The sequence below is a fragment of the Cuculus canorus genome, chromosome 1 (genome assembly GCF_017976375.1).
Source record: "Cuculus canorus isolate bCucCan1 chromosome 1, bCucCan1.pri, whole genome shotgun sequence".
NCBI classification, from domain to species: Eukaryota; Metazoa; Chordata; class Aves; order Cuculiformes; family Cuculidae; genus Cuculus; species Cuculus canorus.
Window position 1 is genome coordinate 154,413,067 of NC_071401.1, and position 108,329 is coordinate 154,521,395.

The 108,329-nt window shown below is 47.6% G+C and overlaps 5 protein-coding genes across 10 annotated transcripts; 4 read left to right on the forward strand and 1 right to left on the reverse strand.

Annotated features, from left to right (window-relative positions):
- The first annotated feature begins 23,804 nt into the window (after window positions 1-23,804).
- Window positions 23,805-44,735, forward strand: MGAT3 (beta-1,4-mannosyl-glycoprotein 4-beta-N-acetylglucosaminyltransferase). 5 transcript variants are annotated; one of them, XM_054081830.1, is made up of 3 exons: window positions 23,805-24,048; window positions 38,017-38,133; window positions 40,249-44,735. In XM_054081830.1, the coding sequence occupies exon 3, from the start codon at window positions 40,250-40,252 to the stop codon at window positions 41,756-41,758; it is 1,509 nt and encodes a 502-aa protein (XP_053937805.1). In that variant the 5' UTR covers window positions 23,805-24,048; window positions 38,017-38,133; window position 40,249; the 3' UTR covers window positions 41,759-44,735. The 5 variants fall into 5 exon arrangements, with proteins under 5 accessions (XP_053937805.1, XP_053937783.1, XP_053937799.1 ...); XM_054081808.1 differs by lacking the exon at window positions 38,017-38,133; XM_054081824.1 differs by lacking the exons at window positions 23,805-24,048; window positions 38,017-38,133 and adding an exon at window positions 29,236-29,423.
- A 17,431-nt stretch (window positions 44,736-62,166) lies between these two features.
- Window positions 62,167-62,929, forward strand: LOC128849347 (MIEF1 upstream open reading frame protein-like). The gene is made up of 2 exons (XM_054050839.1): window positions 62,167-62,301; window positions 62,689-62,929. Exon 2 carries the CDS (start codon window positions 62,715-62,717, stop codon window positions 62,925-62,927), a length of 213 nt encoding a protein of 70 aa, XP_053906814.1. The 5' UTR covers window positions 62,167-62,301; window positions 62,689-62,714; the 3' UTR covers window positions 62,928-62,929.
- Window positions 62,930-62,961: 32 nt separating this feature from the next.
- Window positions 62,962-74,003, forward strand: MIEF1 (mitochondrial elongation factor 1). Its single transcript, XM_009556644.2, has 5 exons — window positions 62,962-63,095; window positions 64,238-64,386; window positions 64,529-64,709; window positions 67,045-67,307; window positions 68,396-74,003. The coding sequence occupies exons 2-5, from the start codon at window positions 64,243-64,245 to the stop codon at window positions 69,200-69,202; spliced, it is 1,395 nt and encodes a 464-aa protein (XP_009554939.1). The 5' UTR covers window positions 62,962-63,095; window positions 64,238-64,242; the 3' UTR covers window positions 69,203-74,003.
- Window positions 74,004-84,981: 10,978 nt separating this feature from the next.
- On the forward strand, window positions 84,982-88,353 carry ATF4 (activating transcription factor 4). 2 transcript variants are annotated; one of them, XM_054085431.1, is made up of 3 exons: window positions 84,982-85,221; window positions 86,592-86,909; window positions 87,437-88,349. In XM_054085431.1, exons 2-3 carry the CDS (start codon window positions 86,693-86,695, stop codon window positions 88,279-88,281), a joined length of 1,062 nt encoding a protein of 353 aa, XP_053941406.1. In that variant the 5' UTR covers window positions 84,982-85,221; window positions 86,592-86,692; the 3' UTR covers window positions 88,282-88,349. The 2 variants fall into 2 exon arrangements, with proteins under 2 accessions (XP_053941406.1, XP_053941413.1); XM_054085438.1 differs by lacking the exon at window positions 84,982-85,221 and having other exon boundaries at window positions 86,688-86,909; window positions 87,437-88,353.
- Window positions 88,354-94,183: 5,830 nt separating this feature from the next.
- On the reverse strand, window positions 94,184-99,446 carry RPS19BP1 (ribosomal protein S19 binding protein 1). Its single transcript, XM_054085448.1, has 4 exons — window positions 99,334-99,446; window positions 99,109-99,249; window positions 98,710-98,807; window positions 94,184-97,774 (listed from the first exon to the last, which is right to left on the reverse strand). Exons 1-4 carry the CDS (start codon window positions 99,380-99,382, stop codon window positions 97,640-97,642), a joined length of 423 nt encoding a protein of 140 aa, XP_053941423.1. The 5' UTR covers window positions 99,383-99,446; the 3' UTR covers window positions 94,184-97,639.
- Between the last annotated feature and the right edge of the window lie 8,883 nt (window positions 99,447-108,329).

The window sequence follows — 108,329 nt, forward strand, 5'->3', positions numbered from 1 at the left end:
TCCAGAATTGAATGCAGTACTTTGAGAGAGGTCTCACAAGGGCAAAGTAGAGGGGCCCGAATCGGCTCCCTCAGCCTTCTGGTCACATTTCTTTTGATGCAACCCAGGATACGATTGGCTTTCTGGGCTATGAGCTCACATTGCCAGCTCATGTTGACCTTCTCATTCACCAACATCCCCAAGTGCTTCTCCTCAGGGCAAATCTCATTCCATTATCCAATGGAAATGCAGATTTGCATGTTGTGTTGGAGCAGAGAGGTGGGCAGCAAGGAGGGGAGGGATCCTGTTGGCCTGCTAGCTATGCATTGTCAGCTTGGACTAGCTGGTGGAGGCGTTGGGGTCACAGTGATCTTCCTCTTCAGTTCAGGCTTCTGACAGCAGGCGGCAAACAAGCCTTTTCCCTCCCTGCTCTATCCTTCCCCATCAGCGTGCCTCGCTGCCTCACTGGGGAAGCAGCCTTTTTCCAGCAAACAGTGGGAGGCCTCGGGGGTAACCACTGAGCTGCAATGCCTGGTTGCCTCCATGGGGAGTTGTGATAAGGCACCAGGCAAAGCCAAGAGAGGGATGAAGGAGATTACAAGAGAAAGGGCAAATGGGGGAACCGGCCTATATTCCATCATGGGTTTATTTTGCTTCCAGTCTGGTCACCTCAGGAAGAAGAAAGGGAATAGGAAGGGATTGGGATGAAATAGCAGAGGATGTTACAGTTAAGGCCAGTGTGTAGCCAAGGCCTCGTACGTGCAGGTTCAAAGTGCATGTGGCATGCTTGCTTAGAAAGGACTGGAGGGAGATTTATCCCTTTGGATAAATCAAATATCACAGAGTGCCCTGAGGCAAAATCCAATTTCACTGAGAAATATGTGGGCAGGATCAGAGCGGTGAGAAATGTGCGTTTCCTCTGGAGGAATGACAAGGATCTCTTGCATATGAGTGGGTGGCTCTTCACCACTGCCCCCTCCAGGTTCCGTTGGCACAGCTTTGCCCTCCGGGGTTTCATGTGAATCAAGTGGGGCTCTTGACTTGTGGGCTGCCTTCGGAAGCTCTTGTTTTCCTGCCCTCCTGTAGTTCTCAGGAAGGCTGGGTCTGCTGAACGTGCCGGCACAGGCACCTACAGCTGAGATCATTCCAACCCTGCCAGGGTAGTAGCATTCAGTGACACGGAGGGAAAGGCTGCAGTGCTGTTTGAGGCTTGGTGCCTTGTCCCCAAGACTGACAGAGGCAAGTCCCTTACCCATATCCTCTGCCCTGCAAGGAGCAGGAAGGTCAGGTGTCTGAACCCAGCCTGGCCTTGTTGTCCAGACCAGTCTGAAATGTTTGAGCTGAGGATGCTTGTCCTTTCCTCCATCTTGTTGTGTGGCTGTTTAATAGGATGGTGTGACCCTGGTACAAACTAAAATGGAGTTGGAAGAGGTTTTATCCTTTTCTGCATTCCCTAACCTGGCATGGATTTTGTTAGCTGTAGAAACAAGTCTTTCTTGCTTTTTCCCCATCCCATTTATCTATGGTATTTGCTAACTTATACCAAGAGCAGTTCCAATAAGAAATATTCCAGCATGTGGATGCTCCAGATGAATGTTTAAGAATTGCCAAACCCACTTATATAATACAGATCATGCAAAACAAACTTATCCTTTGGCATAATTACCAGTTTATGAAGTATGAAAGAATAAAGTGTGTAGATCACACTGAACTGTGTCTGTACAGCCATTGGAAAAAAAAAAAAAAAGATGAGGAAAATAGGTTTTCTGTACACGCTGTGTTAAGCCGTGGCTTAGGAGCCCAGGTCAAAGAAACAGACTGAATATTTGTGTGGGGAGAGGAGGCTCGTGGGTGCATGTCTGTATTTAATATTGTCTTAAGGGAACGCTGGGAAGATGCAGGCTGTAGCAACAGTGGAAAAACTTCCTCTCCTCTGCCCCTTTAAAATGATGGATGAGGATGGAACCAGAGCAATCTGGAGAAATAAGAGCAGGGGCCTTTTTGCAGTGTAGTGAAATTCAAAACCACTCGAAACGTAGAGTCCTAGGCAGAGAGAAAAACAGTTCAGCTATGCACCACAAAGCTGCTGGAGAGGATCTGGCGAATTAAGATCTGAATATGCAGAATAAGTCTGTCCTAAAGGCAGCTAATCTTACTTTTTTAAGAGCTATGCCCTTGTCAGACAAGGGTAGAAATGAGAAGCCCTGTCCCTGGAATGGGAGTAGCAGAGACAAGCCACAAGTCGCTGAACTGCAGGCACTAGCTGAGGGTTGTTAGAGGTGCTCAGGCTGTGGCTGATGAGACAGGCTGGGAAAAGGTCCTGCTCCCAATGTTCATGGGCAGGCAGTGAGCAGGCAGCGGAGCTGCAGCAGTGGGGTGAGGATTCAGCAGGGCTGAAGATGATGCAAAGACTTCAGGTGCTGTTGGGGGAAGGATTAAAGCCATATGCACCTTGCTGGATGCCAGGGGCATGGAGAAAACCCAGCAGAGACTGAACAGGCCTTTGTATACTCCTGGCTACCTTCATGGGCCTCCAGAAAGAGCTGACCAAAAGATGAGGCCATGTTGGGGCTGTTTTCAGTATGGAGCTGGGGTTTGCATTATTCCGGAGTTGAAGTGGTGGCTCTGCCCTGAGCCATCCCCAACACCTTCTCTTGGCTTGCATACTTGCTCCTTTCCAAACCACTGTTATCAACCCACCAGGTGAAGGTGCCTGAGTGGGAGACAGGAGATGCCCCCTCGTCCCTCCCATCCCCAATTTTCTGTCCCTCCTTGCTTCTCCTCCCCTGAGAAACCTTTCTAACAGCCTGGTGGAGAGCACCCACTGCCAGTGAAGGAGGCTCGGCAGGTGAGACACCTTTGCTGTCTGTACCGTCTGTCTCCAGCCACATCTCACAGTTGCAGGACAAGCAGAGGGGCTTCTGCAGCACCAGGAAAGGGGAAATTCTAAAAAATTCTTGGCAGGGTCATGTCCACCCCAGCCTGGGGTATAAAAAAGCCATCAGAGAGAGATCTGGAAACTCCTGGGCTGCCTGGGAGTATGGGGGTCTGCAGCACTTTGATACCGGCAAAGTCTGAGGTCCTTAGTGTCTCTACCAGTGGAAGGATCTCTGGTGACTTCTTTTATTTTAAGCTCTCCATTAGCTGAGCAGCACACCCATTTATAACAAAATCTTTAAATAGCAGAAGAATGGACAGGCAGGGTCACAGCAAAGAGTTAGTGCTCAGCTCAGGCACAGGATTTGTGGGCAAGTTATCCAGGACTTGGGTTTTCCTCAACAGCCGATGCATCAGCAGAAGCTATCGTGGGCTGATTTGTTCACATTCAACTCTTACTTTGTGCTTGGTTGCTTTTGGCACACCAGGACTTCCCAATAGGGAAGAAGTACATAGTGAGCAAGTGCCACTTGGTGCAACCGATGCTCCCGGGACTGTGCAAGAGAAATGCAGCATCATCGCCCAGAGTCTCTGCTCCCTCAGCTGCCATGCTCTGAAGAGGAAAGAACATGTTTCTCTCCCCTCTCGCTTTTTTATCCATATAGAGGTTTTGAGAGTGTTAAGAGGTAGCAGAAGGATTTGTGACACCACTGAGAAAAATGCCACAATTGGCCTCCTGTCGTCATGGGGCAGAGGGTGGCTGTAGCTGAATGGAGAAACTGCCTTAAATATATAAATAATTTTTAATTTGATAGCTGATAGATGTTTATAGTCTGATTTTTCCTTCCCTAGAAATTCTGAGGAAGGGCTTCAGAGTAATCCTGTACAGTTCATTACTCAAATGACTCGCCTTTCTCCGGTTAAGAGTGTTGCTGGCACCTAAAACATCAGTGCTGTTAGCGTGAGTTGTGCGTAAACCACCGGGGATGGGTTAGGTATTTTAAATTCTATAGCTCTTTCTATAAGCATAGGAATGCTGTTCAGAGTATTCTGGCTAAAATTCAGCACAAGTACTTACGTTCTGCCAACTCCAATCCCCTCCTGGAGTTTCAAATGGATATGATATTTATCTTCACTTCCCGTCTTAACTATTGTGTGTTGTCGCTGTAGGTTGCTAAACAACTGCTCTCTCATCGGTGGCTGCGTTTTTGCTGGCAAATAAAGTGAGCCCCATGTGCATATGAACCATAAAGCTATTTGGAGTCCTTGCATAAGAACCCCAAGATACATGTAAGCTGTTAATATTTATTATGTGGAGCTGAGAACATCACTGAAGATGGAAGGATTAGAGTAACTGAGTTCAGGCTGTTGAACTGCCAGACAGAATGGAAGAGAAAACAGATGCCCTGGAGGAATAAGCGCAAAAAGCATGAGGAATTTTCTGCATGCAGGATTAGACTCCAGCGGAGCATGGAAAGAAAAAGCCTGAGAGTGCTCCAGAGAGCCAGGGTGTATAGGATGTAGAGTTACGGCTTCTGGCTCAGAGGTGAATCTTCCCCTCTCTGCTTCCCCCAAACAAAAGCAGCAGCTTAACTATGGGCTTGCTGGGCTGCCAACAGCAGTGGCCCTTTGAGAAGGGACCTGGCCGCATCAGCAACCCTGTGGAGCAGGGACCTGCCAACAGGAGAAGACAGGTCGGATGAGGTGTTTCCAAGCTGCATAAGAGAGGGCTCAATCTTCTGGGCCATGCAATGCTTGCACCCGTCCCTCTCTCTGCTAGGTGTTTTGAGAGTCTCCTAACCTGTTTTCTCTTTTTACCTCAACTCTCAAGAACAGCATGACCTAGAAATTCTGCATTTCTTCTGTGAGTATTGCCTGAGCTGGGCAAAGAGAATTTTTTCTGCCTTAGAAAATCCAAGCTACATCGGGAAGAAACACTCTTCTGCAGGACAAAGTCTTCAGCAAAACACCCACTTTCGTATCCGAAGGGCTGGTAGAAAGGAAAGGCAAGGCTCGGAGAGACAAAGGGCTCTGGAAGGGCAGCCAACCATACACCTCTCTGATTGGGAACTACTGAAACACTTCTGCATGAAGCCCTTCTGGTTTGTAAGGACTCCAACAGCCACCAACATCTTGGGAAGCTGCTGTGGTTTGTTTTCAAAAGCAACCACAAGCCCAGTCATCCAAAACTGAGGTTCCTACAGGTAGTTGGGCATTTCCAAACACACAGTACAGAGCTCCCAACCGAAGCGAAACTGGGCGAACGTACCTGCCTCTGACACCTGATGAGAGCTGGTTGCTTTGGAAAATTCAGGACTCCTTTCAAAATGTGGGGATCAAAGCTGAGCTGTTAGCGGTTTTGTGCATCAGTGATTTGGAAAGTCCCGTGCTCCAGCCAAAGGCAACTGGCAGCCAAAGCAAAACAGGTAGTTTTTCTCATTTGCTTGTATGCCATGGGCTCCTTTTGCCTTCATTGGTGCCCAAGCCACTTGACCCCTGTTCTGGCTGTAGACCTGCACAGTGGAACAACCAAAAAACTGGTGCATCCATCACCCCTGAGGCAGTTGGGCAGGATTCTATCCCACAGCCTGGGAGAGGGTGATTGCACATCACCATCACACAGATGAGGACCGTACAAGGGAGGAGGAGAACACCAATGCCTTGTCTTGACCAAGTCTCCACCCCAGACCCACCAAGCAAACACCCTGCAAAGGGCAACAGCTGCTTTGCATCAGGAGAGGGGCGCCTCGGTCCCCAGCATTAGGCAGAGCAAATCAGCCAGGTCGCGTGGTTTAGCCTTGGCTAAAGGTTTGCTGTGGGTGTCTGCCAGGCATGGATGTGAGGGCAGAAACAAAACCCCATCTCTGAAGGGGCTTGCTGGGTGCTGCTCATCAGTTCAGCGCAGAGGCTGGCCCCAGCTGGCTCTCCCGTGACCCACAGCATTTTTTACCTGCAGCCACATGCTATGTGAAAACGGAAGAGGCTCTTCTCTCTGTTTGCAGCAAGAAATATGCAGAGAAGGAGCGTCACAGCTCATCCTTAAAACACCTACAGCTCTTAAACGTAAATGAGAATCAGGCACTAAGGCAAAGTAGCTTTTGGATATGAATTCTTCATCCGTGAACTTTACTGATCTCCCCGCCCCTCATCTCAACATATTCTGGACCCAAATCTGCTTTTCCTTGTTGCTCTTGTCATTAGCTCTTCCAGGATTTTTCAGCTGCTGCGGTGAGAAATATCCAAAATAACTCCACAGGGGAATTCTCAGAGATCTGAAGCCTTGAAACAACAACACCATAAAAAAAAAAAAGAAAAAAAAAAAAAAGGCTAGATGGGAAACGGAAAAGGTGAGGAGACAAAACCAACATACAGTCAATAAAAGCTTTCAGAGAAGAGATAAGAGCAACAAAACACAGAATGGCTTACTGCGCTGGCTTACTGCTTGCTAAAAGTGTGATGGGAATAAAAAGAGCTTTTGCAAATGTCTGGAGGGGGAAAGAAATTAGAGAAGTGTATCCATTAGTAAATGAGTGTGTGAGTGTATTATTCATGGCTGCAAAGATCTGAGCTGCAGAAGTGTGACATTTTTATTTCTATCTGCCTGTAGTGGTAAATTTAAGAATTTTGGATAGCAAGGAAGTAATTAAGACCTAATAAAGCAGCTCGTGCCTGCTGCTGCAAGCAAGGAACGTGGCAGCATCCCTCCCAAACTCCGCAGGGCTGTTCACCTCGATAAAGTTACTCCATGGTTGCAGAACTGCAGCTTGAGTCAGCATTAAAAAACCCAAACAAATATAGCACCTTGACAGAAATAAGGTACAATATTCAATGATTGAGCTGAGATGCATGTCAGCTGGTGCCCTTCACCAGAGGACTTTGGTTTTGGTAAGTCACCGAGGTCCTGTAGCCATTTGGTACCAAGAGACCCTCACTGTCATCTCCTTGACCACTGGCAGTGGCCCTTGGAGGGGTACAAGAGGACTATGCTATGCCTGGAGGCAAGGTGTGTGGCCAAATGTGCCTGTGATTTGCAGCTACCATTGCCAATCCCACCACAAAACGGCTGTTAATTGTTATGCTTGGCACCTCCAAGCAGCCTGGCTACATCTGGTCGGCCACCTGCCAAGTGTGCGAGCAAATGCGTAGTTCTGGGGAGACATGCTGTTGTGCTAATGGTCTTTTACGGAGCTTTAAGTAGGCTGGGGACTTGTGGCTCTCCAAGCAGGAGAAAAATTTCACTCTCCTCTAATTAGACCTATTTCTCAAGCCAGGGTGTTAGAGGCAGGCGGTGATGCCTGGAGAAAGGGACAGCTCTACAGGCTGTTTACCAAACCCACTGCTGGCGGAGTTGGGGGCAGGACTGAGCTGGACACCCCATAGAGGAAAGCTGGGAGGCAGGCAGCTACATTGAACCTTTTGCCGTGGCATCTCCCACCCCCATGTCTGTACACGTGCCAGTGCCGTGGCTCGCAGGGTGGACAGTACCTTGTGACACAAATCAAGACGTGGGGGCAGGGAAAAGATGTGAGGTCCAAGTGTTTGCCAGGCTTCAGATCCACTGGAAAAGCCAGCTTCATGCCTCTAGCAGAGAAGTGAGGATAGTTTTGAGAAGAGCAGCCACAGCTAGTGGATCAAATGATGAGAGGAGAATATGTTGACATTTTTTAAGCTGAAAGATGGCAGATTTAGGCTAAATATTAGGAAGAAATTTGTTACTGTGAGGGTGGTGAGGCACTGGCACAGGTTGCCCAGAGAAGCTGTGGATGCCCCATCCCTGGAGGTGCTCAGGGTCAGGCTGGATGAGGCTTTGAGCAACCTGATCCAGTGGGAGGTTGGCAGAGGGGTTGGAAGTGGGTGATCTTTAAAGTCTCTTCCAACCTAAACTTCTCTGAATCTATGACAAGCTCATCTTTGGGAGGTGGCTGACGTTTATTGTACCAAAGGAGTGTGGTAGCTTCAAAAGGAAATTTCAGCAGCAAATATCAGTATTTCTGAAAGGAAAAAAAAAAAAAAAAAGAAAATTGGCATGGCTATAAATACAGCCGTGCTGAAGCACGCTGCCTGCAGGACCCAGACTGCAATGATAAATCACTGCTCAGTGCTATTTAGGGCACGGAGGCCTAAGGAAGTGCCAGGGAACTAAATATCTAGTCAAGTCTTGGCATCTTTACTAATGAGTTCCAAGGAGGATGGCAAAGGGAGCGGCTCCAGGCTCCCTACTTATCTGGGGCTGGTGAAGTCCCCATGCTGGAAAATAGCTCTGAGAGGCACGAGCTGCAGCAGTGTCACTGCAGAAACCCCCCCAGGCAGCAACGCTGGGGTCTTGATGACCTCATTAGAAGTCACATTCATTAAACCACATTGAGCGGAACATCCCAGAGAGGGACGTGGCCAGGAGGTAGCAAAAAAGCAGGCTATGGCATGTAGACTTGGTCGGGACAACTCATCGAAACACTAGGAAAACACAATGGCATCGAAACCAAAAGGGTTTGGTGGGATGCACTGCGTCGGACAGCCCCCGGTGAAAAAGCCCTATGGAGTGGGTTGTCCATGTAGCATGATGTGTCAAGTTCTCTGTGCCTGTTTTAGTGCCTCCGTTTATTTCTGCTAGCGTGGTCAAAAAAACAAGTCACTAAAGTATTTTCAAATCGGAACTATTCTCTTGCCAAACACCAGCAAAATTCTGACTTCTTATTCCTGTCTGGTATGTAAACACATTTTGAAGGGCTGCAGTGGTGAAGGGGAAGGAATCTCAGCTCCAATCCAGCTCCTGCGATCTGGGAGCAGCAGCCGCACTCTCTGGGCACCGGCTCTTTTGTGGGAAGGTTCTGCTTCTGGTCTGTGGGGAAGAGGAGAAGGAAGCAGCTTTTGAGTTTGGTGTTTGGACTCACCTCAGACGGCTGATGTTGCAGCTTTATTGCTGCTGGGCTGAACTCTGCAGAATCCCCATCCTCCCGCCTGCCCGCAGGCTGCCCTTCAGCTCTTTTGGAGTAACCAGAAGAAAACGGGTCAAGGAGCTGGGCTGGACTAAAAAATAACCCAAAGGAAAAAAGAAATTAAAAAGAAAAGGTTTGGGTTTTTTTTCAGCCAGATCAGTTCCCTAGCTGGACTCAGCGAATGGACTCGTGTACAGCCAAGCTGCTTGCAGCGTTTGGTTTTGGATCCATTCCTACCGTGTGGACAGCAGGCTGGAGAAGTGCAAGGAAGCCTGGGAAACATGAGTAAGATGCAGCAAACTCTGCTCAGCCTTGCCAAGCTGCTACCTTGCAGGGGCCACTGGCATGAGGAAGCTGAGTGAGATACACATCTTCGAGGACTGAGAGGAGCCAGCGCTGGTGACGGTGATGGTGACGGTGATGGCAGGGTGGCGATGTGGGCAAACTGGATTTTACTACCCTGAAGGTAGGAAAGGGCTGAAGAGAGGATGGTAGAAAGGGACAGGGCAAGCACAGAAAGCAGAGGAAGGCCTGACCCTGGCCATTCATGGCAGTGGCCAAGATGCCCAGAGCTTCTTGTCATCAGACAGTTCTGAGAGCTTGTGTTTGCCTGGCAGCCAGCAGCTGCGGAGATCTGTGGTGTGCTAGCACTGGCTTGGCAGATTGAGGACTATAAAATGGATTCAATCCTCTTCTAACCACTGAGATCCCAGGAAAGATGTACAGACCACCCCATCAGAGGCCTCCCTGTTTCTACAGAGCCAAAGACAGGGCTCCACAGTCTCCTGAACTCAGCTGACACGCACTGGCTGTGTCTGTTTGCAGAGATGTACAGCAATGTTTTGCTCATCCCTGGCTCCCTCATTCTCCTCTTGAATCCCAAAATACTTCTAGTTTATCATTCCAGCAGCAGTGGCATTCCCACGAGGGAGCAGGTGCCATAGTTTGCTAACCGAGGCATGTCAGAGAGATGCTTTTCCTCACCCTTGTTCCAGCTACACTGAGCGCACAGGCTGGCTGGAAATCAGAGAGGCTAGGGGAGATCAGCCCCGTGGGGAGCATATCCTCCCTATGGCATTGACCTGCCGCTCCTGAGGAGTATCAGCAATGGGGATATAGTCACTTCCCTGTTACTCGCAGCACAGGGAAGGCAGACGGGACTAGCAGGGACCTGGCAGGGTGGTGGAAGAGCTGAAGTGATGCAGCAGAGTTTGCACTACATTTACTAAATGTGTCTAAACCAAGAGTCCAAACCATTTATTTATGATCTGGCTGATGTGCAAAATTTTGACCATGGTGACTGCTGCTAGAGAGAGACAGATAGATACCCTTAGAAAGGCTGCCAGTGCAAACTCTCTGCTTGCCACATTCCTCCCACACGGGTGCAAGAGGCCACTATAGCCTTACAAGAGCACCACAAAAGTGTGGTGCAAAAGCACGAGGATGCAAGTGCCAGCAAAGGGGAACTAGGCTTGAAGAGCTGCTCTCAGCTATTTCATAGGACCCTGAGCCTGCAGGTGTGTCCTGCTTCCAAACATCATTGTTTATTCCCGAATACCTGCAAAACACCATACCTGGCCTTTGCATTAAACCAATACCTGAAGGCAGGAGCAGATGATCTGTGTAAGGGGGTATGTGGGTGGAATGAGCCAACCATAAAATCACCACCACCACCAACAACAGCATGAATCTTACTAATTTAACTAAGCTTCTATATTTATTCACTGATCCATAAGGCCTTGATTAGAGATTGGCTAAGAAGACGTTTGTTTTAGATTATACACGGGGAAAATCTCGTGCTTCTGAGAAGGCTCTGCTGTGTATCACTCCCAGGTGTTCAAACACTATGAATCAGATCCCTTAATATTCTTGTGTTTGGCTTAAAATAAAAAGAAAATAATATCAGTTCCTTTCCATTTGTGTTCTGCTCTTCCAAATTCTGAGGTGCCTTGCATAGCTTCTTTGCAACCCCCGTGGCCTGAAGCTTTTCAGGGGCAGAGCAGAGGGGATGCAGCTGGGGGCTCTCTCCTCCTTACCCTCCTCCCCAGTTCAGCGATTTCCCCCTTCCCATTGATGCTACAGGCAACTTCACCAGGTCTGAACTTGTTCTGTCCTTAAGGCATCTGTGGTATTTTAGATCCATGTATTTTCCTCTTCCCTCCAGTTCCTGAAACCCATCTAAAGGGCTAGGGCACAGGCTGCAGCTCCCGCCGGCAGTAGCTCCCATAGCTGCTGCTCGGCGCAAGGTGGGCAAGCGGTTGCCCTCAGCACCAGTACTTCTGCTCGGCATTGGCTGCAAGCAACAGGCTTCGCGTGAGCGATCCGGCAGCCAGGGTGAACCCAAACTGAGACTGAACCATGGGAACACCCCTTTGCATGTCTATCAGGGAAGCAGGGGCTGGAGAAGACCATTTTAAGTAGAGTCCGCTGAACCCTCTTAAATCTAGATGTAAGCTCCACCAACATCTAAAACCTGCTCCCTTTCACCTGCAAGGATTGTTCTTACAGGAAAAACAGGTTTAAAAAAACAAAAAAAAAAGAAAAATAAAAGAGCACTCAAAAGGGAAATACTTCTGCAAAATGAGACCCAAAGAATCCCAGAGGTATTTGATGCTTGAACAGCTGAATGAGATGCCATTCTGTGAGGCAAAGCATTCAGACTCATTTATTTATTTAAATTGGCATCGAGATGCTGCTCTAAATTGCTGCCTGCAGCTATCCATCAGCCAGGATCCAGTGGGCTGACAAGGGCACCGCAGGCAAGGAGCGATGCAGAAGAGCCCTCCTATCTCGGGACCTTCCTCAAGAGTGTTTTCTTCCACACGGCAGGCACTGCAGGGAGGGTAGGGAGAAGAGGACCACATACCCCTCAGCAAGTCAGAAATGCATTTTCCTCTACTCCAGCCATGGTTTCCCAAGCTGGATGCTACCGCATGGGTGGCTCTAGGGCGACCCACGGGGATGGGAGCATACTTCATTCCCCTGGGCTGTGACATTTCAGTTATCATGTTGGATGGTGTTAAAACAGCCCAGCAGCACGACGAGCAATAATTCCCTGAATGGTTTGGCCCATGGCTGACAGTGTGTAAGCACACCAGGGAAACTCAGCTCTGGGGCACCCACGAGACAGAGAAGCCTGTGGCAAGGTGCCCAAAATCCGTTTGGGAGGGGGAATTAGCAAAAAGCAGGAGTGGCTTGTCAAACTAGTCTTTCCTAAAGGCCTTATAGTGCCAGTAACACCCATACATGCCCAGATAAGTTGTTGGCAGGTTCCAGGATGGGATGTAGACCCCATACAGTGATGTGGGACTGGGCTGGAGGCCCAAACACGCTGCTGTCTCCTGAAAGGGAGGACCATGAAAATGATCTGAGGGCCGGAGCATCTCACCCATGAGGACAGGCTGTGAGAGCTGAGGTCGTTCAGCCTAGAGAAGAGGAGGCTATAGGGAGGCCTTATAACAGCCTTCCAGTACTGAAAGGAACCTACAGGAAAGATGGGGACAGGCTTTTTAGCAGGGCCTGTTGTGACAGGACAAGGAGTAATGGTTTTAAACTAAGGGAGGGTAGATTTACACAGGATATAAGGAAGAAGTTTTTTAAATGAGGGTGGTGAAACACTGGGACAGGTTGCCCAGGGAGGTAATGGAGGTCCCATCCCTGGAAATATTCAAGGTCAGGCTGGACGGGGATATGAGCAACCTGATTGAGTTAAAGGTGTCCCTGCTCCTGCAGTGGGGTTGGACTAGATGACCTGTAACTGTCCCTTCCAACCCAAAATATCCTAAGATTCTATTCTATAATTCTGTAGAGGGTACACACAATTGGGATAGCAGTTTTTTCCACTCCGTAGCAAGCAGGGACAGAGCAGTTTCAGCCCTGGCACAAGGAAACAGCCAAGGGAAGGAGTCAATAACTCTCCCAAACATCCTCATCTCCCAGCTATGAGACACTTTGCCAAGCAGGAGGGCATCCAATGCCAACCTGCAGATGGAAAAGGTGCTGGTTTGGAGGTCCAAACGCAGGACCCCTCCTTGGAGATATCTGCCAGCCTCTCTCCTGCTCTGTGACCCAAACACAAGTGCTGCAGCTGGTGGAGACAAACAGCAGTCAGGGCAGGAAGCAGCAGGAAATGGGAATAAATTGCATGAAGTTTGACAGGTCCACATAGGACCAGACCACTTCATTTTTTGGCCGCCAGCCCCTTCCTGGCCTCTCGTGGCTCAGGATATGTAAAAAACCCCATGGGTTACTGCAGCCTGTCAGGACTGACCCACAAAAAAAATCAGGCAGTTAGGAAAGCAATGAGAATTTTGTTTCCTGTCCCCAGCAATCCCTGAACTCTGCTGCATTCAGAGAAGAGGTTTGTTGGTTCAAGATGGAAATAAAGGTAAACTGAACCAAATCCAGGCTTTGTTTAACCGTGTTATGCTCCTCTCTCTAGGGCTCTGCTGACATTGTTCGTTGTTTTCCAGACTAGCCCCAGACGTTTTCTGTGTACACATTCCCAACAGTTTTCCAGACGAAGAGCTGTGATAAAAACCCAACCTGTTATGTTGTAGGGCACTTCCTCTTCACCTTTTTATAATCCAGGAATGGGATTTATTTGGGATATTTACTGCTGCAAAGGAATGGCAGCTGGGTAGAATATCTCATGAAACAAAAAGGAAAACCCTACAATTAAAATGCAACTAAAGAAAACATGTGAAACCCGAGATATGGAACAAATCCCAGCTTGAATCATCTGGTTCCAAGACCTGCTTGGAGCCCATTGAGCTTGAGCTAATATCTATTCACAACAAGCAAGAAGCAAAGACAAATAGGAATGGCCCAGAGCTAAAGTTACAGAGCACTACATCCGGAGACAATACCAGCCACCTTTTCTGCTCTGACACTCAGTCAGCACGCTGGCCCCGCTCCCTGCGTGCATGCCTTTGTGGTGCTGTCACCTTGCTCACCTCAAACCTCAGAGCCCTTCTCCAGGGAGGGCAGGAACACCACTGATGGGAGCGTGTGGCCCTCTGCAAAGCTTTTGCTGGCTAGACCTCAGGTTTGGAAAGTGCCTCAGTGAGCTCCTGGCCTTGTGGCAGCCCAATGCTGATGGTGTGTGCCGCACTCAAAGAGCCAGTGGTGGCACAGAGCACTTCATGCTCTCCTGACCCCCAGCTCATCCCCACCAGGGAGCTGGCTGGGGATGCTGCAGCTCCCAGCCAAGTATCCCGTGGGAGCTAGCTGGAGGGGTAACATGCAGGTGTTGCTCCTACGGAGGTGCCGTTTAATTCTGGTGCCGCATTTAATGGGGCGAGACAGAGCGAGCCCTATGTAGCACTTTGGGTAGCACTCATAGGTACCGAAGCCTTGTTTGCAACTGTTCCTGATCGCCCATCCCACACGAAGCTCTGCCTCCACCAGCACAGACAAACGGATGGGTGAAGGCTGGCTGATGAAATGGTCACAGTTAACCTGAATTACTTGAGAAAAATGGGTTACAGAGAGGCTGAACCAGTAATTTTGAAAATGCTTGGGAGAAGAACAAGCCTGCTGGTGGCGAAGCTGGTGGTGACAGCTAGTTGGGCTTGGTTACCTTTTAATCCCGCTCACCTGCAGACAGCTCAGCTGCAATTAGTGCTTTAGATGTCATTTCCTTTCCAGGTCTCATTTTGCATTCATGGTGTTTTCCAAATTTTGCATTTCTAGGCTACGGGGGATCTGCCCTGGCTTGGAAGATGAGTAAATCTCTGTTGAGGGCTCTGTGTCTTCTTGCAGCTCTCCAGTGAGCTCTCTTCTGCACAGCCACGGACCATGGGTCCCCTCTGCCAGAGCATGCCAGGCTGGGCAGAGCAAGCAGCTCACTGCAGCATAACCACATTAGCCCTGCAATAAGCTGTCATCCTGAGCAGAATTTAATAATTTAGTGGGAGGGCCAATATGATTCATGCCCTAGATGTGTGGTTCAGTCACTGCAGCCAGGGTAAGCGTCCCAGTTAAGCCAATGCAGCCAAATTTTGGCAAATAAAAGGCTGCAGGGTTTAGGGCAGTCCTGCTGATGGCGATCCTGCTGGCCTTTCCCCCTGTGCTCATCGTCCCACCCAAGACAGTCTGAATGATTCTTTCTGGGATGCTTTGATAAGCATCTGTATCTCACAGGTACTTCTGAAAAAAGCAATAAAATAAGATGAGGGGCTGACAGGGCACGTACACAAGAGGAGAGCAAATGGCACACACGTTGTACTTGCCAGTTGCCACATGCAGATGACAGGTCCCTCCTTGAGGTTTTCTTTGAAGGGAAAGGCAGCTGCCGTCCTTCCAGGATGTCCTTCTGCTCCACATCCCAAACGTCTCCTGGGGTGGAGGAGCCATGAGGGAGTCAATGTGATCCAGGTGCAAGCAGGCATGAGGCAAGCAGCTCACACCATGGTGTGGGAAAGGCTGAGGTCTCCCTCCTTGTCCTGACTGCTGCCTCAGCTCAGCCGCGAGACATGGGGCTGCCCTGCCTGCTCAGTACTTGCAAGGGAAGTTTTTTTCGGGTGCTTTAAGTGCTTGCTGGTACCTGCCTCCAGCTTCCCTTTGTCAGCCATAGAGGAACCGTACCTTTGAGACAGCCCTGTCCAACATCGATAACTCCTCTCTGCAATGTTATCAAAGGCCTTATCAACGCATGCAGCTGGCACTGGTTGCAATGAAATTGGTTTCAAGCCTGTTTTCTTTACAATTCCCTGGCTGGACATGCTTGTATAAGTCACAGGGGCTGGGGAAATTGATCCAGCCCCAGTTGAAGCATGTTCACTCAGCAGCATTTTAACTCGTTTGGCTACAAATCTCACTGTGCCTTTTCCTGTGTCAGAGGTTGGATGAGAGAAAGCAAGGGTAGCAGCACCTGCTGTGGTCTCAGGAGAAGTCAGCCACAATGGGAACTTGTGTCTCCTTGGGGCTGTACTTATGAGGGGCTACAGTTCTCCTGGCCCTACCCTCATTCCCTCCCTGTATCCACTCACCATGGCTCTGCATGGCTGGGTGGATTAAAGTCCAGCCTCTGGCTTTTCAATAGATGTAATCCCTATGAGACAAGAAAAGATGCTGAAGAGGATGCTGAATCCAGGGAGCCTTAGATCAGCATCCACACTTAAGAGGGTAGGGCACTGGAAAGCAGAATGTGTAGCTGGAGTGGTGCCTTACCTGAGTCTGCTGAGGCAAGGACATGGTTGCAGGGAGGTTGTGATGGGAACCATGCCATGGGGAATATTTCAAAGCAAACTTCACATAATGCTGTCCAAAGATCAATTCTGCAAGCACATAAGGACAACTGTTGTTCAACAGGGCTTCCCCACCTTTGACTCGTGGGAGGAAAAGTCACAATTCAGAGGTGTTGGGGCCATCTCCATGCAACAGAGGAAAAACACCAGCTAAGGTGAGCCCGCCTGGTCCTGGGCCACAGCACCAAGACTCACAGAAAACACTAAGGATCCCTTTCTGGGTGTCCTAAGGCAAATCCCTCCTGCTCCTTGTGCAGCTAGCATCATAAATAAAACTACATCACAAATCAAACAGTTAAGTGATGCTTCACAGTAACCAAAGGGTGCTTCCTCTGGTTGCTCGCACTGTGTGCCACCCATCCTTTCACCACTTTCTTACCTGCTCGCTGTCCCAGGGACTCTCCACATCCCTTTGACTGCAGGCTCAGAGTACACCATTCACCAAGTGGCTTTGCAGCTAAAGAGCAGGTACACAAAAGAGTTTGCGATGATCTGGGCTTCATGTAACAGGGAGAACGTAAGCTCCAGGATTTGGCCATGTACAGTCTGACGGCACTTTCCTGAATTTCCCCAGGTTTTCTCCTTCAGCCCCAGAAGTTACTGACTGCATTAAACAATGAGATTGACCCGTAGCCCTGGGTCCCGCATGGCACTTCAGTGCTGCAGCACTGGGGCTTTGCCTTCTTTGTGGGTGCCGGACATGGCCAGCATCAGCAGAACCAGGGGTTACCCCAGAAGCTGTTGGAGAAGAAGATGTTACCCCAGAAGCTGTTGAAGCTGTTCAGCCTCGAGAGGAGAAGGCTCTGAGGACACCTTATAGTGACCTTCCAGTACTTGAAGGAGGCCTACAAGAAAGCTGGTGAGGGACTTCTTACAAAGACATGTAGTGATAAAACGAGGGGCAATGGCTATAAATTGAAGAGGGGCAGATTTAGACTAGACATAAGGAGGAATTTCTTCATGATGAGAGTGGTGAGGCACTGGCACAGGTTGCCCAGGGAAGTTGTGGATGCCCCATCCCTGGAGGTGTTCAAGGCTGAGTTGGATGGAGCCTTGGGCAGCCTGGTCTGGTGGGAGGTGTCACATCACAGGGGGGTTGGAACTAGATGATCTTTAAGACCCCTTCCAATCCAAATTATTCTATGATTCTGTGATTCTAAGAGGTGCAGATTCATCTGGAATGAACAGAAACTACAAAATAAAACCCCTCCAGACTGCAACCACTAGACAAAACATATCAGTGTGCCATTTTTCTTCCCTTCCATGTGGATAAAGTGACTCTAAACCACATCTCAGTATGCCCAAGCACATAGCTGCTGCTGCACTAGATGGGTCTTTGAAAGAAGAAGGTGTTTCTCAACATATCCTTGTTTTGGCTGTGATTATTACCCAGGACACAGCTGGGAGGGAATGAGGAGCCTGGAGACTCTGTGATGAGTGAGTAATGTGATGTGGAGATGCTGAAACTCAAGTTTGGAAGAGGCCCTGCAGGGAGGATTGAGGCTGGCAAGGCTGGGGGTACACATGCTGGTCTTGTCTTCCCCCTCATCTCCCTGTGGGACCAGGGCTTCCTTCTCTGATGTGCAGGCACAGCTCTGTTTTAGAGGATTTGGAAACTATTCCCAAGTGGCAAACAAGAAACATTTCTTTGCTGCACTCTGCTGCCCCTGCTTCCCCCACGGCACTTCTCTACCCTCCCTAGGGAGCTCCCAGTAGGACAGGACTGCAGCAAGGCAAGATGCAAGGGGTACAAGATGGGGGGGCAGCAGGATCAGAGAAGCAAGGAGATGGGTCAGTTGACCTGAGCCTGGTTAAGCAGGGAGAAATACAGTGTAAGTGTCTGCAATGCCACAAAATAGGGTCTGGGGAGGGGTGACAGGCGATAATTTAAGGGTGCTGAGATGTGTGAGGAGGAGAAGGAAGTGTGGTACACTTTTATCCAGGCCTTTTTTTCCCCACACGTTGTGGTAATCATGTTTGCAAAACCAAATTATCACTTTTAAGTGTGAAGAGCAAAACTCAGCCCTGGGACGAAAGGAGCATACTGCTTCTCGGGAGGACATCGGTTTTTCCTTCACCACAGCAACAGCTCTGTGCACCCCCAAAGGAGGGCTGCTGTACCCAAATCTGTGCATCCAGCACCTTCTCAGAGTCCTTCCACCCCTTATTTTTGCATCACTCATACAGATGTGTTCCTTTTGACTTTTCCTTCATCTCTGTTTTCGCCAGTTCTGCACACCGGAAAAAAACAAAACCAATCTTCTGATTTATTTGGTTTCCGAGGCAGAATGGTTATGACTTGTTGGCTCATGTGTCCATCACAGGGAGAGCTGGCAGGTACTGACCACCCTGCAAACTGGAGGGTGCAGGCTAGCCTGAACCCAAGCAGTGGCAAGAGCTAGAAAAAACAGAATCAGGTGGCGTTCTCCTTTTCTGTTCGCCATTGGTCCTAAGGGGAAGACACCAGAAAGCTTCCAGCCATTTTTTTTTTTTTTTTTTTTTCAAGAAGGGGTTTGCTGTCACACCCAGAACAGGTGATTCAGGACAAGAACACGCAGTGCCACCAGGACTCCTAATGCCCTCCACTGTTTATATGCAATTGCTGTTAGAGACCTCTTCTGCCTTGCTGCAGAGATGCCTCTGAAGCCACTTCTGCCCATGCTTTTTTTGTGACTGCATGGTAGCTTTTTTGGCAAATTTATATAGAAACATAGTTTGTTTCTGCCATGCCAAATTTTTGCTCAACTTTTCCTTTACCCATCTTCTGACAAGCCACCACTGACTTGCTAATATTTATATCTCAGTTATTCTTAGAGGAAGTGATAAAAGCCCTAATGCATCAAGTGGTCTAAAACCATACAGCAAAATATAGTCTCAGGCTACAGAGTCTGCAGGCTGGAGAGACAAAACCTTAGCAGGAACAAGTCGTGCAACCTGAGCCAGGCAGGACAATGGTGGCAGCAGTCACCCTCAACCTCCGCATCCATCACCATGCCATGGCTGCCACCCTCCTTTGCCTTCCCAGCTGCAGAAATTCATGTTGTCTGTAGTAGAAGATAAGGATGAAACTTGATTGCTTTGCCTTTAAGATCGCAAACTGAAAAAAAGCCAAATGCATTTCAGCAAATAATCCAAGGAGCAGGGCTGCCAGAAACCCCTAAGTGAGAGCAAACAATCCTTATCTGGCAAAAAAAGTTTTACGTTACTTAATACCAGTGCAAGTTTAAAGGCATTTGTTTGTTGCTGTTACACACAAGGCATCTCTTCTGGGCGGATCCTGTTATTAGAGTTAGTCCCTGAGTATTTGTACCGGCACTTGTTCATCTTCCCACTTGCTACAGCCTGATTGCTGGAAATTGTGATTGCCAGTGACTTTAATTTTTTTTTCAGGTCTGAGGCCTCAGAGCGCTCAAGGAAGAGATAAATATCATTGTCTTAAGCCATTTGCCTTGTGACCGAGGATAGAATTGTCACTTTGTTGTTTTCCTCTCAGCCACCAGCAGTGCAAAATGAACAAGGGCATCGGATTTCAAGACTGGTTGACTCAAAGGAGGACTTTGTTTGCAAAGTCTAGCTCGAAAGGGTGTTAAGAGGACTGCAATCCCAAAGAGGGGGAGGGGGAGAAAGAAGTGACCTTTTGGTGATTTTCTGGGGAAAGGATGACAGTGAAAGTTCAGCTCTGTGACCATTAACTCTGGCTCTGCAACTCAGTGTGAAAGTTAACCAAATGTCAAATGACTTGCACGCAAGGAGCCAGAGAATCATTCATCAGCGATAGCTACACGGCAAGAAACAGATCGCGTGATAGTGACTGAGTGGGAAGTCTTTATAATTTTTCTTAGGAAAGGGATTGGCAGAATTACCTCTTTCTGTAGCAGTGAACGCATAGGCACAGCTCTTTGAATGTGAATTGGAGTCACCCAGAAGTCATGGAGGAGTGCCTGTTCACACCCCTTTGGCTGGCAGGTTGGAGCTACCCCACACTGCTGTGGTTGGTAAAGCCCAGCGCGTGCCTGACATCCTGCCTGGAGGCTTTTGCCCATGCCACCCACATTTGGTGCTGACCAATAAGAAGAAAATAGGGTGGTGTCACAAACCCCAGCCACTAATATCTAAAAAAAACCCCCACAGGACAATGTTTTGCTTCAAAGCCTTGCACCTGGCAAGACAGTAGCGTAGGGTGCAGACGTGCAAATCATCATGAGGCTGCACACATTGCCATGGAGTCCACCTTGGCTTCAGTTGCAAACACAGAAGCGTCTCAGTTGGCAAACAATCTGAGTCAAGGGCTTCGTTGTGGCTGGGCAGTGTTTTATCTTGCTTGTTCCATCAGAATTCATTTGCATGCAGAGGTTTGGATTTTTAGACCATTTAAGGTTAACTTATTGCAATATGTTAATCGTCTGCTTTCCCAGAGGAGCAGCCGGTGGAGGTTAGGAAGCGTAGAGAGCAGAAGTTGCTCTGCCAGCAGCGGGACGAACAGTGTCTGCACATTCATGCCTGGGGTCACTGACTGCTCAGGACATGCCTGCAGTGTGCTCAGCACCTTCCTGGCCTCATCAGCCCCATGTCATCCCCCAGCTCAATCCCTCTGTCGTTCTGAAGAGGGGCAGGAAGCATCACACACCATGCCAGGAGCAGTGTCCAGCCACCCTGCAGCCTGCAGGCACACAGGAGCATGCTCTGCTTTATCCCTCTTTTCCCTCCCTTATTTCTGCTCATCATGGAGCTCATCTGAAATGCTTGGCTGTAAGATCCCTTCCTTATTGCCGGGCTCAGTAGTTGGCCAGTGGATCCAAACCATATCTTTAACAGCTGATAGCAGGGAGATAGATAACATGATTACAAGAGCTTCATTTCTGTAAGAAATTGGGCTAAAAATTGACTTCTTATCCCAATGGAGCTTGTCCAACATGTCTCAGACTGAAGTATGAAAAGCAGAGAGAAAATACTACACCGACAGCAATGGTTAGGGTGCTAATTCAAGACCCACAGTCAAATTTCTCCCCTACCAAAGCCCCTCTGTTTGGCTTACAGCAAATCACATGATTTTTTCCAATCCTTGGTTCCTTTTACATAAAACACAGACAAAAGTTTGGGGTTTTGGAGAGAATATGATGGCTAAGTAATTTAGAAATCACGAAGTGCTTGGTTACTACATCTCAGCCAACAGCCTCGGCTGGTGTCATCAAGTCACATAATACCATAAAAAAAGCACTAAAAAAGAAAAAAAAAAGACTACTTCTGCAGTCTGGGTCCACAAACCCAGAACCACATGGGTTTGGAAACAAGGGCTTGCGCAGGAGGAGGAAGGAATAGGGCTATGCTGGGGTGGAAGGAGGTACCAGCGTGCTATTGCATCTCATAACATATTAACTCACATTAAAACAACAGCTTTCTGCATCATTCTGCTCCAAGGTTAGCCTGGAAAAGAAGAGCAGAATCTTGTCTTTGCTCACATAAAGATTGAAAGGCAAAGCTAAAATCCCTCCTCCCCAACCCCCCAAATCATTGCAGGGCTTAATAGAGAGGCAAACACCTCTAGGGAAGCTGTGGGAGCATGTCTCTTTAGTTAGGAGTACTCAGCATAGCAAACACTGTTTGTCACAGGACAGGGGAGCTGTGGTATTGCAGCTGCCTCTCTGTACTGTACGCAGGGATGTTATTCTGCCTCCGGATTTGTGGTCTGATGTTCCCAAACGTTTGCAATCTCCGGGTGAGCCTGTAAGCCTTTAGTTTTATCAAATTAACATGGAAAAGTGTTCGCTGTCTTCAAATCAGCCTGGAGATAATATTTGAAGAAAAGGGATAATTGTTTGCTAGTGAAGGAGGTCCAAAATAGTGATGTTTTCTTCCCATTAGTACCAATCGGCTCTTCTGTGATGGGTATTCGCTGGCTGGGGGAAATGAATTGTTGATTGCTGCACTAATAGGGTTTGTACTCCCAGAGTTGAAATCACCCACACAAGCAAGGCTAATGCCGTCACTTGCCAGCCCTCTGAAAAGAAAAAAAAAAGCAGTCATGGATTTCATGCAAATTGAATCATGGCTGCCAAATTCCCTCTGGGGATGCAGGAGCTGAAGGCTCCCTTCAAAGCCTAGATTTCTGCTAGGGACCTATGGCTGTACGGGGAGCATCATCCCATGGGTGAGTGACTTCATCTGAGATCCACAGAGGTGGAGATGTTGTTGTCTTGCCAGCATGTTCTCACTGATACACTATTGTTGTCATCAAGATGGAGCATTTCAGTGTCTTTAAAGACTTGTGCTCATGCAGTATTGTGTTCTGACACAAAATAACCTCCCTTCTACGTTGAGAACTTCACTTGCTGTATCATTGTCTTCCTCCTCCATCCTCATTTCTTTCCCTCAATGCTTCTGCAATATTCCTGAGGCACTTCTGAATCTAGCTGATCTCTGGCTGTTATCCTTCCAGCTGAGTTTGCAGTGGAGAAAATTTCCCTTCACTTATGCCTCGTCTTTGCCAGAGCTCTGACATGGTTTCCATCTTGGCCTTAAAACTCAAAATTAGAATCATAGAATCAATAAGGTTGGAAAAGACCTCTAAGACCATCCAGTCCAATTAGGATGCCCCTTCCAAAGAAAGCTCTCTCTGGTACCTGCTAGGTGAGATGAGGAGGATAGGCAGAAGATCAGTCTGTAGGACAGACTCTTGTGCATCCCCATCGGGTTGCCACAAGCTCTGCTCAGGAGAAGAGTCAGCAGCAGTTTAACAGAGCTGCTTCTCCCCTTCTTGTAGTGATAGGACGAGGGGCAGATAAACCGGAGAGGGGCAGATTTAGATTAGACATAAGGAGGAATTTCTTCACGATGAGAGTGGTGAGGCACTGGCACAGGTTGCCCAGGGAAGTTGTGGCTGCCCCATCCCTGGAGGTGTTCAGGGCTGGGTTGGATGGAGCCTTGGGCAGCCTGGTCTGGTGGGACACGTCACATCACAGAGGGGTTGGAACTAGATGATCTTTCAGGTCCCTTCCAACCAAAACTATTCTATGATTCTTCCCAGCAAGGCAACAAGCTCACCCATCTGATAAAAGGCAGGTCGGAGAGGCGTTGGCACCCATGCTTTGTTTTGAATGACCTGTTTTTCTATATTCCCGTGAAATTCTGAGGAAGGGTGTACTCTGATTCTGCTTCCTCTTGACCTCTCCTGAGCTCTTGGCTGCGAGGGGTGAGGTCCCACGCTTGCCTTTCAGCATATTTGTAGCGGGCGTCGCTTTGGTTTGCCTTGATTTTGTTTCCCTTTCCAAAGATGGGCCTAATGACCAAGAAGGCAGGGAAAAGTTGAATGAAGAAAAGGCAGCTTCTGCGGCTGGGATCAAGTCAGCAGGCACAGGTTCTATTTCTGGCAAAACTTCCTGGATGCCACTGGATTTAGGCAGCTCGCACATCTCCATCCTCCCTCCCTCCCAACAAGGAATGCTCCAGGGGCAGGGATGTCGCCGGGACACGGCGAGCGGCGCTGCTGATGCCGGGGGAAAGGGGCTGCGAGGCGGCCCCGCGGCGCCTCCTGCATCCCCACAGCATCCTCGGCGCGGGGGGCTCCGCCTCGCCCGGCACCCTCTCCCGCAGCGCGCTCAATAAAGCACCCTCCCGGCCCTCCGCGGCCCCGCACAGCCCCTCCGAGGCGCTGCTTTGTGCGGGGAGGCGGGGGGCAGCCCGGGGGGGGGCGGGCGGGCGCGCCGGGGGAGGAGACAGGCGGGGAGGGCGGCACAAAAGGGGCTGCTGCAGCCCTGCCCGCCGCTGCCGGGGGCTCCGCAGCGCAGCGCATCCTTCCCCGCGGCCGGGAGGAGGTGCCGGGCCGCTCCGAGCAGAAGCAGGAGAAGAGGAAGAAGAGGAGGAAGGCGGCGGGGGGCTGCGGGCTCGCCTGGCCTCGGCTCACCGCGGCCGGCACCGAGCCATGCCGGGGGGCGGCGGGCGGGCCGGGGGCGAGCGGCAGCCTCGCCCCGCCGGGGGCCCGGCGGGCATCGCCGCTGCGCCGGCCGGGGGTGAGTGACGGGGCCGGGGGCGGCCAGGGGCAGCGGGGACCCGCCCCGTCCCGTGTGTCCCCCCCTCGGTCCATGCCGTGTGTCCCTGTCCCCCCTTCGGTCCATGCCGTGTGTCCCCCTCGGTGCATCCCGTGTGTCCCTGTTCCCCCCTCTCCCCGCTCCCCGCTGCTGCCACCTGCAAGTTGTTCCTCGGCTCGGGGGTGCAGCATCATTCCCCGCGGGCACGGCTTCCCCCCCTCCTTCTCCGCTCCGTATTTATTTATATTTGTGTTATTTCTTTTTTATTCTCGCTTCCCCCCTCCTCTTCGCCCTCTCCTCACGCCCCCCCATAATCCCAGCATCCCCTGCTAGGGAGCATCGGCGATGGGGAGGAGGGAGGCGATGCTGCCAGCTCGCTGCCCGCAGATGCGGGCTCACCCGGGGATGCAGGCACCCCTCCGGCCAGGGCACTGCAGCCAAAGCCCATCTGCTGCCCGTGCTTGGCTTGCGAGGAGGGCATGGGCTGGGAATGCGTGCCAAGCCTGCAGCAGGCAAGAAGGAGTAACAGGAGTGTGTGTGTGGGAGGGAAAAAACATACATACAAATATATGTGCATGATCATCATCAAGCATCCCCTCTCCCCCCTGCTCCGTCTCCATGTCAGATCGCTACAATCCCCCTGCGGAGGGTTGGCTGCAAAGAAATGTGGGCATCCAAGTTGTCTCCCCACACGTGAGGGGATGTTGGGTTGTTTGCGGGCTGGAAATAGGTGTATGTCTTACTGGAGTGGCACAAGCTGGCGTGGCTCTATCCTTGTGAGAGTTTTGCCTCTCCAGGTGAGTGTGATGGGGGTGGTGGGGAGCCGGCATCTGCTGCAGCTCTAGACTTGCTCAGACAGCTCAGCAAGAGAGGGAGTGCAGAGTGGGATGAAGAGAGGCTCCTCTTAATGCCTCAGTCCGTGGTTTTCCTCTGGGGATTTCCGCAGGCTGCATTTCCATGAGCCCTGCCTGTTTCCCAGAGCTGAAACTGAGGTCTTGCACCTCTGCCTTCCACCCTAGGGCAAATCTTGGGTCAGGAGAGAGCCTGCTCTGTCTCCTGCACATGGCGTGGGTGCCTAGCACCTCCCATCCCAGAGAATAGCCCTCCAGTTAACTCCAAATCCCTCCCTTTGAGTGGGAAGTTCAAGCCCGTGAAAACACTCAGTGGCACTACTGCTAACAAGTATGACTTGAGTCACCAAGAACCCCCAACCCTGTGCAAACTGAATTTCAAACTCCCGCCTACTCCTGCCTCTATTTACCCTACCCCAGCAGGGTGTGAGTCAGCGGGAACCTTTCAGGCCCCCTCCCCAAAAGGTGGTTCCCATGTTATCTCTATTTATGTAAATACCACCCGCAGAAGCGCTGTTAGAGTCCAGCTAGAGCCTGTGACTTAGGAGTCACTTGCAAGTTCCCGTTGCCGAAGCCCAGTTGCTGCCTGCTCCTCTGGGAAGTGCTGAAATGGAGCAGGACCTGCTGTTGCTTGGTGCTTGGGCAGCAGAGAGCCATCTCAGAGGGAAGGGGAAACCAACAGGCTCTCCACCCCTCAGTACACCTTCAGCATTTAAAACCCTCCCTAAATGCAGCCATAGTACCTGTGCAGGGTTTTTTTCAGCCTCGGTAATAGTGCTGGGAACACATTCTCCAAGCTGGGGTGAGAGAAGAGCAGTCCTGTGAGCTGTTCCTGTGGAGCCTTCAGTCTCCCTGTAGCGATATATGGCAGACTTTGAATGAAAGCCTTTGCAAACTGCAGAACAGTAGTGAAGCTGTGACTCTGTCACTGCATGTCATAAATGTCCCTGGAAGACTTATAGCTGCTTTATACCCGCAGGTGATTTTTGCAGTAGCAGTGAGAAATCCACTGCAAAGTATAGCATTCCTTGTCTGTGAGGACTCTCAGTTATACCTGTGTAGCTTGCTTATTAAAGCCCTCGATAAGACAATTATACCTTAGGGAGAGGGGTAGGATTCTGGCTAGCTGTAGGTGAGTTTTCTTGCCCCACTCTTACTGTGCTGGCCCAGCTGCTGCCTTTCATTCTGGCACACCTTTGGTCCTAGGTGCTGCTGAGGCTCATCTTCATCAGAGACACACAGAACGTGGGTCATCATTTCCAAACTGGTTTCAGGGACTGAGACGGTACCTGACTCCCTCCTTCCCTGCAAATGCCGTTAAGATAGGGAAAAGAAACAATTACCTGTGTAGCACACAAGGATTGCCTTAGCAAGGAAGTCAAGAAGAGGAAGTGGAAAATGAGCATCTTTGCATGGATGTTGGCTTCAGGGGGTGCTCACAACTGTAAACATTTATCTAGAGTACTTGTGCCAACACAAGACAGGGATAGCTGGTCTGGAGCATTGCTGGGGCTGCTCTGTGGTCCCAGAGCCTGCTTAACGTAGGCTGAGCACATGGCAGCAAGCACAGGCGTGCTTGTGTGTTTGCCTGGGAAGCATACCTATGAAGTTTGTGTGCCCGTGCATTTTCCATATGCTTTGTGTTTACATTTCTCCTTCTCCCACGTGCAAGCGGTTAAGTACGGTGTGAGTTTGTGGCCTGCCAGATTGGTGTAACACGCTTACTGCATGTCTTTAAGGGATGCTTGTGTGACAGACATGGGTGGGGCTTTGCTGAGTGAATGTAACAATACAGGTGGGTCCTGCCAGGTGCACCTACCATGGAATGCATGGACTTCTTGAGAGTTTATGCCTGCAATCAATTTGGTGTTCATAAGCAGTCACGGGTATGGGAGTTGTTCAGAACAGCGTGTGTAGATGTTATTGTGCATGTTTGGTTTGTGAAGGGCTCCTTAGGACAGACAAGTTTCTCTCTCTCTGTCCCTCCCTTGATTTGACCTGACAGCAAGCAGAGATAAACTTTATCTCATGGCAGGGTTCACAGCTGAATTTTCAGCTTGCTGTCTGAGCTTCTTGCTATCTTGAGAATAGCATCTTTAAGGGCACCTGCTATCACAAATTGACGTTTTCCTCTCCACCCGCCCTTGTGTTGGATCATGAAGGTGGAGGAAGGAAGTGTGGGAATTTGGTGATGGATAGATAGGGCAAGCTGGGCCATTATTCATTTCTAAAGGCTGTTTAGGTTTTAGGTGGGGTTAGTTGCTGTAAATTGAGCCCTTTGTATATTGTTGGAATCTGTGGCCCAATCAGTGGTATGTAGCTGGAGGAAGTGGTGCTAACAAAGGCTGGTACAGCTGACAATAACTCCAGCAGAGAGGATGGTGGAGGGTGTACTGACTGGCACAAGAGGCATCTTCATATCTTTAGGTCAATATAAGGTTGTCTCGAAGGGCTGGTTTATGTTATCAGCCCTGTCCCCACGTGCTTTACTGTCACCCATCAGTTCTGCAACAAAAGGTCAGGCTGCATTGCGTTTATCCTGAGGACAGGATGGCATCTCGTGGTTACAACAATGAAGTGTTACAGTGGGATCCGAAATTTGGGAAAGGTAGGCATGTGGGGCAGTGCAACAAAAGGGGACGTGGGGTTCTGTCTGAAGAATGCCTGCTGTTCCCCATTCTAGATGTTCTTGGAAAGGTGATGACATATCTGCAGTGCACATGTGGACTGCGTGTAGTGGACTGGCCTTGAGGAACCTTGGCAGAGCTGAGCTGTGTGGAGAGGGGAAGCCTAGGATCATGGTCGGCTCTGGGTCAGATTTAGGGTGCTTTGGTAGAGTTAGGTGAGCGTGTTGCTCTGCAGGTCAGGGTTGTGCCAGAGTACCAATGCTTTGTGGGGTGCCAGGACAGATACTTGTCCCAAGAGCTAGGACAGAGTTGCAGTCACAGACCTGCTGAGTTCCGCCTTCTAGAGGACATGGTAAGAGATGCTGTGTTCTGAAGCAGCAGTGTAGAATGTGCAAGAGTACTCCATGCCTCTGTCCCGGTCAAATGGATTCTGGTTGCAGGTCTTCGGAAGGCAGAAACATGATTTCTTTACCTTCTTTTTCTGACTCCTTTGTGCTACCTATAGTGCAAACCTTTTTCTTCCCTCAAGCTCTCTTCCTGAAGCACAACAGGTACCTCCTGCTCTTCAAACCTCTGAATACCTGGAACAGGGTGGGTGTATTTTTGTGCTCAGAAACTTGCCTGGCAGAGCTGATGGGTGAAAGGGAGTGTAGCACTGTGCTCCGAGCTCTCATCAGGCAGCCTTGAGAGGAGAAGAAGCAGCACGAAGGGAACTGGCTGCCTGACAAAAAGCAAGGGCTTGTTCTTCAGCCGTGATTTAGGAAGTGGTTATTACCTGCTTCAGGATAGCAAAAGTTACCTGAGCTGCTTGCTGTGGGGGCCTGGGCCTTTCATACCGAGATAACACACAACACACCCACACCATTAGTTGAATTGGCAGATCGATTGAGCGCAGTTAATGCTCCCTGTTTCCCGAGCTAGGCCTGGGGAAAATAGGCTTTTTTTTAAAAAAAAAAAAAAAAACACAAAATCCATGGCTGTGGGTTTTGACCAAACTGAGCTCTGCCAGCAGTCTTTTTCAGCCTGTAATGCACGCGCTGCAACGAAGCAGGAGAGGTGAATGTGACTGTCCCCAGGGAGAGAGGCAGTAGGGGCAACTCTTCTTTCTGAGGATCATCTCAATGTGTTGCACTTTATGGCAAACGTTTCTTTCCAAGGGCCTCAGAGCCAATCCATTAAGCTTCTTTTAATTAGGCAAGGCCCTTATCTGGAGGCAGAGAATTGTCTCTCCTATCTCCCACCTGGGGAAACTGAAGCATGGAGGAATACTGAGTGGCACACACAGGGGCTCAGCAGGAGAGCAACAACTGAAGCACGTTGCTGCTCGCTGTCTCAGAAGTCACAGCAAATGGCTGGGTTCTGAGCCAGGGGTTATCGATAACTTTTTAGTTACTACTTGGATCCTGCTGCCCTTCTCACTGCAGATATCGCTGTCGTCTTGATCTGCTGCCTAATCTATAATCCCAGCTCCCTGCTGTCTTTCCCTAGGAGTGCCATTTTCCCCTCGGTGTGTAAATCCTTACAGGTTGGGCCAGGGTTAGCGAGCAGAATCGGACTCTGTCATCCCTTTAAGGCGTTGGGGTAATTTTTATCTCAGGATATTGCTGCATGTGTCTTGCCTGATAGCAGAGCTGCAGCAAGCAGATTTGAAGCATACCGAAAGACTAATGCAAATTAGACTTGCTTCATAACGGCTTCGGCAACTGTGAAGCCTGTGATCTAAACACAGGTATCTGCTATGCTGACTTTATCTGCGTTAGGATCCTCTGTTTCAGTGTGCAGATACTGGAATGAACAGAAAGCAAGAGAGACAGCGTGGCAAAGAGACATGAGAGGGAGTCTCTCCTAGATGCAGAGCCCTTTAAGAAAGAAGGGGAAGGTAAGCTAGAGCCCTGTGATTTTTTTTAAGCTGGTTATGCTGAGGCTGAAGAAAGGGTTATGGTAGCACTTTCGAATCCTTTTTCCCCTGGCTTGAATGCTTCTGTCTGGGCAGCAGGGAAAAGGAGGAGGACAGAGGGCTGTGTGGACTAAGCATGTTGGGCACAGACAAATCTTGGAGACTGCAGGAGCCTGGTAAGGTAGGGCTTTGGAAGAAGGGTTTGCCTGCATAGGACTGAGAGCGAATGGTTCTTGCTGTGTACAAGGAAATCTTGTATTTGTGGAGCCTGTAGTGCAAGGGCCAGAGCAAAGAACAGCGTAAATCAGGAGAGCGGTGGCCTGAGGTGATAAACATGAGCTACATGATGTTGTTTAATGACCCCATTCCCAAGGGAAACCTCGGTGGCCCTAATAGTCACAGAGGCAGTATCTCCTGACGGCAAAGGAGAGCGGCAGAACAGCTTTCAGCTTAGCCTTCCCTGTATGTTATTTGTGTAGCGAAACCGTTACTTCTTTACTGCCTCCAGAGTGTTTTCATTTCTCTTTTCTCCTTCCCACCTGCCCTGGCAGTCCTCTCATCCCCACCTTGCTGTGCCAGTGCTGTCCAGCTGCAGCTCTTGCCAGCTAACCACTATGGATGGAGGCAAGATGTACCAAGCAGCCTTGCTTGAAGGGGACGTGATTTGCTGCTTTTCTCCTGAGGCCACGTGAGGTCTCTGGAGAAGAGGTGGGTTAAATGAATTGCTGTTTCCCTGTCTGCCTTGTGTCCCCAAATACCTCCTGTCGTGCTGTTTTTTTGATGCAGCCCTGACTGCTAGCAAGTGTCCGTTGTGCTCTTGGGTACGTGCTGTTGGCGCAGAGCCTCTGTGGCCTCAAAATCCCTATCTAGCAGCAACTTTTGGAGCAAGGGTTGACCACACCTGCATTCAGCTTGGCCAGGGGGAGGATGGGAATGTTTTTGCATAATTTAGCAGTCTCTTGAATTATTTATAGTGCAGTTGTGCTCTGGAACAGAGTCTTCTCACTTCCCGTGAGCTCTGGGAGGGGGGCAGGGAATGGGAGTTTGTCAGACATCCAGATTCTATCACTTAGTGATGAAGTGCAGTGGGTTTCCTTTCTGCCCGTGTATATTCTTGTATGCCTCTGTGCAGCTGAACTGCCCTGAGAATCCAGTTCTGATTTCTGCATCACTCAGGTGTGTGGTACTGCAGATCATCTCTCTGGCTTGAGACTGTGTGATGTGTTCCTGAGGTCAGAGCCTTGTCTGCAGTATGGAGGTGATGTCAAGCTGGAGGCAGTGAATCTGGTGCTTTGATTTGGACCCTGACTCAATGTGCTGTGGATCTGGAGCAGGGATCATCAAGACTGCTCTCTAAAATATTCCGATGCTTTTTTTTTTTTCTCTTTCAAAGTCCCATCTTGTCCTGCCAAAGTGTTTTTTAGCTTTGGCACGACACGGTCCATTGGTCTTTACAAGAAATCGTCAGGACCTGAAGACCTGAAAGATGAGGTGGTTGAGCAGCAAACTGCGCGGCTGAAATTCCCATCATTTCTCAGTGGTTAAACCCTGAAGAGCAACCAGTCGAGGGCAGAGGGAGACTGAGGCAGTTTTTTATGGGCTCTTGCAGCAGAAGAGCATGGTGAAGATGAGCTGGGGCAGGTTGAGCACCCACCACAGCCACGTGTGAGTTTATGCTGTTTGGCCCTCTGCCTCACTGTGACAGGTTGCTGTATCATGCAAGTGGGCTATCCTGCTTCTGCCCTCCTTTTCCTTCTTGCTTCAATGTGATTGTGGCTCCTCACTTTGCATTGTACATCCTTCTAGTTCACCACCAATTTTCATGATGTGCTTATTCATTAGTTTTCTCTTCCTACTGTCCTTCCGTTATGAACTGGCTGTGGCTGCTGACTTCTCAGAAACAGTTAGAGTTCAATATCAATGTTAGTGTTACTGAAGACCTGAAAGTGGAGGGAAAGGACTGAGGGTGGGGAGGGAAAGGAACTTGGCTTGTAATCAACTGATTGTGGCAGTAAACTGCTTTGTCTACTGTACTGTTGAGCAGAAATATTCAACTTCCCTGTTTTTGTCTGCTCGCTGGTGGTTTGTGGCTTTTGCATTTAGAGAGGAGTTGGCCAGCAATCAACAGATGTCCCTTGGACAAGCTGTGCTATCCCACCTGGCCCTGGCATGGTTTTCAGTTTCTTTGACCTGAAACAAAACCCATTCTTTCATCGGATGGTTTTACCTCTTCTCAAGGACATTGGTAACTGGCTAAATGCAAAATTTCTTCTCATCCTTCTAAAGAAATAAGGCAATCTAAGGAAAGAATGTGGAGACAAACGGTCCCAAAACCTGTGTGATGCTCAGGATGGTATTTGATTTCGCCGATGAAGAGTAGCACTCTCCTCTTTCTCCACAGACCTGCTCCCAGTTCTTTCCACTTCGTTTAATCTGGAGATCAGGGTACTGTTTTGCTTAGTGAAAGGGAGTGTTTGTGCAGAAGAAGTGAACATATTATTGAGACCCAGGCCTTCTGCAATGCCTGTAAACAAGATCCAGCCGTCTGTGGGAGGCAGAAGAGAGATTTATGTGACCCTGAGTTAAGTGTGTTAGGAGGCTTTTGATTTCGTTCTGGGAAACTGCCCCTTTCGTGGTACCATATGCCTGCTACCGGCATAGAGCTGTTACTGAAGATTTGATTCGTGTGGATTTAATCCGAGGGGCTGCAATGCTGCAATCAGAAGGATTACATAAGCAGGGGGTTGTCTCTGCAAGGCAGAGCCCCTGAGCCTATGCCCTTTGTCCACCCCAGAGGTAGGAGTCCAGGCTGATTCACTTCTGCCTTGAGGCAAGGCATTGAAGAGCACTCTGCCTATCAGTGCTTTCTTTCCCAAAATAATAACAAAGAGAAGTGGCAGCGGGGGATCCAGGCGGCACTGTGTCGAGGTCTTGCCTAAGTCTTGAAAGAGGAAATGAAGAACAAAGGCACAAGAGACAAATAAATAAGGGTCTGTTCTTGATCCAAGAAAAATTCCCATGGGTTTGTGTAACATTCTCGGGAAACACAACACTCCCAGGGCTGGAGTTAGTTTTTGAGAAACTAAAGGAAGGGGGCATCTAGAGGCAAGAGAATGAGGAGGGGGAGGTCGGGGATGTGAAGAAGAGAAGGAGGGAGAGATGCTCTAGAGACACCTCTCGGCATGGAATCAGGTTTCTCTGGCTGTTCCCGGTGAAGAGGGGTTAATGCTCTTTGCATGGGATTGGCTGGTCACCAGACATTCACAGAAGAGGGGGATTGGGGGCTGCCAAGCAGGACCCCTGTGGCCTGAAAGGAGGGGAGGAGGGGAAGGAAGAGGCTGGGAAGGCTCTTCCAAACAGTAATAGATCGGCTACTGTGGGAAAGCGAGAGCAGTGCCAAACCCCAAGTGGTTGGTGATGGATGGGGGAGGAAAGAGGGCGGGAATGGAAGGCCAGCTCTTCTCCGTGGCCACTAGGATCTTGAAGCTGTTCCATGGCCTGTCTTTATTTATTGTCTTCCTAGGGTTTAGTTACTCCCCTCCTCAATCCATCTTGAAGAGCTTTTATCCTGGGGATGAACAAACAACCGCCACCTGCTTCAAAAATAGCTGGAGGCAACCTGCTTTCCGCCTGCCCAAATGGGTCTGTGTCCTCTACCCATCACCACAGCATCGAGTGCTTCTTGCCATCTTTCTTCTTTAACTGCCTCTCTCTGGGCCCATGGGGCGTCCACTTAACCACCTTCTGGGCTGCACAACCTGTATCTTCCTGTTGCCTGGGCTGTTGCCTCGTCCTCAGGAACTCTGCTGCTTTTCTTTGTACAGGGTTTATATGCGTGATCTGGTGCATGTCTGCCCTGTGCTCTTCAGCCATGGGCCCCAGTTCCACAGGTAATCTTGATGGCCCATTTTGGTGCTCTCCTCGGGATTTGTGACTTGTACTCCACTTGGCATACATGGACCACCTGCCAGGGTCTGCTTTGAATGCAGTTACCTGCTGCTCCTTCTTCCAGATCCTCCTTGAGATGTGCTCCTCCCCTGATGCTGCTGCGAGGAGAAAGCAAGCTCGTGGTGGTTGAGCAATGCTTAAAGTCCTGTAATATTGAGTGTCAGAAGATTTATCTACATGATACCACCGTTCTGGTGAGACGTGAACTGGTGAAATAATTTAAGAAAGTTTCAGCTGCTTGTTTTCATCCCTAGGCACTCTTCTTGAAGTTTCTTTTCTAACACAGTTAGATTTGCTGCTGATTTGGCTTTACAAAGCAGACTTTCATACGATTGACAACTTTAATTCATACAACTGACAACTGAGGGGTGGTGAGCTGTGAAGGTGGTGAGTGAGGGGAGAGAACTTACGAAACAACAGCCTCTGTAACCACATGCCTCATTTGAGGTCTCTAAGAGCTTAATTTTGTTTTATCCTCAGACAAAATGGATTTGTCCCGTTCCTCTCTGCAAGGCACAGAGACTAGTTGCTTCACATGCTTCTGTTTGAGGACATAAAGTTGCTTTTTTTGTGTGTGTGTGTAGTTTTATCCATTTTTAACTTTCTTGTTCCTTGTCTCATGATGGAGCATTTCTTCCCTGTAAAAACATCAAAGTCGAGAACCAAAAAACTAACCAATTCCATTTTACTGTAAATGCTGAACTCTTGAAGCAGTGAAGAGCAGCAGTACCGTATTTGGCTGGGATGAAAGGACTTGCATCCTTAGTGTGCACTGTAGAGTGCAATGAGCAATGCCTCAGCTCACCCTCTGTCCTGAGAGACCAGATCCTGGAGCCAAGTGGTGATGCAATCTCAAGGGTCATCACGGCAGTTTCTGGAACCAGATGTTTGGAGGAGGCAGTAAGCAGGGTTAAGAAAAAGTCCTTCCAGGATAGCAAACGTGAGGGAGGGAGATAAGGGGATAGGAGATGTGCTGCTTCTCCTTTAGTGGAAAGAGCACTTTGACTAGTGATGCTAAGAAATCAAAACTGTGGCTTCTGAGAGTATCTGGAGGATCAGAGTGTGCTGAAGCACCTCTGGAGCCATGGAAATCCCTATAGTGAGACTGGCGTTAGCTAGAGAGAGGACATTAATTACAAGGAAGCCCAGTACAACTGAAGGATACTGAGAAGAATATTCAATAGACTTCAGTGGAGTTGGAAACTGAGCTTGAAGCACTTCTTAGCATGCAGTACTGTACTCTTGTGAAGTCCAAGTACTTGTTTGATAAAATTAAACTGGTGTCTCTAGGCCATTATTGAATTTCAGTAGTTTTCTAGTCTTCCTTGAGCAGATCCATCTTTTAAACCGGGGGCTGGAGAATTATATAATTATGCTGCTATTAGTATTATGGTAGTTACAGTAAGAACAATCTGTTCAAGTGGAGGGTTTTATAATGGACTCTGGTGTTCAGATGCTGGTCTATTTTGCTGACTTCTGGACAATCAGTCTTGAACCAAAATCCTGTCAGCAAAGATTGCTTTATTGCCAGGTCTCATGTCCCAGTACTCCTGTGTGGAGGGTTAAGAGTTGCTTTTTCTCAGAATATACAGCTATCTTTCTGTTACTGGAGATGTGGCACCTAAAATAACCAAGGCTTAGTCCACCAAAGAACTGGACAAGACACTTGACAGTACAGTACAAACAATGAAACCCCATGGAAAAAATGGAGTCCAAAGGTACTGTGCTTCTGGGAGCTGAATATGTGAGCACCCACAGTGTTTCAAAAGCTGGAGGCATCCACTTTAGTTTCTGTATACAGCAGATCATAGCTACTGGCATGAAGTACTTTAGTTTTCTATAAGAGCATATAGGAGAAGACACATGTTTTCTTTTTGACCACAGATGTTTCTGGTCAGTTGAGACCTAGCAAGGTCTGGCACACAATCCTGAGGCTTGTGGTTGACATGATATACATCATATGTCTGCCTTCAGAGGGAAGGGGAAGGCAATGCCTTGGTTTCTCAGCTGTGCTCTCACCCTTCCCTGGCCAGTCTTACCTTAGCCTTGTGTCGATTCACCCTTTAGCTGCCTTTTTCCTCCCCATTCAGTTTTCTTCCTGCACCTATTAATGGTGTGTGGATGGCAGCTCTGGAAGTCAAATGGACATTGTGGTGGCACCCTGTTGAGAGTGGTCACCTTATCTCTGCTCACCTCCCTGTTGAAACAGAGAAAGATACTTAGCACAGAGCCTGTCCCTCCTGTAGTCTGACCTTACCTGAGGAGTAACTGAGTGGATGGCTTGTTCTGACTGATTGTGCTGGCAGCAAGTCAGTGGCACCTTGTGGCCAGTTGCCTTGAAGCTACAGAGGAAACACATAGCATGAGCTATTGCTGTTTTACATTAGTACTGCAGGCCAGTAGCTCTTGATGAAGGTCATGGAAGAATGTGGTGTTCTGTCCTTGAAACTTGAATGGAAGCCGATATGGGCCTGCTTGCATTCAAACCACCTTGTACTGTGACTCCGCCAGAAATTCCTGCTGACACTCTCCTAGCTTGCAGCCCCTGATAACACCAAGACATCCTTCATGTGGGAGAAATGCTGAGCCCTGTCTGCCTTCTGGTACATCCTACTTCACTTTCCCTGCTGCTCAGCTTTGTAGGATAATCTTCTCTTCCTATGGTTATCCAAAGCATAGTCCTGCTTTCCCTGAGCTAGTCACATGTCAGTTGTAGACAGATAGTAGGTTTTGGTGTGTCTCCTTACTTCTGTGGGTGCTTGCAAGTCAAAAGTAATTTGGGATCTTGAAGTGTTTTGAGGTACTGTGACCCCAATGTGTTGTGATGCCTGTGCCCTGCAGATGGCAGGTAAGCCTAGTACTTCAGAAGCGTGGGGCCTGTTCATTTGTCCCTAGCTGGAGCGGAGAGAGTTTGGCCCTCAGTGTGGAGTGGGGAATGGAAGTCACACTGGATTTTAATCTGCTGTGCAGAAGCGATTCCAATTTGAATTGTCACTTTGTGTTAAAGCATCTGAGTGATGGGTAAATATGTTACTGCATGGGTGTTGTGGGATAACTTTAGGCAGAGGAGATGAACATCTCTGTGTGAGGGGAAAAACAGGAGCTTCTGCTCTGTCCTCCTCCCGTGTAACCATGGGGAGAGGTCTCTTGAAACCTGTGCCTTAATGAGAGTGTGGGGTATCATGCATCCAGTGGCCTCTTGCCAGTGTCTTTCAGAAGAGAACGTTAGGACTGGTGAAATGCCCTCTCTTAGTGGTGAGTATCTTTCTGGCTCCTTGAAAGTCCAGATGTGATTTCAGGATGGTATAAATCAACTGTTCACTTGATATAATGGCAAAGTAAAATGGTAACAGGTGCCTGGAGATAACTCATAGAATACTACTTCTAGCTTTCCTCCTTCTCTGAAAGCCCTTCCCCTGCATGGTAGAGACATGTCTTCTTCATGCAAGGAAATATCAATGGGATCGCTTACAAAAAGAAGCCTTCAGCTTCTCTTGCCAAGACTGAATGTTGCTGAGGCAGTCTAAAACTGCATGTTCGCTAACGAGCTTTGTCTTAACGTAGCTGACTGTCTCTACTCCTCCTGGCTTTTTCTTCTCATTGAACACTGAGGCTTTTCTGGCTGTTGTTTTTAACCTGGCAGCAACTTGATCACTCTTCCAGAGATCGAGTTGACTTTTTTTCTCCCTCCTTACTCAGAACTGTTGGAAGGGAAATACCTCTTCTTGCTGTTTTCTGTGTTCCTGTTAACTGATAGCTGCCTTGTGGCAAAGCAGCTGGGTGCTTTTATGACAAGCTGAGATGTCTCCCTGACTGGGTACCTCCTTTCTCATTTCCACCATGTGTAAGTAGTCTGGATGGGGAAGGTAGGTTGTAACGTCATCTTCCCCTGCTGGCCTTTGTCTCCAGTTAGCTACCACTCAAAGACACATCTTTCACTGCAGCACTGATCAGAAGTATGAGGAGGAATATGCGACTGGTGGTTTGTAGCACCTCAGCTCAACCAAGGGTGCAGGAGCACTCTCCACTCCCCAGCAGCGGAATCCCTGGCATGTGAGAATGGAGGTGGTTCCCAGGGAAGAGGTTTTGAAGAGGGCACAGCTTGCTTCTTTGCTTCCTCCTTTTAAGGGGAAATAGGTTCGTGTTCCTACTCCCTAACAAAGGCAACTGAGCAGTGAAGAGTGCCTCCTGGGACATGTCAGCAGCAAAACAGCAGAGGGTACTGTGGGGCAGCTTGCTTTGGCGGGGAGGGCTGTGTGCACCCAGCTCCCCCAAACACAGGCTGCGATAAGAGGGAGGCAACACAGTCATGCTTGGGCTGAGTTTTGCCAGTGAGTGAAGAGCTGCACAGCCGTATGCAGAAGGAATCTGACAGATATCGATGTATTTAAATGTCAAGTGAAGAAAATATGCTTTACTTCCTAAAATCGTGTGTCCCGCTATGTTGACATGGCACACCATGCCCCAGAAAGTGAAGCGGTCTGTTGCATGCCCAGAGTTAAGACCTTTTGTCTGGGAATTTCCCATGGCATGTGGATTATCACAGCCATCTGGGAAGATGATGTGTCTTGTGTGACTCCTTCAGCACCTGTCCTTTGTCCTGGGTCGACATTTCTGTGTCCTCTAGGAACTGGAGTGAAACCAGCATTACCCGGCAGCTGTTGGGATTGCCTTATTGGAGCAGGCCAGCTATTCATCTCGCCTGAGCTTCGGTGTCTGAGAGAGAGTGACTTGATGTCTGGAGGTAATGCCTCAGAGAAAGCACAGGACACCTGATTGGAGAAAGCTGTACTAATTTACCAGTGAGGAACACTTACTCTTGACATCCAGTCACTGCTAATTCAGTGCTTTCAGCTTCCTTGTGCCCTTCTCCTCCCCATACTTCAAGACACAGCAAAAACTGGTGACAGGCGAGGAAAAGGCACTGAATAATCTTCTACCTTGCACGTGATCTCACCGCTCCAGCAAGGCGTTAACAGACCCTTTAAAAAAAGAAGAAAAATAAATACCCTGAACACAAAAAGATGCTCCTGAAGGCTTGTGCAGCCCCTTGTTTTACCCCAACGAAGAAAGCTTGACAGCCAGCCCCAGGATGGTCCTTTATGGCTTTGAACAGGAGAACATCCAGCCGTGAAGCCACCACAAAGATGGTCTCCCAGTAGCTGTGCCACAATCAGGCATGCAAGATTGAGCTGTGGAGCTGTGGCAACGGGGTGCAGGAGGTGAGGGCCTCCCCTGGTGTGGCCTCCTGACCAGAGGTGCTCATTCCTCCTTCTCCTGCCTGAGGAGATGGCCTCCTCGGTGTGCCCGAAGCCAAGACCCTGCCTTTCCGCTGACTTGTGTTGTGTCAAAATATAAAAAACCCCATAAATATTGATGAATAGGAGGACCCTTTCTCTTTTTGGTGTGTGTGGTGGTTTTATGTTTTTTGTTTTTTTTTTTTATTCCCTTCCTGAGGCAATAGTGTAACTTTTCCACCAGCTTCAAGCTCATAGTGTCCTCTTTAAGAGCTTGATGTGGGACTCGTTGCCCTGCCACCCAATCATAGGGGACAGCATTGGGGGACAGTGGTTCTCACTGAAAAGAGTGGTTCTCACTGGCACCATTGCGCACTGGGTGGAAAGCTTGTGAATGATGCCTCTCAGGAACTTTGGCCCTGGAAGAGGGATGTCACCAGGATGAAGAGCTGCAGTAGAGGACTGTGTTGTGGAATGGGGATAGCAGTGCGTGGAGCTCCGAGTGGGTCTCTGCCTCTGTGCCTATTGAGGAGAAGACAGCTTCTGCATCGCAAAGGACTTTTGGATAACCTTGTTCCCCTGCCCACCTTCACCTCAGCCTTCCCTTCCCTAAGCAGCACAAGTTGAGTGTCTTTTCTCCTTTCCTTGGATGAGCTTTATTTTTCCTATTTTTTTTAATCCATTTTTTGGATTGTAGTCTTCAATTGCTTCTCTGCTTAGCAGCAGCTCTGCACTCCCTGCCTGGGCTGGAGAAGGAGAGGCGGTATATGGAGAGGATGAAGGCAATATTTTGTGCTGCTTGGAGGGGAGGAACTCCACACTGCTGTTTTCTTGTTGGTGTGGCCTGGATCCATCCTGATGGCGTAGTATTACCAACGGAGACAGCTAGGTGTTTATTTAAGCCACCTTGATCCAGGTGCAAAAACCCCTCATTATCTGGTCCACGGAAAATGAACAGCAAAGGGCAACATTTGGAGAATCAGTGGACTTCAGAAGGGCAGGAGAAAAGTAAAGGTGATAGGATGGGGTTTTTTTTCTCCTACTCTCTGTGTAAACTTGGGTAGCACTTCCTAGGAACGTGGGTGGGTTTAGGGCGTGTATTGAGCAAACACTTAAAAGATCTGGGGAGAGAAGATGTTTTCTGGATTGTGGCAGCCTGGTTAATGATCCTGGTCCTTTAAAACTTCTCATGCACTGGTCGTGTTTCAGCTGTGTACCCCTTATTCACTGGCCTTCCTACTCTCTTTTTCTTCACCCATGCAGGGCAAAAGGGCTACATTTATTTTGTTTCAGTCAATGAATAGGGGCAAATCTGCCAAGTGCAGTGAGTTCACCAAGTCAAGAATTCCTGTTATTCTGGATTTCTTGTCTTTCTGCCTTTTCATTGGTGCCTTTGAGTTTACAAGACTGATCTAGAAGAGGTTCAGCCTGGTATAACCCGGTTGAGGCAAAAATGAATATGGCATGGGGTGGAGGGAGTAGTTCTTGGATTTAAGTATCAAAAGATGCATGCTGAATTTGGACTAGCTTTCTGCCATACCCAGCCTGTCTTCCTACCAGTGGTAAACTTTGCACATCAGTAACTATTGAATGTGACTTTCTTTTTTATGACTTCTCCACAGGATGAAGATGAGACGCCATAAGCTCTTTCTGACTCTCTGCATGGCTGGTCTCTGCCTCATCTCCTTCTTGCACTTCCTCAAGGCCCTTTCCTATGTCACCTTCCCCCGGGAGCTGGCTTCGCTTAGTCCCAACCTTGTCTCCAGCTTCTTCTGGAACAATGCCCCCGTCACACCTCAGGTCAGCCCTGAGCCAGGGGGTGCAGAATTCCTCCGCACACCCTTATACTCCCACTCCCCCTTGCTCCAGCCCCTGTCTCCCAGCAGAGCCAGCGAAGAGCTGCACAAAGTTGAGTTTGTGCTGTCAGAAGACACAACAGAATATTTTGTCCGTACCAAAGCTGGTGGTGTTTGCTTTAAACCAGGCACCAAGGTGTTGGAGAAGCCTCCTGTGGGAGCACAGCCGGAGGAACGAGTGGATGGTGCAGCCTCTGGGCGGCTGGGTCGCAAGCCGTTGAGTGCCAACGGGACCAAGCGTCGCAAGTGGGTGGAGTGTGTGTGCTTGCCAGGCTGGCATGGCCCTAGCTGTGGGGTCCCCACTGTGGTCCAGTACTCCAACCTGCCCACCAAGGACCGCCTCGTGCCACGGGAGATTCCTCGGCGGGTCATCAATGCTATCAATGTCAACCATGAGTTTGACTTGCTGGATGTCCGCTTCCATGAACTGGGAGATGTGGTGGACACCTTTGTGGTGTGTGAGTCAAACTTCACAGCCTATGGAGAGCCTCGACCCCTCAAGTTTCGTGAGATGCTTCTCAACGGCTCCTTTGACTACATCCGCCACAAGCTGCTCTATGTCTTCCTGGACCACTTCCCCCCAGGTGGCCGCCAGGATGGCTGGATTGCTGATGATTACCTGCGCACCTTTCTCACTCGTGATGGCATCTCTCGCCTCCGCAACCTGCGCCCAGATGACGTCTTCATCATCGATGATGCTGATGAGATCCCAGCTCGTGATGGCGTGCTCTTCCTCAAGCTGTACGATGGCTGGACAGAGCCCTTTGCCTTTCACATGCGCAAGTCACTCTATGGCTTCTTCTGGAAGCAACCAGGCACCTTGGAGGTGGTCTCAGGCTGCACCATGGGGATGCTCCAGGCTGTCTATGCTACTGATGGGATCCGTCTGCGGCGCCGTGAGTACTACACAATGCCTGGCTTTCGGCAGTATGAGAACAGCACAGGACACATCTTGGTGCAGTGGTCGCTGGGCAGCCCCCTCCACTTTGCTGGCTGGCACTGTTCCTGGTGTTTTACCCCAGAGGGGATCTACTTCAAACTGGTGTCAGCCCAGAATGGGGACTTCCCTCGCTGGGGTGACTACGAGGATAAACGAGACCTCAATTATATCCGAGAGCTGATCCGGACTGGTGGCTGGTTTGACGGTACTACGCAGGAGTATCCCCCTGCTGACCCCAAGGAGCAGATGTACGCTCCCAAGTACCTGCTCAAGAACTATCAGCGGTTCCGCTACTTGTTGGAGAACCCCTACCGAAAAGCAGAGGGTACTGGGTGAGGCCACCAGGGCTCACTGGGGAAATCAGAACTTCACAGCAAAGGGAAAAAGTCGGGTGTTTTTGTCTGTTCCTTTTTTTTTTTCCTTTGGTTCTGGGTGGGGTGTGCCATTTCTCCAGGGTCTCTGCCCTCCCTCCTTTCCTTCTCTTCTTCCCTTCATCCCAGTGTGATGCCTTGGGACACAAATTCCTTAGTTGTGTGAAGGGCTGGAGGAGGAGAGATGTTGGACACCTACTCTGGCAGTGACATAAAGACTTTCCTGCATCTCCCAGACCTTTCCTGCTGGCTGGAGACACTCTCTGCAGCCAGCTGGCTGATTTCCCTCTGGGGGAGGCTGAGAGGGTCCCATGGGAGAAAGGGCAGCTGTTCCCATCCACCCTTGTCCTTTGTGGATTGGAGCAAGCACAGATGTGAGCCTGGGCTATTGAGTGAGTGTGTGAGTCAGCAGGCACAAACCGATGTGAGTGGTCACGTGTGAAAATGTGTGTCACAGGCATTTTTTGGATCAGTGAATGTGCAAAAGCATCTCAGTATGCATTTATTTTTTGTATACCTCTATATTCAAACACTATTTTGGGAAAGGGAAATCCTTTGCTTCCAAGGTGTTTTCCCCACGGTGCAGCCTCCTCCTGCAGGCTTAGTGCATCTGTCCTGGGCTGCATCTTGCCCTGATGCTCCAAAAGTCATGGAGCAGGGAGACGGGAAGCAGAGGAGAAAGCTGATTTTTTTTTTTTTTCTTTAACTTTTGCCACCCCTGCCCCCACAACAATGCACTGACTTGGCCCACAGAAGCTGAAGCATCTTCCTTGCAGTTCATGCTTCTCTTGGGGCTGGGATAAGCTGCAGGGGACTTAATCAGATGGTAGGAGTGTATGTTTACAAGTGCATGGTTTCCTATGTGCATGAGTGCTAACATGCATGGTTTTGGTATGCATGTGGGCGTTCGTTACCAGTATTTTGGGGGAAGGGGATATAGTTGGGTTTGGGTGTGTGTGCTTTCAGGAAATGGTGGGATCCAGAAGCTGTGATCTCTGTGTCGGCATGGATGACTTCTTGGGGAATTCATAAGCGTGGGACAGGGAGACCATTGGCTCTGCATAGCAGTGCTACACACTGGGGACCGTTGTGTGCTTCTCTGGCTGCTTCTGCAACTCTGTGGGCTGCGCCTGTTGCAGGGTTACCGGTTACACCCTGCAGGCTTTTCCTTCTTGCTGTGGGGTTAAAGGGAGAGGAGAAGGGCAAAGTTCTGAGTCAGATGGGTGCTGTGAGGACACATAAAGCCTGTCAAGGGACAGGATCCATCTGTCTGCTCTTAGGGTGTGAGGGAGCTTGTGGAGAAACAGGCCATGGGCAGACTCCCCCTGGGGCGAAGAGACTGTTTTGGGACCAATGCAGAGAGCATATGCAGCCCACACATGCAGCCTTGGCCATGCATACGAGACCATGCCAAGGAGAGGGAATCTAGGAGGACACTGGTTGCAGCTGGTTGGGCTGTTGTCTGCTCAGTTTGCCAGTGATGAGTAGTTAGGATTGACCTGTTGTTGTATTGGATTGATTCAGCTCATCGAGGAGGCAGATACATATCTGTACCCTTACCACCCTTCCTTAGCAGGTGGCTTAATGGGGTGCCCAGTTCCTGGGCTGTAGCAGGCAGAGAGTAAAAAACATGGTGAACTTGCTCTGTTAGCCTTGCAGTGGGCAGACTGGGTCACACTCAAAGCCCAGAAGTTGGGATCACGTGGAGGAGGAGCTAAATGTTAATATAAGGAAGAGTGACCCTCACATTAGGCCAGCTGTGCTGAAGCAGGAGGGTTTCTGTTGCCCTTAACTCACTCTGTCAGGACTCTATATTCCTGTGTTGTTCAGCCCACTCCCACCCTTGTGCCTCATTCCTTTCTCTGTATCTCTTTCTCACTCCTATTCCTCTCTAGAGAAGAGAAAAACATCAAAAAATGGGCTTTGGTGGACCTGCAGTAGGTGAGCTTGCTGAAGCAGGAGGGAACAGGGCATTTTGGTTGTCTTTGGCCCTCTGGAGGATAATGCTGTACCCAGGTGATAGACAGAAAAGATGGGGTGGGCATGTGCCTGTGTGGTTGGTATGAAGGACAACATGCTTGAGTCCATTCTCACTGTTGCTTTCTCTGATCTCTGCATCCTGCTGAGGGGTTTGCTGTCATGCAGCTCAGATCAGCCTGTGCTTCGTGTCTTTGTGCCAGGTAAACTGAGGGGACCTTGTGGCCTCCAGGCAATGTACAAGTCAGGATGGAGGGAGAGTGTTGAAGCAGAATGGGTATTTGTTTCCCTCTGCGCTACCTTGGTGTATCCTTGTGGGATGGTAGCGTCTCTTTCCCTCCCAAACATCCCCCAGGCTTTGTCCCTGTCTCCCAGCCAGCAATCTCCATGGCTGCTATGCCTCCGCACTGTGAAGACATGAGTCCAGGGTCACTCCTGGTCCAATTAGTGAACACTGGTAAGGAGAGAAGGGATGGCTCGTCCTGGCTTCACTGACCTCAAACCTTGGTGAAAAAGGAGGGAAATGAGAGGGAGAATGGATCCCAAGTCCCTCCATTGTTGTGTTCTCTCCATCCCCCCAAAAAACCTCCCTTCTGATTTCTGAGATGTTGGACAGACCTGCTCGTATGGAAACAGAGGGGAGCTGGATGTAAAGAGGTGACAAGAAGGGCTTGGATCCAGCATCAAGAAAGAAGAGCTGTTTCTAATGCAATACATTGACATTTAAAACTTTGGGGACTACAGATAATGGCTTAAGAAGGGATCTAAGATTTCAAACCACTGGGTTTTTCCTTCCTGTGCAGATGATGATGCAGTGTCATCCTGGAGGTGGTCCAGCGGCACTTCTGAGCCTGGGGTACACCTGGACCTACTTGTGACGTTGCCTCTGGGCTGTCCCCAGAACACCCTGCTTTGGCAAAAGAACACATGGACTTGCCAAATATGAAATAAAAAGGGGGGAAAAAAAACAATGAAAAATCAGAGCATCTGCAAAAGCTCCTTTCCACTCTGTAATTTATAAACAGCAAGTAATAAACTTTTTGTAAGGATAAATCAAATGTACATTCTGAAATCATTTTCTCTGTAAATGGTTGGATTTCGTTTCACCCTTAAAGGGATGCTTAAAAGGAGGAGATAATAATGAAAATTAAAAAAAATTTGCAAAGTATGAAATGAAACCAGTGTGTGTGTCAGCTTTTATTTCTGATTGCCTGGCCGAGGGGCTGCTGGAAAAGAAAGTGAGGGAAGTTGCTTCCTGCCTGGGCAGGACTGTGTTCCCAAGAAAGGAGATTGGGTTAGGGCAAAAAGGGAGAGGCCTGGCTGGTTAAGGGAGCGATACCTGATTTTGTGGGCTCAGGTCAGACCTAATCTGTATGGTAGGTGATTATGAGCACATGCAGGCACAGGAGCAGGGAATGACGGCTGCTAAGCAGCTGTTGGAAGAGCTGGTGGACATGGGGGAACCAGCATCACTGCTCACGAAGTGGCCCCTCATCACCATCTCCTTGTCCTTTGGGTGCAGGTGCTTTTTCAAATGAAGCCATGGAAACCCTGGACTCACAAATTAAACCTCCCCTCTGCAGAAATGTCTCTGCTGGCTGACTTTCGGCACAGTACAGGAGAGAACGTGACATCCTTGTTTTAGCTTATTTTTAAACACATCTAAAGTAATTTTGGCTGTTCTCATTCCTCAGTATCAAAACCTGACCCTGCTCTGAATCCTCCTAATCACCTGGCCTCAGCAGTGCCTTTGGCAAGGGCCTTTCGCAAGCTCATGTGCCACCTACGGCTATTTTACTTTTTACTTTCTTAAGTGTCTTGCACGTCAGGTTCATTCCTGGTCCTGTGTAGCAATAGTGACGGTAAACATTATAGGTTAACTTCTTTATAATCATTAATCCTGGAATGTTCTCTCTTCTTTCTTTCTCAACAGTCTGGTATTTTCAGTTCATCCATTTTGGAAGGCTTCCCACCAACCTAAGGGCTTGTCTTGTCCATTGCTAATGCCTTTCTGCTACTGCTGTTTCTGCAGCAAAGGGCTTAGAATAAACACGTCACTCAAAATTAACAACTGAAATTTTCTATTAAGAATTTTTAGCATTCTTAGTGACTGATGTATTTTTCTGCCTGAATGAGGGGTAACCTAAAAATAGATGATTGCCAGAATGCCTGAGATTTCAATATTTCAAGAGGGGAAGTATGTAAGCTTAGACCAATGGCAATTTAGCGAGACAGTTTAAGAAATGAGAGTTGACTAGGTCAAAGCTTCTCCAATGTAAAATCTTTTACTGACATTTATATTATTTGAAGAAGTAATATAAATGGCATTTCTTTGGTTTCTTATGAGCTTTTAAAAGAAGGCATTGGCAGAACTTAGGACCTTTTTCTCAGGAAAGTACAAGCCGCTGCTGCGGGAGCTTGAAGTGCCTCTATGGTACGAGCAAGGGTTTGATTGTTCTGCAAACCAGTCCATGGTGGACACCTTCATCTGCAGAAGCAGCACTGATGGTCAGCCAGGCACCGGGGGTCACATGGCTCCACCATGAGCCTTGTACACCTTCTTTCAGAGACAACCCCCTCTGTCCATAAAAATGTATGGAAAGGGATCTTGGCAGTGTGCCTCCTGGATATGGATACAAAGCCTTAAGCAGCATAGGGCTGGAGTACCTCTCCTGTAAGGACAGGCTGAAAGAGTTGGGATTGTTAGTCTGGAGAAGGCTGAGGGAAGACCTTATAGTGGCCTTCCAGTAATTAAAGGGGGCCTACAAGAAAGCTGGAGAAGGGCTCTTTATCAGGGAGTGCAGGGATGGAGTGAGAGGTAATGGTTTTAAGCTGAAAGAGGGGAGATTTAGATCAGATATTAGGAAGAAATGTTTTACTGTGAGGGTGGTGAGGCACTGGACCAGATTTCCCAGGGAAGTCATGGATGCCCAATCACTGGAGGTGTTCACAGCCAGGTTGGATGAGGCTTTGAGCAACCTGATCCAGTGGGCGGTGTCCCTGCCCATGGTAGAGGGGTCGTAACTGGATGATTTTTAAGGTTCCTAACAACCCAAACCATTCTACGCTATTGAACCAGGAGAGCACAAGCCATCTGGCACCAAGTAAATCCCATGTGTTTTACATAGTTTCCGTATCCCGACAGGCATTCTATGGGGAGATGCATCATATGGGAAGCTCTGGCACAATCAACCTGGAAATACGCTGTATTTCCCCAACTTCCAGCTGTATCTTGGGACACTCACTGCTCGTTGCGGGAGCCGTGCAACACTGCTTCGTGGGGATGAGGCTGTGGCAGAGCCTCCATCCCTGGCTCATGGAGGGGCTGGCTCTGGCTGGCTCCCGAACAATGCCTGCAACAGGTTTTCTGATTGGGAGGTGGATGTGCTATTTCCAAACACCAGGGTGCTTGGAAACAAAGTGACTTCAATATAAACTTAGAGCATCATTTACAGAGTTGGAAAGGGGATATCAAGAGCCTGGCTTGCTGCCTGTTTGTTTTTGTTGCTCGGATACATTTATTCCCTGTGTGAGGGCACAGCTTAATATGCTGTTTAGCAGGGGCAGTTAATTTTCAATTATTAGTCCCCTTTTATATATATGTTTTAAAATCTTGCTGCTTTAGCGGCTTAGCAGAGGAAGCAGTGAGGTGTCAGCTGGGCAGCAGGCAGCCTATGGAGCAGCCAGGGAGAGAGTCACCCCATCCCTGGGGAGCATCACCACCAAATGGCTTCATGCTCACATGCCCCCAGCTGCAGGCACCAGCTGCCCTGCTTTACAGAGCACAGCAACAGAGAGGATTTGGCCATAGCCATGGCAGAAAATGAGGCATAGCGTTGCTCCACGTTGTTTCTGTGGCTCACAGTCATAACTCGTACCACAGCCGTGTCAAACCTTCACCTGCGAGCGAGCTCTGCAAGGCTTTGCTTTGTTGCTGCAAATCAGCACGAGAGGAGCTGTGCAAAACTATCCTACCTGGAGAACGAGCTCAGGGTCAGTGAAGTGAGAGGCTGACATCAGGGATATAACCCGTGGATACTTGGGAGGGGAGCTTGGCTTGGAGCCAGGCTGCTACAAGCTCTGCCTTTGTGGCTGCAGCGGGGACAAGCACGTCAGCGAAAGGTTGAGGATCAGCCCACTTCAGCTGATGTTTATGACCTTAACATAAGCATCTCCAAGAAGCTCAGACTGTTTTGCGGAATCAAACCTTATAACCCAAAATGAGTTATAAAGCAGGTATGTTTATTTCCAGCACTGAGGTGCAAGGGGGTTCTCCTCCTAGCTTGCACACCCTATAGCTTAACAAGCAGCTACTTATAGTGTAAAGACATGCATACGTATAAGCGCCTACTACATATTCATATGCTTTCCCTGCTTCATATTATAATTAGTTCTGGAAAGGTCTCTCCAGTCTTGCGCCTGCGTAGTGCCTCCTGATGGTCATGGGCCGGGGTTTTAGGGATGAAGTAGGAAGTCTTCCTTGGGATGAATATATTTCTTTTTGAACTTTGCACAGACTCAGTCTCCTCTGGCTGTTTTCAAACTCCTGACCCAAATGCAGCCAGCTTTCTGCATTCCAGTGCCCACTTATCAGTAAACTGCTGCTAGCTGGCTCCTTCGTTATCAACTTCCAAGGTCTTGAAGGCGAACAACTCCAAGCTCTAACGAACACTCCCAACCCCCCTTGTCTGCTTTCGCTCATCAGTTCCCCCGTCTTTTTAACATGGGCAAATTCATTTGCCAACTGTGTAATTTATCTCTCGAAGGGGAATTGTGTGATATTTTGTTGGAAAATTACCCTTTTAATGCGTTCTTATGGGCACTAGACATAGAAGTCAAAATTGTTAGTCGTTGTAGCATTCTCCAATTCCAAATAAATAACATAGCAGAGAAAACAAAGCTAACTAAAACTAGCATCAGAAGGGCAATAATGGGGTGACACAACTTATTTAGAATGCCAGTCGCAGTAGGGGACCATCCGAACAACGCATCCTTCCAATGATTGTTTGCATTTTCTTTTACCGTTTTTAGGACCCCCTTTCTTTCCTCTGTGTCATGGTGGACTGTTATCAGGGTCTTTTCCTGCTTTCCTGGACCTCGTCCAGAATTATAATCAAGTCCTGATGTTTCATTAACTGTTTCATTAATTATTTTACTAATGTAAGATTCGTTCCAATAGGTATAGGTGATAATTTGTGAAATATTGTATAATCGGATTTTATCAGCTGATGGGATATGACTGGTGCTAAATAAGAAAAGTCACACCCAACAATCTTAACAAGATTACAAATACAGAAATTAGAAATTAAAGTGATTCTTACTATCCATAATTATCTCATCTATTACTACAGAGGTACAAGCAGTTCTCAAATACACAAAATACCCTGGCCAATATACACAAGTACAGTCCTTGGATTAGTGTCTAGATGGATCTTAAAGTGACAGATGTTTTGCTCAGTGCCGAGGCAGATGTCTTGAGCATCGATTGCATTATTTAGCAAATGAATCCTTGTTGTTCTTGTGTAATGCAAGATTCTAAATTTACAGTTTGCCATTTTCCATTCACTATTTGTGCCCATGTTCTATGTTCAGAAGGATAGAGCACAGTTTTATCATGGCTTAATCCTAATGCAATGATGGAGTGGATTTCATATATTGAAGAGTTACGTATGGTAAACACAAAGACTGTGGCTGTATTAGTGATGGGGTCATAGGTGAAATTTACCAGAGTCTATCATGATTGAAGCTTCCTCTCTAAGCCAGTGGCACTGTCCCAAACCACTTTCTGGATTTTGGTGGGAAAGTGCCCTCACCACCTTCTCTTATAATTAAGGCGGCCACAGATTGCATCCATAATTGTGCCTGTATACAACTGAGGGCCAAAGAAACGTTATCTTGGATCACACCGAGTACATTTCCTATTAATTCATGGTCTTGTTCCTCCACCTTTTCCACTTTGGTAACATTCCTGATAGTCAATTCCATTTAGGACCTCCAATCCTGTCTGTAACACTCCTGTTAGGCCTCTTTGTGTTCTGCCCCTAAAAGGGCACCTGTTTTCACAGCCAGATTGTCCAGCCCTCAAAGGGTGTTTTTAGGAAATGAGAGCATGCTGGTTGAATTTCAGAAATATCAGTTTGCATTAGCAGTTCAACACACTTAAGAGACCAGTCTGGGTTGAACAGCATTTGCTGTTGGCCTGTATTCCTGATTATATGGACCAATCTCATAAATTCTGTGTTGTAACAAACTTAGCTATAATATTTTTTAAATTTGAATGAGAGCCCAATGGTATCATAGGCCCTGAGACAAACCACCTTAACGGTCTGTACTAATGTAAAATTATGCCAACAGTCCAATTCATTGGAAATACAGGGTTTTGTATTCTTATCTGTAGGCGTAGTTGAGATAGTAATTTGGGATGCTGTTTTATGGATAGTCCTATTAACCATTCAGCATCCTACTTTGATTTCTCCTCCTATGGTCCCCTGAAGTTGTTGAATCCCCTGTTCTCTAGCCACATTCCATTCTTACCTCACATATACTTGATTTTCATGCATAACCACAGTTGATAGATTTAAACCCTTTCGATTCAGAATATTTCCCAGGGCTCCAGTATACCAAATAAAAGTTTGAGACCAAGGCCACTCAGTATTCTTTTGGCTAGGGGTACCTTTTCATCCCTGGATTATAGTTATAATCATGAGAAAAATAATTTTCCTGGTTGGACTTGCGTGACCCTTCATGGAGATCTGTGTGCCTTTTTCACTTGGGTGCGATGGATCCATGCACTCTGCTCCTTGATATCGATTGCTGTGAAGGAGGCAAGGAACATCTGGAATGGTCCTTCTCACTGTGGTTCCAGAGTCCTCTCTACAAGAGGCTTTACATATACATAACCCCCAGGTCGTATGTTATGCACAGGTTCATCCAAACCCCTACTTCATGTCTCAACCTCATGTTTTTCAATCTTTTGGAGCTGTTTGTCCAATGCCACCATGTAGGAGGTCATGATTTCATACTCAAATAGTGACTGATATGTTGTACTACTTCTGAGATAAAATGTGGGCCCCTATCAAGAGACATAGTTGTTGGAACCCAAAAGCATAATATTATATCCTGTATTAATGTTCTGGTTATCTCCTTGTTCTAGTAGGGAATACCTTCGGCCAACCTAAAAAGATACCAGTTAATACCAATAGGTATCGACATCCCCTCTGTCTTGGGAGTTCCAAAAAATCAATCTGCCATTATTGCCCAGGCCTGTTGCCTGTTCCAATTTGGCCCATTTCTGGTTTGGGGTAATTTTGGGATTAGTCTGGAGGCAAAGGTCACACTGCTGAGCCCCTTGTCTCATAATGGTGTATAAATTTCTAGCTGCCATCCCTTTAATTAGGTGTTTATATAAAGCTTCTACCCCCCCCTTGTCTCTTCCTGTGTTCTTCCCTCATCAAAAGCCATGTTAAATAAGGGGGAATGATTAGTTTCCCTTGTGGAGTGAGGACCCACCCCTCTTTACTATATGACTCTTCCTCAGGTCTATTATAAATTTCTGATTATCTGATCTTCCTTGGTATATTCTGGCTTACCTTCTACGGAGATTTGCCTGTCAGGGATCAAAGCCCCTTTTGTTTTTACCGCACCTTTGGCTGCCAGTTTTGCTTCTCTGTCCACCAGCTCATTTCCTCTCCCCAGTTCCAAATTTGCTTCCTGGTGTGCCTTGATGTGCATGATTGTCACTTTCTCAGGTAGCTGGACTGCTTCCAGCAGTCTCAGAATCCCTCTTCATGCTTGATGGTTTTGGCCTGGCATGTCTTTTATTGCTTAAGACATATCTGTTTCCATCCATGAACCAGCCCTCAGCGTCTTCCATGGGACTGTCTTTAAGGTCCAAACAGCTCAAGTATGGCTCGATGATCTCTAAGCAGTCGTGATGCACTGGTTCTCCTGTATTTCCACTGAGAAAAGAAGCTGGATTGATGATGTTAGTAACCACAATTTCCATATCATGTTCCAATATTATAGCTTGATATTTTAGGAACCTTTGTGGAGAAAGCCAGTGCCCAACTTTCACTTCCAGACACTAACACAGTCATTTTCTGGCCCAGGGTAAATCTTCGTGCCTCCTGGATGTTTAGCACGATGGCTGCAACCACTTGTAAACAGCCAGGCCCTCGGGTAATCCCTTGCTTCTCATGAGAGAAAAGGAAAAATGGCTTACTCACATATTGAAGTCCTAAGGCCAGGGCCGACATCAGGGCTTTCTTCAGCTGTTCAAAGGCTTGCACAGCCTCTTTGCTCCGTCAGAGGTATTTCTGTTCGGCGGTGGTTAGTGCATACAGGGGTTTAACAAGCAGTCCATAGTTATAGATCCATAGCTGACACCACCCAGTCATCCCCAAGAAAGTTCATAACTCTTTCAGTGTTTACAGTCTCAGGGTTTGGTATATTGCCTCTTTTCAGGCCTATCCCAAAGTTCTTTGTCCAGCGCTGATTTCGTAGCCCAAGTAGATTGCCTCGTGTTGCATTATTTGGGCCTTCTTTTAGATACACGGTGTTCCTGGAGCCACAAAAAGTTTAACAGACTCACCATCCAGGTCATGCAAGCGTTGTCTTGGTGGCAGTCAGGGTATCAGCTACATACTGCAACAATCTCCCTTCCCCAGGTGGGGCTTCCAGGCCTCAAGATCCTTTGCAAGTTGATTACCAAGTATCCAGGTGAGTTGAGTTCTGCACCTGCTTTCAGGGTTTTCCATTCAAATGCAAATATTTTCTGGCTGGCTTCATGGAGAGGGAGGCAAAAGTAGGTATCCCTCAGGTCTAAAACAGTAAGTCAGGTTAGTTTAGGTATTAGTACAGTTAACAGAGTATACGATTTTGCCACCACCGGGTAAAGGTTTTTGTTACTTTATTTACAGCTAATAAGTCCCGGCCACATCAGTGGCCCATACCTTGGGGTATACCTGGTTAGTGATTTCTTCGCTGATTTTTCCCTCTATGGGAACAATGATAAGGATAAACCCATTATTTGCATATACTGCTGGTCATTTACCTCCAGAGTAATCTCTCCCTTTTCAAATTTGATTATTGCACCCAATTGTTCTAATAAATCTCTCCCCAAAAGTGCCTTTGGGGAGTTGGGCATATACAAGAATCTGTGGATGGCCCATTGTATTCCCAGTTTATATCTTAGAAGTTCACAAAAATACACCTTTTCACTTTGGCCAGTTGCCCCTTTTACCACGATGTAGTCATTTCTTAGGGACATCAAAGCTTAGTTCAAAACTGAATACGTTGCCTCTTTGTCAACTAAAATTCTACTTTCTTCTCCTCTTTCCCTGTCTTCATTATAACTAGTGGATCTGCTAGGGTGGATTCCCCAGGTTCTTGTCAGTCTTCCTTCACATGAACCACTATTCCTCTTTTAGACTGGCCCAAAACCTAGTTGTTGTATTCCTACCCTTGACCCAGGATCCAGCAGTTTTGCAGAACATTATATCCCTCAGTCAATTTAGGAATTCAGATAGTGATTTAGAGAGACATTGTTTACTTGTTTGTGAATGGCTCTTTTCATTCCCTTCGAGATTCACTCCTGATATACCTGTAATTTTTCTACATGTTTAGATCTCTCTGGATCCCACATTGGGTCTTGGATGGGAAATACCCTTTCCAAATCCCATGTTTTACAATCAGTTCTGTTTTGGTTTGGTTTTGGGGTTTTTTTTTCTTTTTTTTCTTTTTTTTTTTCTTTTTCATCTTGGTCTTCCCAGAGAGGTGCCTGTAAAACTGTCAAAGCAGACCTTTCCCTGACGCAGGAAGATACCGGGCTATTTGGAGGGGAACCCGTCCGAGCCCGTATCCCATTCCTGTGATCGAGGGGGAGGCTTAAGCAAATCAGATAAGTCTTGTTCTGTTGTCCGGTGAATTTTATTTATTCTAGTGCACCCTTGCTCAATACTGCATGTCATGCAACACTGCCTCGGTTTACCTTTAAATTGTTTTCCTGCTCAAGGGTGAGTACCATAGGGTCCTGCAATGGCAAAATTCCACTGTCCCTTTGCCACTTCGGATGGTTTCGGAGGGTGAAAAACACTTCATTCCACTTTCCCTCTCTTTAAAAACAACATTAGTTGCAAAACGGTACTGTAATCCTCTTCTTAGTCATTGAGCCTCTGGCTCGCCCCGCCAATTCCTTCCAGTGCTGTAATAAGCATCCTAATGGGCTTGCCCAAGGAAATTCTTGCTCGGTTTTGCCCACATTATACTACCTTCCGACTCTACCTTTCTCCAACTTCCACAAACCATTTAAACACTTACAAATGTCCTGTCTCTAAGTTCTCAGGAACTTCCCTCAAGACTAGCAACAGCAACAATTCCCATCTACAGATAACAGACACTCAGGACAATAGAGTGATCCCAACTTAGCTGAATAGCACAATAAAACTTTATGATGGTTCTAACACCAAATCTGATCCATTCCCACAGCCTGCAGAATTCTGGCCCCCACTGTCCATGCAAACCTTTTGATTTTACACTTTCAAATTATTCTTTTTCCTCACACAGAACACTTAACTCACATTCCAGGAGGGGAAGGGTTAACTCACACACACACAGCACCTAACTCACATAACTCGAATACCAGGGGGGGGGGAAAGGGAGGGACACTCTCAGCCGCTTCTTCCATTTTCTTCCTTTTTTTTTTTCCTTCTTCTATGCTAGGTATTTTAAAATTTCATCCTTTGCAGCCTTCCATTCCAAAGGTCCGAGGTAAATATACCCATTTGCCGGCTCAATGGACATTTGGAATTAAAAGGCTTCGCAGGTGCATTCCTAGGATCAAGACAAACAGGGCTCCTAAACAATTTGCAAGTCTTTCAACATTTTGAGCTCAATTCGCCTCTGGCTCCTGTCTATGGAGGAAGAACCCTGTCTATGGAGGAAGAACGTCCCCCGGGAAGCTATCCCTCTCAATTCCGGTGGTACTGTTATAAGTCAAACAATTCACAGATTATACTTATGACATAAACCACACAACGTATAGCAGTAATCACTCGCTTTGTTCATCTCTGGCTGCTTCCTTTGCAGGAAAGCAGAACCGCGGATCAGAACTCTGTACTTGCTTCGCGCTCAATTGAGCGTCTCACGCTACCATGCACTCACATACAAACACTCCACAACATTTTAGGAGAAATTTAAAATGACCTCTTAATGGTGTTAAAATATACACGGTATCGATACTGAAGATTTGCAACAGGTGTAGAAGATGATAGCTATCTCATATGCAGCACTCCTGCTTCCTCAGCAAGGAGTACCCAATTCATAATAATATTATATACAATAATATTATCTTATCTATAATACCATAATCCCTCAGTCTGCTTTCACTGCCTTATGAGAATCTTGGGATTATACCATAATCCCTCACTCCGCGTCTCCGTCTAATGAGAATCTTGGGATTATATTTTACCTGGTGCTTTGCTATCACAGCAGGGAGCACCCATACCATACCACAGCAGCGAATTCGCTATTTTACCGAGGGGCGGGCAGTGCCACCTCCACACCCGGTGCAAGCAGGGGATTCATATCCCCCCTCGCGGACTTATGGGATCTTGGAAAAGTGACACTAACCCTTCGTCATCACGTGAGGCATCCTAGCCACGATTTACAGACTCGTCCCCTATTACCCTGCAGGTAAATCCAAATTACCATACCTTATCATACATAAATCACATACCTGGTCTACCCGCTGATGGGCTGTCTCTTCCTCCGCAGCAATCAGGTAGAGATGGGAGATTCTCTGGAGAAATAACTAACCAGGGTGCGCCTTAGAATGTCCCACTTCCCACCAATCCTGCAGCCGGGTAGAGAGCGTGTCCCATCTGGAGTGCCAAATTGTTTTGCAGAATCAAACCCTATAACCCAAAATGAGTTATAAAGCAGGTATGTTTATATCCAGCACTGGGGTGCAAGGGGGTTCTCCTCCTAGCTTGCACACCCTATAGCTTAACAAGCAGCTACTTATAGTGTAAAGACATGCATACGTATAAGCACCCACTACATATTCATACCCTTTCCCCACTTCATATTATAATTAGTTCTGGAAAGTTCTCTCCAGTCTTGCGCCTGCATAGTGCCTCCTGATGGTCGTGGGCCGGGGTTTTAGGGATGAAGTAGGAAGTCTTCCTTCGGATGGATATATTTCTTTTTGAACTTTGCACAGACTCAGTCTCCTCTGGCTGTTTTCAAACTCCTGACCCAAATGCAGCCAGCTTTCTGCATTCCAGTGCCCACTTATCAGTAAACTTCTGCTAGCTGGCTCCTTCGTTATCAACTTCCAAGGTCTTGAAGGCGAACAACTCCAAGCTCTAACGAACACTCCCAATCCCTCTTGTCTGCTTTTGCTCATCAAGACATTAAGGAACTAAGGAAAATTTGGCAGTCCTGACATTTCCAGTGTCTCTGGGTGTGCTGCATCTTTTAAGCAAAGTGAGAAGAGAAAATAGTCCTTACGGTCTTTTGAAATACATTATAGCTATGTGAGAATGCAAATCCTTCAAGGCCATATCTCTCCTCACCTTGCCAAATGAAATATGAAATAAAACTCCATTGTTTAATGTTTCCTGTGGCTTGAACCGTGGATCCTCTTGGCTGAGGTCCATCCCAGTAATGATTTAATTTGGGAACCACACTTCGCCTTTCTAAAAATAAGGAAAACTGAGAAGAAGAGCAAATGTGCTGAATAAAGATCTAAAATGACTTCTTTAGGATAGCAAGTAAAAGAAAATATGTTGCCCAGAAAATTTATAAAATCAAGTATTATAAGCCTGCCTCTATGCAGCAAACTCTTCCCTGGCATTTTAGCCCTGTTCTACAGTCTGGACCTTTTCCAAAGAGAGAGCAGTAAATCATCAGTCATATCTTTTTTTTCCCCTTCCCTCAGACACTTACTAAGAACCAGGCACACATACAAAAATAAAAGAATGTAGAAAACATCTACCCACTTCTGTTTAGTTCCCAGTGTTTTTAAAGCGTTTTACTCAAACTGTTACCCAGGAGTGAATGTCAAACTACTGCAAAACCAAACCCAGACACATTTCCCCAAGTGGGACCGAAATAAATCTATCTAAGGAACTGTGAGCTAATGGGACAAGATGTGCAATAGATGCCTTCACCTAAAAAAAGAAGAGAAGGCAGCTCTACCCTTCTCAGGCTGCATATAAGTACACAGGATCCATTTCTCAGGTTCATGCTGGGAGTCCAGACATCCCTTACACAAACCAAAATGCCATGTTCATGCTGGGAGAACCTCACCACAGCATGCAGTGGGCAGAGGGGCACAAAAAGCCCAGAGTCAGCGTGCACAGACCTGCTCGGGAATTGGTACCACAGGCTGCAAGCTCTCGGCTCTCTTTAGGCACTTCCAGCTTAGAAAGCCCACAAGGCTGTCAGAGTGATGCAAAATCGCAAGGATAACAGCACTCACAAAAGCAAGGTCTCTGAATGGCTCAGGAAACCTGCTGCAGCAGGCAGCTGGTGCACAGTGCAAACTAGTGTGGGGGAAAAAATATCTTAACTAGCCAGGGAATTAAAAAAGAATTCCTCATCAAACCCACCCAGAGGGAAATGTGGTTGCAGAAACGTGACTTGTGCAGAGAACAAAGGTGTGCTGAGATCGATTGCAAAACCACTACAGCAGCATTTTCAATCTGCTAGGTAATAAAACTGAGCCTTCTCAGCAACCATCAGCACGGAGGCTGGTAGCAGTGGCAGCTTCACGTGGCACAGACTTATACCACTGCCAGTGTTTGCAGCCCCCTGGCTTGCAGGGCTGGAGGTTGAGAAGGTGAAAAGACCCACTTCAGCAGCAGCCAGGCTGGGAACTTTTCCTTTCTTTCTCCCTGGCAAAAAAATACACCCTGAGTATGGCTCCTCAGTGTGGTTAGTTACTGCCTGTTACTAAAATCTGGATCTCAGCTGTAAATCAGGACTGCCCTTCAAAAGGCAGTAGTGTACCAGCAGTTTCTCCTCCCTCAGCACTCGTCTTCCTTCCCACACATGCTCAACATCAGAGCTTCTAGGGGTTCAGGGCAAGAAGCCACATGTGCCACCCCTGGCCCTCCGCCCCTCCTGGCTTATCACAGCCAGAGAGCAGGAGCACAAATGCCATTAGACCTTACAATTGCTTGAGACGAAAGTAAAGAAACAGGGCTGCCATGAAACAGAGCACTGTTGAACAGTATTAGACAGCCAAAAGGCCTCTTGAAAGGTCCATTTACTTAAAGATATTAAGGACATTAAACCCAAGCTCAGATGGCATTAGTGGGTCACTACCCATCTTCCCTCATGCTTTTTGGCCTCCTATAAGAGGCCAGACTTCCATTTCCCAGTGCAGTTTTTTTCCTGACCCTGCAGAGCTCTTCCAAGATGCCATTTGCAGCTCTGCATGTCACGTTCACCTCCCTGCTACCTGGGGAGAGGTTGCTGGCTGGTGGCGGGCAGCACACGGATGTCTCCCTGGCTATGAATGGTCCTACCCTTGCAAAATGGGATGTGCCCTGGGAATGACACTTGACTCCCAGGAGCAGAACCTGCAAGCCAGGCTCACAGGCAGCAGTTTGCTACTTTTGGTGGCCATCACAACCCTCAGCAGTGGCTACTTGACTGGGAGGGCTGGCTGCAAGCATGAGAAGACTGGCAGAGGAGTGGTGGTTCCAGACACTCACAGGGAGGTGGTGGCTGGGGGGGATGTTTGTACATTGTCCCTGGTAACACTGTGGGTTACTGTGCCCTGTCACTCATGCTGTTTTTCATATTTCATAAGCTCATTAAATCATCTGGGGAAATAAACATCCTTATTGTTCTCCAGGTGCACAGCTAAGGTGTGCTCTCTTCTCCATGTCTACACCTTGCCCCACTGGGGCAAGTAAATTCATTCTCCTGGAGGTACAGGGTCCACCCCATTCCTGGTGGGCCAGTGGTGAAAGGAGCCACCAGGCAACAGGACCAGGCAACAGGGCTCTGCAGGCAACACGGTGTCAGGGCTAGCATCCCATCAGGGCATCACAAGTCTCTATGGGTGCTGGGTGCGTTCCCACCAGCGTAGGTTCATCCAGTGGGTCAGCAGAAGAGCCAGATGGACTGGGAAACACTGGATAGAGAGGGGATGCTGCTTCATTGTTTCAGGACAGAGTTCAAATTTACAGCCCTTAGCATGTCACCAGAGGTCTCGTGATAGCGTGGCACCTGGGACAGCGTTGGTCATGGGTCATTCTGCCATTGTGCTCGCCCTTACCTTTGCAAGACAGATAGGGCATGTTGAACACCCATGCCAATGTGCCACGGGCATGGGGAGCCCATGGCAAGCAGCTGGCACAGCAAGCTAGCAAGTGGCCTCCTCGGAAGGCCAAGGCAGTTTGGAGGCATACTGCGTGGCGTGGCCAGAGGAGTTCACAACACGCACATACAGCCGCTGGCAAGGGGCCCGGGAGCTGGAGTCAAGCCTGGGGGAAAAAACAGAAAGAAACACTAAAACAGGCACAACCCAAGGAGGCCAGGCTGGGGAGGGGGTGCTTATGGAAGCCCACAGTCCTTGGCTGCCAAAGCAGCAGGGCAGCAAGGAAAGCCTGTCATAACACAGCCTGATCCAGCAGATCCCGTTCATAGTGCATCAAGGATTTGCTGCATGTAGCTGTGCATGTTTTGATCCAGATTTGGGAGGTTTGGGGACTGGGCTCATGAGCTCACCTGCCTAGAAGTGACAGAGCCCTGTTGTGAGAAGTGAAGTATTTCTGTGGATCAACAACCCGAGGAGGGGACAGGAAGCCAAGAGGAAGGTTGAAAGATCGATTTTCATTCTGGCAGAAGGTTAAGGGCAGGGAACATAAATGCTGCCTCCAAGGTCCCACATAGTATGTGAACTGATGAACTGGAAACAAAGATGAATAATATACCAAACATATTTCAGAGATGACTCAAAGCTATTGGCTCTTGAAGAGGTCAGGGAAGACTGTAAGTAAAATGCAAAGGTGGCAACTGGGCAACAATACGCATTTGCCTTAACTGGGCATATGCAAAGTCAGAAAAGAGAAAACAAATTGCATGCAAGAATTACAAAGCTCACACAGCCCCTAGCAGCTCAGGAAGGGATCTGGTTGTCACACAAGCCCTGTCTCTGTGAGTATCTGCATGTTTAAAAAAAATAAAAAAATAAAAAAAGCACACACGAAATATTAGCATGCAGAAGGAAGAGGGAGAGAATAATATGGAAACTATGATAATGCAATTATGTAGATCAGTAGCGTGGCCTCTCTGGGAATACTGTCTGCAGTTCAAGTAAGTCTTTCTCAGAAAGGGCTGATTAGGGATATGGCAAACTCACTCACAAAGAGAGATCAAAACGATTTGAGTTGTTTATCTCAGAAAGGAAATGAACAAGAGGAGATTGGCGTGGAGCAAGCCAGTCCAGCACTTCTGGTTTTCTTGCTGCACAATTCTATGGCTGTCATATCTGGTGTTGCTGAGAAGTGTGAGAAGTGATGTGGCTCTCCTCTGTCACACATGGTTTGCTCTTTCTCTCACCTTCTCTCCCATGGGCACATACGGTTATGCTTTATGTTTTTGTAGGATCTGGGGAGGAAGAGATGGCTAAGGAGGAATAATTACTCCTCAGAGCAGGTGAAGCACCAAAGAACCTTCTCTATTTACCCACGCATTACCATAGGCAGCCAGCATGGACAGCTGTAGACAATCGTGACAGCTTCTGCTGTGGATGTCAACGTTCTGCAGCGTGCTGAACTTTCCCCTTTCTCACACAAAGCCATTTGATGGAATTTATGACCATCAAAGCCAGAACAATAAAAGGAAATACCTATTAGTTGTCCAGCTGTTGTTGGCTGTGGGGAGAATGCTTGCTTTTGGGCACATGGAGCTGCTGAATCTGACAACCTCGCCTGTTTTCCCACAGGATATAGAATCATAGAATGGTCGGGGTTAGAAGGGAACTTAAAGACCATACAGTTCCAAAGCCCCTGCCATGGGCAGGGACACCTTCTACCGGATCAGGCTGCTCAAAGCCTCATTCAGCCTGGCCTTGAACACCTCCAGGAATGCCAGCATCTCACCACCCTCACAGTAAAAAATGTCTTCCTAATAGCTCCTCTAAATCTCCCCTCTTTCAGTTTAAAACTGTTCCCCCTCACCCTATTGCTGCATTCCCTGATCAAGAACCCCTCCCCAGCTTTCCTGGAGGCCATCCAGGTACTGGAAGGTTGCTATAAGGTCTTTTCGGAGCCTTCTCTCCTCCATGCTGAACCATCCCAACTCTCTCATACAGGAGGTGCTCCAGCCCCTTGATCATACTTGTAGAATCATAGAATTACCAGGTTGGAAAAGACCTCTTGGATCATCAAGTCCAACCATTCCTATCTGCCACTAAACCATTTCCCTGAGCACCTCATCTACCTGTCTTTTAAATACCTCAAGGGATGGTGACTCAACCACCTCCCTGGGCAGCCTCTGACAGTGCCCAATGACCCTATCTGTGAAAAATTTTCTTCTGGTACCCAGTCTGAACCTCCCCTGGGGCAGCTTGAGGCCATTCCCCCTTGTCCTGTCCCCTGTCACTTGGGAGAAGAGGCCAGCACCCTCCGCTCTTCAGCCTCCTTTGAGGTAGTTGTAGAGAGCAATAAGGTCTCCCCTCAGCCTCCTCCTCTCAAGGCTAAACAACCCCGGCTCTCTCAGCCGCTCCTCGTAAGACTTGTTCTCCAGCCCCCTCACCAGCTTCCTTGCTCTTCTCTGGACACGCTCCAGAGCCTCAACACCCTTTTTGTAGCACAGGGCCCAGAACTGAACACAGGATTCGAGTTGTGGCCTCACCAGTGCTGAGTACAGGGGCAGAATAACCCCCCTGGACCTGCGGGCCACACCGTTTCTGATACAAGCCAGCACGCTATTGGCCAGCTGGACCACTGCTGGCTCATATTCAGTCATTTATCAATCAACATGCCCAAGTCCTTCTCCTCCAGGCAGCTTTCACTCTTCCCCTAGTCTGTAGCGCTGCACAGGGTTCTTGTAGCCCTCCTCTGGACCCGTTCCAACAACTCCATATCCTTCTGATGTTGGGGATCCCAGAACGGGACACAATGCTCCAGCTGGAGAGGAGCAGAACCTTCCTTCCCACCCCACCCCCCGCCCCAGGCTCCGGAGCATCAGCTCAGCCTTCGCCGCGCCGCGGGGCCGCGTTACCCCTCCCGGCCGGCAGGGGGTGCCCTCCTGCAGGCGGCGGCGCAGTGGAAGGGGTGGGAGGGTTGTGAGTGCGCTCCGCCGGCAGGGGGAGGCAGCGCCGCGCCGGCCGGAAGTGCCCGCCGCGAGGACGCTCTGGGCCCCCTTCGAGCCGAGTTCTGTGGTTGGTGGAGCCCGGGTCGCGGCCCGGAAGCGGATGGGCTGCGCTGGAGAGTGACCCCGGGACCGGGAGGGGGAGCGGCTGCACTGGGGGCTTGGAGTGACTCCACTTCCACCTATCGGTCCTTCACGGTGAGTGTGAGGCGGCCGGGCCCGCGGGGCTCGCCCGGGGCCTCCAGGGGGCTCTGCCGGGGGTTCTCCCGGAGCTTCCGGGGGCTCTCCCGGGGCCTCCAGGGGGGCTCTCACCCGGGGCCCCGGTGGGGAGCGGAGACTGCGAGCAATCCTGGGGCGGCCCCGCCGTGGGAAGGGCCAGGCCGCGGGGCCCGCCGGGTTCCCCTCCATGAGGCGTGTGGCTTTGTTCCCTTAGAGAACCCATCGTGAGGCTGTCCCGTCCCATCCCGTTCCAGGCCGTGGAGGACGGCGTTCTGTGGGGCTGGGCATGGAGGGGGAGGCAGCGGCCGATCCGTCCTTCGGGAAGGGAAGAGCTAACTCGGATCGCGCTTTATCTGTTCTCACCAGGTCTCCCGTCCACGCAGCCGTCCCCCATGGCAGCGTGGTCCCGGGAGGCTGTCCTGAGCCTTTACCGGGCTCTGCTGCGCCAGGGCCGCAAGCTGCACTACACCGACCAGGATTTCTACCTCGCTTTCATCCGCCGCGAGTTCCGCAAGAACCAAGGGCTGCAGCAGCTGGAGGATAAGGAGAGACAGCTGGAGAAGGGGCAAGCTTTCCTGCAGAGCAAACTTGGGGGCCTAGTGTAGACTCCCTTTAGCTCCTTTTTGGCTCTATTTACTTTCCTCTTTCCAAAATCCCCCATTGACTGAAAGAGATGATTAACTCTCACTGCCCACCGCTGTCTTGACGAAGGTGCTTCCAGAGACACACCAGGAGGGCTCTCCTGTTCCCTTTACAAATGAATTAGGTCACAGGTAAGTCACTTGCAACAATATAACCTTGTTCTTCATGCTATTGTTGTATTAAATTTGTGAAAGTGGGGGGATGTTCTGCCTAGGGATGAAGAGTGACTGGATTCCTGGTTCATCAAGGCATGAATGTTCCTCCTGAGACTGTAGCTTGGCCTTAGAAAAACCTAGGAGCAGTTTTAAACCACTCAAGTCAGGCAGGCTCTGAACCTTCAAAACTGACTTAGAAGACAGATCCTGAGTCAGGTTGAAAGAGTTTCCTGGTGTTTTCATGGATTCTGCTACGAGTAGAGCAGTGGCAAAGTGCACTTTACCTGTTTAGTGAGGGAAACTCTTTGAATATAAACACCGAGATTGGGCTAAATGGAAGTTGAATGGAAGCACATGCATAAGAAAACATTAACGTTCGTGTTATACATGACTTGTATGAGAGTCAAGCCCACCAGCCTTGAAGGCAGAATAAATGTCTGGTGAAAGCCAGGGAGCTGTTCCTGCTGTGGTCTCTGCTGTTGTGTCTTGGGTATCTTTGAAGTACCTGGGACCAGCTGTTGTCCAAAAATAAGTCTGGCCATGGATACTCTGAGACTGCCTGTTAGTTCTTGGGAAGGTTCTGATTTGTTATAGACAAGCAGTTGATAATCCCTTCTTCCCCTTTTCCATGAGCAAAATTACATGCATTAGACTGAGAATGAGAAAATAAATTGCCATAAAAAAGGTGATGCTTTGGCTGAGAAGCAGAAATTAAAAAGAATAGTCATACAGTTTTATATAATGTACAGGATTTTACTGCAAAATGTTATTGAACTAAACCTTCATTTACTTTTAGAACAATACTAGGTTATTACAACTAAACCTCCTTAAACTATCAGAGGCCGCATCAAATTCAGGATGTTTTTCTTCAGGTCATATATAGAGCTGGAAGCAAAGAAATGCTGTCATTGAAGAGCTTGGTCAGTACTGTTTTGTCTCGCCTGGGAACAAGCAGCTCCTCAGGGAAAATATTTGAAGAGGCTGCAGGGTCTGGTGGTCCATTCCTGTGGTTACGTGCTAAGATCCCAAGTGTTGTCATCGTGGGGTGGAGGAGAAGAGAGCGAACCCTTACCGCTGCATGGTTTCACCTGTTTGTTTAATGTTCCTGCTACTCCCAGGTGAGATGGCAGCCGCTGGGCAGCGCAAAGGGAAAAAAGATGACAATGGCATCGGCACAGCCATCGACTTTGTGCTGTCCAACGCCCGGCTGGTGCTGGGCGTGGGTGGAGCCGCAATGCTGGGCATCGCCACGCTGGCCGTCAAACGGGTGAGCCTGCGGGACAGCGGGGTGGGGTCTGCGTGCGGGGGCACTGGGGAGAAGGAGCGGGGAAACAATAAGACCCGAGTTGCTCGGTAAAATGCAAATGTTGAGCCCTTCATGACTCAGATTGTGCCTGGTGATGTTTTAGATGTATGACCGGGCAATCAGTGCTCCCAGCAGCCCCACTCGCTTGAGCCAGTCGGGAAAGAGAAGCTGGGAAGAGCCAAACTGGCTGGGCTCCTCCTCACGCTTACTGACCCAGGACATGAAGACTAGCATCAGCCGCTCGCTGCAGAACCTTCCCACTGATCCTTCGGCTGCAGACACAGGTAAGGAGCAGGGTGAAACTCCGGTATTGCAGAGTCAAGGCCCATAGCTGTGTATTCACTGAAGGGAATGCAGAAAAGAGAATACTGTCTCACCCAGGATTTTGATGTTTTCCATTTAAGCAGGTCTACTGGTAACTTCAAGGACTAGAAGTCACACTAGGAACTAGTGAATAATAATCATCTATTTGCATTCTTCATTCCTCTCATGACTTCATGGTCTTAGGCATTATTCTCCCTCAATCTCTTTTTCAATCTGAATACTTCCCTGTGCAATCTTTTCTCGGAAAAAGGCATTCCATTCCTTTGAAGGTCTTTGTTACTTTTCCTTGGACCATTCCAGTTTGCTTTTGTATTTTAAGAGGAGAATATTCGAGTTGTGAACGTACTAGCAATTTGTAACAGTCGTTCGCATATTATTTCTACCATTTTCCTAATAATTTCTGTAACATTATTTGTCTGTTTAGTGCTACTCATTACTGAGTTAGTCTTCATCAGGTTATAAAGAGTGACTGCAGGCTTCTTTCTGAGTGGGATAACCAGTAATTTAGAGTCCATCAGTGGTTTTTTTATGCGTTTAGTTGGGTTTTCTCACCGACTTTACTTCCTGTCTCTGGTCACCTATGGAGATTTACACTTGGAGATTTAAAATAAAAATTGTGGTCAAGCTTTTAATTTCGTTTCCAGATTCTCTGCAAGAGAAGCTTCAGGGTGGCAATGGATTTTCTGCTAAGGAAAAGTTAAATAACTAGACAGCTGTGTTAAATGGGGTCTAAATAATTTGACTGGATTCCCCAAAGGTGAGGACTGAGGAATAAAGCCATCGATGATGGTGTCTTGCATTCTTAACTTAAAAATACATTAAAACTTAAAGATGGAAAAATAAGTTTTTTCATGATCAGGCAATGAAGTCTGGTTCCCTGTGGTTTTATGGGCTGTTTCCTTTTCACACAAACCCTCAAGCCTGTCCAAAAGACTCCAGTGGGACAAGAGGCAGCAGCTGCTGAGGTTGGGCAAGATGGGTTTGTGTGCAGCCATTCTGCATGTGCCGTGTGGCCAGATGCCTGTTGCCAAACAAATGTGCAACAGCTGATTGCCTTAATGAGGCCACTGCCTTGGGGGATTTCTTCTCCACCTGCTGGTTACCTCAGCCCTTCTGAAACCAAAGTCTCTCAGATCTGTAATTCTTCTTTAGGTCTTGTTGATAACTCCTAAAACTTTTGGCCCAGGTTAAGAGAAGTCTGAAAGACAGATGGGAAGTGTTTACTTATTTCTTCAGGAAACCAGTCAGAAAGAAAAGAGGCTTAGAGAACCTGTGTAGCTTAGGCATCACATAGTGACGCAGATGGCAGCATCAAATGTTGTGTGCTGATGTGTGCCTTAGACTGTGCTCGCTGCTCTCTGGCCAATGACAGTTTGAGAGAAGTTTCCGCTGGGGCTATGGTTGCCTGAGCTCTGCTGGGCCCAACATCTGTTGCTCACCATCCTGGAAGGTGTTTGTCAGAGTCCTGGCAAATGTTTCATTTCCAAGTGGCATGATCCAAGGAAAGCTGGGGACGGGATCTCTGTCTGGTAGTGCAGTGATAGGACAAGGGGGAACATTTTTAAGCTGAAAGAGGGGCGATTTAGATTAGGTATTAGGAAGAAATATTTTACTGTGAGGGTGGTGAGGCACAGTAACAGGTTGCCCATAGAAGCTGTGGATGCCTCATCCCTGGAGGTGTTCCAGGCCAGGTTGGATGAAGCTTTGAGGAACCTGATCCTGTGGGAGGTGTCCTTTCTCATGACAGGGGGAACATTGGGTGGGTTGGAACAGGATGGTCTTTAAGGTCCCTTCCAACCCAAAACATTCTATGATTCTATGATCTTTTCAGATCTCATACCATAGTCAGAACAGGGTTTTGCTGACAATTTATAAAAATCCATTGTAATATTAAAATCTTAACGACATAGTGGTGGTTGTTCAGGAGTGTTTTATTCCTGCTGGTCTGAACTGGTAACAGTGCTTTTTGGTTTTAGGTGGTTTTTTTTTTTTATAAATTGAACTGAAATGCTGCCCATGTAGCCATTAAAATTACTTTCTTGTACACATTGTTAGCATCCTTCTGGCTAAATTCCAAACCTAGTTTTCATCTGGTTTGATTTTTGTAGCAGTATCTTTTGAGGTTTCTCAGTACCTCCGTTTTGACTGGTACCTGTGCAAAGCATGCAGAATGAATGTCTGCTGAAAGCTTTTTGAGACCTAGGAGACTGCCTTTGCACACTATGAATTTTCTTCTGTGGATCAGTTTGTAGTGAAATACTGCAGGCAGTCAACAGTTTTCCTTCTGTCTTGCAGACTTTTTCCGACCCACAAAGCCCAAGCCATCTGCCAAGAGGAGTCAAGTGGAGCTGAAAAAATCCCGCCTTCGTCTGTCTCTGCAAGAAAAGCTCTTTGCTTATTATCGGAGGAAGGTAGCTATCCCAGCGGATGAGCAGGCCCGGGCCAAGCAAGCAGCCGTAGATATCTGTGCCGAGCTGCGCAGCTTCCTTCGTGCCAAGCTGCCGGACATGCCCCTGCGTGACATGTACCTCAGCGGCAGCCTGTATGATGATCTTCAGGTAATTCCTGGGGCCGCGTGATGGGTCATTATTTAGAAAGCTGACTAGGCAGGGGTATTTCAGGCTTCCCTGTTGACAGTGCTGGCTCAGCACAACATTCCTCCATAACAATGTTCCTGGTGTCACCTTTCTCACTGTGGGTCCAGGTGTTGATTTCTGCAGTACTGTTTGAATAGGTGTGACTGGGCTGATGTTGTCTGCAAAGCATTTAGTTTTTGCTGATTTATTTCCTCTCAGGCCTTCTTTCCTTCCTCCCTGTCACTTCCTATTTAGCTGTGATTTTTCTTGCTGTTTCTCTGGTAGTGCTCTCTTTTTTTTCTCTGTCCTTTCTATCTCCTTCCAAATAGATGATATTCCCTTAGAACTCTTGTGTATTCATGTAGGTCTTCCCTATTCTTTTTTTAATGCATGACAGACCTGGATTGGACAGCAGTCCGTGCTGCATATCTCCCTGCTGGCAAGATGCCCATGGCTATAGTGAGTGATTCAGAGGCACACTTTTTGTTTGAGTCAGAGCTCTGGAATGGAGCATGGAGTGTCCAGTGAAACTTAGATCTGGGGTCTTAATCACACTGGTGAAAAGGGATCTTTAATGACCTTTTTCCAAACAATGTGGCAGACGGGGTGAAGGTAGTACCTAGTTCTAGCATGGGATAATTAAACCACAGCAACTTAAGCCTGGCTAGAAACATCTCTGCCTCCTTTTTTAAATTCTCATGTGGTGTTGCTGTGCCCTGGGCCAGCTGTGTCTCACATCCAAGGAGTGGACTTGGAGCAGTAGGAGTCAAAATGATTCACCTATATGCATGACGTGAGTGTCAGGTCCTGAAGTAGAGACCTCTAAATAGTACATACTGTGTAAGCATTAGCTTGGGTTAGACCTTGGAGTTATCCCACTGACAATGTGAAATAATCCTTCAGAATGCCTTTTGACAAAGGGAGGCTGTGAATCCTACGCAGAATGGAAATTGAGACAGCTGAATCTTTATTCCAAGTTCCTTTAAACAGAAGGCTATCTAAAGATGGTGAATAAAACTGAATGTGGAGACAGAAAGCTTGTTCTTACCGACTTTTCTCTCTTGCGAAAGGTAGTGACAGCTGACCACATCCAGCTCATTGTGCCTCTGATGCTGGAGCAGAACCTGTGGTCGTGCATCCCTGGAGAGGACACCATCATGAACATTCCTGGCTTCTACTTGGTGCGTCGGGAAAACCCAGAGTACTTTCCCCGTGGGAGCAGCTACTGGGACCGCTGTGTGGTGGGAGGTTACCTTTCTCCCAAAGCTGTAGCAGACGCCTTTGAGAAAGTTGTGGCTGGCTCCATCAACTGGCCAGCAATTGGGAGTCTCTTGGATTATGTGATCCGTCCAGCAGCTCCCCCGGCAGATTTGACGCTGGAAGTCCAGTATGATCCAGAACGGCATCTTTTTATTGACTTCCTACCATCCCTAACACTGGGTGACATCATCCTTGTGGCCAAACCCCATCGACTGGCCCGGAATGACAATCTGTGGCGACTGAGCCTGCGCCCAGCAGAAACTGCTCGCCTCCGGGCCTTGGACCAGTGTGATTCTGGCTGCCGCTGCTTGTGCCTGAAGATCTTCAAAGCGGTTTGCAAGTCGAACCCAGCCCTGGGTCACCTCACTGCCAGCCAGCTCACCAATGTCATCCTCCACCTATCTGAAGAGGAGTCCGATTGGTCCCAGGACATGCTGGCTGATCGCTTCTTGCAGGCGCTGAAGTGGTTGATCCGCTACTTGGAGGCAGGTGTCCTCCCTAGTGCTCTGAACCCCAAGGTGAACTTGTTTTCAGAGCTGACCCCTGAAGAAGTGGATGAGTTGGGCTATACCCTCTACAGCTCTCTGTCAGAGCCAGAGGTCTTGCTGCAGACGTAATGAAGCCTTACCTGGGGAAATCTTGATAGCGTTTATCCAAGGTGGACTTCGATTACTGCGAAATATGCCTCCTCCACTTCTCTCTCTCTGTCTCCTTTTGGTTCATTATTATTTCCTAGTGTGGAGCTGATGTTCCCACTGAATTTCTTGGTGCTACTGGTCCATTTCCACCATCTCTGCCCCAACAGGTACCCATTGGCTGGGGAAAAAGAGGCTAAAACTTCAGCTCTAAGATCTCCACATAAATTCTGCTCATGTTTAAGTGTCTACCAAAAAAAAAACTATGCACTTCTTTAACCTGTAAAACACTTACTTCAGTTGGGACTGAAGAAGGTGGAACTGGGCTGGTAAATCCGGTGACTATTTTAGCAGACTTGCATTGAGGTCCTTTCCTTTCCTCCAGACTGCCTGCCCCAATTCTTTTTCACTGCTGTGCCACACTGTTTTGCTTTCCTCTTTGTTTATATTTTCTTTTTTGACCCTTTGAGCCAGTTGTGCAGAGCAGACTGAGCGAGATGTTTTGGATAGGGTTGCTTTTTTGCGTTTCTGAGTGGATAATGATTACACTGGCAGTGTTTAGGGCTGTTAGAGTTTGTAAGAAGAGAATGCCCATGGCTTCTGCTCCTATGGACCCTTCTTACCCTTTGCAAGCTGAGTTCAGGAGTAAGGGCTGAGGCTTGTCCAGTCTGCTGCAACACAACCTCCAGCATGGGCTTAGCTCACGGAAGCTCTCGCTGGGGAGGAAGAAGCTTTTGTGGTCTGGCTATGTGATGAGGCCAAAGGAGCAGAGCTTGCCATTCCTGCCTAGCCAGATCTGCTGGGTGTTGCTGGTGGGAATATTCCTGGGAATGAGGAATGGAGAACAGCGTGGCTCCTTAGATGTATCTCTGGCCTGGAGGAAGAGAGGCTGATGATAGGGGAGGGGTGGGAGAAACACATGGGAATGGGGATTACTATTTTTCATCTTTACCTCAAGAGTTCATGGCTGTTGTAGTTTATAGGAGATGTAAGCAAGACTGCATGCCTCAAAGGACTTTGCCATAAGCACACATAAATGAGATTCTCACCAGCTGTAAGTCCATGAAGGTGATAGGATTGAACTGGTGTCATCAGCAAAGTTCTGTCCCACACACTGATGTTAGGGTACCTCTGCAGAGCTGGCATTTAGAGACAAGTTGTCTTTGCCATCTGCTCTCAGTGTGTGTTTTAGTCCCCTCCCCAGCCACCTCAGAACTAAGGCTTTCCATCCTCTTCCTCATTCCTATGCGCTGACTTTCCAGTGCTCCCAGTTTACAATTACTCTTAGAGTGCTGTGGAGGGCACACCTTTCCACTCAGTCTGTTTGGACCTGTTGGTAATGCAGTTCTGCCTGGCCCTGCTTATGGCTGCTGTCAGGCCACACTCCGTTGGCTGCCCTCCCATCTGCTGCTGGACTGCAAAGGCTTCTGGGGGGGGCAGCTGCTGCACTGTTGGTGTCTCCTACACGAGCCACATGGACTCTGCATACTCTGCATTCAGCCTTCTGGCTTCCTTGCCTTCAAAAAGGGGAGAGAGGTTATCTTCCTGAGTCTGAGGCGCTGGCTCTCAAAACACCAGCTCAGCTGTCCTTGCAGAAACATACTTGCCTTTCCCCACCTTTAGCACTTTTTCTTTCCCCTTGCTGTCCAGCCTCTTTAGCCAATGGAGAGGGATGCTGCAGCAACAGATTGGAGGGAGCAGGAATCCTTTTCTCCTTCCCTCTCAGGACTTAACTCCCCTCTGAGAGACACGTTTTAAGGTGAGTTCCAGGAGTGGAACCACGGAGGGGAGTCTTTAGCCCTCATTTTCTTTTTGGAGACAGTGAGATGAGATGAGGGAGGGAGCATCTTTCTCAGACGATCCGTCCATTTTAGTCAGCGTCAGACAGTATTCCATATACAGTGATAATGCAACATTGCATTTTAAATTATTTAATCCTTAAGGTACTGGTATTTTCTAGACTGCCAGATGTGTACTTTTGAGTTTGTGTGTGTATATATAAAGTCTGTAGTCTATAAAAGGTTAACAGAAATTCTGTTTGTATGATTTTGTGTTTTGTAAGTTTTGCAGCAGCCAATGTCAGTCAGCTATTGATTGCTGTTCACTCTGGTTCCCAGATTATTTTCCCCTCTTCCTTTCCCTGCCCTTCTGATGTCAGCCTTTCTACCCTAAAAGCAGACAGATGAGACTTGGAGCCTATAGGCTATTGGGGGAAATTCCCCTTTCTTCTAATTACTTGAAGGTAAACAAAAATACTAAAATATCGGGGTTGTCAGGAGTTCTCTGTAAGTTCGTTTCTTTAGTGTGATCTCACCCTCACTTGGTGCTGACTCCAATACCATGGTCTTCACGCAGAATTGAGCAACAGCATGGTTTGGAATGATCAAAACAATAGGTAGAAAAAAGGTGAGATATAAGCAGGAGAAGGACACTGTCTGAGCTGGCTTGAGAACAGTTGCCACATACATATCTGTATATAGAATTTTTTACATGAATGCTTTTACTTCCTGGCAACCGAATGAATTAATATTTTATGACCATTTCTTGCTGCTATTGAGCTCAGTCAGTATATCAAATGGAGACTGAAGCTGCCTTTTTGCCTTTTCTGTAGACTTTGCTCCACTTCACTTGAATCACTTCCATCATTTCTTCCCTTCAGTTTTTGCCTCCTCAGTGCTAGCCATGAGCCTGTTCTTGGGAGGTAAATGCTCACTTCCTACAGGCAGCCACCAGCGCCGGGCAACAGCTGCCCTGGCACTGGCAGTCTCAGCGAAGGCCAAAGATGTCATAGGTCACAGGGACACTGCAACTAGGAGTGTTTCAAGAGCATTTTTCGCAGCTATAAAGGGAACCAGAAACGGGAAAAAGAGCAGGTCAAGTATGCAGGGAATGTAACACTAATACTATGCCCAGCCTGTGGGTCAGACTGTTGCAGGGTCTTTTGAACTGGCACCTTCAGTGTTAAATGCAGTACATGGGTTGACGTACGGCCCAGAGGGCTGTCTTACCCATAGGTAGGCTCCTTCATAGTCAAAGCTGTAGCACAGAACAGAAGGACCTGAAGCTGAATGTGAACAGGGCAGCTGCCAGCCACTGTCCTGGCAGAGTAGCTCAGAGACAAATTGATTGTAAGAGGCCCAGAGTGTGCATTTGGTTAGTTGTTGTCTGGGCTCCAAGAATGCCTTGGTGTGTTCTGCTGTAGCTCAGCTCACATGAGCTTCCCACGAGATTTTTGTCTTGTTCCTGTAACCACAGGGCTAGGACCAGCTTGCTCAGCAGTAGGGTTTCACTGCTGCTGAGATCCACTGCTAATCCTTCAAGTCAGATGGATTTCTTTCCCAGTGTTTAAAAGCAATTAAGGAAACAAGAGGTTGCTTTCTGCTTCCTGGTGACCTGCCACCAGGCCCCCCAGTCTTAGCATGTGGGTACTCGGGAGAAGTGAAGAGATAATGCCTCATGTCGCCCAGGCCTGGGGTCTGTGGATTTGAAAACGGGAAAGTCTTAAGTGCGTGGTCTGTGACAGAGTGTGTGAAATTCTGAAATAAAACAACTTTCCACAGTAACCTGGTTGTTTCTGGTGTGTTTATAAACAAAAGAGTGTATCTCTGCTTTTGTCTAAGTGCATTGCCTTTATGCTGACACAAGTTTGCACCACACCAAGCGCTTGGAGACTGACATGCCCCTTGCTAATTCGCTTGCTTTCCCTTTGGGGCTCTGGGCACTCTGCAGCTTGCCTTGGGAGAGCAATCAGCTCTTTGCTGCAGCGTGCTGGCTCCCGGCAGCATTCGCATCAATCACAAGATGATGTGTAATTATGGCGCTGTGCCTCCCATCCTTTCTCTGATAGCCTGCGTGCCTGGACAGGCACTTGTCTTTTATGTGGCTCCCCAGAATTCACAGGCTTCTGTGCCTCTTTAATATTAAACCATCCTGTGCAGACTTCCCCACCTTTGCTCAGTCACATGCTGGTTTCTATGTGCCAATGCTTCCCCCTGCCAGATGCGCTCCTCTCTTATCCAAGCATCAGCCTTGAGGTGGTGAGGAAGCTGCTGTGCCGTTGGGTTGTGTCTGGTGTATTAATGCTCTTTGCAGTAAGACTGAGGTTTATGTGCCTGCTTGGGAAGGTGGGGCAGAGGTATTAGACATCAAGTAAAGCATGAAGTGATGTTGCTTTTGATGGATCCTAGGCTTCTTTATTCTGGAAGACGTAGCAGTGTGACAACATAGTCCTGTGAGACTTGTTTTAATGAGGACTTGGTAATTAACATTTAACTGTTTTGGAAGATATGTTATGATACAAAGGGAGTCTATACCTCTAACATTTTTTTTTCTGATACACCTTGCCTGTGTTGTTTTCGTTTGTTTTTTTTTTTCCTTTAATCTGTTCTGTGGTAGAAACAGATCAGATGAGATCAAGCACATTCACGTCATATGGAGTCTTACAGGAACAGCTAAAATGAGCTGCTTTGTGGAATCTGTGCCAGGTATTACTCCCTCAAGTGAATGCCCCTGGAAAGTCTAGAGCTTGCAATGCATGTTTAATGTATGCAGTGGTTTGCACCTTTGCATAAAAGCTTTCTCTCCGTGTGAATAGGGAGGAAAGATCAAAAGATAGGGTCTGTTTAATGCAGGGAAGAAATAATTGGAGGGAGTCATGATAATTATCTCAAGTATGGAAAAGGTTGCTACAAAGAAGAGCGTAAATGGTTCTCCAGGCTGCAAAGACTCAGCACCTCTTTTTTTCTTAGCCAAAGAAACAAAGAACCTTGGGAGGGAAGGTGAATTTTATAAAAAGGAAAATATTTTGTGTGCTTTGTTATATAACCACAGACCTGTTCTGGAAGTGAATGTGGCGGAGCTTGCATTGTGCTTATTTGGTTTTGCATCTCTTAATTTTAAAAATAAATAAATAAACCCCAGCCTCACTATTCTATTGTTGATCTTAGGCTGGGGGAGAAAGGGTGACTGTATCCCAGATTTGAGATTATCATGCTAAAGTGTTCAAATGTATGATGAATGTTTCTTTTCCCACCAAATACTTAATCACCTTTGTGGGGTTTTAAGGTTTATTTTAGTATTCTAAATTCTGGAAAAGTTGCAAACAGCTGCTGGTTTTAATTTAGTCTCATGGAAAAAAACAAGAAGCCTCTTCCAAACGAGGAGTTTCCCTTTCAGATAAGATAAAATATGTTGGCCCACTACCCACACTAGGTATGATTCAGGGGCTCAAAGAATCCGGGAATGGATCTTGAAATGTTTGGCTTCAGTCATGGATGCAGCATGCAAGAAATCGGAGATTCTCCCTCCTGCCAGTGAAACCCAGCACTAGCTTTCAGCCCTTGGAGGACTGCTGCAGTCTAGACACTTGGGGAACTGTTTGAGGTATCTGGATTTTATCTTCCTTATCCTTGTTGGGCTGAGGTTTATGATCCGAGAGAGTCACGAAATATCCTCCCTTGGTTTTTTTTTTAAAGTTTGAAATGTTCTTAAAATACCTCTTGTTACACGTGTCCCCTCCTACATGATCAGGGATAGCACAGTGTAAAGTTTTACTGCATACTCTGAGGAGGACAGCGTTATTCAGAAGTCACAGAGACAGAAACAAGCAAGATAATATCCTCATAGCATGTGATCCTGTGGAGTAATCTTGCATATGGTAAGGTGAAAGAAGGTGGTCAGGCCAATGGGTAAAACTATTCTGTACACAGAAAGTGCTCTTGTCATTTTATGAATAGCTGGAGAATGGGAGACAGAGTTTGGCTCATGGAACCCAAACTTTTCATGATCTTAAGCTTTCTTAAGTACTCACACAGAAGTCAGTTCTGAACAGAATCACTTAAAACACACTGAAATTCAGATTGATTTTTATTTTGCTGCCCCAGTACAATTTTCCTGGCTCCAGTGGCTAAGTAGCTCTTTGATCTGTCTATTAACACTTAGTGCTAAGCTTCTCAGGGGAAATGTATACATATTCTAACCACACTCTTCATGAAAGCCTTCTCCATACAAATAGTGAACAAAAGTTACTCGGTTGAGTTTTCAGTTTTGTTTTAGATTTTCTTTTTTACGCAATGGTTCAGTGCAAGCCTACTCCTTCCCTTGCCTCTCAGTGTGGTAGAATCCTCACTGATCCAGAGAAGCAAAGACAGGGGGTGATGTACTGTCCCCTCAGACATCCCACTACAATGGTTCCAGTTGTGTAAGACTCTCTTGTCTCATTCTGCTGAGCCTTGCAAAGGACAGGGACCTAGCAGGCAATAGACACAAAGGTATAGATGCCAAATGATGGAGTGTGCTGGCTCTTTACCTGTATCTAGGCAGACACTGTTTCAAACCTTGTAATGCCCCAGCAGGCTCCATACTCCCTTTGAAAGGCCAGAAGGAATCATTCCTGGAAGCAGTATGGGAGAGAGACATTTTTGCCTTCAAATTCTTGAATTTCTTTAGCATGGAGGATAGTTATGGCCTTGGATATAACAGCCACCACTTACATAGATAATATAATCTGAATCATGTTCAACTGCTGGTTGTTTATAGCAGCGGTGATACGCTGTCAGAGGGCCTGAGATATGCTGAAGCAAAGGTAGCACACGATGCAGTAATCCCACAGGCTGCAGAGCTGCAGCTCCCCTGTTGCTTGTTAGAGAGCATGTTGTCAGAGGTTCCAGCTCCCTGGCACTCAAGTGAAAGCTGTTTTTTTGCTGAGGCAAGTGCATGACCAAGGCACAACCCTTCTGTCTTCCACATCACCGCCTGTGGCTGTGAGAGACACAGTAGAAAACATCTAGTCCAGTGCCCTTGAACAATGAGCTACTGATTTAAATAAGCAAACTTTCTCCTTCTTATGTAAGAAGAGGAAGTTAATAAAAAGAAGAGTGATCTATCTTCAGTCCATTACTTTGCACTGCAAAGGAAGATGCCTGGTGTCACCAGCAGACTGGACTTTGCCCCTTGGTGGTCAGCCAGAGCCTGCCCTGCCTAGGAGAGGGCTGTATTTCTGGTAAGTGCTCAGCACCCTGATCAGTCTCACTGTTTGACTAAGGTGAAAGGCTCAAATGTCACCTTCCTGAACAGAGGCTACTTTGCTTCAGACCAAGAGGAGATGTCTACTCTCATTGCAATCCCAGGACAAGGTCTCAACAAAGTCTCACCCTCTGAGTGCCAAAAGAGCAGGCCAGCAGTACCTCTCCATTGGAGGTACATTGCTACCGCTGGTTCCGCAGGCAGACCTGGCTTTAGGTTGAAACCAGCTCTTTCCACACTCCAGTGCAGAAACCTCCTCCTCCTGTTAGGAGAACTCCAAACCTCCCTCACCAAGTGCCGCAATGACACAAGTCAGAGTGGCAGCGCGTTGAGAAGCCACAGGGTCTAGTCAATGCAATTCTTCAGCCACAAAATGCATTTTGGGGATTATCATCCAGCCTGCCCATGGCCAGTCCCCCTGTAATGCATGTGGGGAGGCTCTGCCAAGGCCACCCACATGCTCCCGCATAAATGCTGTAAGCAGAGCAGTCTCAAAGTCGTCTGAAAGAATCTTCTTCCTGATACCCTCTGCCAAATCTCTTAATGCAGAGACCTTAAGGAAAACGACAGTCATTCAGGAAAAAGCTATAGACTTAGTGATATCACAACTGTGTCAACATCAGCCAGGAATTTTTGTCTCCTCTTCTGTAAAAAGTTTATATCAAACCAAATGGAGTTCTGCTCAGTTCCAGAAACCAAGCAGCTGCTGCCTACAAAGAGTGGAGAAATATTACTAAACAATATTTGCAGCGTTCCTCCCAAAGATCCTAGGGAGCTATGGCTTCAATGGTGATTTACCCCCAGGGTGAGTTTGAGAGCTTCATCTGAACCACCTGGTTTCTCTGTGCTCCTGCTAAACCTGCCTGCCAGCATCAGAAAAGGATATTTTACATGCACACAAGATATCTCCAGGATCCTATTTTATTTCATCGATAGGAAATTCCCATTCACGGTCTCTCTCTTCCTGGCTTTATCGACACACTCCAAAGTTACATGAAGTGAAAACCAAATCCCCAGACAGAGCACATAGAGCATAATCTGGTAGTATCAGCCTTCCATCGTGCATCTGCACACGCTGAACAGAGAGTCTGAAATAACTCAAGCTTGAGTTAAGTCTTCCACATGCTTCAGCCAAAGTTGCTAGTTTAGGTGCCAGGTTCAGGACTGCAGCATATTTGCCATAGGACAGATACAGCAAGGACTTCCCATTCTGACAAGTCTAGAGTGGCACCAAGAGAGTGAAAGGCAAACCCACTGAAATGGCAATGGGCTTTTAACTCACCCACTGGTGTCCATGGTTGTCTGAGGTCTTCTAATCCATACCTGCTTTTCAGGCCTCAGTTCTTGCTAAGTTCACACTGCTAGAAAAGAAGGAATGTATGTTGCCACTCTCACCTTCACCCTCTGGCTCAGGAAGCCACACGGCACCTTAGCAGATGCTGATGATGTGCAGATACCTACAGTTGGATGGGCACTGAATTCACAGTCTGCAGCGGGGCGCACATTAACTCCAGCCCCGTGAAGAATTACAGTTGCCCTGAGATATGTTTCTGTTCTTTTACTGCTTGGACAACTGGAAGGCTTTTTGTTGGTGTGCTAAACTGTTCCCACATGTGATAATACACAAGGGATTGTTCTTGACCCCCCCAAATCCTTTAATTGTCATAAAACAAGGCTGGACAATGAGAAAAAAAAATTAAAAAATCCCCAATGGTCTGAGCAAAAGTCAGCACCAACCCCCTTCACACATATTTTTTGCTAAACTTTGCTTTCAATCAGTCAGAGCTTTGCTTGGGAAAGTCATGCTTGGGCAATTTACAAGTTAAAACTCACCTCCCTCTTACTAGATTTGCACAATGTTTTTACTTGTGGCAACTGGCCACAGGCTGGCTGATTCTGAGTAACTAAGGCTCTGGAGAGCCATATTTTGCAAGCTACCAGCATGAGTTTGGCGTGCCCACATTTCTTCAGTAAGAAAAGTGTAGGTGGGCAAGAGGATTGTTTCCATATCTGTCTAAAATAATTGAACTGTAAGTTGTAAATGTAGATTGCAGATTTAATCCTTTCTTTTTATTACTCTCATTTGAAATGTCAGTGATATTTACATAAAAGGATGGAAATAGAAGACACTGAGGGGGTGGGTAAGCAATGAATGATTTATTAGAGATTTAATTTGGTGTACTAGTCCAAAACAAACGAGGCAGAGCATATGGCTAACTTATTTTCTGTTTGTATGTAATAAAAGATGAACACTAATACCTCCCAGCCTGATCTTTAATCACATATATTTGCTTCTCAATCTAGTTTTAAAATGGAATGTCTATAAAGCAACCCCTAAAGAGCTTACGATGTGAATCTGGCACAAAAGATCCTTCAGATATCTGTTTGTGCCGCATGAGGAGAGAAGCAACCAAGCACTGCAAATTAGCCTGCACCATGCAGGTTGTAGATAATTCTCCCTTGAAATCGCTCAAAATTTCTAGCTGCTTTGCCTCATTTCTCCTTTGTGTTTCCCTCGGCATTCTGTCTCCATGAAAAATTCCTGCTGGTCTCTGGAAATGCTTTGCTCATTGAAGCAGGGAGCAAAGCTTCCTCTCTTCTGATGGAAGTTTCAAAGGACAGAAATGGTCACAGGAATCCCTTCGGGGCCTTGCCCTCACACTCATCCTTCTGCAAAGCAGGCAATGCCCTCTCCTCCCTAGCCAGGGCCAGCAGAAAGCCCGCCTTCCCTTTCTCAGGGGCACTGAGGCCCAGTGGAGGCACAGTGTTTGCCCAGTGCCACCACGAGGGTCACATGCCTTCCTGATGCAGCATCTGCCAACTAGCTTCTCCCTGGGTACAGCTCTCCCAGCGCTCCAGGAAATAGCAAACACCTGCATCTCCATCACCTTCGCTGGTTACCTTTCTGGCTCCAGCAACAAATACCGCACCCCCGCCTCACTCCGTAGCTACAGAGGCCCACGAATACTTCCCCTCCCTCTGAGTCCCTGTGAGATTCTGAGCATCCTATAAAGATGGTCTAGGCTATGCAAGAAGATGTTACTATGGCAACATCTACGTCCTCCCTGTCTTTTGTGTCCTTAATAACACAGTGTTCAGCATGTTTATCTCCTGTATGCTTGTGGTGGAAGAAAAGGAAAGAAAGCAAGCCCATATATTGACCTTCCATCTTAATGAAGGAAAAGAGTGAATGGAGGAGTATTAGTTTCCCACCTCCTGGTGCTGCTGTTTGGCCGAAGGTGTCTTTCTGCAGTGCTGTATTTATCAGGGCAGTTCATCACTCCCCAGCAAGGTCACTTTGGCTTCCATCCTGCAGTGAGCTCTACACAAGCAGTTCCTTTCGCCTGCGGCTGGCACCCAGCTTCTGCGTTGGGATGGATCTTACTTATCACAAGAGCTCTCTTTGCTGAGGAAGGTCACCAGGGCAAGAAAATAAAATCCAGAGTGCTAAAGCTGTTAACGTGTCAGCAGGAGTTCATTGACCATGCACACAAATTAATCTTCATTCAGAGACACCTTTTTGCACTGTTAATTCAGTTTCCTTCAGAGCTGCCAAACTTCTCTCCACAGACTCTGAGCCACAAATATATTTTACAGTAGTGGAAAGGAACACTTTATACACGCTTAAGAGTTAGTAGCAGGGTAGCTAGTGGTATTCTGCTTAGTAAACGCTTGTCATTTTCATTATACAAGGAATCTCAAGAAATTGTTGCTTGACCTTAAAGGAGCGTCTTCTACCTCAGTAGAAAAGCTCTAGCCACAAAGAAGAAACCTTTGCTGTAACATGAGCATTTGCAGAGAGATGATTTATAAAGGAATTGGAGATGCATCTCATGAAAACAACAGTAATTCTGCAGTCCTCCAGGAAGCTGAGAAAAACATGATGTTCACTAAATGGCTGGCTTCTGGTTACTTGATTTAATTTTTTTGGATTGGGGATTGTTAAAATATTCCTGTCTGGACTTCATAATACAGACAAATTTCCACATAAGTTTACACACGAAACGGAAACCAGACAGCTGGGAAACAGGCAGATCTGGGTTAAGTTCCTCATTGCCTATTTCAGTTTTTCTTGCGTGATTCTTGCTCACACATCCCCAGAGTCCTTTCAGAGAAATCTATAATTATCTTTTCAAGATGAAGGATTGGGTGTCTATAACATTTCTGTTTATTTAACTACAATTACGGTTGTACAATCACCCCTTTCTTTTCACTTAGAAGAGGGGCAAGCAGGCACTGCAGGGGATGTGAAAGCTCTCCTCGGCCAGTGAGGACATGGAGATGCTGTCCACCCAGTCAATCATCTATTTGGCTTCTTTAAAAGATGCCACATCCTCTAAATCCTGATCTAAAGATCTGCCTGCTCTGTGATGTATTTATCAGAACAGTCATCTTAGATCACTAAGTTGCTACTGTGGTGTTTTCTGGCATTGGAAGACATTTTTCTCTGCCTCCTCCTATTTAATGAGTCATTCCAAAATCTGTGCTTGCTTCTGGACAAAATGAAAACAAAAACCAAAACAAAGCCAGCAAATCAACATGGAGGAAAAATTGCCTTTTTAATTCAGCAGCTGGTGTTCACTTTACAGATGAAGAGTGACATATTCTGGTTTGTAGTGATGACGGTAACACCAGACTGCTAAAAGCAGTAACTGGGTCATGCCTGTCCTTGCAAATTATCAGTCAAGTTGTTTAATAAGCTCCAGGCAGTTACACCTGAGCAAACTGAGTGAAGGCCATAGCTTTACACAAATACTGCTGAGGCCCCAACTGGAAAACAGTCGAGCCTTTTGCAGAAGCAGCCGAGAGCAATTTGACCTGCAGGACGATGATGTTTGAACAAGCATGGACCCACCGCAGCTCTCAGAGCTGATCACACACTGCAAGGTTGGCAACATGGAAAAGCAACTGTTTGAAGCTGGATAGCTCTGGCACAGTGAGGGAACACACAGGTACATATCCTTCCAGTTCAACGGAGCTGGACGACGCTTGTCTGACCCGAGCGAAATGATGAAGAGACTGAAACCAGCCAAAAACCATTGGCCGCTGTGAGTTTCCTGCTGGGTTAGCTAGCTGAGCTGGCTCATGGATGGCCAGACCAGCTGGTAGGACTTTATAGCCAGGAACAGGGTCAGGGAAGAGGGCTGCCTTCCTTCCTAGCAGCAAGTTGATTTAGATCAGATAAAACATAAGGTGAAACTGCACATTAAAAACTTTCCAAGGTGATGCTGCCCTTTACAGCTAAGAGGCTGTGTAGGTGATCCTGGGAAATAAGTATTTCAGTGCTTGCTTAGGTCCAAGGCACTAATTAGACTCATGCTCTTGGCTGCTCAGCAGCACAGTTCTCCAGCAAATCACAGAATCGTAGAATGGTTTGGGTTGGAAGGGACCTTAAAGATCGTCCAGTTCCAACTCCCCTGCCATGGGCAGGGACACCTCCCACTGACCAGGCTGCCTAAGGTCTCATTCAGCCTGGCCTTGAACACCTCCAGGGATGGGGCATCCACCACTTCTCTGGACAGCCTGTTCCAGTGCCTCACCACCTTCACAGGAAAAAATTTCTTCCTAACATCTAACCTGAAGCTCCATGTGAAACACTCCTGGTGGATCCTGTGCCATGGCTGCCGCAAGGGTGGCAGGCTCAGGTCAGAGACACATCACACATGCAAACACACAGCCTGTGCCCTGAAGCAGCCATAATCTGGGCTCTGCATGTGTGGGGCAGGAGTGGGGAGGAAGGCGACACTGCCCTGGTCTGACACGTTATCTGACGCAGCAGGAGGCCACGGCTGCCCGTTGCTTCAGGGGAGCCAGGCCAGCTCCTTCACCTGAGCAGCAGCCACCTGAAGAATTCTTTGAAGATGGTCATGGAATGGTTTGAGTTGGAAGGGACCTTAATGATCACCTAATTCCACTCCCCCTGCCATGGGCAAGGACACCTCACACTAGATCATGATGAACCACTAAATACCACAAAGCAATGATATCTTCATACTTTCCTTGGAATATTTTGCCACTCAATTCCCCTTCCTTTGCTTTTTCTGTTTAAATCCGACTTCCCTAATGTGTCTGAGCAGTCTGGTCCAGTGGGAGGTGTCCCTGCCCACAGCGGGGGCGTTGGAACTGGATGATCTTTAAGGTCCATTCCAATCCAAACCATTCTATGGTTCTATGAGCCCCTTGTCCACAAATACGCATTATATTTACTTTTCTAGTTTAGTCCTCATAAGGAAGTTATAAACCTGGGCCATAAAAAGCAGAGACTCTGAACATTGGCGTTTCTAGGTAACACTCAATATTTTAAGTTCACAGAGCATTTTATCAAGCACAAATTTAGCTCTTTTTTTTCAGCCGTCAACCAAAGCATTCTGCAAGATTTGAGATTTAAGGGTTTCGCCAATACTTTGTGCAGAGAACAAAAGGGGACGTTAAAAATTGGGGGTGTGTGTGAAATACATGCTGCTTCGAGAGGGACAGAACAGCCAAGGCGTAGAGTTGAATTGAGAGGGACAGCCATGCCACCCCCAAACCTGGCCGCCATTTCCCAGCCCAGGGGCTCCTTCCCTCTCCGCCCCCCCCCCCCCCCCCCCCCAGCAGCATCCGGGCTCCCCCGGGTGGGCCGCGGCCAATGAGAGCTCAGGGCGCACGCGAGCAGCTCCCCCTAGAGCCAATGAGCGCCTCCCCACCACCACCACGTGGCGCGCTGCGTGATGCCCCCGGCGAGCGCGCCCCCCGCGCCTTTGTTTGGCGCGTAAACCGCCCCCCAACTCCCCGCGGACGTTGTGGGGAGAGCAGCATCCTCAGCTGCTCCGGTCACGTGACGCAGCCTCGCCTGGCAGGAGAGGCGGCCGGCGCGGATGTGCACCGCAGGGTCATTGCACCACAGCGGCTCTGCGGCGTAGGGTCCTTCCGCCGTTCCGGTGCCGCTGAGTTGATACAAAAAGTAGTTACTGTTACAAACAGTGAAACGTTTTGATTTAAGCCTAAGTACAGTTTTCATCCAAGTAACTGTAGTTTTTGAAAGTGAGACAGAATAACCCTCTGATACTACGTTTCTTATAGCATTTTTTTTATAGCTTGTTTCTTTTTCAAATAGTGTTTTTCCAGACACTGTTACACTCTCGGTTCTTCTGGAGATGATAACATCTTGTGTTCAGTGTGATCCGTGCTGCACAGAGGTGTCTTCTTCTTTTTTGATCCCCTCTGTTTGCAGCCTCTCCCCATCTCAAAGGCAAGGTCAGGCAGAGCTGGAGCCAGCTCCATATCAGCAACAGATTTGACTGTTGTGAAGTCCTTAATAACGTTAAAATCAGTCCCTGGAAAGTAATGGAATATGCATAAGATTTCTGAGAACCTTTATCCACATGTAAGTGAGAAATATATTCTGTCCCCAGCTATTGTCTTGCTGCCCACGACTGATGATTGCTCCCTTGTGTAGCCCGGGCCTGATCATGGAATCATAGAATCATAGAACAGTTTGGGTTGGAAGGGACCTTAAAGATCATCCAGTTCCAACCCTTCTGCCACGGGCAGGGACACCTCCCACCAGACCAGGCTGCTCAAGGCCCCATCCAATCTGGCCTTGAACACCTCCAGGGATGGGGCATCCACAACTTCCCTGGGCAACCTGTGCCAGTGCCTCACCACCCTCATGGTGAAGAAATTCTTCCTTATGTTTAGTCTAAATCTGCCCCTCTACAGTTCATACCATTGCCCCTCGTCCTGCCTACAAGTCTTTATCCACAGAATCATAGAACCATAGAATGGTTTGGGTTGGAAGGGACCTTAAAGCTCGTCCAGTTCCAAGTCCCCTGCCATGGGCAGGGACATCTCCCACCAGACCAACTAGATTAAAGGATGCTTGCTTTCTAAAACTCCAAAACAAGTCTTAGAGACTTTATTTGCTGGCAGTTTTGGTATCAGTGTGCTAGGTTTTATCAGAGGCTGCCGTCATAAACCCAGAGCGGAATGGCAGGAGAGAAGGATGGGGCCTTAGGCAGCCTGGTCTGGTGGGAGGTGTCCCTGCCCACGGCAGGAGAGTTGGAACTGGATGATCTTTAAGGTCCCTTCCAACCCAAACCATTCTATGATTCTACTCCTGTCTTGTGAGACCCCACTTGGAGCATTATGTCCAGTTCTGGAATCCCCAGCATAAGAAGGATATGGAAAATCACTGGAACAGGTCCACAGGAGGCCAGGAGGAATGGAGCGACTCCCACATGAGGACAGGCTGCGAGAGCTGGGGTTGTTCAGCCTCCAGAAGAAAAGGCTGAGGCAAGATCTTAGAGCAGGTTCCAGTACTGAAAGAGGCTACAGGAAAGCTGGAGAGGGACTCTTTATCAGGGAGTGCGGGACAGGAGGAGGGGGTAGAGTTTTAAAATGAAAGAGGAGAGATTTAGATGAGATGCTAGGAAGACATTTTTTCCTGCGAGGCTGGTGAGGCACTAGCACAGGTTGCCCAGAGAAGTCATAGCCGCCTCACCCCTGGAGGTGCCCAAGGCCAGGTGGATGGGGCTTTGAGCAACCTGGTCTAGTGGGAGCGGTCTAGGGGAGTTGAAACTGGATGGAGGCCGCTTCTAGCCTAAGCCATTCTATGATTCCAGGCCTCAGCCCAGGAACACGGCATGGGGGGCGAGGGAGGGGGGCGGCGGACGGCGCGCACTGCCGAGCGGAAGGACACCTCGCAGCCGGATCTCGTTTCGCTGCAGGCGTCTCATATATAAGCGCGGCGGGCGGGCGGTGTCGTCTCATTGTGCGCCCGAAGCGGAAACGAAGAGCATAGCGATAGCATCTGACCGGCCCCACACGCAGACCGTTCCCGCGCGGCGCGCCCCGCAGCAGTCTCCCTTCTCTCCCTCCCTCCCCTGGCCGCCATGGCTCTTTAAGGGCGGCAGGGCCAGCGGCGGCATCGGCCAGTGCAGCAGGGGCAGCAGCAGCGGCGGCGGCCTCGGCACATCCCCGGCATCTGCAGCCATGGCGTGAGTACTGCGTGGGAGGGACGGGTGTCCCCTCGCCCGCGCGCCGCTGGGCGCCCTCTTCTGCCCCTTTAAGTGGGATTCGGGAATGGATTTATCAGCCGTATGGTAGTGGGTGTTATCTCCCTGGAAAAAAAAGTATCTGGATAATAAAAGTGGGGGAGGGAGATGGGACATCTTTCTAGTACCTGAAGGGGACCTTCAGGAAAGCTGGGGAGGGACTTTCCACAAGGACGAGGGGGAATGGCTTTAAATTAGAAGAAGGGAGATTTAGATTAGGCATTAGGAATAAATTCTAAATGGTGAGGCGCTGGGACAGATTGCCCAAAAAATTCGTAGGTGCCCCGTCCCTGGAGGTGTTCAGGTTGGATAGGGCTTTGAGCAACCTGATCCGGTGTCTCTGTTCGTGGCAGGGGGATTGGAACTCTTTAAGGTCCCTTCCAGCCCAAATCATCTTACAATTCTGTGATCGTTTGTGCGGACTCGGCGCCCCACCGGGTGGGGGAGCTGCCAAGAGATGGCAGGAAATGCTATTTCAGAAGAAATAACGAGAAATTCCTGTCTTGTATCACTTGAGAAAATTCGATGCCCTAGAGTTGGGGATTTTTCCATTTCAGGGGGCTTTGGTGGGAGTAAGAGCGCCGCATCCCTAGGGAGGGAGGACTGCTGGGGAGGGGGGCAGCGAGGCGCAGGAAGGCTTAGAGGGGTTCGGAGGGGGTCTGAGTTCTGCCTGTACAGTGCCCTGAGTAGATAAAGGGGCTGTGGGTGAGCTGACAGCCGTGCTGTGATCTGCCAGTGCTGCAGCTTAACGTCTGCCTTGGTGATCTTAAAGGCTCCGATAACCTTTTGGGAACTCCAGTAAAAGGTAGCATTCAAGACACTCAGTTCGGTTTCTCACTCAAATGCCCCTGTTCTGTAAGTAGGTTTATCTCAGAGAGGTCCATTGTCCTTTCCCACCTGGTCTTCCAGCACCCTTTCCTTCCTCAGTGCTGAGCGTGGCTCAGCTCCGTCACCGCTCCCAGTGCTGGAGCCCTGGTGGAAACGTGGCAAGATACAAAATGGCGGCGCTGCTGGGGTGGGGAGAGGGACGCGCAGGATCGCGAAATGGCTGCTGGCATGGACGTGAGTCATGGCAGCGGGTGGGTGGGGCTGGTGGAACCCAGCCCATGTGGCGGACCTCGGCGCTGGCTGTGGCCAGCCTTGAGCAAGACAGGAAAAGCCTAAACATGTTACGTTACAGGCAAATTTTCTGTCTTAAAAATGAATTTATGCAAGTGTAGGGAGTACCACCATCCTTCCTGAAATGGCATTGCTTCTAGAAACATACTATGCTGGTTGAACAAGTACTGATAAATGGAAGTTTTTATTTGCAGGTTTTTCAAGGCACCGGACAGCAGCATTGCTGTAGTCAACGAAAAGACCACCTTCTACTTGTCTACATCCTTCGACATCAAAGCACTAAAAACTGACCAAGATGAGCCTCTTGAACAACGAGATGCTGTTGGGGGATTTGTTATCCCCCTTCAGCCAGCCGTGTTCGGTGGCTGAGGAAAGTCTGGGACTCCTAGATGACTACCTGGAGGTGGCCGAGCCCCTCGGTTCGCATGGGTTCTCCAGCGACAAGGCTAAGGCAGTCTCCTCCAATTGGCTTGCTGTGGACAGTTTAGGCAACACCATAGATAGCAGCCAGGGTAAGGTATTCTTTATTTGCATCAATTGCATCAATGACAATGGCACATAATGCATTTACTAATATGCCAAGTAAAACATTAAATTGTTAGGTTTTCGTAAACATGAAGGTAACCAGACATGCTTTCCTCTGCTCAGAAAGCCTGTGTTCCACACTGCTTACACAAAGCAGAATTGCTGGTTACTTGACTGGCATGTAGTAAAGAGACACCTCTGTCCTTTTAGTAACACACCAACTGTTACGGCACTACTCCCTGGCAAAGGTCCTCAGAAACTAGCATGGCTGGGTGTTTCAAATGGCCCTGAATTCTTCTGGTGTTGGAGTAAGAGGGATGGAATGCTGCAACAGCTGACGGCTTGCGTTGCTCCTTGCAGCTATATGGCAGGGGATTTTTTTCTGGGGCTAAATTTTCTTCATGCCAGTATGACAGCAAAAATGTTAAAAGTTGAGTGGTTTTGATTGTTTTCAGAAGCGCGAGTTGCATTGGTTGCTGGCTAACTAAAATGGTACTTTTTTGTTGTTGTATAGAGGATGCCTTCTCTGGCATGGAGTGGATGGTGGAGAAGATGGATCTGAAGGAATTTGATTTTGATGCCCTGTTAGGTATGGAACATCTGGAAGCCACCGTCTCACCAGACGAGCTGATGGCCACGTTGGAAGACACGTGTGATCTTCTGTTTAACCCTACCATCCAGGAATTTCACAACAAAGAACCCCCATTGATAACTGACCTAATCACCCATCTCCCTGAATCTCCACCTGGGGCAGATGCAATGGCCCCATTGGCTTCCCTTTGGCCTTTCCCCCTCTGCCCAGGGTCTCTGACTTCCACTCCAGACCATTCATTCAGTTTAGAACTAGGCAGTGAAGTGGATGTTCTGGAAGGAGAAAGAAAGCAGGAAGGCCCCACCTTTGTAGTAGTGATCAAGTCTGAGAAAGAGGAGGAGAACCATTCTGATGACAGTGGAATATGCATGAGTCCATACTCCTACCTGGGAACACCCCAACATAGTCCTACCAATTCAGTTGGATCCCCCAATGACAACCAGGTCCCTGCAGATGCCAGCTGCAGCTCTGTGCGGTCCAAACCGTATGATCGTCCTGCAGAGAAGGTAGCTTCAGCAGAGATAAAAGAAAAGAAAATAGATAAAAAATTAAAAAAGATGGAGCAGAATAAGACAGCTGCCACACGGTACAGGCAGAAGAAGAGAGCAGAACAGGAGGCTCTGTCTGGGGAGTGCAGAGAGTTGGAGCAGAAGAATCAGGCCCTGAAAGAGAAAGCAGATTCCCTTAGTAAGGAAATTCAGTACTTAAAAGATCTGATTGAAGAGGTCCGCAAGGCCAAGGGCAAAAGAGCTAGAGTCCCTGAGTAGGGTAGTCAGCAGTTCTATGTGCATGTATATAAGCTTGCTGCTAAAGCTGTGTATTGCTGCCTAATAAATTATTTTATAGTAAATGTACAATTGTGGTCTGTGATAACTGGGTTACCTGTGAAATGGGTGTAACTTGAACTGCACCTGGGTGTAAATGCAAAAGAGCTATTGGGCTTTGAGGAGAAGGCAGTACTATGTGCCAGGGGCAGCGTGAGTGTGCACAAAGTGCTTTGGATCTGGTCAGGTAAAGCGGTGAATCAAGGTTTTGTCATCTGTAATTTACATATTTCAGTGATAAATACACAGAAGCGTGTGGGGTAATACTGAGGTATCCCAAGATTTTTTGTAACAGACCTAATCCCATTTAAAGATACTTTTAAATTAAGTCTATGGAGGCTCAAGAGTAGATAGTAAAAAATAAACTGGGTTAATAGTCGTGGGAGGGTTGTTTCTGGGCAGGGAAGACCTGGAGGAGTTGCCTGGTCCAGCATACAAAACACGGGGGAAAAAAACCTGCCTAGTTGTAAGTTAGGGAAAGGGCAGCTTGCCTTGGAGAAAGTCCAGAGCAAGGAATAGCAGTGTTGAACTGACACCTTGCTTTCTCCTCTCCCTGGGAGTCCTCAGGGCTTTGCAGAACAGGAGCAGGAGGTATTTCCTGGCCTGAGCGGTGGGCTGGGGTAGAGCTGTCCTCCCAGTGGTGCATCAGCTGCACCAAGTGGATGATGCTACTCTTTGTGCTCTTGAGGATGGAAGACAGCTGTATATGGAAGCATGAAAAACTTCGAGGCTCGTTCAGCCAGCCAACGAAAAGTCAAATTTTAACGTGTAAACATAGATTTGACTTCTAGAGAGGGAACAGATGAGTTGGTCTTTGAAGGCAGTTCAGCTCTACTCCCAAGGCAGCTGTGCAGCCGGTGAGGCAGAGGCACTGGTGTGCTGGGAATGTGGGCAGGGCTTGTCGACAGCGAGCTGCAGCCTGGCTCCTGGGGTTTGCACGGCTGTGACAGGTGAGTTAGCGCTCTGGGGCTGGAGCGTGGCAACAGAAAAGATGCAGTGGGGAGAGAAAAAACCCAGTCCTGCTGTGGTGGTGTCTGTTACACGCTGCAGAATACTTGCACGCTAAGATGGCAGTCAGGAGCCGGTGCAGCAGGCTGGGGTCTGCCTGTTAATGTTAATTAGCACACTTCTATTAGTGGGTAAGTTTCTGGCCTGGCCACTCAATGCAAGGGAATTTTTTGCATGGTTGGTACTAGTTCTGTAAGGTTCTGAACATCAGTAAATTTCACATCCAGCATAGCCATATTCTGGGAATAGAAGCTTCAGGATCTGGAATACGCCATTTTTAATCACCGTGTGTGGGATCTGGGTTTTTATTTTTTTGGTCACTGATACCCAGATTTAGCAGCACCTAATCCCTGCTTGGCCTGCTGGAGCCAGATTTGGCGTGTGGACATGCACGTCCTTCCCTGAGGAGTTAATATTCCTTCTCACTTACGCTGACACGACCCAGTAAGCTGCCCAGCTCTGGCACCGTCGCGTACCAGCCTGGTTGGAACACACACACAGTGCAGTGGCTGTAGGACCAGCCTTTGCCAGCACTGAGCTCCAACCAGTGCTAGAGCCCGGGGGAAAAGATCCCTACTGGTGCTAGAAAATCATTTGTCTAGTTGTAGCCTCGTGGGGGTCCTGGTTTCTGACACTTAGCCCTGTATGTTTTCAAGTGAGGGCTGCAGACCTGTCCATTGCCCAAGCCGTTAGCTGGTGTGAGATATAGCAGGCCAGGCCCTCGATTGTAACTTGACATGTCCATGCTTACTGCTGGTGCCTGGGTGACATGGATGCTATTAAATTACAGCAAAAAAGACTCCTGGTCAGGAGTTGGGGTGCACGCCACGCTGAAAATGGTATGGGTAACAAAGACCTTCACCTTGAGTTTCATGAGACAGCAAGTTCCCTGTTGTTTCAGTAGGGTCTTAATGGGGGTACCAACCCCAGCTCTCACCTCCCAGAGCAGAGCTCTGACTCCTGTGCGCTGTATAAATGGGACACACTATAAACTGTTAGGCACATTGAGGTCCTGCTTTAAGTGCTGCTTTGTTCTCTGGAGCTCACTGGTGACTGCATGAAGGGACAAGGGACAAGTCTGTCTTGGGAGGCAGAGCAACCTAATAGGTTTCCTTCAGGCCAGCTAGACCTGCCAGGCTAGGGATGAAGATTATTAGAGGCAGGAAAGACCAAGGAGCAGGACAGTCTTTCCCTTGATGGTTCATATTTGCCCCTGAGGTGACAATGTGCTTGGTCTCAGCTGAACCACAGAAGACAGGGTAACTGGTATGAGCGTATGAGCAAGTGGCTCCTCTGCACAAGGTGAAACCCTCCTCTCCCCCTCAAATTGATCCCCTTTCCAACTGTAGGGCAACCACTTAGAGCCACTGCAACTTCTGCTTAAACCTGGCAGCAGTCCAGGCTGTGTGGACAGTAGGTGTATTTTGCAGCCCTCACCCAGCTCACCCAAAGCCTGGAAAGAGGGTCATCACATTTATCGCCCTCCCCACCCCATGGCTGGGCCGCCTGTGAGCCACCCGTGACTAGAATCAATTTTTCTTTGAGTCCATGCTCTGCAAACAGACAGGCAGAGCCTGTGCTGGCCAGTAAATACATGATTCTTATTTCTACAGCCCTTTAGAGAGTGTGTAGTGCCAATTTACCAAATTATACTCACTCTAGGGAAAGAAGATCAGAGCTGGAACAGGAGACAAAGAATGCATGACGCACCCGAGCTGCTTTGTTCTCTGCCCTGTATCCATGTGTGTTTTATAGGATTTCTTGTAGGAGAACCAGAAACCTGCTCTTAAAAGAGCGGTTGGCGTCGTTGCTGTTTGCTGAGGCTCCAAGCTTGCAGCTTTGCAGAGGCAGCCAATATGGCAACCTTATGCAACGCCTGCTGAAATGACGCTGTGTTTCCATACTTAGTAACTTAGTTAAGATTTTACACTAGCTAGAGATTAGGGCTGAGTCTTTCTCTGCGTTTTTCATTTAGGCTTTTCCTCCAGGCTTGTGTTGGGCACAGCCAGCATCACATCACTCAGCTCCACAACCCAGTAGCTTGTCCAGCCTGCCACAGGAGGCGAGGAGCATCAAGGACACCATCATGCAACAAACTCCGGCCACGGGGAGGAAAAGTCTGATAGCCTCCTGCAAACTGTAGGAGCTGTGTTCTTTTTCTCACAGCCTTTCAGAACATTTCAGAACAAATGTACTTCAACTGAATCCTTGCAGCTTGCATACAGCATGATACCACGTCCAGAAATAGATCGTAGTACATGAAATGCAGGCTTTACCTACCCCCAGAGGAGCCCAGTTCTTCTCCATACTGGAAACATCAGATTTCCCCCAGCCTACGTTATACAAAAGCTATTTGAATCTGAAGTTGGAACAGCTGAGGGGATTTCTGTCCATGTCGTTTTTCCTCTGAATTAAGGGCAGTGAAATGGACTTCAGAGGCACAGCGTGCACGACCCTCAGGCTGCCGGTCCCTTACCTGATTTTGTACTACATGGTAAACCGAAGTCTAATATTCCCATACACAACCAAACACCCCCCAGCAGTTCACTGCTTGCAAAGCTGCTCTGACAACACATGGCCTCTTCTCACAAGCTTGTTTCTGTTGTTATCACAATATTTATAAACTACCTTCCTCTTTGCCCTGTCTTTAGAGAGACCCAGGTGCTTGCACTTCTCTTTGCAAACCAAAAGAGGAAACCACACTGCTGACAACTTCTTTGCGTGTAGAGAACCAGATGCACCATTGCAGCATGCTTAGAAACATAACCCCAGAGCTGCAGCTTAAGGGAATGAAGAAAAAAATGACGATAAAATCTTCCCAATAGCTTTTGCTCTGGCAGAAAGCCCAGAAATAGCTGCAAGGACAGGCTGTCCTTTGGGAGATGAATGCTCCCACAGCACTGCTGAGCTGGACTGGTAGAAAGAAAATGTGGCAGGCCAATCACAGCCCCTTTCCCCCAGCTCCAAAGTCATCTCATCTCCAGAGAGGAGTCAGCTGCCTCTTGAAAAAAATACACTCTTTGTCACACTCACATTTTCCACAGCCTCCTCCTTAAGCATTGCCTCATCTTTTTTTTTAGGTATTGTTCAGCTTCTTTTCTTGGCATACAGAATCACAGAATAATGGAACGATTTTGGTTGGAAGGGACCTTAACAAGTCATCTAGTCCAACCCCCCTGCAGGAGCAGGGACATCTTTAACTCAATCAGGTTGCTTAGAGCCCCATCCAACTCAACCTTGAATATTTCCAGGGTTGGGACCTCCATTACCTCCCTGGGGACCCTGTTCCAGTATTTCACCACCCTCTTTGTAAAAAACTACTTCCTAATATCTACCCTCGCTTAGTTTAAAACCATTACTTCATATCCATATCCTTTCTCTGTTTTGAGATGTCCCTGGCTTTCTCAACCCTCACTGCTGTGTAGCCACTCTTTTTTTCCCTCAACTTAATAAATCAGTTTCCAACTCAGAAAGACTTTTTGTGGTAGGAAATTTACATATTTTTTTGTAAGAATAACACATTTTCTTTATTTTTCCATAGTCTTAGGCCTTCAGAAACAGTATCTGTATCGTTTCTAATTTCCATCTTATCCATACTAATTTTTTCTTATTACAGTTCAAGTAGCTTCTGGTGACAACCACATTCCTCCGTCCTCCTGAGGCATTCACAGCCTTGCCATGCAGCCCAGCCATATACTCCTGTTACACTTCATCTCCAGTGCAAAGACAATCTTGGGGTCTTACCACAATCATCCCTTGCTGGGCCACAAAAAGTTCATCTTTGCTGAATTTCCCTTTGAAATGCTTCAGGCAGTTTAGTCGAACCTTGTCAATTAACAGGAGTTAGGTCCCCCAACCTAGACAATACTATTTTGACTGTTCAGGTACCCCACGTATGCTGTCTTTGCATTATTTTCAGTGCACTCATGCAGTGTCACAAGCCACTGAATGAGGCTAGCTCTACCCACAAGCTCCAATTTCCCTATTAAATAGGTGCATATTCTCCAAGGAATGGCTAGCCGCCTCTCATTTCTCCTTCAGAGCTATTTTCCTCTCTTTTACACATACACACCCTTTAAAAAAATGGTCGGGAGTGAGTCCCAAGCACAGCAGATGTGTCAACATAATTTATAGAGGGCAGAGAATCTCCTTGTTCTGTAATTCCTCTGCATCTCTGTTGCAGTGCACAGACAGTCAGAGGAAGAGACCCAGTCTTTGCCTCCCATTAAAGGACAGACAATGCAGCGCAGGACAGCCCAGCTTGGCTAGATTACTGGTTAACCCTGACAACAGGCAATTCGTTAAGAAAAAGGTACACATAACCCTGTAGACGGCTGCAGAGCAACCTTCATGCTTTTTATTTCCCCTGCCCTCCCTAGCTAGCAGTTGGCATTGGTAATCCTATTTAATCTAACTATGGATAGAAATGCAAACATTTAATCCGTCTCAAACCTACTAAACCTTCAGCTTGGCTTAGCTGAAGCTCCACATTTTGAGCTATAAGCAAGTATTAGGCAGCCTGCCTTCTTTTACACTTCTCATTTTTAATGGAATTGATGGGTTATCTTGTCTCAAAATGGAAACTTCCTTTTGCTGTACCTTTTCTTTTGTGAGTTATTCAGGGTGATTCTGCTGTGCACCCCTTCTGCAATAACCAGTCCCTTACCCAAGGCATTCAGGAGCCCTTCAGTGTTTTAGGTGCTAATGCTGTGTTGGTCACCAGGAAAACTGGAATGGAAGTCAGTAATGAAAAAGCAACCAGAAACTGAGATCCCCTTTTAGGACCCTCCCCTCCTGGTTTCCCCCTCCCCAGCTTTTTCAGCATTTCAAGTCTTGTTTGCCTGAGCCATTTTTTCAGTCTATCTTGGTTCATTCACAGCCAGGTTTGTTACTGCTATGTCACTTCAGAGGCAAGGAGCTGCTCAGTCTCCTGAGTAAATACGTTTTCTTGCTTTACATTTGCAGTCTTCCCCTCTCCTGATACACAAGTAATGCTGATATTAGCTGTTGTTTCTTTCCACACGAAAGAAGACTTGCTGATAGAGCAGAGCCTGTATGAGCATACATTAGTTTGTACCCATCCAAACAAATTTTCCTGTTTGCTTTCCATTCACATAACGAGGGAGCAATAGGCCATTAACCAGCTTGATGAATCTTACTCACAATAAGCTAGCTCAACACCGACCATCTGGGAACTGTTCTGCCCCCTCCAAACTTTCCCTAGAAAGGTTCTATGACATTTAATAACACTCCAGAGCTTTTATTTGCATTTATATTAAAGCTGCTGCCGCTGCTTCCCATTCTGACTCCCTGCTGCGTGTGGGTGGGGATGCACTGTAAGAAGGCATCTTCCTCCTTCTACCCTAGCTCACCTACCTCTATTTTCTGCTGCAGAATGCTCAGCTGGTGCTACAGAGAAGAGAGTCAGCAGCCTGATGAACTCAGCCAGCACGTGGCCCTCGCCCCGCAGCAGCAGGACATCTCCCTGTGCCATCGCTTGCAGCTGCACCAGAAGAAATGCTGTCTGGCCAGTCTGAGGGTTGCAGGCTGTGGCATGTTAACCTCCAGCATGGGAACTGCAGGTCGGAGGCCAAGTAGGAAAAGCAGCTATGGCAGCTTCTCCCTCCCTGACCCTCTCTTCTCTCTTTTGTGGGGCAGCAAGGTCTGGCTGTAGGAACAGAGTTGGCATAAGTTGCTCTAAGATAGCCTCCTGAGGTCCCAGTATCGCCAAGGAGCTGACATGCTCTAGGGATGACTAGACCGTAACAGTTTGGAATGCAAGACGCTTAGCTTTAGCTTACCACCAGGGACACATAACAAGCTGGTACCTGTTCCCTGCTCTGTTATCTTGAAGATACTCCCCTCAGGGGACAGCTCCTGTTCTTACCTACCCAGTGTGCAGGTGGCACTGCTGTTCTTTCTAGGAGCTTCATTCTCCACTAGAGAGGTGGAGAAATCAAGGCTAGAACATATCAGATCTTTGCCCTTGCAGATGATTTATCTACAGCCATCCCTTCACTTCTGCATGGTTTTATTTCCTTCTGCAAGGTTAAGTTTGATTTATTTAAGTACACTCTTGGCTGTACAACCCAGTTCTCAACTTCAGATGGCAAATCCAGTCTGTCAGGTACTTTACGCTGTTCAACACAATGCCTCATGGCATATAGCCACAAGTACGTTGATTACTTGTGTTGGCCCCAAAAGTCTTTTCAGCCAGAGAGAACACATCCAACTTTAAAACTCCACAGATTGTGGATAACACAGGATGTGTTATCCCTCGGCAAAACTGCACCGGGCCCGACTTTAAAGTTCCTCATTAACTTTGAAAAAACAGTTTTCCTGTTAGCTTACATTTGCAAGGAAACAAGAAGGTTTTGCACAAAAGAGAGTGAACCACATGACCCTAGCGTTCCTTTCTGGAGCAACAAAGGATGGTTTTGCTTTCCTCAGCCTGCAGAAGAAGGGCTCAGGAACAGAACCACAAGAAACAATCCCTGTAGGAGGAACTGGTAAGGGAAGTGCAGGGGGTGACATTAAGGACCTCATAAGGTCAAAAGAACTGCCAGGTACTGAAGATGAGGGCATGAAACAAAGTAATAATCCAGAAATCCACCCTTTCAAAAGTCAAGTTGTGGCACAGCCACCTTTTTCACAGTTAATAGTCTCCATGACAGCTCCACACATCACTGCAGCAGCTCACACTGCAGCAAGCACAGAGTGCAGAGGTGAAGCAGCACGTGTCTCCCTAAAAAATTTTGCTCAACTTCTTTTTCAAACAATAGTGTTTCCACTGTTTTAAGAAGCAAACAGTGATTCTCTCTCTTTTTTTTTTAAGACATCTTTATTACCTCTGAGAGCAAGAACAAACTGAAAAAGAAGGAAATTGGTCTTTGAACTGTTCTGTATTTACCACTTCTGGCTGCATAGTTGAACTTGATCCTATTACAAGAAATCCCCTCCCACATGCTGTTACACAATTCCAAATACACACACCTCAGTATGTTCGCTATTTCCTTTGTCTGGACCTCATACATCTGGGAGACTTTCCCTCCTTTGCAGACAAGAAGGAAAGAAAACAAAAGAAAAGGCGCAGACTTAAGAGGACAGCACCAGGAATTATAATCAGAGGGCAGGGAAGAGATCCCAAATTCCCTCCAGTACTGACAACTAAGCAGCTGCCGCTCCGGTCAGCCAAGTCTCTTATAATGAACTCCTGAGTCTAATCAAAACTTGGCACTAGTCCTTCTCCTTACCTCTTTTTTTCTTCCCCAAAGTGAACACATTTCCCCTTTTCTCAGGTAAGGAGCAGACAACGGCAGTGCCAGGAGCTCCCTAAAAGCATATTTAAAGTGGAACAACACTCCCACCTGCTGGGCTTTCTATTTGCTGCAGCAGCAGTCGGAAAAAAAATTCAACCAGGCATCAAAACCTCTCACTCAGAAGATTTTAACTTCATACCATTGGTAACACCCGAGTCACAATCCCTCCTGGCGCCAGAAGCTGCCAGCAGCCAGCAGCAGTGCACTCCTAGTGCGGCAAGCCTCAGCAGGAGGCTCAGGTGGAAGTATCCAAAGCAGAGTCCTCTCCATTCCAACCTGTGCTCTTTGAAGGCCTAAGCATGTCCAAGAGATTGGACATGTGTCAACACGACAACTGAGCCACCCTAAGGAGAGGGATACTTGGATCAAAACAGTGATACATTTTTTTCTTCACCAACTGTAGCCTGTCATAACAATCACTATTAAAAAGGCGAAGATAGGCAGTGTCTGCAACAATTATTTAATCAAACAACATATAGAAAGTTTTTGCAATGACTGAACAACCTGACAGAGTCTGCAATAAGAAAAGAAACTGCAGGGATACCTCAGGATTAGCAGTCTTTCCAAGCATCCTTCCCTTCCGATGACTTATTACGGCTGCTCCAAAACATTTCTCCACTCAGATGCAATATTTTAAACGCTCCCTGCCAAGTAACAGATAGCGGAAGCCTTACAACCTGAGGAAGGGGAACAAGATTTCTATTTGGCTTGGTTCACCCTCCTACACCAAAAGTGCAAGACATGCTGGCTGGCTGGTGGCAATTATTAGGACAACGCATCCCATAGCCAAGAGAACCTCCATGGCTCAAACTGGCCAGTAACAAGTTCTGCACAGATGCAGAGCTGCTCTGCAAGTGTGACATTAAAGCACTTTCTAACAGAGGCACATCTCCAATGTCCCATCTCATATATGCCAAGGAAATGGCCAGCCCTGTGTGCAGAAAGACTGGAGCTGTGAGTCCCTGTCATGCTGTTTATGGTCTCCCAAAGTATTCTCTCTCAAATTTACGGAAATCTTCCTCAGTAAAGACAGTGCCCTGGGGCTTCTTCTTTTCCAACTTCTTTGGAGGCTGATCTTTGGACTTTCTGCCTCTGTTCTGAGCAAGAACCTTCAGACAATAAAAAAAAAAAGGAAAAAACAACAGTCATTGTCATCCAGACCAAACCACAAAACGGTGATTTTCAAGCTCATCTGCAGCATCCCTGCTATTCTACTGGTACCCTGACCCCAAAGAAAAGTGAGAGGCAATCACTGATGTTAACCAAAGCATGCTATGGGGACAACAACAAATAACAACATAGTATTTGGATTCAAATATGAAAACATCTTTCTGGTACTTGTCACAGAAAAAGAAACACTAATTTCAGTTTAAATCTTTCTGAGACTGTGACCTTCTCTTATCCTGTCTCTGCATGAGACAATCTGAAAACCCAACAAACTGGTGTAAGTGCCTAAGCAATAAATTGTCACCTCTTTTCACCACTTCCAGCCTGAGAAAACACTAGCCTCAACCATTTGGTTTGTTTATGTAAGTTAACAACCTCAAGACTCTACCAGTGTCAGCTATTCTCCTCTTCAAATCCTGGCATTTCTACCTTTTGGGGAAGACCACTGGTTAAATTCTCAGGTTATGAAAAAGACTATTCAAAATACTAGGAAATTCCTATTACATGAACTAGCGGCATATCTAGTTCCTTGCTAAACTGCCTCCAGATACAGAAATAGCCAGTTCAATCAAGGTCTAAACCAGGGCTTCTTTATGACCTCAGGCTATGAAATATCTTTGGCAATTAAGAAAAGCCAACAGTTATCAGTACATTTTAATTAGTATCAGAGAATGTCATAGGGGACAACACACCAAGAGATTAAAGCTTAGTACACTGTTTTGCCACTGCACACAAAAATTCCTCATGGCCACTTGCAGACACAAACTTAATTTGAGTTTTTTGCACATGATTTAAGCTGAAAGATTTGGGGATGATTCCTATTCACCTCTGTTCCTCTGTGGAAGCAGACCCCCAGAGAAAGAAGTGACAATCTTACTTGTTCTGTGATGGTTTTGTTTGCAACAATTCGTCCCTTCAACATGTACTGGAGGTTTGCTTTCAAGTGATTCACAGCTGCCTTCTTACGATACTCCTCTAGGTTAGAACAGAGTGGGACAAAATACATCAGCTGCTCATCCAGGCAGCACTCAAGGAAAGACACAGAAGGGTCAGCAAGGCCCCAGGAACCACCACTACAGCTCAGGGCTAGGAGTGCTTCCAGAGATCGAAGCGTTTCACCAGGGACACCGGGAGGGCATCCAGGAGGACGGGAATGGAGGGACACAAGCGACGGGGACGTCGGGTGCTGGGCACCCCAAAGGGACCCAGTGCAAGGGATGTGGAAAGCGGCAAAGCTGATTTCCCCCGTCCTCCCCGGAGCCGGGTTGGGCCTCACCTATCGCCGACTTCACGACTCTGCCCTTGACTGTGGCCTTGTTCCTCCGAGGCTCCTGCGCCGCCTTCCTTCGCCTCGCAGTGCCGGCCGCCCTGGGGCCGTCCTGCCGCTGCTGGAGGCCCGCAGAGGCCTTTCCCTGACCTGCAGCGAGAAGAGGGACGGGGTTACTCAAGCCGGGAATCACCCTCTCCCTGCCCCCACACCCGCCGGTCCCCGCGGGCCCACCTGGCGCCGCCAGCAGCTCCAGTCCCCGCCGCACCAGGGAGGCCGACATGTTCCCCACCACCTCCTCTCTACACTTCCGCCCGCGCCTGACGCCCGTTCCAGCCCCGCCATGCCCAACTTCCGCCGCCGCGGGCGGCCCGGTACGCATGCGCAGAGGGAGCCGAGGCGGGAAAGGCTGCGGCGCCATCTTGTGCCGCTATGTTGTGTGGAGTCAGAAACGTGTAATCATCGAAACGTGGAATGATTTGGGTTGGAAGGGACCCTAAAGCCCGTTCAAACCACTCTCCCCCGCTATGGGCAGGGACACCTCCCACCAGACCAGGCTGCCAAGTTCCCATCCAACCTGGCCCTGAACACCTCCAGGGATGGGGCAGCCACAGCTTCCCTGGGTAATCTGTGCCAGTGTTTCACCACTCTCGTGGTGATGAATTCCTTCCTATTGTCTAATCTAAATCTTCCCCCCTCCAATTTAAAGCCATTTCCCCCTCGTCTTATCACTCCATGCCCTTGTAAACAGCCCCTCCCCAGCTTCCCTGCAGCCCTTTCAGGTACTGGAAGGTTGCTATAAGTTCTCCTCTGAGCCTTCTCCAGGCTGAACAAGCCCAACTCTCTCAGCCTGTCCTCTAATGGAAGGTGCTCCAGCCCTCTGATCATCCTTGTAGCCCTCCTCTGGACCCATTCCAACAGCTCCATATTCTTCTTATGCTGAGGATTCCAGAACTGGACACAATACTCCAGATAAGGTCTCGAAGGGAGGAATAGAGAGGCAGAATCACCTCCCTTGCTCTGCTGGCCATGCTTCTTTTGATGCAGCCCAGGATGCTGCTGGCCTGCTGAAGTCACCTCAGACTGGTCTTGATCTTGGCTTGTGCACAGTGAGTGCAGTGTTCTTCTTGCGGGTGGCCCTTATTGCCCCTTGCTCCCACTTCTGGAGTGTCCTGCAGTCCCGCTGTTATACTCTGTTACACCTTCATGGAATGTGGTGTGTCCAGGGCTCTGAGGGCTCCCCGCCATCCTGGGAATAATAATAACAAGCCATGAGGAAAGAGTGATGATGGTAAATGGGGTTATCTATAGTTGGAGGCTGGTCACAAGCAGTGTTCCCAAGGCTCAGCCCTGGGTCCAGTTCTGTTCAACATCTTTATCAATGACTTGGATGGAGGGATTGAATGTACCCTTAGTACATTTGCAGATGATACCAAATTGGGCGGGAGCGTTGATCTGATTGAGGGTAGGGAGGCTTTACAGATGGATCCAGACATCCTGGGTTGATGGCTGGAGACCAGCGGTATGAGGTTCAACAAGGCTTAGTATCAGGTTCTGCTCTCGGGACACAACAACCCCGTGCAGCGCTACAGGCTTGGGAGGAGTGGCCAGAAAGCTGCCTGGCAGAGAAAGACCTGGAGGTATTGGTCGACAACCAGCTGAACATGAGCCAGCAGTGTGAACAGGTGGCCAAGAAGGCCAACAGCGCTCTGGCTTGTATCAGAAACAATGTGGCCAGAAGGACCAGGGAAGTGATTATGCCCCTGTATTCCACATTAATGAGGCCGCACTTTGAATCCTGTGTTCAGTTTTGGGTTCCTCACTACAAAAAGAACATTGATGTGCTGGAGTGTGACCAGAGAAGGGCAATAAAGCTAGTGAAGGGGCTGGAGAACCAGCCTTATGAGAGGTGGCTGAGGGAACTGGGATTATTTAGCCTGGAGAAAAGGAGGCTGAGGGGAGATATTGTCACAGTCTACAGCTACCTGAAAGGAGGTTGTAGCGAGGTGATTGTTAGTCTCTTCCCCCAAGTAACAGGTGATAGGAGGAGAAGAAATGGCCTCAAGTTGTGCCAGGGGAGGTTCAGATTAGACATTCAGAAGAATTTCTTCACTGAAGGGTCATTGGGCACTGGCATAGGCTGCCTGAGGAAGTGGTTGAGTCACCATCTCTGGAGGTGTTTAAAAGATGAGTAGATGAGGTGCTCAGGGATATGGTTTAATAGTGGACAAGTATGGTTGGACTTGATGAACTCAAAGGTCTTTTCCAACCAAATGTTTCTACGATTCTATGATATGATTCTATGAAAGGGCACAGTGAGCAATGGTGCCATGTTTTGTCTCTGCAAGCCTCCAAAATCCAAGTTTAACTCTGCCAGACTCCTCAGGCACAGGGGTTCACTGCCATAAGTTGCATTTATTATTCAATATTACTTTATAGTCTATTTATTTAAAGCTTTCTTCCTGTGTTTTTGCCCTCCTAGAGACTTGATGCTAGTATCAGCTAAATTTAGCTATCATCTGAATAAGGCTTATTCAATTATAGCCCATACTGGCAGTAACAAGCTGACACTGGAGAAGAAGGAGAGAGGTTTATTCTCCCTCAGACATGTCCTGCAGGGAGAAAGTGATACAAGCAGCTCTCATTGTTTCTCACAGTAATGATCTCTAGCAGAAACTGATAACAGTTAAACCTCGGTTCATTAAAAGACATTCATTCTCTGAGAATTGTACTCCAGCCTCTGCAGATGTCACCTCAATGCCTGTCTTTTTATTGTTCATTCTCTTCCAAATCCTTCCCTGGATGGTTCCTGGCATCCTGCGTCAGTATCTGCCGGTGCCATGGTGCTAACACATTTTTCTGGGCAAGACCCACTCGGTGCTCATTCCTGCCTTCAGGGCTGGGGAATGTTAACCATTTGCTGCTTGATCAGTATATCACTTCTTGCTCTTAATTTCACTTTTGCAGTAATGAGAACCATTTTTTTTTGATTGATTCAGAGGGGCGGTCACTGGATGTGTAATGCAGAACACATCTCCATTTTCTTGTTTTCTGTTAGTAGGTCGTGGAAGAGAGAGCTTGCCCAGCTCTTAGTTCCCTGCCAGGTTTGTCCCTCCAGTCGTGTGAAAGCTGATGAAATTACGAGGCTATCATTGTAGTTTTGCAAAGCAGAAACTGAAGAGAGCACCAGAGAGCATTTTAGTCAGCAAAAGATTTGTTATTACGTGTATACTCAGATTATCTTTATCTTGGTCGGTGTGGGACGAATGATAGCTGTCAGTGATCTTACCATGGGGAAAGCATTTCCAAAAGCACCTCATCAGTCAAATGCTCTCTTTTAGCCCCTAAAACATGTTTTACATGTTCTTTTGTGAGCGATTCATGGTTAGATATTGCATAGTATATTCAAGATAGCTTATTCTACTGGTTAAACATCATATTTGCATCATTTGACTTTATTAGGATCACCTAATACATTGTTACACGTGCTTAGTGTCAAAGCTGGGTAACCTTATGAATGTCTTATGAAGGCAGCTGATGCAAAAACATTGTTGTTACCAATACCGCAAAACATGTTTAACAAATCAGTGTGATACAAGCTGCACTGATTTATTATCCTGTTGATGGAGAATAAATGCCTTTTTCTACCTCAAAAGTAAACCATTACCAATGCTATCCTATTTCTGTTGTGACAATTAATAAAGCTCTCAATTATGTAGGTGTCTTAGATTGGACTCCCTTCTTATTAAATACCTTTAGTAGCAGGAAACTGTAATAAAGGCAACACCTCCTTTGACCAGCAAGGTTTGAGTGCAGACTTGCTATGATTTTAGTCAGCAATTACCTGTAGAATAAAATTTAACGAGCACACAGGGGTCACTTTGCTGAAGAAGGAAGGCAGGCAGTTTCTTTAACTGCATTCACAGTTTCCTGCCTGAGAGTCTGGTCGGGCTCTTGGAGCTGGTTAGTGCACCAAGAAGTTAAATGGATGTGTGCTTCGTGGTGTGACGCATTCCCCAGGTTTGGATCTGTTATCAAAGATCACAGTCTAACATGGGACATGGATTTTTTTAACACTTTGTGAAATCATGTACCTATTATTAAAACATTGTATTTCTTCAGCTCCTTTTAACAGGATCTGGCAGCTTTCCTTGGGGCATGATCATTAATGTTTCTCCTAACTGCATTCTGGCTTCCGCTCTGCTTGGTCTTGGCAGACATGGTGATCATAGTGTCTGTTATCGTGTGTCAAGGGGGACAACATAATTAACGTCATGAGCAGGTAAATTTGAAAATATATACAAGAGACTTCAAGAGTCTATTTATATATACAAGAGTCTTCAAGAGTTTATCAATCTGTTTGACTCTTTTTTCCTAACAGTATTGCAAGAGTGGAAAATATACATAAACATCACTCAGCCTGCTAGACATTCTTCCAAACTGACAGTGATGTAAGGGTACAATGCCCAGCCTGTCAGAACTGTAGCAATGACATGAGGGTAATTGATAATCACCCAGTTTGGTACACATGCAATAGGTAACGTAAGAATCATGCAAGAGCAATTGATAGTCACCCAGCCTGTCATGTTCCAAATCACTTTAAATTCCATGTCTCAAAGGCAATAAATTTAGCCTAGCTGGTTGAAGTAGTGAGTCCCCTTTTAATCCCTTTAAACAGTTCTGTCAAACTGCAGAGACTTGTACAAACAACTCTATTTTATTAAGAATAACAACTCATCACTTAATAATGTTTGTCAATAGCTGCAGAGAAGGTAACATCTGAGAAAATACATTGAACAACCCTATTTATGATACTACACCCGAATGTGTACAGTCACGCGATAAGCAATGATATACATATAGCAGTAACAATCAGACATGAATAAAGATAACGTGTAGGTAGGGTTAGAGTACAGGGAGAGATACTAACAATTAGGTTGATGTTAACATGTATACTTAGCACACATATACAAAGTGCTTACCCTAATTGAGCCCAGGGGGAGGAAGGAGGGTGGGATTCAGCCTGTCAGCTGATCCCAAAAATTTCAATCACATTTTCCCCTTCACTCTCTTGCCCTCACAATGTTCTCGGGGAGCCAGCAGGGAGGTGGGGTTCAGCCCAACAGCTGATGCCTAGAGTTTCAGTGACATTTTTCTTTTCTTCGCACCTGCCCGTCTGCCAAAACTTTTCCTTTGTTTACACTGTTTATAGTAAGCTTACAACTAGGAGCAGAGAAGATTGAGTGAATGTGGTCAGTATATTAATTGTTGATTGGTGGACAAAGAATTCTCACTTTGTATGCCAAAACTTAACTGTGCAAGCTGGTAGGTGTGGCCATGGGAGTGGTTTGCCTCAGAGGCAGAGAGGAGGTGGGGAGAAGGCAGGTAGCCTTAAGTGTGGAGGTGTGTTTTAGTATTATAATGATATTACGATGATGAGCACAGGTCATCTGTAGGCTGAGTTGCCAGGACAGCAGCTGCAATACAACTTCTTAGAAAATAATTAGGGTCTTGTCCTTGGCGGGGCCTTGCTCTGGTAGCAGGAGTTGGCTGTGCCAGATGCCTCATACCCCACTTCAGATGCTGAGATGCCCTTGATGCATTCCTTTCTGTTGAAGGCCTCATACTTAGCCCATGGCAAGGAAGATGGGGGATAGAGGGTGGAGAGAAGCAAGGTGGAAGCACCCAGTCCTATTTCTCCCCACATTCAGCCCCATTCCCATACTTAGCTTTTATTCCTGCATTCAGCCTAGTTTCCCAACAGTCGTGTCTCAGTCTGTATGACTTTGGTGCAGCCACTACCTGTCACACTCCTACAGACACAGGTGCAGAGTCTTCAATTGCTCCTCGACTTTAATAGTGAATTACACTTACATCTTTTCCTCACAATTCCAAACTAGATCAGTTTATTGACTTGTATCAGGAATGTGCAATCATGTCTTAATGTGAACTGTATTTTGGCTGTGTATCATATCATAGAATCATTAAGGTTAGAAAGGACCTATAAGATTACCCAGGCCAGCCATCAGTCAACACTACTGTGCCTACTAACCCGTGTCCCTGAGTGCCAAGTCTACATGTTTTTTGAACACCTCCAGGGATGGAGCCTCCACCACTTTCCTGGGCAGCCTGTGCCAGTGCTTCACCAGTCAGTAAAGAAAATTTTCCTCATAACGAATCTAAACCTCTCCTGGTGCAATTTGAGGTCCTTTCCTCTTATCCTGTCTCTTATTACTTGGGGAAGAGACCAGCACCCACCTCACTACAACCTCCTTTCAGGTAGATGTAGAGAGCAGTAAGGTATCCCCTCAGCCTTCTCTTCTCCAGGCTAAACAATCCCAAATATGTTCCTTTAAACCTTTATATATGTAGACTTTAGGCATTTGGATCACATAATCTCTTCTCCTACATATCATAAACTGTAAATATCCTCTCTTGACCTTAGATTAAGTTGACTAACCTATCTTTGATAAATCTGCTTGAAGCTGAGCACAGCATATGAAATGCTATGTTTCTCTTTGCAGGAGCTTCTATGGCTTTATATAACTTTTGCAGTGAGGGTGTTCCTCATTTCATCATGATATACACATTTAACTATCACTTTCTTTTACCTGAATCACTGTTGAAAGCAATTCAACAGACCCTACAAATAGCATTTTTCCAGACTAGTTTGTCCTATTAAAAATTTAATGTTAGGAGACTTACTTTGTGTCTTTGTTGGAAAAAAAAAGAAATCGGTATTTCATTGTACTATTTTAAGGCTTTTGCTGAAATTAAAATTTCATCCAAGAAAACTTCATCACTTTGTAATTTCTCAAAAATCAGTGCAGTTAGCTCTTTGAAGCACTTTGGGGCCAGAATGGATGTCAAGCAGTGTTCATTTAAATGGGTAACATCCAAATAAATTGCTATCTGAGAGTCTGAATAATCTAACTTTCATGGCAAAACCCACAGGTGCTGCATTTCAGGCTGAGAATGTCTTTGTTTCAGATAGTTAGGCTATCTTTGAAACCTTTCTGACTCTAGTGTTCATGTTTTATAGCTTTCTTTAAATCTCATGCCTCAGTGGGTACCCTTGAGCTGGCTGGCTTTTCAATTACAAATAACCCAGCATACAGATCAGTTTTAAGTAACTTCCATATGTGAATATTATCAGTTCACTTTCTGCTTTATTTCTTATGGCATTGAAAAATGGAATTTTTCCCTGTTTTAATATGTTGATAAGGTTTCTGGTTCATCGTGGAACAACTATTCTTCTCTCTTTTATTCTAGGCTTTGGAAGATGTCTGAGATTATTGTACGTTTGGCCTGTTCCACGTTATTATTCTGTACTGCATGCGAACAAAGACATTATTGATATTCATGGTTAATCATATCGCTGTCTGTGGCAGTTTATAATAGCTGTTTGTTTGCTCTTTATGTTCCAGCTTCTGGATTCAGAGGCTTACGTAGGAGTCTCAGTCTGAAGGAATATTGTGAAAAGCATTAGAAAACAGAAGCTGAGGGCAGCATTAGAAGTAAAATACATTAATCACAACCATTTATTTAGTTTAGGGCTTTTTAAAAAACAGTCAGATGATTTTGAGAGATGGGATCCTGATGTTTGAACACTTGGTATTGTCCACACAGACACATGTATCTATATTTTTCTCTTCCACAGTGAATCAGCCCAATTTTCAAGCTTATTTATAACAGATTTTCACCCCTGCATCTTAGTGTGGATTATGCAGTATGCTTTGCTTTAGACAGCTGTCCAGTTTTAACACATCCCATGTTCTGTATTTTCTCTTGAACATCAGTATTCAAAGCTGATATTTGTTAATATTTAGCTGTGTTTGCCTACTTGAAGCAGTTTGTGTTGTGGTCACAGTTCCTACAAAGATCCATGGATCACTGCCTGCCCTCAATTACATAGAAACCTTTGTCCTTCGACTGTGTGACATGCCTTTGACTTTCTGGCCTACTGAATATGAACAAGGAATGGACAATGCTTTGATTCATATGCTTGCAGGGATAAGTGTCTGGTTACTTTAGATTGACAGAAAGTATTTTATTTTTTTTTTTTTTAACAATCCAGTGCAGTTACCTTTCTCTTCCACACACTTTTCAACCTGTTCCAGGTCACAAAGAAGCTGGCTATGCCTTGTACTGCTTCTGCAGATAATGTTGGTGCAGGTTAAGATTAAATCAGCTTCCCTACTAGATGCTGTAGTAAGAAATGAACTCTGCCCCTGAACAAGACAAGAGTTATTATCTTCCTATAGGGATGAGACAAGGAGGCACAAAGATAAAGCTCGCAAACTAGCTAAGAGAGGATGAATGCTCCGTCTAGATCTTCTGAGTGACAATGTGGAGGCTCAGCCCAAAACATGTCCTTGTTCTCTGCCTGCTGTTGTTTGGCTCAAATGGGAAGACAGCAAGCATCAGTAGCTTTGCTGAATCTGTAAGACCCTACTTTGTAGAGAGGTAATATTTTTAAGAACATGAGTGTTATATTTGGCAACAAAACTAAACAAATCCTTATTCAGGGCCTAGAATGCCAGAAGAGAACACTTTGCAAGTAATACTTTGTGTATCAGAGATGGTGTCACAAGGTTTTTGTGATCAGAAATAATGGGGATTTGCATCCAGATTCACAAAAAAATGCCTGAACTGCCAGTGTCCTCATGATTTCTATCTTTGCCAAAAGGAGAAAAAAAATCTCTTCAGAAGGGCATCTGCTGTCCTTGCATGCCTCCTAGAGTGGAGCAGGGAAACAGGTCTGTGGCTGGAGGGGAGCAATTTCCCTCTCTCTTTCTCAGCACTATCCTTAAATGTCAGGAGAGAGAGGAAGTAGCAGAAGGATCCCAGGACTCAGAGTGGCTGATTTTTCCCTGTTCCTTCTGTGGGCCATGGAGATGTTTCCAAGGTCTTCCTCCTGCCTTACTCAGCTACTTCATTCCTGCAGCATTGGCTCTGGGAGGAAGCATCAGAATTGACTGCCACTGTTTCCTCCAGTCTAGAAAGCCAAAAGGTATCCCACTGTAGTTACTTTTTCCTTAAAAACCTGGGAAAAGAGGATAAAGATCCTTTGGTGGAGCAGGGATGGGCCTGAGCGAACAAAATGTAGGGGAGCTTTGGACCACAAACTGCTAAATGCTGGAGAATGGGTGTAGCAGATGGCAGACACAGGAGGAGGCAAAGGCAGGACTGATACAGGGACTGGAATAAGTACAAGTTTGCTTTATAGA

Bases quoted from the DNA above. Each gene is read 5' to 3' on its own strand.
- MGAT3 (XM_054081830.1), top strand. From the start codon at position 40,250: ATGAAGATGAGACGCCATAAGCTCTTTCTGACTCTCTGCATGGCTGGT.
- LOC128849347 (XM_054050839.1), top strand. From the start codon at position 62,715: ATGGCAGCGTGGTCCCGGGAGGCTGTCCTGAGCCTTTACCGGGCTCTG.
- MIEF1 (XM_009556644.2), top strand. From the start codon at position 64,243: ATGGCAGCCGCTGGGCAGCGCAAAGGGAAAAAAGATGACAATGGCATC. The intron at 64,387-64,528 runs GTGAGCCTGCGG...GTGATGTTTTAG, and splicing joins CCACGCTGGCCGTCAAACGG to ATGTATGACCGGGCAATCAG. The intron at 67,308-68,395 runs GTAATTCCTGGG...CTCTTGCGAAAG, and splicing joins GCCTGTATGATGATCTTCAG to GTAGTGACAGCTGACCACAT.
- ATF4 (XM_054085431.1), top strand. From the start codon at position 86,693: ATGAGCCTCTTGAACAACGAGATGCTGTTGGGGGATTTGTTATCCCCC. The intron at 86,910-87,436 runs GTAAGGTATTCT...GTTGTTGTATAG, and splicing joins CACCATAGATAGCAGCCAGG to AGGATGCCTTCTCTGGCATG.
- RPS19BP1 (XM_054085448.1), bottom strand. From the start codon at position 99,382: ATGTCGGCCTCCCTGGTGCGGCGGGGACTGGAGCTGCTGGCGGCGCCA. The intron at 98,808-99,108 runs GTGAGGCCCAAC...GTTCTAACCTAG, and splicing joins AGTCGTGAAGTCGGCGATAG to AGGAGTATCGTAAGAAGGCA. The intron at 97,775-98,709 runs GTAAGATTGTCA...TATTGTCTGAAG, and splicing joins ACAAAACCATCACAGAACAA to GTTCTTGCTCAGAACAGAGG.